The following is a 144,179-nucleotide window of genomic DNA, read 5'->3' as shown; positions in this document are numbered from 1 at the left end:
TAACAGTGCACGCTGGAAGCAGGGGGTGCAAAGCCTGCTCCATGGCACACATTGTTCCTCCTGGGCTTCTGTACTCTGAGCCTCCAAATTGCAGATGAGAATTAAAGGTCTTTTCCTAATTACTCTATGATTGTTTATCAATGCTGGGTTGTTTTATTTTAATTTTTCCTACCATGGAAGACTACTGACAAAGCATGGCTCAGCTGCCTAAAGGTATCTAATTTTGTTGTTAAAAATTTTAGAAATATATCAGCTAATTCTGGGGAGATATGTTTTCTATCTACTTTTGTACCAGACAAGAATATGTTAGAGTTTAAACCTGATCAGAATTGGAAGGTACCATGAGGCTGCTTTGCTTTAGCTCACACCGTATATGTGTGCATATTCCTGTAGGCATCTGTCATAAAATCCTTATGGGGTTATAAAGATTTCCATTCTGCTGAGACTCCAGGCAAAGCATCACAGGAAGGAGCTCCACTGGAACCCATTCCTGTGAAGTAAAAGCTCTGCCAGTCCAGCATTAACATAACAGTATCAAAATAGATGACAAGTCTCTGGATCTTTGGCACACAGACTATGCTTTACCTGTAATAGGGATGAGTTTAGCTCATCTTTCCCAAAATGAGTGCAGCAGTAACACAGATCAGTGAATGTTGCAGTCAGTGCTGCAAATGGGAGAATTATAGATCGTCTGCATGTATGTGCTGTAACCTTTCAGAGTGAAAAAGCAAATTTATTTATATATCTTTCATAATTCTCGCCGTTTGCCCGATCACTGCCCTTGCTGTGCTGTGTTATAGCTTCTTATTAGCCTTCCCCTTTGTAATGGAATATTTTATGTTGGATACTCAAATATCTATAAAGCCACTAGTAAAAAAGTCTGCATTTACAGCGTAACACAAAGAGGGCTGCAGGGAGGTCTGTAATGCCCCTGTATTGGTATTGGGCATGGATTTAGTAGCAGAGAGATGCAACCAAGATGTTCCAGCAAATAGATTTATTCCAGCTGGAGAGCAGAATGTTTGGGCCAGGCTCTAGGCAGCCTTCCCCAGTAACCTCCATACTAGATTTCTTAAGGCCAGGGAGCTCTGCAAATAAATGGGGTGAAAATTTCAAATGTAGAGGGAGATAGGATCATTAAATATTTATTTGGCTTTCAGCATTTTTCTTTTCCTTCTGTAGAACTGTCTTGTCTTTCATGACAGCAGGCTGAGGGTATCAGACTCTTGGACAAGGCTCTTGTAACGATCCATTCATTTGCTCATGGCAGCTCATGAGCCCTTCCATAATTTGCTGCTTTGGGGTATTTTTCCCCCCGTATCCCTGCCTGAAATATTGTGCTGAACTACAATCTCTTGTTTGATTAAGCATAGTTCAAATTTACCTGCAGGCTTGGGAGGTTTTGTATGACTTTTTCAAGTTCAAAATATGTGATTCTCTCTCGCTCCTACAGCTACAGCAACATGGGCATGAAAATCAACTTACTGTTTTTTCTGAATATTGACTTATTTCATGATCTACTGTCTGTATGATTATCTTCAGTAACATCAATTTGGGTTAATTATCTATCCTTATGTGAACTGATATGTCTAGCTTCATCAGCTGTCCCTCAGCATCTTTCACTGTAGTTTTGGTCAAGAGCATAATAACTGAAGATTGGGTTAAAGAATCTCAATAAGTAATCTGAAGTGAAAATCTGACCACAGAGTAGTATTTGACTATTTTCTTTTTTAATATTAATTGTTGTTGAAAATACTATTTAGTAGCCAAAGTTTCTTGTTCTTAAATTGTAGTATTTGTCTTTCTTTTGAAGATCAGCGATTCCATTCACCCTTTAGCTTAGTCCTTGCTATCCTAAAACATATCTGAGTTATTCAGAGCCCTTCTTGACCAAAAATATCATAGTGTCATAATTTTGTTTTATTGGTTCAGTGTTGGAAAAGCCAAATGAAGTTGAATGCTACAGATTCATCTCTTGAAAACTCAAATACTAAGCTTCTGACAGTTATAAAAATGTTGAATTTGGAAAGATATGTTCTGATTTAACTCTGAGCAATTACAATAAATTATCACTTGGATAAGTTTAAAATACTAAAGGACTTTCAAGAAAATGGGTTCCCATTAAATTATGGATTAGAAAACAATTTTACCTCTATCAGTATTTATTGTGAAATTACTTTTTTTATCAGGGAATGAAAAGGAGGAAGGAAAAAACCCCCACAAAACAACTGCTAACTAACACACCTCAGAAAAGCAAATTTTAAGAGTTAATACAGTCCTACAGAGACTGAGTTAGGAGGATGTTCAATGTTGGACCTCTCAGCATGTTTTGGAACCCGAGCAATAAAGGGGGTTTGAAAAAATCCATTAAATAATTGACAACCTGAAACTTTATCATCCCAGACCTTTGCTGAAGCACCCAGCTGATGCAAGTGGGTCCCTGATGGCAAAGAGTTCCCAGGGCAGTTCAAGGACCTGGCTTGTGTCTCCACTGAGCAGAAGGGTGAGTCCTCCAGTCCCAGTGGCACTCAGACACTTGGCTCAGGTCTCTGCCTTAATCCTGGTCCTTTTTACTCAGCCATTACTTCTGCACTAATCAAGATCTGTAGAATTGGTAATTATTTATCATTTGAGACTTTTTCCCCTCTAGACTCTGTCTGTTTGATTTATGTACCTGGCACCTCCTTTAACAGCTGCCACCTTGGTATGTATTTATTTATCACTAAAGAGGGAAGAAAGTCTACTAAGTCCAAAGCCTTTAAGCAATCTTAGTATTTCCTCTTAGAAGAACCTTACGTAGCAATAAAGTATGGAAATCTAGCAAGGCAAGCTTGGGGAAGTGACAAATGCAGAAGACCTTACCTTACTGTTTGGGAAAAACAATGTTCCGCTTACTAGGCCTAATTTTAAAATAGGATGATAGTTCTTATTTAGTGAACAGGATTGAACTAGGCTAGCTTGATGCTGAAGTTTTTAAGGGAAGATTAATGTAGGTAATTTTATATTGTGAATCATTTGAAATATGATAATAGTCATCAACAATAATCTCTCACACTTGGACAGTATCTAGCAAGCTAATCCTTAATCACCTTATACCATTAGATATTCAAGGACGAGTTAAAATTTGTTTGTGACTGCACTTTAAACCATAGAGTAGAGATAAACTCATTTTTTAAGTGTTGTGAGAAACCTCTTGAGTTCACAGTACTAAAAAGCTTCTAAGCTGAAATACTGAGGGGTGGTCCACGTCATAAATGGGATTGATTTCACTGAGATAAGAGTTGGATGCTGTCCCCTGCTCTCTGTGATGAGGAAAACAGATTCTTCTGTAGAGCTGTGATGGTTCCTCTTCAAAAAAGCGTTTTGGAACTCTTAACACCCAGACAAAACCCTTTTCCTTAGTGTAGCCCCTGGGTGCTTCATCCCCATGGTCGGGGCAGCTTGGATGGGTTTTTCTCTGAACCCTGATCCTCCTTTGCTGCGCTGGTGTTTGTTCCCAGCCCTTCCAGGATGCAGCATCACTTGTCAGCTGCTTTGGGGAGCAGGACTGATGTACAGGGGGCCCTTCATCTTTAAATCAAACCCCATTTCTCATCTGCTTATAAAATGTGTTGAATAACATACATGTTGATTTGGAGGTGTTTCTGAGGTTGGCCTATATTTTTTTTAATCTTTTATTATTTTGTATGATTTTATGTACATTATTAGGAAGGGAGACCTTGATAGACTATAATTTTGAAAGCTTACCATGTTCTTTACTCTTTCCTTTCCTGTTTAATGGTCCATCTTCAGCAAAATCTTTAAATACTCATTTGAACTGCATAAGTCCATTCCTGCTGGAAATTCACTTAACAAGCACATTGGGTAAAATTTTGACCCTGTTGAAGTCTAATAGTTCTGCCTTTCGTGGCTGAACTTCCTGAATACATTTATTTAATGGGATGTGAGTTAATGTGTAGGTGAACGAGAAAAAAAAAAAGAAAATATTTAAAAATAAATAGTACATGGATTGTTTTAAAAATTTTAGTACAAAGGCAGTGGTGTGGCAGCAATGATCCTCTGTGGTTATAGTGAGGAAGGAAATATAACTGCAGCTTGATTGAAAATTATGTCTGTGATCTTTATGAAATTTAAAGAAATGTGGGAATACCTGCATAACTCAGGAAAAAAAAAAAAAGGTAGTTTGTTGGGGCTTTTTAATAATTTGAAATTTTCTTAGAAGTTAGCCTAGCATTTAATCCTCATTGCAAATCAACTGGTAAAACAATGAAGTCTATTTAAATGAAAAATTTAACTAACTTTTATTTAACGACAAAGCTGTTGTCAAATTTAGGATGTGTTGCTTCCTTCTCACATATAAGCTTTTCCCTGAAAATGTTTTGAGAGCTCAGCATTTATTTACATCATCAGAGACCTCAAGTCAAAATCTTGTCTTTTTTTAATCAATACAATGAAGCAAAGACAACTGGAATGTTAAAGATTATTTTCTTTTATCTATTAAATGAGGTTTATAAGCTTTGTTTTCTCTCTTTCCACCATGCTAACCTTTAACTCTTTTAGCACATTAATGCCAGTGGCTCAATATTGTGAATTCTGTGTCCTGCAGCTCAAGCTACTTAACCAAATTAGCAGAATGCACTTCCCTAATGCTGTTTGGGCCCCAGTGACCGATGAGTTGAGTGACCCTGTTTGGACATCCTTAATATTCTTCAGAGCCTAAAACACTGCTTCACTCCCAGTTCTGCCCGTGGGAAAGACCATTGTCTGCAATCCATGAAAGGAGAAGTTTTTGCCGTCCCTTCTCTCATATAAAAGGGGGAAAAACACCAGGCAGATGAAAAGAATTAAGGACAGGATCAAAACACAGAAAAAAAGATAACATTTTGGGTTGTCTGGGCTTTTTTTTATGTGTTGATGGGGACAAGTTTAGTTGACTTGTGGCCTGATCTCTGGAGATTGATTTGGATGTGGAGCCCAGGTTCAATATCCTGGAGGTCTGAAGGGTATCTCCTCCTGTGCCAGTAATATTCCTCTGTCATCACGCTTACTTGTGCTTTGCAGTAAGGTTTTTAGATGCATTTCAGGGGAATAAATTTGTTCAGTTAAGATATTACTATAGTAGCAAAAATACAAAGAGGCACTGCTGCATGCACTGCCCTTCCTCCACAGTGCTAAGAGTAATAGGTTAGAATTTCTTAAAAAAAATTCTGCAAATCAGAATGTTGTTAAAATTTATTTTACTTTTGTTCATCTGATACTGTTGCTAAGACTATTATTTCCAGTGATCAAAAAGACTGAATGTTTCAAGCTCAGAATTAGTTTAGTCTAGGAATAAAATTTCTTATAATTAAAAAAAAAACCAACCAAACGTGTTTTTGCCTCAAGATAAAATTTCTCTATCCCTATGAGGTTTTGTTATTAAATACATTATATAGATTTCTTTTGTTGTTGTTGTGAAGTTTTTAGTCACTTACAGTGATCAGTCTTTAGTAATATCTATTCACATAAAAGTGTTGTGTAAATCTTACCTGATGATGATAAGGAACCCCTGGCTACATAAGAAGTGTTATTGTTTGTGTGAACACAGTGCTGCAAAATTGATAGACAAATATACAGATTAATCTGTGTTGAAAGTAGCTGCTGTATTACTTTTATTTGCAGGAAGAAAAGAAATAGAGAAATTAACTGATCTCAGAATACACTTAGAACTTGGGCACTTTCAAGTTTTCAGTCTGTGATGAATTCTCTGGATGATGCAGCAGTACTTTCTCGTAATAAATTCCTATTAAATTGTCAGAAAATTCAAGCATTCAGTCTTCATCTCCTGATTGTGTGAGTCACGTTGCAATAGCATATCTGAAGAAAGGCAAACATTTCTCATGTTAATGAGGAGACTGGGAATTCTTTGTTATTTACTGCTTGCACCATCAAAGGTGGTTGCACTTTTCAAAGAACTGGTGCGTTTGCTCATGTTGTGATTTCTGCAGAGAAACTCACCAAATGTATTCTATCAGTTCAGCTTCCTGCAGACCAGAAAGAAAATGAACAAGCTTTTATTCTTATTTATGGCACTAATCTGGAACAGACATCTCTGTGAACACTGTTTCCTCCTTTTGCTAAACAAAACATGGTGAAAACATGAAAAATGTACTTTCCTGTACAAAGCAGTGACCACAGGGGATGAGAGAGCTCCTGATGTGCTGCCGGAAGAGCCTGGGGAATGAATCAAGGAGCAGAGAGAGCTGTTCTCTTCCCTAAGGGAGCTGTGTGTGCAGGCTGTGTGTGCTGACCCATCTGAGACAGGGCTTGGAGAGGTTTGCTCTGCTCCTTCTCGCCCTCCTGGCAAAGTAGCCCATACTGCTGAGCTGCAGAAACTGAGACATCATCAGCTGAAGTCCATAGAATTTTAAAATGCTATATTTGTTTGCCTCTGCTTTTTAACATACACTTCCTTATGGCCCTTCCTTCCCCATTTGTTTTCCAAAATAGAGATTTTCCTGCTCATAACTGATGAACAGCTTGTAGATCCCTCAGTTCAGAGCCCCAAAGAACCCATGTTGCTTTCCTTAGTGCCTTGTTAATATATATATCTAGATATTTCTTTTCTCCATGTTACTTTTCCTTCCAGTCAGCTGAATATGTAATGGGAATTTAGCAAGCTTTCCTTCAGAAGTTGAGGCTATGAGTTAAGGACAAAGCTTATTGATAATGTCATCATGTAGGTTTGGAATTAAATGTGTTTCAGCTACAACTACTGCACAGCTGTGCACCAAGCCAACCTTGCAAGGTAGTAAATCATTACTTAGGAGCTTTTACAAACTCATATTTATGTTACAGCAAAGAAGTTTACCTTGGGAACAGTATATTTAAACTGTTCTCTGAAAAACTGCTATAATGGATTTTCACATGGTAAAATGTATGCTCCACAGATAGCATCTTGTTTGTGTCACATAGTGCTGTGTAAATAATTGTAGGTAACATTTTTAAGGTAAAACATAAATACCTGATAGTGAAGAAGTTAACAACAATTTCTGTGTTTTGATCAAGATATTTAACACAGCTGTTTTGAGGCAGAAAATACTATATGGTGATTAAGACAAAAGATCTTGTTTAAGAATTGGGTAAACTTAATGTTCAGAGCTCTCAGAAAAGGCTTTTTTTGATGTCTGAGTAGCAAGGACATTTGGAACAGTTTGGGAATATTTTAGAGATTTAAAATAAAGTTTGTAGAGTGGTGTTGGCAGCAGCTGTGCCAGTGCTGATGTGGCAGTTCTGTATCTGTCAGCTTTACATCCTGACTGTATGGGATCACTGGGATTGCTCCATCTCCAGGGTGTTTTACCCATAGCAACAGCACAGTCATTGAGTAAGAACTCAGACATGAGCACCCTGGAGTCTGCTGTGAATGAAATTGCCCAGAATTAAACTGGATATATCCTCACTAATCAGAATTATGGCCACCAGTGAATTTATGAGATGCACTGAGCTGGCCCCAGTCCGTAAATGTCCCCTTACTTCTTTTACCTTTTCGTGCACCAGAAGCAGCTAAAAGTGCTACAAATACACCAGAAGAACAGAAGAGATGTTTGAAACATCCAGTTTTACAGCAGTGCTGCAATTTGTAGCTTTGGATGTAAGACAACCAAACAGCCAATCTCTGTTAAAATCCTCAACTGAGAAAGCTTCAGGATGCCAGATGATTTTTTTATTTGGGTCAGTTTTTCTCTCTTGGTAAAATTTGCACCTTAATTCTTTCATTCATAGCTATTGGCTATTCTGAAATCAAGATTCTATTCACTTTAAATCTTTCTATATGAAAAATCAAACATAGAGGAGCTATTTTAAGAAGCTACCATTTTGACCTCAGACTGTTTATAGACTTCACTAGACAAAAGGACACAAGAAATAAGAATTCAGCAGTTGTATGATTTTTTAATTTTTTTTTTTCTGTCTTAAAGAGCACTTACTATATCAGTTCTCTTTGTAATGGTTCCTTCCATTTCTTACTTAATGAAACCTCCTTGTCTGCCCAGAGTGTTATTTTCAGTCATGAGAGGGAAGCTTAGGTACCATGTAGAATGTTTGCATTTACAACAGGACTGACTGACCTTTACATAAGGTTCAGCAGATGCTCTGGATTGATAGTTCACATTCTCCTCTCTGAAATAAGTATAGCTATTTCCAAAGAATACCAATTCACAGTTGGACAATGAACTAAATCCATCTGAAATTGCTGTATTTTAATACTTAGAGGGTTTCTATAATGGGAGAGAGGGAGGCAGAAATCCTTGTTTAGAGTTCAAGGATAGAAAAGGTATGTCTGAAAGCTCTCTCAGTATATCACATTTATTGTGTTCTTATGCTTTGTTGCAAATGTCACAGCTCTACAGTTGCATGGAAAGTGAATCTTAGCTAATAAAAGGCTTCACCTTTCTTTTCTTTCCCTATACAGTACTTTGTAATAAATATCCAATACAACAGCATTTGTTATTTCCAGGTATATCTGATACACAGAGATGGGGTTTCCTCAAAGGGGAAAATCTGTGTTTTGCACAATGCTGTTCAGCATTAGGAATGAACTTTCACAGCTATTTTTCTAATGTTAATGTGCCTTGCTTGTGGTTTTGATAATTTAAATTTTGCTGATTTTTTTTTTCTTTAAGTAATTCATTTGACATTTGCTATAACATAGTATTGATTAAGAGGAAGTCATGTAACCAGTTTCACAGGTACTATCTAATGATTTGGAAAGCCTAAATATAATTAATTTGGTCACTGTAACAGGTTGTTGGCTGAATTAATGCTATATATCTCTGTATGAATTACTACTATAGGTTGCATCCTGTGAAATGAAATTCTTTTAAAGGAATAAATTGTGTTTCCCATCAGTTCTCTGAACATGGAGAATATAGCACAAAACCGAAGAGCGGAATAAAAACTGAGTGCTATTCCCCTTTATCTTTTTTCAAGTGTTTTTCTTGTCCAAAAACAAGCCTGTGTATCTCTGTGAAGACAAAACACCTAAAAATTCTGAACCAAGCATGCTAAAGATACAGAAATAAGGCATAAAATTAGATGAAATTCTGTATTCTCCATGTCAGGATCATGGGACAGTGAACAAACAGTGTAGTCTTTGAGATGGCTTTGTACCAAGAAATTGTTTAAATGGAAAATTACAAAAAAGTGCTGACTTCCCTGATGAGCTGTCAATAGGAGATTTAGGGCTCCCCATGTGCCATCAGCATGCTGTAATTGATTAGAGTGTTACTATCCTGGAGTGTGCTAAAATAAAGGTTAGAGAAATCCTGAGGATATCAACTACCTTTATCAAACTGCACAATTAAGGGTACAGTACATAATCTGGGAACAGAAACCATCATTCAGGAATAAGTGATCTGCTTTGCTTGGAATGAAGAAGTTTTTTCTAAAAGTCATGAAATAGTCTGAGAATGGCTGCTCAGAGGAGGGGAATTAAACTGGATCATGATCTGTTTCAAGAGAGTAAGACTGTGGATTATACCCTGTATTGAACACAGAACTCTGAGAAAGGTGCTTGATTTGGAATCCATGCATTCTGAGGTGTAAAGCAGCTCTGTTACAGTTGTTTCCTATTTCTGTGAGCAATTTTAAAGTCAGTCTTCTACTTTTAACATTTCCCCAGGGGTTCAGAGAGGCACCTTCTGTCACCCAGTGGCGAGGCTGGTTAGGGTTGTTTCTATGCTTTGGGGTCTAAATGGTTTAGTAATGATTCTGGCATTCCTTCAAGGCTGCAAGGTACAGCCCAGGAAACAGAGGAGGGAGATGGTTGAATTATTTCTGTGGCTGTGCCTCAGGTGTGCAGGAGCACCAGCAGATGGAACTCGGTGAGTTTAGGGACAGGGAGAGCCTTGGTCAGGTCTTGGTCACTGTGAGACATCTTTACCTCCCACTGTTGCCTGTTGGTCAGTTATCAATTATTCAATTAAATCATAGAATCATTTAGGTGTTAAAAGCCCTCTGAGAGCATCAAGTCCAACCATGAATCCAGCACTAAACCACGTTCCCAAATGCCACTTCTACACCTTTACATCTCTCTAGGAATGGGGACTCCACCGTGTCCCTGGGCAGCTGTGCCACTGCTGCGTGGCCCTTTTGGTAAGGAATTTTTTTCTGAATATCCAGTCTAGACCTCCCCTGATGCAATTGAGGTTGTTTTCTCTTGTCCTCTCATCCTGTCAATTACTGAATTTCTTCAAAGAAGCCCTCAGAATATTGGGCAAGATACTCTTTCCTGCAGATTAGAAATTATCCTAATATTCCTCAGTAGGCAAAGATTACATTTTAAATCTCACTGCTATTTTAAACTTTGGGGTTCCGCTTTGGTTCAGCTACATTAGCCCAATAAAGATATTAAAGGAAAAAAAGTCTAACAATTTGCTCAAGGAAAGCAACATGATATTGTAATACCTCCACAGATCAATTTATTTATTTAGATAAATATGTGCTTGATACAGTATTGAAGTACTTCACATTTTCAGAATGGATTATGTTCCTTGAAAATGTTACCACGTATCAAATGCAACACTCCAAACAAGTAAAAATTTATTAAAACTATTTTTCCAGGAATTTAAAAAATATTGGCTTTCATCTCTGAATAAATGAAACCAAAATTTTGAAATGTTCTGGTAAACAGAAGTCCATTTTTCTTTATCAGCTCTAAATGCTGCATGTTGAAAAATGTTTCAAGATATTGAGAACGACAGTAGAATATTGTGGCTTTCATGAACAGCTGCAAGCAGAATGGTGGTGTAATGCATTTATAGCTACAGTAAACTTAAATTGTTGCAGACTCAATGTTCTTTTCCAGACAATAATTAACATTTTTTTAATGCTTAAGCATTGCACTTTATTATTATCATATATTTGTACAGATATATTAAAAGGAAAATTAAAGGAGCTAAGGAGACTTGGTGCATAAAAGAGCATTTCAGGGTTTTGAATAAGGAAAATCAAACTACGACTGTCTTTGTTGCCTTTTCAAAAGGTATGAACAAGATGGAATCCCATGTTGTAGATGACTAAAAGCATTTTTGATCCAAACATAGGGTAGTACCAATTAAATATATCATGTGCAGTGACACTGGGGAAGGCACTGCTCTCCATTCTGCTCAATGGACCATGCTGCAACACTTGTTTCATCTCTCAAAACCATTTATGATTGCTGTTAAAGAAGTCAGGGCTTTACACTGCCAATGAATCAAGTAAAGTCGTCCCATTCATCTGTCTGTTAAAAACAAAAATGTTGGGGAGAACAGACAAACACAGAATGCAGAGTTTCATCAAAATTGTTCCTCTGTGTGTCAGTGGAATGTTCCAGATCAGAAAGGAAGCCATCTGAATATTGTTCAGGATTTAGGATTGCTTCCACCTCAATCCTTACTGTTAAAGTAATTTTAATGAAATTGAAAGTTTCTAAAGGATAAACTGCTTGTCTTTTCAGCAACTGTCCACCTGAAAATTTGGCTTTCTGCAAATCTAATTTGGGTGGGATTTTTGTGTGTTTTTTCACTTGTTTATTCTTTAATGTGACCTTGTCTTCCTCCTTTGTAACAAGGACATAGAAAGAAAAATAATCTGTAATCTTAATTCCTGTGGACAATGTTAGCTCAAGGTGAACAGACTTGGGCAAACTTGTCTGAGCCTTTTTCCCATGTAGGCAGGTCATTGTGCATTCAGCCCTCACAGACAGAAAATAACACATTCCAGCTAAGAAAGGGTATTTTGACTTTCTTTGTGAGGGGAAGAGGTTTGCCTGGAGGATTCTCTCATTAGTGCCAGGAAGAGAAGACCACCAGGCAAGCTAAGCCTATCCACAGCTCCAGCCTGTAACAAGTGGATCACTTCTTCCTCTTAAGCAGGACCACGATTCCAAATGGGTCTCAAGCAAGCAAGCAGCTGCTTTTTCCCCCAGTGGTCACATGGGGACTCTTGGAGTGTTGGAAATAATAGGAAAATAAATAGCAGGGAATAACATGATTGATCTAAAGTCATCAAGATTGGATCTGGATTAGGGAAACTTTTGAGGTGTGGGAGTAATGGGTGCAACTGAGAGTGGGGATTTCATGTCTCTCAGATACAGTGTGAACGGATGGAACTTTCCATTCAGAAAGGAAGGATGCCTCAGAAGTCAGGGCAAATCTCATTTTTCAAGTTCCAGATTTACAAGCAAATGCAAGGAGTTGTGAGTTTAGCCGTATCTTTTCAACTGTGCCTCTTATGCTAATGTTTGGTGGAGATGTAAATTTTCTTGAGGTACTTACCATGTGTTTATTATTATCTATTCCCACTGAAGCTACAAATCAGAGCTACTTCAGATCAAGACTTGGTTATTTATGCTTCATTACAGTCCCATGTTTGGACTGTGAGGTTTTAGGGAGTGAGGACTATGTGAGGGCTTTTATGTGTTTGCATGGTAGTACTGTAATTAGATTTTTATTACAGGCTAGAGTAAAAAAAAAAAAGGATGACAGCTCTAAGCATTGATATTGATGTTCACATTGAATGCAAATAGAAGAATAACAAGGCTTTTTTACTTCTTGCTAATGAATAACACATATTGCTGAGGCAGACTGGAGGTGTGCTCCTCAGAAAGTCAGTAAGAAAAGGAGATGCATAAAAATGTTGTGTGGATGTATTGATTGTTTCCTAGTGTATAATTAGATGTTGGACTAGGAAAAGAAGGGAGATCCCAGAATGGAATTACAGGGGTTTTTTTTCAGCATCACAGCCTGGGACAGGACCTGTTAATTGGGAAGAGTAAAAGGAGTGGAGCATTTATCACACTCACCCAGTGCCTAAACAAATATCCTTCTCCTTAGTCCTTGATGTTTATATCTGTGATTCCACTTCATTCTCAATGCTTGCCAGTGGCTGCTATAAGTAGAGATTTTTTTATTCTTCATCTACTCCTTGAGACAACATAAAAATTACCATTTTACCAATTTGTCAAATTTGTCACATTACTTGTTAGAAATCCCAGACCATGGGATAAGGTGCTTGTGTAAAGTAGGTAATAAATGACCACTGTGGGAGCTCCCCAATGCTCTCTCTTGATTTCAGCCAGCATTATAAATATACTTGTTATTTAGGTTGTAGATAAAATCAAAACTTTAAAAGTGTGCCAAAAAATGTGTATTGCAAATTTGAATGTTATGTTTATATTTCCTTAGAATTACACTATTAGGATCTGAAATGGCTGAAATCAAGACATACACATTAAGACTGGCTCAGAATTTGCCTACTGCTCTCAGATTTTTAAAAGACTGTATTTTTAGACCTTAATTCTTTGTTGGTTCCCAATTCTTGGGAAACAAGGAGCTCTTCTGAGTAAGATTATATTTGTTAAGAATTTATGTGTGCACACACATATGTACACACACAAGTTTATTACTGACTGCTATGTGTCATATGTGTGTTAGAACAAATACCTGCCTGTAAAAAATTTGAATATAAAGTCATTCCTCTTTTGGATACAACTGTCTTATTCCATTATTCATCATTATGGTGTCACTGGAGACTTAAGAGAAACTATTTTCAAAGCAGGTGCCAAAAATTAATATGGCATGTATTTTCTATGAGCAATACCTGTATCTGCTCATGTCAATTAGATGCCTCCAATTACTTTCACAGACCTTGGGTCAGGACCTGGGCAGCAGACAAGTCTTGTACTCAAAACCCCCAAAGAATGACTGCTGCAGGAGCAGATAGAGCTGATGGGAACCAGTTCATCTCTACAGCTATAGCTCTTAATTTATGTCTGAATTTAGGGATCTGTTCAACTTTCATTGATTTACAAGCCTCCAAAATGTAGGTTTTATCTGATCACAGAGAAAGTATAACACCAGAAAAAACAAATTCCCTCATAGGTTCCTGTCCTAAGCAAACCTCGAGGCTCATCAGATGGTGTCAAAGATCTTTATGGCACAATTGACCCAAATCCACTGGGAACAGACTGAAACCATCAATTGTTGCTTAGAGTAGGACAGTGCCACCTTCTACAATCAATTTTCAATATGTCATTAAACCACTGAGTTTTATAGTGGATCTTTGGATGTAATTAAATGATTCATACCAACCATTGCATATGAAAAATTGAAGAGACTGCCTTAAAAAATGATGCAAATATTACCTATAAAGGATTCTAGGTTTTAACTTAGACCTCTATGTGAAATATTAACACAATTCCATTATGGTCCTTAGTACCAGCTGGAAGAGGGCACAAATATCTGAAATTGCTGGGTTTCAACAGCCTGTTTACTGACTATCTGTAGCAGTTGGACTGCTAACTCATTGATTGCAGGCTCATGTATTTTTCAGCCTCAAAGGAAAATATCTGAGTTCTAGTACATGGATGCAGACTGACTGCAGGACTGCACCTCACCAGGTAAGACCTTGTTTACCAGGGAGCCCTGGATTATTGCTTTGCTTAAAGGCTGATTTTGTGTCAGAATTCAGTCTTTGCTTTGTTCAAAGGTGGGTTTCTGCAGGCTGTGGCTCACCAGAAACTCTGGCCAGGCAGCAGGACATGTGTGTGATGTGCAAGGGACTGGCTCACAAACACCAGAGTGACAGCAGATTTTGTTCAGTGAGGTTGCTCACCTGTGTTAATGGTTTTACTGCCCAGCACAACAGAATTTCTCCGATGAGCTTTTCCATTTATTGGTTCACTTGGTGAAATGCAAGGCAGGGCCATGCATTATTAACTGGAGAAAGGACAGGAAGAAGAGCAAGGGCAGAGGGTGCTGCACTTGGCTGCTGGGCGAGCTCCTGTTGTGTGCCCCAAGCTCTGCTGCCACCTGCGTGGGTGACACGAGTTTCTGGGGCCATGCTGGCCCTTTCTCCCACAAAGTCTGTAGGTTTCACAGCTGTGTCCTATTTATGCAGTTTAGGATAAAGGCATCGATTCCCCCTTCAACATTTTTTGCCAGCTACTGAAAAAGTTTTGAATTAATTCAACAACCTCCCCTGCAGACAGACAAATATTTCTCAGAAGCCAATGTGCCTTTTGTTTCTGTTAGGGATAAAAGATTTAGCCAGAGATGGTTGGCTACTTATGTAAAATATTAAAATTTTCTCAGCTATCATATTGTACTAGGCTGAAGTCTGCTTGTTTTATGCTGTTAAACAGCCCATCTTTGTCGTACCAGGGAATGATACCTGATTTAAGATAATATATTTTCTTTGCTGGGTCTGTTTATGCTTGGAAATGATCTTGCTATATCCCTGTATTGAAAATTTATGAAAGGTACTAACATATTTCTTGCTATATATTTCTTGTGAGCATACTTTTGCAACTTTAGCATGGTCTGAAAACTACTTCTTGCCCACAGCTAGCAAGAAACAATGATTTCATATTTCCCAAAATGGAAGCCAGTCAACAGCATTCCTCTTTATTGCAAAGAGGGGATACAATAATAAAAAGGCATTTGCTAGAGGAATATTACCAATAAAGTACAACAATACATTAAAACAGATACTTAAAGTCGAAATTTATGAGTTTGTTTTTCTGTGACAGTCATCGTATTTTCATATGTTAACATCAAAATATAGACTCTCAACAAAACCTTTAATAATAAAAACAGCAGCCAGCAAAAGCCAGAGTAGAATTGTAGTTCATGATATGAAGAGTTTATCCTGTGATTTTTGGGGTGGATTATTTTTTTCAAACTCAACTTTATTTTCCTTTTAAATATTTATGTTTGTTTCTTCATATATCCTTCAGTGGAGCTCTCAGACCAATAATGCTTCTGTTCTGCCCCGTGTCTTTGCAGAAGATTAATTTGAACATGAATGTTTCACATAGAGAATAACAAAAGTAATCCAAGCTGGAGATAGGATTCTTGCTAATGAACCTAAACACTTCTGTGTGCCATGTGTAGTCAGTGCTGAGACCTAAGGCCATAGCTAGCTCTGCACATCTTCCAAGTCATCTCATATCATCTTTCCTTTTTTGTGGGATCTTTTGGTGTTTAATAAACCATTTTTGAACAGAATTATTCTAAAGTTACTTAGAGTAATCCCAAACAGGCAGTGCAATAATTCCATGGAGTTACTTCTTCATGTGTCCTGTTGTTACTGAAATCTGGATCTGACCCCTGGAGTTTGCTAGGCTCCCTGGGCACATGTGTGGTCTATTTGGGAATAAAACATAGTTGTTGCTTTGGGACCAGCAAAGTATGGTAGATTTAGGTTGTTGAACTTCTAAATGCCAAACAATGCTGTGTACAGCCAAAGGCCCTGTATTGTCTCTAGCATCCTTAGCAGAAGGTAAGTTTATTTTCATCAGTGCATAATGTCATCTGGTATGATAAGGTCCCAGAAAAATTAATTTCAGATATCAAACTGGCAGAGTCTTGTGACCAAAAGGGTAATGAGTGTTTTTCAGCCCTCAGACCTCTGATTATTGATGTCCACATATCTAAACCAGATCTCCTGCTGGCGTTCCTCTGAGCTCTGAGCAAGGTCTGCAGAGAGCAGCAGCCTCAGGAAAGACCAGGCAACCACGATGTGCTCATGGTTCACCTCCAGTGGGCACTGCCTGGAGAGGTCCTGGGGCAGATAAACAGGAAAATTAGGCTACAGTTTTCTGGTTTTAAGAATTTCACTTGATTGGAATGAAAGAATTGAATGAAGGCAAGACAATGCCTTCTACTGAAAAATTAATTAGCGACCTATGCTCTTTATTTTTTTTTTAAGTGACAATTGGACTAAGGCTTGCATTCAGTCACCACTTGAGAGCTTTCTGGGGGTGAGGGAGAGCAGCATGGAAATGTTTCAGTGCTTTCTTCATCTCAGGACATAATGAACCTGCTGCAGCTTGGTGGGGCTGCCTTAGCAGGACCCAAGCCTTGGGTACTTGGTGTGGCTGTTAGGATTTCAGAATTATTTAAGAGGTAAAGGAATTCAGAAGCTTCAGGTCCACTGGAGTGGTTCTGAGGGACTGTGAGAGCATTGAAGAGATGTAGAAGTGTCAGAGAGCCAGAGGAAATAGAGGAAAAACATCTGGTGGGCTTTTGGATTGTGGAAGGACAAGCAGGAGAAGACAGCGCTCCTTTCTGAAACAGCAACACTTCTGTTAACACACAACTGGAGGGGTAAATAAACATGAGCTCAGGTTGTTACCTGGCTAGAGTATCCTCTGGTGCAAAATGCAGGTTTTTTAGCTTTGTTCATAGCAGCCCTTGAACTGACTCGGGACTAGGTAGGCTTGAAGAATGGTTTGTCACTGCAGCTGCTGTTACAGAGGTTCTGTTATTTTCTCTGGCATAGTTAGGTGTGATAGTAAGGACAGATTCACACCTGTTTATGAGCAGCAGTAAGGCTGCACTTATGTGCAATAAAAAAGTGAGGCAAAAATATAGTGAATCATAACTTCAGGCAACGTAAGGTTATACTTCTGGGTTTTTTACCCACTTCTGAAACTGTCCCGATATGCATCACAGCAAATAAACTAGTAAGAAACAAAATAATTTAATAAATTAACTTAAAAATAGCAATTAATACAAAATAGGTGTTTTATTAAATGTCTCTAGAGCAGCAACTGTCTGAATCTGGCTGTGGTTTTCAGACAAGCAGTTTCATTTTAAGGACTTTTGCCCCTCTTATGTCCCTTGTCTTTGATAAATGGGATCAGAGGAGACATTGCAGTTCTGCAGGAGATTGGTTATTTACTTTCCTCCTGGTTGGTGAGCAGATATTGTGTGGGGTTTTGGTGTCCATCATCCACCTGTCATTTCCCCCACTCACTTTTTCACGTAGCCGTCCTTTTCACAGAAATTCTTTGAGGTTTCCTGCTGTCCACTTGTGTGTGACACAGTCAAAGGTTTTCTGTCTCTCTTTTGGATGCCTAATGAACAAAAGAATGGCTCTTGTCTGGCACAAACACCATGTAGAACAGACTCCCAATCCTGAGCAGGACCTTCCCCTTAAAAAGGAATTTCAGCAAGAAAGAACCTCCCTGTGCTCTCAGTCTCCTGGTCCTTTCTCTGTGCAAGGTTATGTGTTGCAGATATTTCTGAACCTCAGAACCTCTAAACTGAAAATGTGTTTAACCCTGTATGTTAATCATGTTTTCAATGACCAGGAGTTATTGTATAAAGCAAAGCTGTACCCTTACTATTATTTTACATTTAACATTGTCTGTTTTATGTCATTCTCAATTTTCCCTTCTCTACCCTGCTCCAGCTGGGTTCCACGTAGGACATCTTCAAAAAATTATTACATTACTTGCACATTTCTGGGATTATTTTTGTTTTGCACTTTGAAGCTTTGAATGAACCCAGGCAAGAAACCAAAATTGTTAAATACCATGGGGTGAAGGAACAGTAAGAAAACATAATAATTTTCCTGGGGAATGGTGAGAAGTCAAGATCAAGGTTATTTCTCAGTAAATGCTTCCATGTAGGTGGCAAATGAATTGCAGAAACCAGAGGTAGTATCAGAGTTGTCATAAGGGGAAGAAGGGGATTTACCTGGGTCACTGTCAAGCTTGCCAGCTCTTTGAACCAAATTGATGCCGGTTTATTTTCAAGCTGCTATTTTGGTGCTTTTATTGCTGAGTTAGATGGAACTTGCAAAGAGATGAGGTGCACTGACAGTGTCTGCACATCATGGGGGAAACATGAGCAGTATTTTAACAGCTGAAGAAAATGTGCCATGTAAACCTGTAAGGTCTGACATTGCCAGCTGCAGAGTCATGTTTGGCTTCAAACCACATAATTGACACATCTGGAGTGTGGCAAACAGGCTCAGGGAAGCTGTCCCAACCTTTTCAGTGGTGCTGGTCTCCTTAGCCAGAGCATGATTTGATTCCAGAGGTGCAGGGGGATGCTGAGAGGCTGGGCAGGCTCCTGGGGAGGGTTATCCAGGTCCTGGGGGCCTGGGGCAGGAGTTGTGTATGCAGGGTGAGGGACACGGGTGGGTTTAGTACAGCCCAGAGGGGATAAATCTGATAACCTTTAACTAGAGGCAAACAAGCACAGCAGAGCCAAACTCAGCATTGCCAGTGGCCACAACCAGGGCAAAGGACGTGTGCAAGGGCATGCTGTGGGGTTTATTGCTTGGTTATGTTGCATGGATTCCTCCATGTCCTTCGTGCTTGAAGGGCTTTGTTTGTGCTTTGCTGTCTGTGTCGTCTTCCCAAGTGCTAGAGGATGGCAAAGACTATAGATCAAAGTTTCTAAATTTACAGGAACTGCCTTGAAAACTGAGAGCCCCTGCAGCAGGACCTGTGGAACGTCACCATCTGCTCTGCTACAGATGTCACCAGCCTCTTGATTAGCAGTCATATCCCAGGATTGCTGTCTGGTGACTTTCTGGAATGCAAAGCTGCTGTTGGAGTTTTGTCATAGTCAGCCTAATCACAGACACTGCACTGGGAGAGCTGCAGTGGAGGCAAAGAAACGCCACCTTAGGTACCAGGTGTACAAACCTCATGTAGAAGTATATTTAAAATGCCCAAACAAATCTGCCAAAATTTAGGAAATGGGTTTTGGATTAAGAATCTCTTCTGGAGATTTTCATTCAATGGTTGTTGGATCATTAGACCAAGATTAGGAAACAGCTTTGGTGGTTCCTATTCTCAGTTTACAGCAGAGTAAACCAAGATTTTTAGCATCAATACCAGTTTTCCATGCTGGTTGTCCAATAGCCTGAGTTTCCTCATATCATTCCATAGAGCCCTGTTGGCCATCCTTGTTAATTTGGTTTTTATATTGAGAAGGAAAACCATGTTCAGCCAGGCTGAGTACATCCCAGACCAGCCTCTGAATTTTGCTGTGGTGTGCATAAGCAAATGGCAGCCTTAAGAAACCACAGATTTCTGGGATACTGGGATGAAAATTAATGCTGGGAAGCAGTAGTGGAAAAGAAAAATCTCGTTACCTAAACAAGCCCCAAGGACTGGACTGTTTTGGTTTTGGTGGGGGCTCTTTGTTGTTTTGGTTTTTTTTTCCGTATCTGAGTAAATATCTGCATTCTTCATTTATACCAAGCATAAATCAACCAATTAAAAATGAGCAGTAGGAATTAAAGAACAGATTTACTCACACACAGAAATCACCACCATGTGATATTTTGCTGAGTAGGCTCATGTTGACCAAAATGAGATTTGGACCACTGAGAACTGGAGACCTGAGTCCCACTTGGAACTCATTCCATCTTGTTTCCTTTTTGAAGCAGGGTTCCTTTTTAAAACCCTTTCCACAGTAGGCTTCTCGTGCATCACAAAATCATGCCAGAGTAAATACAGATGGAATATCGAGCTGCTTCATTAAAATCCCTGTGATCTGTGTAAGGAGCTCCAATCTATTGGAACCTGACTTGTTAGTTTAAATTCCCTTACTGAGATATAGGTCAGGTTTAAATTAATAAGTGGTGACTGCAAAATCTTAATTAAAATGATACAGTTTTGTGAGTAGACAAGCACTCCTTAATTCATGTTGGGCTGGGAATATCTTTTTTCTATTGGTAAAAACCTTCTTGCAAAGGTGTCAGACCAAATTAATTCCTGTGGTTAATATAAGTGACTTAAATTACCAAAAATTATACATCTAACCCTTCAGTCACAACTACCTTCAATTATTTAGGAAAAATTACTGGGTTTTTTTGGGGGGTGGGGGTGGGAAGGAATAGGGGTGTGCTCAATATCTATTTTTTCCATTGAATAGCGAAAAGCTTAATCATAATTTAAAAGGATCCCTGATGTTGTTAAATTATTTCCTTCATGTGGGGCTTGATTCTACATTGCCCTGCAGTTTCTGTGGCACAATAGCAGGATGAATATCAAATGGTTCTGAATTCCATTTTTCAACTGCACTGTGCCTTTTCCTCCCCATTTGCCATTCACACAGTGACGACATAAAGTCTGAAATAGTGTGATGGCAATGTGGGATGAGATCCTCAGGCAGGGATCCCCTCACACCAGACACCTGAGAAATTGTGCTGCAGGTGTTAATGCAGGAATCCAGAGGTGCACCAGGCCTGCCTGGCACAGCTGGAATGGTCTGGCCAAAAAAACACAGGCTGAGGGCAGGAGAGAAACAGCAGCACAGGTCTGGGGGTTTGTTTATACTCTAACTAGAGTTCTAGTTCACACAAGTTCTTGAGTCACCTTCAGAGGTACAGTGCTGAATATAAAAATTATTGCTAATCTCCCTACAGTTCTCCAGCAGGCAGAGGCAATAAAATTGAGGTTGATATTCCTCCCTGCCACCACCTTTTTTCCCCTCCTTTTTCTCCTTTGTCCTCTGCAGAGCTGCTTACAAGTGCAGCTGGGAAATAATATAATGTCTGGTCTAAGGATATATTGTGGAATCTGCTTTTTACCCCAAGAAGACTTCTATATTTCTCTGCAATAGCCTTCCATAGTAGGCACAGCCTGGATTCATTATGGCTACGTGGAGGAAGGGGATTGTATGAGCCTCTAGCATGGCTCTTGCTATTCTTTTGTCTCTTCCTCTAGCCCTAAATAAGTATAAACAACATGTAGACAAGACAAAACCTCAGCAGTGAACAAAAGCTGCCTGCATGCTATCCATCAGTATTATTTAAGTAGGACATGCTGGGCTGTTCATGATACACTCATACTGTAAGTGATAAGCTATAACGTATGGTATTCATTTACTTCTCCATTCCAACAGTAATATAGCAAAGACAATAAATTTTCCTGTTTGTTCTCTGACCCACTGTTCTTGGGTTAAGCAGCATGTTTGTCTACATTTGTCAGTTGTTACAAGCTTCTAGCTGCTGCAGACTAGGGTATTGATGAACCCTGGAAAATGGAGCCTTGAATAATGTATAAAGCATTAAACATGCAACCATTTCGCTGGGAAAAAGGGGGGAAAAGTGTATTATATGTTTTCTCTGTTGTAGTTCCTTCATTTACAAAACATATTTGTCAAGTCTTTTGCTAAGAATAATGCCAGGATGCAGTTTCCCATCATTCTTGTTAATGGGACTGTCTTAGTGTTACAGTAAACAACCATAAGTCTTGTGTCTCAGCCATTGTGCAGCATGCTTAGTTTTTTCAGCTTCCAATTAAGGGTATTTTAAATTTGTTGTCTACAGTCATAGGAGTGGTGGTGCAATTTCTGGGCTTGCATCAAGAGAGGGGCACTAAGGAAAAAGGTGTTTTACAAAGCAAGAGCGTACTTGCAGAATTACTGCGTGACTGAAGTGCATATATCGGGCTCTTTAAAAGCTCAAAACTTATTCCTACCTGTTATAGCAATTTATTACTAAAAAAGCAGCACTGATTCATGCATTTTCCTGAACAAATTTATGCGATAACCCATCAATATACATTTACATTAGCAAATGGAACTCTCTATCATATTTCTGAGACCAGAGTCCAAGACTTCAGTGGCTGTGAATCAATGCAGCTGCATTAGCTTCAGAGGAATGGTGCTGATTTATATCAACTGAAGCTCTGGTTTGTTAAATTCTTCCTCTTTTGGAAGCATGTATCAGAGCAGTGGAAAATTGCTGGATTTGATTTAGCCCCTATTTGATATGCCCCCGAATTCACCATTGCACTGGGAAACTTCAGTGAGCCTGTGATGATTTTATTGACACAAAGTTTGAGTTGGCCTCTTATGCTGGCCAAGGTTGAGAGGTTTTGGTGAACTCTGTGGAGGACAGTCACGGTGCTTCTATTTGCCCTGTGTCACTTCTGAAGGTAAACAAGAAATGGGATGTTTAGAGCTGTTTGCACAAGGATTGAATTTGTGTGAAAATACAAACACATCATTTTTAAAAAAGGAAAATTGCTGCATGTAGATGTGTGTTTTCTAATGCTGAGCATTTCATGAGCTAACGTGTTTACCTCCATACACTAAGGATAGTGTCTTATCCTGCCACATGTTGGTTTTTGCACATCAATCCCTTAGAGTGACATGTGGATGCACTGAGATGGGAGTACAGCCCATCAATTTCCTGAGCCTGACACTCCTGAAAGCCTAAAGCCCTACACAGAGGTGGAGAGTCTGTGCATGCACAGAGACAGAGCTGCAAGGCTCCCATGAACATTAACAGCCAAATCCCTGATTATTGAAACATTTATCCTCCTCAGCAAATTATTTGTGAAAAGAGAAGTAGAACAGTTTAGGACACAAGGAAGGGAGTGGGCATGTAATTAAAAATACAAAAGAAATATAAAATGTATGGGAAGTGAATCCTCTTTTCTACCCTTCTTGGAGGTCTTTACTATCCTACAGATATGATAAGGAAATAAGCACTGGAGCAGAATATCTGTTTCACATCCATAGCTGGAGGGATTGGTATGAAACATGTTTTGGCAGGGTTATTGACCAGCAAAAAAGAAGGGGTTAGAAACATGTTTATACAATGATATGGGTGCCAAGTATCACTAGCAAATTATTTAACTTCAATTAAAATTTCAGGATCAAGACAATTATTCTTAAAGGTGAATATGACTGCTTTGGAGTGCCAGTTTTTAGTGGTATTTAAAAAAATAATTTAAAAATTCTAAAGATAAAGAGTTTTTCTTCCATTGGTTGAACACATAGCTTTGTGATGCTGGAGAATATCCCCAGTGGTAACTTCCTACAGCTCTTTGTTGTTGTTGACGTTGTTTATTGGCATTTGGAGGGAGCAGCTCTATGGTTTTTGCTGCATGCAGGCTCTTCCTTTTAGAATTAGTTGACTGAGGCATCCTTCTCCTCCATATAAGCAGCAAGGCTGATTTCAAGGTTCCTAGGAGGGTAGTACAGGTTTCTGGTACTTGAACAGGTGGGTATCTATGAAAAGTTGGTGTTTAACCTCATGACTTCATTACCAGACTCCATCATAAGCAGCATCTCAGGATTCTGTCAGTCTACAATTTTGAATCTCTGACATTACTTTCAGTTTTTGATTTACTGACTATGTTCTTAACATGAACCTTTCTAGTTTAATTCTCATCAGTGCTGCTATCTGCAATCCATCTTCTGAAGAAAATTATGGATCTACTGAAAAGCAGGAGGAGATATATAATTCAAGAAGTTTTCAAGATTCATTTTCAGGAAGATGAAGTGCCGACCACATTATGTGCTGAGTAGGGTTCTTTGAACAGTAACAATGCCACCTGCAGCACTAAGCATGTATTATGAATAAATGTTTTATTGCCAGCAAGCCAGGAGAAGAATGGTCAATCACTATTGCCATCTTTTTCCCAGCAGAAAAAGGATTCCTCTTCTGCAGCTCTAATGACTTCTGCAGAAAAGGACACATCAATACAGAACTGGGTTCCACTTCTGTGTGGGCCACATTTGCAATGAGGAGAGCAATCCATGCACTTCTGGAAGAGGTGGAGAGAGCACACCCAGGTGTGGTGCTGTAAAAAGAGCAGGAAGCACATTTGCAGAGATTAAAGTGGCACATTGTCCTGGGGATGGGTGAGGGACCAGGAGGTGCTGCTGCTGCCAGGGGCACTGCAGTGACGTGGTCCCTTCTCCATTCTCCCACAAAATTCATTCAGAGACCCAGCTCTGCCTCACTGGTGCTGTGCACAAAAACAGAATAGAAAGGAAATGGAAAAAAAAGGAAAAAGAGGGGAAAGAAAGGGGAAGGGAAGAGGAAAGAAAGGGGAAGGGGAAGGGGAAGGGAAAGGGAAGGAAAGGAAAGGAAAGGAAAGGAAAGGAAAGGAAAGGAAAGGAAAGGAAAGGAAAGGAAAGGAAAGGAAAGGAAAGGAAAGGAAAGGAAAGGAAAGGAAAGGAAAGGAAAGGAAAGGAAAGGAAAGGAAAGGAAAGGAAAGGAAAGGAAAGGAAAGGAAAGGAAAGGAAAGGAAAGGAAAGGAAAGGAAAGTTTAATTTCAGGTGAGAGGCTATGTCTGTGTGGCAATGCTGGATGAGGAAGCAGGAGCAGGCTGAACTCTGGGCTGGTTTCATACATTGGGTTATTGAAACTCTTCCCAGTGGAGCCTGAAGAAGAATTTGGCCAAGTGTAAAACATATTGAAAAGCTAATACTTCCTTCCTGCCACCTTATGTCTAATTTACTCTGGTTTTGAGATACCTTATTGACATAATGTGGGAAAAATAAGGAGTTCCTGAAGAATAGGGGTCCTGATTAAGCTTGTTCCATGTTCTCAGGAACATTGCCAGCTTAATCCTGATAGGATCAAGCAAAAAAAAGCTGACATCAGTATAGAGTGGGACCTGTGTAAAAAGTTACCTAAAAACATTTTTTTTGATCCTCTGATAAAGTAAGAATTTCACAATACATCATCAAAAATTCTGTAGTTTTCAACAACTGTCTTCTAAAAATGAGTGACTTTCTGAGCTGCTGAATAATTTGTAACAGGTAGGACACCTCATAATCTTTTTCTCTCCCTTCACAAATTGTCTGGGAACACTTGAAGAGGTTTTCAAGTGATCTCCTGGATAAGAATTATATTGCTGCTCTGCTTTTCCTGACCTGTGGCTTGCCTGTAGATTGTGAATAGTCAATGGAATACTGAGTGGAGCTGGGAAGGGCTTTGGGAACAGGAACAAAATTACTGCTTTAAAGACAAAAGAGCTCCTCTCCTGAAATTTAAAAGTTTAGGCTAGTCATGCTAATCATTACATTGATTATTAAATTATTAAAACCTTTGCAATATTGGGGTGCTTTTTTTGAGTTTTTTGGTAGACAGTTACCTCTAGGTTTCAGGAATTTTGGACATCTTAACTGAAATACAGAATCTGAGTCAGTCCAGCAAATTTTTTGTTCATTCCTCCATTCCCATTTTCATAATTTTTACCTTTACACATATTTTCTTTCTCCCTGTGAATGCATTTTTCAAATTAATGTAAGTCCTCCACACAAATTTGCAGTTTCTTTAGGGACTGGTATTTCTTTCACTTTTTGATTTTGCTTCAAATAATATTTTTATTAAGCTTTAACAACACTATTCCTTTATATTTATGTTGATGATGTGGATTGAGAGAAACATTTTATGGTTGGGATATATATTCCCCTAGGGATGCCTGTGAACACTTACATGTACTTACATGTAGGCTTCTCCTTTCTCAGAGGAAGTTGAGAAATATTTTTCATAAAATTTGCTAAATGTTTTCAAAATCTGATGGAATTATCATCTATCTGTAAAAATAGTTGGAAAGATAAATGAAAAGTGACTGAACAAAACAATAACTATAATACACAATTGTTTGTGTTTTAATGTAGATGAAAACATTCTTTTCATTAAGCTTCTGAATTTTCTCTAGAGTGCTTTTTCCTTTCCTCTTATATTTGTAAAATTAATCAACTCAGAACAAAAAAGATGAATTTTGGAAAAACTAACACTTGGTTTGTATATTAAAATAAATTGAGAAAAACATGGCCTCCCACACCTTTTAAGGAAGCTGATTTTTAATATAGTCATGATTGGTTACATCATTCCTTTGAGATCAAATAAAAATATATTAATCCCTTGAATAACTCTTCCTTCATTGAGCACCTCCCTCAAAATTTCTCATTACTTCTAGGAAAACAAAATGCAATCCTTGATCCTTTCTCATTCAAAGCTGCTAGATGAAAATGAACTTTTAGAAACAATCCAGAATCCATTTGTCAGGATAATAACAATTCTCTCTAACAATTCTTTCTGCCTCTTCTTGCTCCCCCTACCCACATTAATTATAATGCTCTAAGAGAACAGAGCTTGATTCCCTTTTTTATTAAGGTTGTTTCACTCTATTATTGATTAAGCTTATTTCCCATGATAAATAACCTTCCTGTCAAAAAATGATTTATGAAAGCCAGTGGTCTTTCTTTTTCCAGTTTGCTTTTCCTGTGGTTACATATTACATATTATCTCCTGCTGACTGGTTTGGGCAGTCTTTGAATCTACAATTACTGATCCTCATTAAAAGAACTGAATTTCAGTGCTGTAAAAGGCTTGGAGATCCATCAGGTGAATCATCTAATTTTAAATTAGAAACAGAAGCATCTTTCCAGTGTGATTACATGCCCTTTTAAGGTGCCTTTAAGTCTTCAAAATGTTAATAAAATAACAAGTATTGTGCTTATGGAGAATAGCTCCTTGGAAGTGGCATCCCTCATGAACATACTGATATTTCTGGATTGTCAGCAGTCCCATCGGGATGGCAGTCTTTGTTCTCACCATATTTATAAATATATGTAAAAAAATATAAATATATGTATATATATTATATGGAAATAAGCTTCTTGGAAGACAGTAGCTCTGCTTTATGCAACTCTTGAGATGGACTTTATGCAAATCTTGGGGTGAACGCTTGAGGTGTGTTTTGTTCTGTCAACAAACCTTTTGTCCTCAAATTTAAGATGAAACGTGGTTTTCTGTGTTCCTTTTTTTTGGTGGAAAAACTGAAAACTATCCAGGTTGCACCTAATGTGTTTATTGCACAGGACTAGCTAACCTGTTTATTGATGAAAGCTGCTCTGAGGTTTATGTCTTGTATCCACAGCTGACACCTTTCCAGGCCGTGCTTTATCCAAAAATTCCTGTCCAGTTCTTTCATATTCTCACAACAAAGTCTTCATCTGTGCCTGGGCTTCTGGGCTTCTTCCCTGCTTCTTTTTTTTTTTTTTTTTTTTACTGCATCTGTGTTTTCTGTCTCCTATTCACACAGTTCCAAATATCCAGTCCTCTATTTGAAATATGTTTCAGGACAAGCAGCTCAGGCCCAGGGGGAGTGCAGCCTGTCTTTGGGGTGGTGCCTGGTTTTGGTTCTGTGCTTGGCACTGCAGAATTCTGATCCACAAGCAAGCTTTCTCTACAAATGAGCAGTCTCCAAGAATGTCCATAGAGAAATGTCACTGCTTTTTCACAAATCCTGAAGAAGGCTGACTGCACAATGCCAGGTTTAGTAACTTTTTCATATAATTCACATTGCAGTTCTGTAAAGATAAATATTGCATTAGACAGACCTAAAAAAAAAAAAAATTGTTCTTACATACCTTTGAATGGTCTAATTAAAAGCCTAGTGCTTATAAGTGAAAAGGCATAAAGCAAAACCTAATATTATCATTGCTTTAATTCTTAGTCTTTGCTCCTTTGAGTCTGGGCTCTTAATAGAAACTAATGCGAACTCCATATCCTTTTTTTCCCAAGTCAATGACAAAATTAGAGTCCTGAAGAGACAGCAGGCTGACATTTGGTGAATTTAATACCTAAAATCAGCTTCAAAGAGAATGAAGCAGTGTTCAAAACCCAATAAAAACAGCAGAGACAAATACTTTTTCTTTGTAGTTTTTCTGTCCTCAGAATTAAGGTTGATAAGGATTTCACAAATGTGATACTTTTTGCTCCTGATAGTCTGCTTACCTAGGGAAAAAAAAAAAAGGTAAAAGGTCATTTTCTTAGTCTAGTGTTTTGTGGCCATACTATTTCAAGTCTCATGAATTTTGAAAGGAGCACTTGATGCTGTGACAGGTGAAAAAATCAAAGGGGCCATAAAGGACAGTGCTTTCTTGCTTTCTTTTAGAGTGGTTTCTCTCAGCACGGCGCCAGCGCTCGTGGACAGCAGCTCCCTGGGTTTCTGAGATCAGAGGTTGTCCTCAGTGTCACTGATGTTTCTGTTCTCATGTTTTCCACAGTAACTGGACTCCCCAGATCTCCTCACTGCATTATCCTGCCTGAGAGATGGGGAGCTGGAGCACAGAGAGCCTTTAGTGAGCAGAGCAGTCTCGGGCTCTCATCCTGCTCTCTGACACAGCCTCAGTGCTGGCATCTGCCTGGGCTGAGCTGCTGGATGTGCTGGATTCAGTCTCTGATGGATGCTGAGCCTAAAAGTGGTTCCAGTCAGGATAAACCACAACAACCTGACACCTCAATAGTTATTTTCTGAGTAATTTTTTTTTTTTGCCTATTAAAGTAAATTAATTAATGTCTGTTAAAAAGCTACATTATTATCTGTAATAATTAACAACTATTAAGTCCAAATATAGAACTTTGACTCTCTGAAATGAAAATCTTATTGTGCTCTGAGGTGTTGTGCCCCTGTTCACTTTACAGAATACCTGGAGAAAGGGCCTGGATTATAAAGATGCACTCATTGCCTATTTGTATTAGGTAACAGTGGAATGATTATTATGTAACCAAATCAAAGAGAGTGAGGGATATTTCAATACAATAGCCCAATGAAGTTTCAAAATAATAAGTACATGAAACACATTTAATTTTACCTCCTTGCTCAGGTTTAACTACTAAAAAAATGATTTTGCCTGAACTCACTTATTCATTTTCAGACTTTATGGTTGAGGTGCCTTTAAATCTATTTAGAAGTCACAAGAATGACTTGATAAAGTAACTGTTTGTCTGGAGGGAGACATGAATTAAACACTGCATTGTGAGCTGAAGAGGCTTGGCCCTGTCCTGTGCTGCAAGGACTGAAAGCCCAGTGGAAGGGAAGGTTTTGGATCTTTAAAGTGCCTGGTCTCACTCCTGATTGCAAAGTGCTCCAGCACTACCCTGGGTGTTCCCGGTGTCCTCTGCTGGCCCTGTGCTCCTTGCAGTGCTCCTGGAGCTGCTGCCAGCATCCAGCCTGCCCTGAAACTTGGGCAATGGTTGCTTTGATTTTGGAGAAATCTTCCAGGAGCTGAGCAGAAGAATTTAAAGTTTTACATCTTTGTCAGGGCAAGGAATATTGCGTCCTTGGCCATGTACACTTCCAAAACACCAGCCTAATGTTACACAGCGACCAAGCCATGCCTGTGGCTCTGGATTTAAGACTGCTCCTACACTTCTCTCACTTTCAAATTCATTGTTGCTAGCTGAGAATCTTACTATCTCACATTTTTAGTGAATATTGGCCTTTATCATGCAAGGGAATCTGTTCTTGCTCAATCCAGATCTTCACTGGGTTTATTCATTGCCCATGTATTGAAAATACAGTCACTTGAAAATAAAAGAGTTTATGCCTCTAGGCATTCACCACTCTTGAAATAATCCGCTGTCCTTGGAATCACAGGGACTGATAAGTCCTTATTTCTTGGAAGCATAGATTGGGTGAGGGAAGCAGAGAGATTCAATTGCTTCTAAACTTTCAATTTGAAGCAACTCTCAAATGAAGACATTTATAGTCAGAATATTTCTCTCACAAGCTAAGGCATGCGTCTGGTGAGTTTCCCAGAATTTCAAATCTAAAGAATTTCTTGGTTTCCTGAGATTTTTGTTTTCTTAAATGCCATCAACCACACAGAATGAAAAATCTCTGTTATGCGTGGCATCTACTGTCTTAGAAAAGCAGAAATAAGAAAAGGCTACTTACACTATGTGGCTTTGTCTTTCCAAAAACGATTTTAATTTTAAATAATGTTTTTAAATCTTTCTAGGTTTTGTTGTTTGTGCTGTATTTCAGTGATGCCTGCCATAAATATCTCTGTTTGTTTTAGTAGGAGGTATAACATCTGAGAGAGGAGCTTGGCATTTCAGAGACAGAGAATTGTTCTGATTTCCAGAAACAGGCACACTAGGAAGTGATGCTCTGATTAGTTGAAGTGTCTGGCACTAGGGATTTAACCATAAAGAACAACCAAGAAGGAATCAAGAGGCTCCGCAGACACAATGGAGATGCAGAACATATCCCACAAATCCCACAAATTTTGCAGGGAATGTATTGAATGTTCTATTCAAAAGGGACAGCTTGTTCTTCTAAAAAAAATATAGGAAGATGTTGCCCAGGGTATTGTATGTTCTGGCCCATCACCATGCAATATACAATCTGTATTATTGTTGTCTTCAGTCACCTTTGCTTTGATTTTTATTTTTGCTGTCTGGGATTGGTTTCATATTCTTGATGTATTGCATCCAAAACATTTTAGAATCTGGTAGTCTAAAAGAAAACCCTGAACTGAGTCATGTACAGATACCCTGAAAAATGGTTATCACCAAATGGTCAGTTGGCAATTAATAATGTGTCCACTGAAGAGCTTTAGACTTTTGAATTCTTCAGTTTTAATATCTATAGAATTCAAAAGCCCAAAGCTCTTCAGTGGACACACTATTAATTGCCAACTGACCATTTGGTGATAACTTTACTTATTTTCATCCCACAACTCTGGGGAATCACCGGAGTAAGCCCACAAGGCAGCTGAGCAAGATTTAAACTGCAACAGGAGTGACTTTGTGCAAACCTGAGTTGGATGGACTGACCTGAAAACTTTTTATGCTTTAAAGGGGAAAATTACTTTCCTATAAGTTTGGAGATCACTCAAAGACCTCCCTTCTGTGTGGCAAATCATTAGCATTCTGTTTCTATATGCTTTTGTTGTTTTCTCTTTTAAATGCTTTGGCTTAATGGTATTGAACAAAATAATGTTCAAAAGAAAATTCTCTGAGAGTTAATAAATGGGGCACCTCCCTGCTGGGGATATCTTTAGATAAGGTAATTTCAGCACACTGAATCCCCAATCATTTAAATAGCAAGTGCACAGAATGGATGAAGAGAATTTGCTGGGAGGGTGGAATAAGCACTTTGGGTGCAGCTGGCACTGTCATTGTGCAGGTACTCCGTGGTGGCCCTGCAGATTTTCATGGCGAGGACCGTAGAGATGTTATGCTCAAAGTCTGAGCAGCACATTGATCTCCTTGGCCACCCATAACGTGCAGCCTCACTCTGCAAAGAGATGAGAAAGGGCTCTGCTGTGCCTCTCCCCTAACGGGGTGTGGCTGGTGGTCTTTTCTGACACACTCCAGGGAAGGGCAGGAGATGGTTCTCCTACAGATCAGCTTGTGACAAGCAGAACCCTTCAGCAGCTGAAGGCAGTGAGCCAGGAAAAGGAGGGAGCCCACACTGAGGAGAAGTCACTCTCTTATAAGGGAGAAGAATGTGCACCCAACCCACTCTTTTTATGGAAGAGCTGCTGGGAAGCTCCCAAGCACGTGGCTCTTGGAGGTTCTTTCTCTTCCTGGCTGCTTAAGCACGAGGAAGAGTTGGATTGTGGCACTCTGAACCCATGCTCCCTGCCAAAATGGGCATCTTCCATGCCATGGTGCCAGTGATCAATGCAGAATTCTGCTTGGAGATGTGGCACACTATGCAATGTATGAAAAAATACTGCTTTAACTGAGGAGGCAAGTGAAATAAATGTTAGTAAACACCAGCACAAACATGTGAGTGCAGAGGCTGAAGTTCAAGGAGCACAAACTAAGGATTTGTTACTTCAGTTGTTACCACTGATGTATTTTTTGAGTGCTCCTGAATTTAGGAGTCCATTACCATCCTGGTTCATGGTCCATACTGTAGAAACTGTGTTTACCAACGAGGGGAACAGAGAGCGAGAGATGTTATTTTCAAACTGTTGAGAGGTTATTATACAATCAATGGAGAGTGAAACACCTACATTAGAAACTACATAAAAGCACTTGACAATGTCCTTTTACTAAGTTTCAATAAAATTTATTAATATTATTAGTATCCTATTTGTGTTCTAAAGCATGAAGCCTTTTTTAACCTATAAGTGCAAGATCCTTTTGAAAAATAGTGATAGAAATGTTTTCATTCTGTCAAAAATTTCTGTATCCAGTTTTCATTCCTATTTGTGTTTAGAAAGGAAAATTACAATCCTTTTTTTTTTAATTTTCTCAAAGCTTTACAAAGTGGTTTGCTGACTTTCTTTTATATTTCCATTGACTCAACGGGTGTTTCTGTCAGTGAGCCTTCTTAGCATGTATAAATGAGCAAGATGAATGAGGAATTGTGCTTCATCAGTTCTGTAGGCAGGTGGTTTGCAGTTTTGAGTGTGTAATTTGGTCTAGATTGAAGAGATACTTGCTTTATTAAGAAGGCAAAGAAGCTACATCCATGTTTTAAGTAAAGCTTAAATTTATAGGTATTTTTCTCCAGGAGCTTAGCAGTTCCCTCCCCATTTCCACTCCAAAGAGAGAAGTCTAATTAACATAAACAATCTTTCTATGGCTAAAGTGCTTCCTTTAAAGAAAGTTTTTAGGAACTGCTTTAAAATTATCAAAAATGGAGGTCAAGCAATGGCTTTATAACACTCCATTGAGCCTTTCTGTATGCCAATGTACATTTTTCATCCTTAGTTTAAGGCTGTATTAATAAAGAAGAGGTCTGCTGCACATTATGCATCTCCTGATCTCGGCTGTTTCACAGGAACAGTAAGCTATGAAACTTCAGGGTGATTTTTTTTTTTCTATAATAATCTGCTTCTGTTCCTACTGATGAGGATCCAGTGCTCCTCTTTCTGACCTTCCATGTTCACCAGCCAATCAAGCCTGAACAGTTTCAGCAGTGTTAAACTTCACAGCTATTTCTGTTACTCTGAGGTCTGTCCCCATCGATTTTTAAAAAGTCAGCATGCCAGGAATTCATGTCAGATGTCAGCAAGCTTCAGAGCCACCACTGATAACCTGCTGTCTCAGCACATCGCTGCAGAACAGAGCATTCATGTTGTTCTGCTCCTGATTGTCTGGTGAATTGGGAAAACATTGTGCAAAATGCAGCAGCTTCACTGGTGGGAAAAATTGCTGAACAGCACCTGCATAGTGAAGAAAGACCATCTGCTTATTTTCTATAGTCACTATTTCTCTGCCTTGGTATCTGTCTGGTCTTTGTCAGGCAGGATCATGCAGCTGGTTCAATGAGAATATATATGTATCTATGTAAGGGAGAAAGAGAAGAGAGAGAGAAATCAGGAGCTGGATTCTGTTTTCATACAACTCAGAATTTTCCTGTGGGACTGACAGCTACAAGACCCCAGCAAGGACAGGAATTCACCAGTGCTCATTAGGCTGACCAGGATGTTTATCAAGAAAATGTAGACAATTATGGTTTTGTGTAGTTTAAATCCATATACTTAAACCAAAGAGGCTTGATGGGGTGTAAACTCTTCTTTCAGAGCATAAATCTTTTTGCTGAGAGATGGGAAGAGCTACTTCCCATTATCTCTATTTATTCCTCCCATGTGTGAGGCAGGTTTTTTATTTTCTTGTGCAGCACAGAGTAGTGATTGCTGTCACAACCCCTGCATTAGATCAGATGAGTTAATTCCAGGTTAGTAATTTATACACCCTAATACAAGAACTGTCCTTGGACAGTAAGAACACCTGCATTTTCTTTTTGTTATATGACACCTTAGAAAGTTACACTACACTAAAATTTAGCAACTTCTGCTGTTGTGGGAGCAATTGTGCTCCTCTTTACTGGAGGTTTCATAAACCCATTCACTGTAACATTCTGGTTAAACTGAAGACAGCTTGTATTGATTTTCTCTTCCTCTTCTCCTCCTCCTTTTTTTTCTTCTTCTTCTTTTTTTTTTTTTTTCCTATTTCTTGTGCTTATCCATGTGGAGGACAAAGAGAGTGTCTAACTAAGTATTTTTCCCTTAATCAGGCTGAGAGAAAAGAAGGGTTTCAAGGTCAGTTACAGTGCAAGATGCTTTTTATAACCTCCATCATCTTGTCTGTTTCTTCTGCCTTGAAAAGAGAGGGTTTTTTTTCCATGACACCAATTACGATACAGTCTCTCACACAGAATTCTTCCATTTGGGCTTGTATTTGCTCTCTCAGGGAAGTCCCACATCTCCCCCAGCACTGTTTTGGTGATGTGAGCTTCTGACCTTTGGGAAACTATCCTGAACTCCATGAATTCCTTCATCCCTCACTTCACTTATTACAGCTGGTGGTTACTATTTGTCTTGTGCTGTGTTAGCAAAACCCTGTGCAGATGGGGAGTATAGATTTCTTCACTGAGGCTAAATTGGCAAAATATATAATGCAGTATCAATTGCCCTTGGTGCCCTGCATCCCTGCCTTCGTTAACTAGGCTGCAGCAACTGTTGAAGTTAATCTGTTCACTGGCTGGGGAGAGAGTGTCAGAAGAAGTAAAGATGCCTGTCTCGGGTTTTGTCCAATTTATCCTTTATTTATTTGGTGTAGTTCCTGACTGCAGTGTTATTTGAGGTGCTCGTGTGCTCTAAAGCTGTTACCATCACAAATCTCTCACCACGTGAAGCAGTCCTGTGTTCCCCATTTACACAGAAACATTGAAGGCTGGATAGATTTTCCATGGCATTTATGACAGAGGTATGAGAGTCCAGACCTTCTAACCAATCTGGTGCTCTACTCTCATACTGTTCTAATTTGGGACAGAAATATTCATTCACATTAAAAGCAGCTGAAATACTCCAGGACATTTCTGCTCTGTGCCTGTGTTCAACTGAAGTTAATACAGAGCTTGTTGAACAGATCTTAATTTGCCCCTTTATTGAAGGTGATAGCCTTGATTGCCTCAAGCTGTGGGGATGGCAACTTCCAGGTGAGGGGAGTGCACAGAAGAGGTGGGGTTTGTGTGTGTGTGTGATTTAAACCCCCATCTTTATCTTTACAAGAGAGGGGAAGATGCTAAAACATTCACAGTTTGGTTATAGGAATTCTTCTTTATGGGAAAGAAATGATAAACAGTTTTCCTGATTTTGTGCTCAGCAAAGCAGTCCTCACTCCTCAAGAACACAAAGTGTTAGCAGGGATGTTTTGGAGACAGCAAAGAAGTTCCTGCCTCTGTATTTTGTGCTGTCATCTCCACCTACACATTAATAAGCTACTGTATCCAGTGGTTATCCTTTCCTTCCAAATTCAGCTTTGAGCTGATATCTCTGTTTATCTTTGTGTTTCTATTGTAGGAATCTCTTGGCAGTATGGTAAGAACAGGTTCAAGGTTACTTTGGTGCATTCAAAAAAGGCAATATCACAGTCTTCTCTTCCTTGTCCAGTGAGCTGACATTTCAGCTACTTTATCAATACATCAAACATTACTTATTTTGCATATGTTCAAAGTCAAGCTCTGAGTGAGAGGGACATTGTGCATAATGTGGGATCAGTACTTCTCAGAGCTCTGCCCTATGACAGCACCTTGCTTGCTTTCCTCTTTGTCATGAATTTCATGGCTGTGTGGTGTTTCACTCTGCTTCAGCTATTAAAATGGCATTCAAAAAGCTGGTTCCTCTCCTCTCTCCCAGGAGCTGCAAGTTCTGTTTGAGGCCATTCTCCTGCTGCCTTAAGCACTGATTCAGAAATATCCACATCTTAATGAGGGATCCAGCCACTCTCTGGATTTGGGCCCCATCCTGGAGACCAGCCCATGTTTCTCTCACAAGACATCCCTGCCGATAATGAAATACACTTTATTTCCCTTTACCTCTGCCTTGAAGGGCTCTCCTTATGTCCTCTTACAAGTGTCACTTAAAAACCACTGCCCTTCATTACAGTCCCATATAACTCTTGAAAGCCTTGCACACCTGAAGCTGTTTAATTCACTGTAACACCTGAAAGCCTTGCACACCTGCAGCTGTGTTTAATTCAATGCAGCTGTGGGCAATCAGCAAGAAGCTCTCTTAAGGAGGAGCTTCTGCCTCAGGACGTGGTAGTTGCCAGCTCTGGCGCTCAGGTGTTCTTGTCTACGTACCATGAAGACTGAAAAACCTCTCTAAGGTAGGAAAACTCTCCTTGCTGTTGTGCTTTATTTTTTTCCAAAGTGGTTGAGCCTTAAGTACACAGTTGGAATGATGAAAGGGCCTGAGTAAATTATGGAAGACCACTGCTGCACGAGCAGATGATCAAAATGTCTGGTGAGAGGCAACAGATGGGTGCCAGTCCCTGGCAGCAACAAAAGGCACAGGGAGACCCTTCTGTGTGGTGTGATAAACAACATCTTGCCTCCCTGGTGCTGTTCATCTAGCTGATACCAAAGATGTGCTCTCGTTTCAGGAGCTGCCCAAGCTCTCTGGCCACCCCAGGAGCTCACAGGAGGGTTGGGTTGGCCTTTAGAGCTGCCCTGAGCCTGGGGTGCAGGTCTGGGACAGGCTTTGCTCCAGCTCTCCTGCAGCCTGCAAGGCAGAACCTGCCCACTGTGCAGTGTCAGCTGGCTCCAGCAGGGCTTTGCTGTGTCCCACCGTGGGTCATGGGCTTGTGGGGAGAATGGAGAGCTGGGTTGTTGGTTTCTTGGGTTTTTTTATTGCTTTGGGTCCCTGAGATAGTGTGTGCACCATCCCAATCCTGAAATGTTGTCCAAAGAGAGACTGAATCTACAGTGAGGGGGAGCAGGAGGGAAGTGGTGGCAGGGCAGAGACAAATAGACTCAATATGAGGCTGGAATAAGAGGGTTTTTTTTCAGTATTCCAAAGACAAAACAGTACATTTATTCCAAAATGATAGTAAATTTATTCTCATAACCTTTCACTATGTACAACTTTCTTCAACCCTAATCCATGCCCTATTTGTATTACTGCCATTATGATCAGAGTAAGGCAGCATTTAACACAATATAGCTCTGCTTCTTACATCAGCTGGTGGGCATTTGTAATATCTACATTTTTTTCATCACTCAAGTCTAAGTTTTGAAGTGAGTTTAAGAAGTTATAAGTGTCTTTTTGTATTATTCCTGTTTTCAACAATAATAGCCAGTATTTTCTTTTATAGATCACTGCATTGCAGTGATGTTAACTATCCAGAGGTAACAAGGATTAGCATGAGATACTGAAGTAAATTTTTCTCAGAATTAAGCATGTGATACTAAGGTAAATTTTTCTGTCAGGGTACATGCTGTTAAGGGGAATTTTACGTGGTCATGGGAAGAATAGTCTCTGTTGTTCCCAAGTTTCAGAGTTAGCTCTGGTTACTGCAGTGTGCTCTGCAATGCACTGTGCAAAAAAATTATGTCCTGTGATGAGATAAGAAAGAACCATTGCATTGTGTTGGTTATTAAGTATTTATTGTTGCTTTATTCCCCATAGTTTGCAGTCACAGCAAGAGCTGAACGTTGGTTTACAAAGAAGCTGACTGCCCCAAAGCTCTAACTTGCTCAGCTCTGCAAAATAAGAGAGAATAAAGTGGGTGTATTTCAAAGGCATCCCATCCCAGGGCTGCTCAGAGTCAAACTTGTGGCTTTCAGATCTGGTGGGCTTTATCCAAGGGCTCTCCCTGATGCTCTGAGAGGGTTTGCAGGACTGGCAGCAGCCTGGGGCTGCTGGTGTGGGTGCCCAGCACAGCCTGGCACTCGGGATGTGCTGGCAGCATCCCTGGGGCCTGGGAGCTCTCCAAACCAGCCTTGCCCTTTCCCACAACTGCTCGGTGAGGGCTTCAGTAAAATCTGTCATCTCCAAGGAGTGCAGACAGCCTCTCTGTTGCTATTTGTGGAGGGAGTTTCTTCTATTGCTTGAAAGCTTTAAACTGTTTTTCTTACCCAAAAAAAAGAAAAGGAGAAAAAAGCTACTTACCATCTGGCCATAACCTTGTACAATATGTTACATTTCAAACTGTAAGAAAATTTTTATGATCAGGTTATAATTTGTCAACTGCCTACAGATCTTTAACTTAAAAATGTACAGTGCAGAATAAAGTTGCTCTGTATATTGTTTTCTAAGATGAGTGGAAGGAGACTGGAGGAAAAAAAAGACACTTGAAAGTGTTTTAATTGCACAGGGATGTCATTGCCTCTAGCAAGAGTTCTCCTGCTTCTGTCATAAATTTTTCATATTGCCTCATGAGAGTGAAAACTGGAAACTTTACCCTCTAAGTGAAAGTCGATGAACCTCATACCAGCCTCAGATCCCAGTAGCCTTGCACTCAGGAATATTAATTTAATTAAGATCGCTACAATAAATTCTGTGAGGGAACTCTCCTGGCACCTAAGGTAACTCGTGCAATGAAGGAGGGGAAAAAACAGCAGAGGCAGATCTGGTGGAGGGAGGAGCTGTGGTACAACATCCTCAGAACAGCTGTGCACTCATCTGAGGTGACAGCTCCGAGACGGGCGACACCTCCCAAAATAGACAGCGGAGGTTTGACTGGGAGGAACCTCAGGATCACACAGAGCCTGATGGTTTTATTTTTACTGCACTGACCCGTCTGCAGGCTGGGAAAACGTGGCAAGATGGTTTTTAGGATTGCCTGTCTCCTGGGAGCAGGGGGATGGCGCGTGTGGGGCGGTTGTCCTGCCAGTGACACCGAGGGGACCTGGGGCGCTCCTGGGGACAAGGGGACAGAGCTGCCAGCCAGGGGCACTGGGTGCTGCAAGCTTTGTGCCTGATGTTTTAATTAGATAACAGAGCTAGGTGTTCTGGTTTGAAAGCAAAAGCAGTGAGAGTCTCCAAGTCAGAAATACAATTTATTGGGAAAAGGGAAAAAAGACAAAAATCCCTGCAATGATACAAAGGAGGAGCCCTGACAAAGTCAGAATACAAGCTGACACCCCTCTGGCCAGCGTGCTGCTAGCAGTCCCAATTGGAGTGGCTGCAGTCCTCTTGGGATGGCAGACGTGGTTGCTGTGTCTGCTCAGAAACCTGTGGGAAGGCTGCCTCTGTTTTCTGCGTTTTCTTTGGTTGGTTGGTTGGTTGGTTTTGCTTTTCTCTTGAAAATGGAAGCTGGGCTGCGGAATTGGTGCCACAAAAGATACCAGAATGGTGCAAAATTCTAGGAAAATTATAGCCCAAAGTTAAACCATTTCATAGTATTGGCTATAAAAGAAAGCTGAGCACTGAGTTCAGTGTGAAATGATAGGCTTGGTAATTGGGCTTGTTGTGTGGATTTAAAGGTTGAGATTCACTTGAGTAAGCCTCTGTTGCAGAATTGTGTGTGACCACAAAGGGATGTATGAGACTGCTGGTCTCTAATGCTAACCTTAGAGCTGTACGTTCCTTTGTTTTTTGTTAATATGAGTAGTTACTGTTTTATTTATTTGGAAAGTTTAAAAGCATTTTATTACAAAAATTGAATGTTTAGTACTATGAGAAGAACAAACCAAGAATGCAGTTTTTCTTTGCTCCCCAGGCTTTTCTTCTAAATCAGCTACTATCTAATGTGCTAGAAATGGCGCCATTTGCAAGCATGCTCACAGTGCTCAAGCTGGGTTGTGCTTTTCATCCTGGAGTTTGGTCTGGGTGCTCCTTTTAGTCCTTTATGATTTATTGTTTTCAGTAGTTCTGCATTTCCCAGTGAGCTGCTGCTGGTGTGATGTGCTCTCTGCAACAAATGAGGGTATCAGAGTCAGGACTGTGATGCCTCTTAGGACAAATTCTCCCCAGTGGGACCAACCACACAGCTGGCATGAGAAACTGAGTCTGGTGGGACAGGGAGATGTGCTTTCAAGCTGCTTTCAGGCCACCTGTAAGGGAAGAAAGACTGTGAGACTTAATAAATGAAGTCTACTTTTTTACTTCATAAAATGGTCCTTGAACATAATTTGTATTTTATTGATGAGATTCAAAAATTGAGTTGAACAACTAAGTTGACGGAGATGACACAATGGCTAAAAGGGTACTAAAAATAAAATAACAACAAGAAGGAAATGGCCAGTTGTGTGTCTTGAATATGTATTTTTTTAAAAAAATTATTATTTTAAGTTAGCTTGTGTGCAGCATGAGAGTTTTTTTCCTTGTCTGTTCCTCTCTCTGCCCTTTGCTAAATGGCATGGTTCAGTCAGATGCATAGACTGGTGTTACTGCAGGCATTGCAGAGCCCTTAACTGCAGGATCTGCTCCTCATATTCCTTCAGGGTTTATTTGCAAAAGGGCAACACAGCAAATGTGATATTTAGGCTTTGGTTCCTATTAAAAGAAAACAAATGCAGTGCTACAGCAAGGCTCACTGGATTCAAGGCAACCTGTGGCTGCTTTAACAAGTAATATAAAGGCACTTTCCTGGTTTTCAGATTTTAGCTAGGAACTGCAGAGAGAAAAGATAAAAGTAAATGTTTTCCTGGATAATCTTGCAGTTCCTGAGAATCAACATTAAAAGCCAATGATTGCTGGCTGGTGAAGTGGCTGCCAGATTCAACTAAAATGATCATTTTCCAAAATCCTGACTTTGTCTACTGGATCAACCCTTCTTATTCCTAGGAATAATGACAGCTAATTCTGTTTTTGCTAGTGCTCGGGTGAATTTAGACCACTTGAAGCTCTGTGTGTGTGCACTGCCCTGGGAACAGGCTGGGCCCAATCTTCCTTCTCTTTGAGCTGCAAACTTTCAAAATTCCCATTTTACCCAGCTGTAGACTCAGTTCCACACCCTTTTATTTTTTTGGTACAATTTCCTCAGTTCAACCCATTTATGGGTCAGGTCCATGTTCTTCATTCCTATTTTTTACATTCCCACCAAAAAGGAGGACATCTAGGTCATTTTTTCAAGGGAATGAGTGCTGTGGCATTTTCTGAAAAAATAAAACACAGGAAAAAAAATGGAGATTGAAGATTGAAGCTGTTATGGGAGAATGCTAATTTTATCTTTTAATGTTTTATTTCTGGCAACAGTATTGCTAATAATAATGGTCAGTTTTAAAATTAGGAAAGAGGATTATGCAAGAGGTCGAGCATATTCAATATTCTGTTTCCAAAACACTTCAACTGGGATAAACCTCTCTTGTAAAAAAATGAGGAGGAATGGAACCCGATTTAATCATGAGGGCAAATATGCTGTTTTGTTTGGGAAGTTATTCTGAGAGGGACAGTCAGCAGAGGTACAGCTACAGCTGGGTATCTCTAAGCAGCTATTTCATGCTAAAGGGCCATAGTGATTTCTCACCACAAGTGTTTGCTTTGTGCTTTCTTTGTGGCATTTTCTATTATTCTGAGCATCTTAAGTGCTCCCATTCAGGGTCACAATCATTTGACATCCTTTACTGGAAGGGCAAAAACTGTTACCATTCATGGAGGATTTTTCTCTAAGCTTTTCAAATTCAAAACTAACTTTAGTTTTTTGAAACTGACTCTTCTCTCCATCTTTCTAACCCCTTTATATACTGCATTCTGAACAGGAGGTTCTTAAGTTGTGGGGTGGTTGGCAACTACCCTGACCCAGCAGAATTATGCAGTGCTTGTGAGACAATATTCTGAGCTAGATCCTAGTCAGCTTTCAAACATGTATAAATTTCATGTATTATGCTATAATTTCTCCGATGTGTGTATTCTTCAGTGTAACTACTGATGCCTACAAAACTTTTCCTTGTATCTTTTTTTAACATACTCTAATAAGATTCTAGGATTTTTTTTAAGAGAAAACTTTCTGCCAAAATAAATTTCTTCTTCCTTTTTTTACTTTGCTCATAGGGCTTTCTTCCTCTCCTCCCCCCTATGAACTGATACCTGGTTTCATTTTAATATTTTTAGTTTCTTATGCAGCAAGATACTATGAAAAATGCTGCTGTGATCCCGAGATAGCAGTGCCATAAGGATTTTGCTTTCACCAAGAAGCAATACAATTTGTAGAAAATATGAGAGAGGACCCAAGGTCTCCAGATCATATTGGTTAATAGATTGATTCTGGTCCCAGGGGCCAATCTTATTATTCTTGTTCACTCGTGGGGGTGTGAGCAGCTTGCTGACTCAGCACACACAGGTGCTGGACTTGCTGCTCTGGCTCTGCCTTCCTCACATCTGGTTCTCTGGAAGATTTGAACCTTGGCTCACTGCAAACAAGAACACTGCTTTTCTTTTTAATACAAATTCAGATAAATGTTCGAGACAGGTTTTCTAGAGAGGTGATCAAAAATGTATGCACTAGGGCTGAACTTTTGAGTAGAGAAAATTTGCCATATCTTTCTTAATGCTTTTCTTTATAACTGTATTATTTGGATCAGGAAAATGGAAAAATGATCTAAATCTAGGCCTTTAGCCAGGGCTGAGCCTAAAAGATGAATTATTTAAGAAACAAAGCGAAGTGATTGGTTCCACTAAATGTGGTTGATTTTTTTTTTTTTTTTTTTTTTTTTTTTTTTTACTTCTGCACTCTCATACTGAAATTAAAGAACACTGTCAGAGTGATGAGCTCTGCTCTGATGGGTCTGAATGGCCCAAAACAACCTCCCCAGGCTGTAACCACCCTCTGCTCCTGCCCAGGAGCCCCAGTGATGCCCAGCCTGGCTCCTGTGCTCTGTTCTTGCTGCTCTGCAGAGCAGAGCCTGTCTCTCTGCTTGGTTTGGGGATAGCAGAGCACCCATGGCTGCAGCCAGGCAGGGAGGGCATGGCTGGGGTCAGGAGTCACCCTCCTGTTGAGCTGAGCTTTGTTAGAGAACCCTCCTCACAGTAAATGTGTGCTGAGGGCTGAAGCTCTCTCACAGCTGCCAGTCTCTGTAAGGAGAAGGCACATAAGGGAACCAGAGCTTTCTGGAAGTCACTCCCATGCCAAGCAGCGTGTTGTGGGACGAGCCAAGAGGGAAAACCTGCCATCCCCTCCATTTGACCCTTTTGCCCTACAGCACAGCTCTTCCCCTAGGATGTCCTGGCTCTTCAGGACACCCACAGCCACATTTGGGTGGGTTTCTCTTTCTGCTGAGGGAGGGCTGGTGGGGGCTGTTGGATGGTGGCTATGGAAGGGCCATGGGGCTGCCTGCCAGGAGCTCTCAGGGCTCCTTTATCCTGCTGGATGGGGAGATTTCCCTTCCCTAGGAGACAGCTGACCCATTGTGGGGCACAGGGCAGGGAGGTGGTCAGGCCTGGTTCCTCCTGCAGCACTGGCATGGGCTGGCTCAGCCTTTAAAGTGAATCCAAATATTTGGGCTAGCTGCTGTTTTGAAGGCAGTTTCACCTTTCTGATAGGCTCCATGGCTCTGCCTGCCCCCTCCCATTTTGCTCTTCCCCAAATGGCAGTAAAGCACTAACAGGGAGTCTTCCTCTCAGGCAGTCTTTATTTTTCCCCTCATGTTGCTATTGTGTTGGCAATTCCAGCTGCAAATGTTGTGTTTGACCTTCAGTAAGGGAGCCTGGTGATTTGAATTCATTTCAAGCACTTTTCTGACAGCAAGCCTTAGCCAAAGCCCTTAAGGTTTCCCCTACAAAAGGCTCATGACAGCTTTGCTTGAGGCTTACAGTGGTCAAGGCAAGTGGAGGTAGTTTGTAAACCGTAAGTGGCCTTATTAACTTTCTTGCAGTGCTGAAATGATGCCCAAGTCTGTGCTAGGCTCAGTCCCAGGAGCTGAAGCAGGAGCCCCCTTGCACTTCTCATCACAGCAAACCAGCCTGTGGGGGATGTGTGCTGCTGCCGAGCCTCTCCTGACACAACAGCGTGATGCAAAATGGGAATATTTGGAAAATATGTCAGCTAATCAGAGTTTCAACCTTTTGTTTATCCATTTATCACGGTCAGTGCCAACCTAGTGTCAGTTTTTCTGGTAAAAACCAGGTGGTTGCACTCTGGATACGCTTCTGTGCTTGGCTGGGCTTGATGCCCATGATGACACAAGGGCAGCCCTGTGCCCTGTCCTGCCTTTGGCCAAGGGGCTCCAAAAACCTCTCTGCTTTGCTCCTTCCAGTTCTGCAGCTGCAGCATTAGCACAGATTAATTGAGAGGTCCAGAAGAAAATTAACAGTGCCCAGACTCATTCCTGGTCAGGTGCTGGCACTTGGCACTTTAGCTCCAGGATCTCAAAAGACCATTGGGTGAGGTGCTTAATTTCCTACTTCTTGGTGTCTTCCCCCTCCCTTCACTTTATTTTTCTTTCACATGCTCATAAATACTGAGTATGATTCCTAAAATTCTGCCTTACTGACAATAAATTAACATCTATGCCTCCCATCATATTTCTTACTCCCCAGAACCAAATGCACAACAACAACAAAATATTATTTTGTCCTCTAAAAGCTGCACTCCTTGTGAAAGCCAGAATTTCATTCTTTGCTGCTTGGGTACTCAGCCACGGACATGAATCCTGGTTCTGAGACAAATTACAGATAACCTGGAACACGTAGCTGGAGAGGCCTCCTGGGCAGTGCACACTGTCCCAGCATGATGGCAGGAGTTTGGTAATGGGGGTTTTTGTTGGGATTTTAGTGTAATTTTCTCCTTGCCAACCATAAATCTATTTCAGACTGTTACAACTCTAATTGGTAAAATCCCTTTCTAATAATTAGCATAAACCTCTAGCTAACCTACACTTGTCCTGCTCTAAGTATCTTCACATGCCAGTTTCTCCCTTCTCAGTATTTTCAGTTTTCTTGTCCCAGGACCATCCTCTAAATCGTTAATTTTTCTCCCTTCAGAATTTGTTCCATTGTTGGATTTGCCAGCTTGCAATTGCCCAACTTGCTTTTATTTTTTGCTTTTTGAAGTCAACATTTGCTATTCTCCAGCTATACAGTAACAATTCCAGCATTAAAAGCTTATTTAAAATGCCCTGAAGCCAAATGAGTGACACTGGAGGAAGCAGGCTGATCCAGCAGTTTGCAGCTAATATGAGGTCAGCATTAGATCCTTTTGTCTACAGCATTTGATATATCCTCAGTCTTTTTGGGCTCACTGCAAGCTGTGGCTGTCTTCTAGCAGAACTTGTACTCTTTATGATTTCATTTATTTTATTTTACACTGTTTGTAGTATAAGAATCAGGTTGGACATCTCTCTACCACAGAATATTATCATCTGAGCATATACCTCTGTACTATTTCAAATTTTGAGTTGGAAACTAATTTTCTAGTTTGCCTAGTGTGGGAAATTAATGGTGGGGTTGTTGGGGAAAAAATGAAAGGTTTGGAATAATGTAGTTAGTTACATTAGATAAAGTAATAGGAAAGTTTTCACAGGCAGATGTTCTTGGCTGAGGAACAAGAAACAGATGAAATATTAAACTTTGACTTTGGAAGAATTGTTGGACAAGAACATTTTGTCTGGAATGTTCTTGGGGGTGGAATTGTCATCTACAGCTGACAACATCATTCACATTGCCTATGGCTTCAAAGGCTGTCAGGAAGTCGGAGAAAATCAGGGATGAAAATATCAGTTATGGTCAGCAAGATATATTCTCATCTTATTTTGAAATTTAAGCAGGACTTATTAGAACCTTTTAATCTGTTTGTTTGCCAAGCTCAGACTACTTAACACAGAGTTTCTCAATATGACTGACCAGAAGTAAAGGCTTATTGAGGGTTCCTGACTTAATTTTAGTTCACTTTCTGGATTTAAACCAAACCATTAAACATTCCAAATACTTTTCTAAACCAGACCTAAAACCAAATTATAATATGATTATTTTTAATAAATTGACTTGTTCTCCCTCCTGGAGAGCTTGAAACAGTCAGGCTGTAAGCTGTCCTAGAAGTTGGAGCCCGAGTTGTCTCAGCTGTTCTGGGGAGCTGTACTTGCATGTAGGGGCGGAGGAATTGAACAAATCTCAGAGTTTACCAAAGAACCATCAGCACAACCAGATTCTGTATGTTGTTTTTACATGGGTAGATAAGATATATTATGCTCTGTACATGCTAGGTAGCCCCTAACATTTTAAATTCATTAAAAAATTAACGTATTCTTAAAGAAATTGGGTGCTAGAAAGTAGAAGAAGCAGATAGTGAAACTACACCAAAACGAGAGCCAAGAACAGTTTTGCATAATACAAAGTTATTGTTTATAATGGTTAATTTCTGTACTAATAATATAAAAATATAAATAACAAAACAGTACCAAAGGGATTCCTTGCAGTTTGCTGCTCAGCCAGCAGTTCTAGGCAGACCATTCTCTTCCTTTCTAACTTGGTATGGCCCATACAGTTCCACGAGCTTAATGTGTTTTGTAAGCAGGCCTAGAATTATTTTGGTGTTAATAGGTGATATTTTACACAAATTTTAAGCAAGTCTGTGGAACCCCTCAGGGGCTGCCTGGTTGTTATGAATGACACGTGGCCAGCTCTATAAATTTCACTTTTATTGGAAGCAGTCTAGGTAGGGGATCTGTGGGGGTGTGTGCCCACCACTGCTTCTCCCAAGATGCTGTGGAGGAGAAGGATATCAGCTCTGTCGTCCAGTGGAGCTGGATCTTCTCTCCTCACAAGAGTCTCAGCACCCACATGTTGGTTTCAGGTTTATATTCTTTATACTCCTCTTGGCCTGCTGTGGTTAGGGGATGAAGGCCAAAGGTTCTCACCAGGGTCTTAAAGTTGTGTTTTCTCTGGTCAGAGATGTTAGTTTAATTGCTCATTGGCATGGTGGCTTGTTGTTCTAGGGGGTTTTGTTAGGTAATTCTTTTCTACTAAGTCTTATGTGAGTTCCATGTTTGCTTATTAGGTGACATAATCTCCTTCTTTGTGTTCTTGGGTAGTTTGCTATTTTAGAGGAGAGTGGGAGCAGTGGAGGCAATACCTGACAGTAAGGGATTTACATAACGATAAAATCTTCAACAAACACTTTGTAACTGACTTTGTAACTTTACATAACTACAAAACATTCAACAAACAACTTACAATTGCCATTGGGATTTTTACATCAAGTTTTTAACAATGTATTCTCTACATGGTGACTGTGCTGTGTTTTGCTGTGAGCACAGTTCCCCACGGTGAGCTCCTGACCTTCCAGATAGATGTCCAGGGAGACCTGTCAGAGGTCTGAGTGGCCTTCTTCCTCAGCTCCTTCCCCTCATAATTTCCCTTTGTGGCTGCTTCTATCAAATCCAATATAGCTTTGGAAAAAAATCTTTTCTAGCTTTTGTTCTATGACAAGAGAAAAGTCTTTTCAGAGAAGATTTGATAGTTGTAAGTTGCTACCTTCTAAGCAACTTGGAAACGCCTAACTGGATATTTTATTGACAGTGCAGGTATTATGAATTATCTTTTCAAGAGACCTAATATAAATTTATACACCTGGAGAACTGCTTTGATGAAAAGAGTGCTGTGGAAAAGAATGGAAAGTGATGTTGTTGATATGGACACCAAACCTTTTACAGAATCTTTCTCTTCCTTGCAGTAATTCAGAAATAGGTGTAGAAATCTCTAGAGAAAATGCCTTGCACCCATCCACTCTGCTTCAGATCTGTGTGAGCTGGCTGACTGGAGCCCATGGAAATGTCATAGGTGCTCTAGAACTGTGAAACTAAGTGTGTCAGATGCAAATCTTTGTTCAAGTGACTTGAAACAATCCCTCACCTGAATGCTACAGATTGCCAGGACAAGGGGTAATGGCTGCAACCTGAGCAGGGGCAGGGTTAGAGGAGATCTTGGGAAGAAATTCTTTATTGTGAGGGTGGGCAGCCCTGGCACAGGGTGCCCAGAGCAGCTGTGGCTGCCCCTGGATCCCTGGAAGTGTCCAAGGCTGGGCTGGACAGGGCTTGGAGCAGCCTGGGACAGTGGAAGGTGTCCCTGCCCATGGCAGAGAGTGGAACAAAATCATCTTCAAGATGCCTTCCAACTCAAATCATTCTCTGGTTCTGTGCAAATCTCACCAGGCTTTTTAAACCTTCCCTTGTGTGGCCTGACAGGGTGTCTTATGATATCTTATTGCCCAGGTTATCGGGTTAAGGTGGCTACTCTTTATTTCTTCTTTTTTTTCTTTTTTTTTTTTTTTTGGCAGTTTGTGTGCTGTCAGGCAACTGCAACAAAAAGTGTTAAGTAAAACTGTTGAGTTATTAAGCCCAAGCTGGATTAAATCTGAACTTTCTAACAGAAAGAGCACTTAAGGAGCTATTTTATCTTCAGTGGAGTGACTCCCCATGGGCTTGAATGCTGATTTGGTGTTTGCTTTCATCCTGCTTAGATGTCCAAAGATAAATTTGGTCTGTTCACTTCATGTGATCGTGGCAAAATAATGGTTCTGCCACCCATAATAACAAACTGGAGACTGCAAATACACATAATAACCATGATAAAATATTTACTGTTCAAAATTTTAAGGACATTAACACTGCATTAATGCTCTCTAAGAAATACTTTTGTTGCTGCAGCTAAGTGGATAAATTGCTTAAGGCATCAAATGCTTAGAGACTCGAGGCTAATGGAATAACTTCACTTTTGTAGTGTTTCTCTAGCTGGTAGAATTCATTTAGAAAAAGATTTTAAGAGGCATGCTTCGTTTATTGTGGTTCCCTCATCTTTGGGGGAGTTTGCTTTTTTTGGACAGATGTGTTGTGGGGTTTTTGTGAAAAACTGAAATGTCTTCAGAGTTCTTATAACGTTCTTATAAGTGCAGTGGAATTTACCATAAAATTGCATTCATTGCTGAGAAGGAAATTATTTGCCAGTATACTAGATTATAGAAGCTTTCAGTGGAGGAAGGGAATGCTTACTGGTGCTCTCTGCAGAAAAAAGAAACTCTAAGTTAATTTAATTAGGACTAGAGGATTTTGAGCTGATGCATGTGTGTGACAAAATCATGACCTGTATATGTGAATTTTTATTTCTTTATTTTGGATGACTGAGTCTGGAACCGACTCCGAGCTAGTGACATAATTAGTACAATAGTGCAAATCAGCCATTTTTGAAAAGAGTAATTTACTCCATATGCAGCTTCTCAGCAAGAGCCCTCATTAATCAAAGAAGGCCATGTACATCAAAGTGTTCCTTGCTTGCTACAACAACATCCATCATACAGCTACTAAATGTGCTGTGGCAGGGTTTGATAAATATAATGCCTTTGATGTGCTGATAATTCTATGTATTGGCATGCTGCTGCCTGGAACTCCCTGGGTATGCACAAAACCCTCAACCAGCCCAGCACTCTGCTCCAAAATCATACCTGGGCTCACTCAAACTCTCTCAACAGCCAGCTGTGTGTGAAGGAGGACTTGAGTGCATTTTCTCTGTTATTTATGATTCAATGGGGCCAACTTTTATAATCTCTTTATTTTCATCTAGGTTCCCAGATGCTACAAAATTCCTTTGTGAATATATTTATGTATAGATGCAGCTTTATCTGACAAGAGCTTCTGCTTGTTGAGGCACTTGTATTAAACGTAGTTTATTCCTTCTTTTGTATGAATGTACACTAGAGATTTAGTGTAGAACTTGTAAGAGATCTATGATATGAGAAGATAAAGCATAAGGTGGTAGAGGTTGGAGGGGGCATGGTCTTATGGTAAAATATCAGGAATTATCTTTGTCAGATGAAAGGGAAGTTGGTTTTAGGAGCTCAGTCCTTGAGGCATGCAGAGCATGATCCACGTGTTTGTATTAATTCACTGCCTTCTCTGCAGCTTCTCTACTGTCAGAGTGAGTGACTGAAAACTAATCTTCATCAAATAACAAAAATGACTACAAATGAAGATTTCTGGCATGTCAGAGAGGGGAGCTCCCATTTTTGCTCTGTTTAATGCAAATTTCAGCTCTGAATCCATAAAGAACAGCAGCTGTGCACTGAAAAGCAGTCCTGGTGCATTCTAGTTCCACTGTTTACTAAATTGTACTTTAATTGATTTATTGAATTACAGTTTAATGAAAGGACAAATTACAAACTGGGAATTTTTACCCAAACTGTGTTATAGCTACAATATGCCAGGTCTTTGTTCCTTTTGCTTCCTCTAAAGCCGCTGGAGCTTGCTTTCAACTGCTGCTCACATTTTTTTTTTCAAGAGTGGGGCATGAAAGCAAGGCAGGAAAGAGACTTGGAGAGAAGTCTTTGCCCCCTGGGTGTAGCAGAGCCCCTCAGCAGCTGCCACTTCAGCCTGTGGTTCAGAGGAACATCTGCCACCCTTCCATCTCTCCTCCACCACGTGTGACATGTGGGGATTACAGGACCAGTGTAAATGCAGATCCCAAACCCTCTGCTGTCCCTTTCTGGCTGCCTGGGGCTGGGGTGGCCCTTCAGTGGCAAAGCAGGGGCAGGCGTAGCCTGCCACAGCCACACCTCATTTCACTTGTTGTGAAGGATCTCAAAAGAAATGGAGGTTGTTTGGAACCCAAAATGTCTCTCAGACATTTTTGGAGGTTCCAGGTCAGAAGCATTTGAGACCCTGGCAGGCAGCTGGGAACAGCTGTGATTTTGGGTTTGAGCCATGGAATGATTTACCAACCTTGCAGGAAGAACAAGAAGTCACAAAAGTCTAGATATGATAGTAAAAGTAGTTATAAAGTAGAGGGAAGAATTTTTGAGTGCTGTACAGGGGGGTTTTGGTTTTGTACATGGGGGTCAGAAGTTTTAAGATGGAGGGATCTGGGCCTGCCCTGTCCTCCCTCTTTCTTCTTCCTTCCCTCCATGTTCTTGGTGATGTTGGCACTCACAGATTGGTTTAGAGTAGAAAAGCACCATTTAATATAGGTAATAGGCATTGGGGAAAAACTGTAACCATGGAACACGTAATGTCCCATATAAAAGATAGAAAAGCACCATTTAATATAGGTAATAGGCATTGGGGGAAAACTGTAACCATGTAACACGTAATGTCCCATATAAAAGAGAACAGCAGCCCTGGGCGGGGAGAGAAGAAGCAGTCGGGAGTCAGAGAGGATGTCAGGGTAGATAACTTGCAATAAACTGCCTTGAGACTGAACAACAGAAGACTTCTGAGCTTTTTTTTGAAAGCACAGGTTGGAGGAGAGACTTTTCCACCACACGGAGCCACCCCTGACCCAGGGTGAGTTCCGGCAGGAGGTGGTGAAAGGAGTGGAAGAGTGTTCCAAGACATGACCTTAACTGGGTGCTCTGCTGAGATGTTTGACAAGCCTTTGCCAGCACCTCTGGGTGCTTGGGGCAGAGTTTATCAGCCCCAGGGCTCTGGTGGAGGGCAGGAGGGGAAATGAGACCAATGGACCAACAGGAATTTGTGTTATCAGTGAGCCCTCTGGAGAGTGCCTGGGGTTCCTGCAGAGAGAGAATTGGAGAGCAGGAGAGATCTCTCATTCCATGGTCGTGCCATAGTGAGGGGAGAGAAGTCCCAATAAAGCCTTGTGCTCTGCTAGTTCCCCTGTTGGTTCAGCAGGTACAGCCTTGCTGTGGAAGGGTGAGGCTGGGGAGCACCAAAAGCTTCCCAATTCCTGTGCCAGATGTGCTGAGCAGCTGTGGGCTCTGCCATTCTTAACATTTGGGGAGGGTTCAGTCATCCTCTAAACACGTTATTTGTTATCTCTGAGAGCTTGCAGCAGGAAGTATGCAAGGACCTGGAGAAAGAGTGCACATGGTACATAAGTACCCAGAAATGTTGAGTGGTCTGCTGCTTCTGTGATTGAGTTGTTTTGGTTTGTTTTTTCTTGAAGTTGAGTGACAATTGAGATCTATTTGTTTGTGCAGCCTATAGCACAACAATTGCTTCCTAGGAAAGTAAAACTAAAAGGCAAAAGATATTCTAAATAGATTTCTCTGGAACATACTCGAGTCAAACTTCAGGTGAGCCAAGGATTACATTTTGAGGGAAGGTGATGCATTGATGGAGAAGGAAAATCTGAATTAGTTTGTAGCTTGCAAGTTGCTGGCTGTGTGCTTACTGCTTGTATGGTTGGAATGTTGCTTGCAAAGCACCACCACTGATGCTGCAAATCCTGCATTTTGTAAGGTTGAATATGCATTTTTGATGTGCAGAGTAAGAAAAACTGAGCCATGTGCTGTTTGCATTATTGCTTCTCTGTAAGCTAGCTCTGCAATTAAAGAGATTATTAAAGTAATTAAAATAGAATGGAAGTTCTCTGGATTTTTCTCTTCTTTCTCTTTCTTGGTGTGTGTTGATCTGGGATACTAACTGTGATATTGAACTTTTACTAGCAACTGGGTGAACTCTGAGATAGCTGGCTTCTCCTGGTCGATGTCTATATAGACAATTGTCTAAAAGCATCCCTCCTGTACCACTGCAGTGTGTAGCACAGGGTAAAAGTTTCACTAAAAAGTGAATTGAGTTTGAGCCTCAGGTATCCTACACATAGAGTAAGAGTAAAGGAAAAATGCAACTTGAAGTTGTATATCAGTGTAGAGAATAGGGTTGTTCTTTTTTTAATCTGTCAGTAGTGATTCCCTGAACTTGAAACAAAGAAAATAGTGATCAAAGTTCTTCCTTTGAGTGACATGGCAACACCCTGGTTTTGGTTGTTTTTTGTTTTTTTTTTTTTTTTGGGGTTGTTTTTTTGGTTTTTTTGGATTGTTTTAAGATGATGAATATTTTATTGTGGCCTGTGTATAACAGAACAACCTCTGTTAACATTCATCAGCATATTGTGTCTGGTTGTTCAGTGCCAGGCTCTGGAGATGCTAGACAATTCCAATCTTCTGCTGTAGGAAGAAGATTAATTATTATTATTTACCTATTTTATGGATAGAATGCAAATTATACTTGCCATGATTTTTTTTTTCCCTCTTTCTTGCTATGAGTCTCCTTCCCAAACTGGCAGACACATGTATTTCCTAAGACAGTCTATCAGAAAAATACAATAAACTTTCTCTTGTCAAGTGGGAAGTATTCCCAGTTGAAAGGCACTGGGTAGCGTGAACTCCAAGTGAAAAATCAGTTATCAGAATTATCAGTTTTCCAGTGATTTTTGTTTGGGCCTCAGCATTGCTTCCTTCTCAGCTCTGCTCCTGCTGACATGTGCCACTTGCTCATGTAAACAAATTCTAAATCCATGAGTTGTGAAAATGTAGGGTTGTGTTTAAATAGTCCTTTATTATGTCTGAAATTGAGTTAAGGCAAAACTGGAGGTCAAAGAGTCTTAAATTCTGTTTTAGTCCAGGCAACAAGCAACTGAGCAGGGAGAATTCTGTACTGTTCAGCTCTTACTTGCCTCTTTCACAATGTATTTCTTAGAAGTAGGATGATGTTTTAAAATATAGAGGAAAAACAAATGGTACGAAATGTGCTAGAGGATAATAATCTCAGAGAATATTAAAATACAACAGTATTTGTCCAACTGTAACTGTTGACTTATTTTGCCAAATTACTTTACACTGGCATGAATTTACAGAGCAGGAGACTGAAGTTTATGGCTCATTAACAATAACTGTTGTACACCTACACTGTAATTCCTCAAAATGTATTCTCTCCTTTAACACTGCATATACTGTGTGGAATGACAGTAATTACAGAAACTAATTGAATGACATAGTCATAACTCTAAAAGTCATATTACTCATTTCAAAATGGTTTATTTCCTGAAATAAACAATCTTTATGGAGTGAACAGATATAACATCCCTTTAAGTTTATTAAACTCATTAAATATCCTTAAATATGTTGAAAAGTGTATGCTTTGCATTTAATAGAGGGTATAGATACATGCAAGTACGACATCCATAAAAATTATAATCCTTAAAATGAAATTTCAGTGAAGCAGTTTATCTCAAAAGTTTGACTTTCCACAGCTAGTCAAAAATAGGCTAAGTTTTCAGAATTTAATACCAAAAGTTTGTTGCAAAGTGAAATCCCTGGTTTCATCCTGCTGCTATCCTCACCCAATGGATGTTTCAATGATTGCATGGTCAAAATGAACCAATCCTTCCTTATTGATGCAGAACTGACCTTCCCCAGGGGTTATCCCTTCAAGTTGCAGGTTGGAGGGGGAGCTCCAAGTTCTGAAAACCTGGGGCTATGTGGATGCACATGTGAGCACTGGGCTCAGACCTTGTCCCTGGGCTCACAGCAGCCCATGGCAATACCCGCAGGATGGGGGGATGTTTTGGGATTGGAAGGTGGAGGGGTCAGCTGGGTTTGGGGCAGAGCTGGGCCCTTCCTCTGTAACTTTGGGAGAAACCGTTCTGAGCGTTTAATTTCATTTTATTGTCACACTGTGGAGGCTCTTTCAGGCCAAACACCCAAAGCCTTGCAGGGGAGGTGCAGGGCAGAGGTGAAGATGCAGCAGAGCGTGAGAAGGTGGGGAGGAGAGGGAAGGAGCTCCTGCACAGGGAGGTCTGCGGGGCCCTGGTCCCTGCCAGACATGAGCATGAGACGGAGCAGTGCTCCACAAGAGCATGGCTGCTGTTGGCTGGGTCCACCTCCACCCCAAAATATATTCAAAAACTTGGTGTTTAAGTGGTTTTTCTACTGAAGAAATTTGGGAGTACATCAGGTAATACTCTTTTGTTTGGGGTTTTTTGGTTTCTTTTTTTTTTTCCTGGTTTGCTTTGGATTTTCTATTGTCTGGTGGGTTTTTTTTTGATTGCTGAGTGTAGCCTGTTTTTATTGTTTTAATGGACAGTGAATTATTTGTAGGACTCAGTAATGATTTCAAAAATTCAGGTTTCTAGGAGGTATTTCCTATATCATTTGAAGTGATAAATATGAATTAAAATTCGTGTTAGTTGATAAAATGAGGTTTAATGACAATGGACTGTATACATTACACATCAACAGAAGACATAAGCAATGTAAATATAACATTTAATGTAGTGCAGTCCTGCACTTCTCATTGCTGCTGCTGTGTGCTCAGTGGCTTTCATATTTTCCAAGGTTTCAGTCTGGTTGCTCTGTGCTTACCACAAGAGCTCTGTCTTCAGTAAACGGGAGCCCACTTTAAAACTAATATAAAAAAATTATCTTTATCTGCAGTTATCTGCTTTGCTCCATTTTGTAGGTTGTTTATTTATTAAAGTAATAATGTGAATTTCTTCCTGGTGGAGAGTGTTTTAACACAGACTCTTTTATTCATGGAATTGCTTTCCCTGACATTGATGCTGACAATCTTCATCAACATTCATCCAGTGTGTCATATAAAACAAGGTGATGAATGTACCCGTGCACCCCAGGGTGTTACACGTGCAACCATTTTTCTCCACTTGCCTTTCTTTTAGCAGTCACTGTTTCGCTGGACTGCAAAAACCTAATTGTAGTATCTTCTGCTCTCCTAAACAAGCTCATTTTTCTCCAACCTAACCCATCAGAGATGCTGTCAATCAATGAGAAACCTGTCACACAGAGATCAGGGTGGCAAAGGGCTCCAGTGTTTAGGGTCTTCACAGGAAATGCTTTAAACCATTTTGTGCTAAAACCTAGATTTTTCTATTTGCAGCCTTATCAAATGAATCCTAAATTATCTTCTCTCTCTTCTACAACAAATTGTAAACACAGATAAATGCTAAGAATAGGTCTGTATAATGCAAGAATGAAATCCAAGACTAAGAGTATTTCCTCCTAATAATTTTGAATATGGACGACTTCCTTGTCATATCACAAGTGACTATAATGGAATCTAATAACCATTGGAAATTATATTATTCTGCACTCTCCCAGTATCTAAGGGAGACAGAAACCTGAAAGCAAGTGGATGGGTCAAAAAAGGGTGACTTTGACTCAAACTCATTGGCTATGAGTATTCATTATAAACAAAATCTGTCAAAACTTTTCACTAATAAGGGTGTAGATCTTATTACAGCCTCAGGACAGTGATAACTTATTCTCTGACATATTATGTGAATTTTATGTGCCTACTCTATAAAAAGAGCACAGTTTCCATAGCAATTTTGATACTTCTATGATACATGATGTGACAGCATGTACCATTTTTCCTTCTTCCATGATAAATTGTCCCCACCACTAGATTGCTGCTAGAAACCAGAATATCATTTTGATGTCACTAAAAACTAATATTAATAATTAGGCTTAGATGTTTGCTCTGGCAAGAATAACTTCTTTATTATTATTTTACTGCTTCATTAGTTAGGTTAACAATTTTGAAACCATAAATCAAGGATGATAAGTTGAAGCCTATGAATTGGTTTAGAAAATATCAGGGATAATCCCAAACTTACAGGAGGATGAGGTCCTTTATTTTTGGTTGAGTTTTAAACAGACTTAAAATACTTTTCATTGCTGTTCTTGCCCTGAAGTTCATGAAAACTGGTTTAGTTTTTGCTTTGGGGAAAGCACAAAGCTCACATGGGCTCATTTAGATGTTTGGAATGTTAATTTAGTTACCCATGTCTCAATCTATCAATTTGAAAAATTTCTGCTTGCAATTATTCTCCTTTGAAGGGACACTGTTGCTAAAGGTTTTTAGCTGTGAGAAATGAATGTTTCTAAAATTTGGGGCTGCTTTGTGAGATGACTTTAGCTACAGCACTTTTGTAGCTGTACCATTTCCAGCAGAATGGGAAGTCAATTACCAGAGGAGTTCAGAGGATGGCTAACCCAAAAGGGCATCTGAATCCCAAAATAATGTGTAGGACTGCAGAAAGGTACCAAAGGTGATCAGGAATTATGCACCTACCGTGTGCAGGGCTCAATTTCTTCTTCTGAACAGCAGATTTTAACCTGAGTTCAGTGCTGTCCTTGTTAGTACCTGGTGGTGTTCTGGAGAGATCAATGTTTGCTTGTAATAGATCAACTTAAGAGGAAAATTTCAATCTGCTTTAAAATCTCATTTTTTGATGTTATTAAATTATACTGGATAGAAGGTACACTGATTTACAGGTGTAAAATACTGTTGTGTCAGAGAGTTCTATTGGTTTCTGTTAAATGTATTTTCTGTGAAGGTTACTCATTCTGCATAAATATATGGATTAATTTGCAATGCACTTTAGATTTATGTTGATTTTTATGTGCCAAAAATTGTTGTTCCATAGTACATGCCAGTAATACTGGTTTACATTGGGTTTTGCATTAAAAAGAAAATAGTTGATTATCTCTCATTTACTGATTCAGCTGATAATTCTATTGCTTTTATGAGAAAGTCACAAAATACAATCCAATCTTATTCTGATAGGCTTACACAAGCTCCCATTTATGAGATGTGGAACAGGTGGAACTTGTCACCATTATTATTGCTTTTATTATAGTTGCAAATACTGTCTTGATTATTTTTCAGTAGAATAAATGCTCCTAGCAAAACCAATTTAACATGACCTTGTTATTGCACAGTCCTAACTAGCTAAACGCATTTTGGGGTTTCAACTACTGATATTTCAGTTCCCTGGCAGCCTGGAGAAAGCTGTTGAAAAGCTTGGCAATTCTCCATTAAACAGAAAAAGAAGGTAAAATTGAGCTTTGGAAAGGCAGTTTACAAGTAATTTTTGAAAACGTCCCTCAGTTCTTGTTCAGTTATATGAATCTTTTATGGAGATAGTGGGGTGGCATTATAATATGGATGAACTGGCTGACTCTGCTGATGGTGTAGGCTAAAGCTCTTGAAGGTTTTTCTGCAGGGACAGGGCGAGCCTGGAGGAGAGGCCAGGCTAAGGACAGAGAAATGCAGCTCTGCCCTGGCTCCCAGTTAGAAACCTGGCACAGGAGACTCAGCCCTTGGGCTGCTCTGAGCTGCTGCTGACCCTTCAGAGAAGGTTTTGGGAGCAGCTGGAGAGCACAGGAATTTTGGGGAGGAGGGTATAGATGCCAACCAGATCGTCTGGCTTACTCCCTGGCTTGAATCTCCTGTCAGCTGATAAGCAGCTATTTCAATTGATTCATTTGACTTGGTTCTGGCTGGCATCATAACAATGTAAATTCTGGGAAAAGACCTGGCTTCTGTTTGCTGTTCCTTCATTTATGGGTTTTGGTTTTGCTGGGATGCTGACCAATAAATATTATTTTCACTAAAATTTCATCTGTCATCTCTTGCTAGCAAAATCTCTCTCAAGCTTTACTGCCTTGTTTACACTATGCTCTGTCCCAGCACATGTGTTGCTCTGGTGGCAAGTTTGTTCCTCTGCACCCTTTGCAAATGCAGCTGAAAAGAACAAGAATCTGTCTAACAGCTCCCATTATCTGAGGAAAAACTCACCCAGGCAGATGAGGCAGGGGAATTTGGCAGAGCCACGCTGATGCCAAATGTGAATTCCCAAGCACTGATTTGTTAAATAAGAGGGGAACACGTGTATGGTTGGTGTTGATTTTTACCTTTTATTTATTCTGATTTTTGCTGTATCCTTTGGCTTCCTGTTCTGTCTGCAGTGCTTGCAGCTGCCCCAGCACTGTAACAACTGCCAGTGCACAGAGCTATAGAAACCAGGTGGTTATTTAGCAGACTTATTAGAGATCTCATTAATTATTAAATGGCGGTTTGTTGGCACACACATCAGGGTTTTTTCCTGTATGTAAAATTCCAGTTTGCCATGATCTTTCAAGTTCAGTCAGGTGTTTGGCTTAAGTGGGAAGTTGCTGAAAAGTTTTGAAGGAAAAGTACTTTGAACAAAAGAAGAGCAATTACATAAAAGTCAAACTGTTTTCTGCATTCATTAGATGGAGATTTGTTTTAATATTGTAATTTCTATCTTCAAAGAGTTAGAAACTCGAGAATTCATTTTGTTTATAGAACTTTTATGGATTAGATACATCCACTTAATTATCTTGGTAGTCTTCAGTTCTGTGTTACAATGAATTTTATCTGCAGCTATTATGAAATGACAAATCAGAAGTGACAAGTATTGATCAAATATTTCAGCAATCAAATTTTTCAAGCCAAACTAAAATGTGAAAACCAAAATGTTTTTCTGGATCCTATTTCTTTTCAATAAGTTTTTCTATGGAGGAAACTCTCAAGATTGCATTAGGTCTCTTTCTGTAATGATTAATTGCATTTTGACTTTTTTGTAAAGTGAAATCAATACAAATACCTTACAAATCATTATAATATCATTGAGTGTGCTACACATAAACCAAATTATATACATGTAGATCAGGGAACTGCAGAGTAATAACAAACCCAAACAAATAACTGTAAAGTAACAGCCTGGTAGAAATCTTGCATAAACCAGCATGTTTCATTGACAAAGCAATATATTTGGTAGACAAAATAATATGTAACTCTAATGAGGTGTTTAAATTTCAGTCCATGTTTCACCTTGTAGTATTTCTATTTTATGAATGAACAGAACCATTAAATTAAAAATGAAATGAGGTGGTAAATCATTGATTCTGTTCTATGTGAAGTTATCGTATGCCTCTGGATTTTTCTAAAAGGAAAAAAAAACCTCTTACAAAGCTGTTCTACAAGTGTTGCCTTCTGCTTAGCTATTTTCCATTTATTTAACTAAAGACTCAATCCTTTCTTAAATTCTGTTCTCTGGGTAATTAATGACAAAACTTAGGCACTCTCAGCAGGGTTTAGTTCAGTGGTCAGGCAGCTCAAGCTGCTGGAGCATTGCTTGTCCCGTGCCTTTGTTAATGCTGGCACTTGCTGGCATTCCAGAAATCTTTTATAGTTGGCCATATAACTGCCCTGACTTTTCCAAGGATTCTGGCTGCTTTAGAACTACCAGAATTTCAATTTTCCAGTTTTAGGCAGATGCTGGTTTGTAATTAGCCCATCAGGTGCTGCTGCCCGTGCAGAAATCCCTGCTGACACTGGCAGTGCTGGCAGCTTGGTCCCTGTGTTCAGGCTGCCCATCTCCCTGCCAGGGCTGGTTCTCACACCGTCCCACCCCAGCAGCCAGCCCCAGGGCATCCCTGCAAACTCAGGGCTGTGGCACTGAGTTCTTCAGGGCTTTAAGGGCACAGGGGCATGGGTCTGGGGTCAAGAAGTGTCTGTGGCCTTGCTTGTGCTGTATCTATTCAGGAGCAGCACTAAAAGAGAAAATCCACACAATTCTATTCATAGTTGTTGTATTGAAACCTTTAGGCTGCGTGATGATCAGAATTTCAGGTGAGTCACAGCAAGGCAGAAGCAAATTCTCAAGGCCCAGGCTTAATAACTGTCTCTGTACCCATTTCCTCAGATACCTATTGTTAAATTCTTCAGTTTCAGCACTTGAGAGATAATGTGCAGGATCCTGTTACAGCAGGTGACGCTGACAGGAAAAGGCAGTATGACATCTCTTTGGGTGACTGATAGTTTCTCTGGGCAAGTTGCCATAACTCTTTAGGAGTTCCCCTCCAACCTTCAAATCTGTGTGTGTTGCTGGAATCCATGTCTGCAAAACATCTCTTAAATCAAACATTCTGTCAAAGGACCAAGAAGTTAAATCAAGAAACACCTACTTCCTCCCTGAAAAGTGATCATGCTCTTCATCTTTGCAGTGGCCCCAGGTGAAAATAATTGTGAGAAAAGTGTGAGTCCTAACAAGATTTTTATTGTACCTGGCTTAGTTCTCTGTCTTCCAGTTTAGCTCAGAGCTGCTCAGTGGCCTCCAACAGATGACACAAATCATTCCATCCAGGTAATTGCTCTTTTCCTGCCCTTAGAATAAAGACACAACAGTTCTGTACAATTCTCACTTTCATGACATTAAAAGGATTCTTTAGGGTCAGCAGCCCCAGGAGTGAGAGTATTCCTATGAATTGTGACAGCCCCAAAGTCTCAAACTGGTACCTGTAAGTGAAACTGAAACGAATGCTCCTGTCTCTCTTGGGAACATTTTTTTCATGGGCATCAGGTATGAAAACCAAACCCTCTTTCTACCATCAACTCCAGTAGTCCAGGCCTCTCCAAGTAACTTCTGCAGCTGGGTCAGTCTGTGCAATAGTACAGCCTGTAGAGTGGGAGAATTCACATTTGAAACAGCAACTACCTGATAAACCTCAGATTTCATGGGGAGACTTGGGACTTCAACGTTTTTCTTTTTTTTTTTTTTTCATCAACTGACCTAAGAGAAGTTATTACCTTTCTCTAAGCTCTTGAGCACTAAGGATTGCTCTGTCACTGATATGTGAAGCTATTGGAAATAGGCTTGATGAAACACTTGGTAGGGATTTCAGTGACTTAATTTTTACATTTGTGGCTGTGTGCTTGCATTTCAGTTTTCCAGAGCTCATGATGTATTTATATTCCCTTTCTCTGAGGATGAAGGGCTGAGTTTTCATGTTCAGTATTCTGGTTTTGATGGCCAAATTCTCAGGTCCCCAGTTGTGTCTTTGCCTCAGAAAATCAGGGTCTCTTAAGTGCCTGCAACACTCTGGGAAATTTGAGCCTGAAACAATAAATCTTTCCTGAAACAGACTGATCTGTGAGTTAGCACTGTGTACTTTGTTGTAAAAATGTACATTGTGTACATAAGCCTTGGCAGTTTTGTTCTTTCTTTTCCTGATTGCATGATCTCTGTGCTTTGCTGTCACACAAAGAACTTCAAATATGCACATGCTAAATGATATATATTATTCAAATACATTGCAAGGAGAAATGTGTGATTTACTTGCACTTTGTAACTAAGCAGTCCATGGAAAGAGGATAATTTGCTTTGGAGAAAGAACAGGTAATTTTGAGTGACAAAGTCAGGAAAGTTTTTTTTGCAAGAGTGTTTATGAACAGAAAATTACAAGATCTGTTGAAAAGTGTTCTTTGCTTTTGTTTAATATGAAAAAGTGTTGGTTGACCTGAGCTGGTAAACCTACCAAATAGATTCCTGACAGCTTTGTGCCTTTGACATGTTCCTCAAAGGTTTAGAAGTATGAAAATAGTAAAAAGGAGAGACAATAAGGTAGTTAGTTTATCATGTTCCAAATTTAGATTTTTTAGCATTTTTAATTTTTAGCATATATGTTCCTCTCCTAGGAACACACTGAAAATGTGACACTCTTGAGGTTTGTGTACAAACAGCTGCCCTTAAATTTTGTAGGACTCTAGCACAGAAATAGCCCATGGCTCTTACCAAAAGGGGTTGCTGAGTTACCCTTTCCTGGTCATTTTTTTCCATTGGAGGTCATTTAAAGATATTTTTCCTCCACTGGTTGAAAAATGCTTTGTGAGCCTGTGAAGAACCTCTAAAATGCATAATGATGAAGTTAGAAAAAAATACAATGAGCTTGCTACTATGATGGCTGTTGAAAATTTATGAGACCCACTTTGTACCAGCAAAACAAACCCAGCTGCCTCCTGTCTGCCTGCAAGAAAAATATCCTTTATAAAAAAACACCAAACAGATGAAACCCAAGAAATTTTACATTCTTTAAGTGCAAAGGTGTGGGGAACTTCTCAGCTAGGGCAGCCATTGCATCCTTCATGCTTCAGTCTTTGTCTCAGCATTAAAGAGTTATTTCTGATATGAGTCTTCTTTTTAAGGAGGCCCATTAAAAAATCAAGCAGAATCCATTCACTCGTTTAAAGTAGAGGTGGGGGCTAAAGAAAATGGTTTTGGATTGATTAAAAAAATCATAAACTACATATCCTGTGATTAATTTAACCTCATGCTCAGCTATAAACTGGAGGGAAGGCAGAGAGCTTTGACTGGCAGTTTATGGTGCCATCCACAGCTCCTCTGTTTTAGCAGTTCATGTTTCATCCACGCTGTTTTGATCACAAAGGCAAGGTGCTGCACTAGGAGGATGCAGTTGGAAATGCAGGATCAGGTGGTGGAAAGAAAAAAACATCAAAACAATAACAAAAAAAAAATTCAGAAATGAAGAGTCTTAAATGTTCTAAAACTTGATTTGTGAGGCACATGGGGCTTTCTAGGTCAATTGATCTTGTTCTACCTCATAGCTTAAACCCAGTTGTTTATTTTCAGAGCCTCCTTGCAGAAGAGAATTAGAGAAAAGTGTGAAAGAGAATCAGGATTGAAGCTGTGAAGCAGATTATAAGTAATCTGGGACTTTCCTGGTGTTCTTTTTCATTCTGTTCCACTTAAATGTGACCAAATGTTTGTCTATGCAGCTGATGAATCCAATTTCATTAGACACTCAGTTGCCCAAAACCTCTGTTGCTTTCTCCTCACCTTTGACACCTCCTGAATCTAATTCATTTACACATTTAACTGTGCATTTCCTTCATGGTCCTTTTTTACCTGTCTGGATTTTGTAGCCTTGCTGAATCCTTGCAGGACCCATTTTTCCCCACAAGGTCTATATCAGTGCAGTGCCACTGGTGCAATACATTCCAGTGATGTATTGCACCTATACATCATCAGAGCAACAGAGTTTTGATAAACAGCTTTCTAATACATCATTAGATCATCACTGATGGCACTTTGATGATGTATTATATTAGTACATCATCAGAGCACTGTCATTCCAGTGATGTATTTATAAACAGATGGTGCTGTCATGCAAGAAAGAAGGGAAAGCAGGAGAGAACATTTCACTCTGTTACAGCAAAAATGCATCCCCACCTCTCATTGAATGAGATAAAAGGCAAAGACCCTGTGAGGGCATAATTGTCTCATTAGGTGTTTGGCTCTAAGTCCATGGACTTCCCTGTGCAGCACCTGGCAAGCAGGCACACAACCCTACTTGGCCAGGAGCACACAAAGCTCTTTGATGCATTGTTCTGTTCATTGTCACTCAGTCAAAAAGCCTGGGTTATTTATCATTTTTCATGGTTGCACACTTTCAGGTGTAATTAAATTCTATTTAATAGAGGCATAACTAAAATGGTATTGGTGGCATGACATTTGTGACATGTGAAATGGCATTTGTGACATGGGGTGCAGTGCTCAAACACTCGAGCTGGGTGACTCCAGCAGCAGTGGATGTGCTGCTGGACACTCGGTGTCCACTCCAGAGGTGCCCTTCCACTGCTGTAAGGCCAATATCTTTTGCATGCTAAGAAAAGAAGGCAAAATACTTTTATTTTAAGAGATGCACATCTTGTTCTGTGTAGTACCATAACTCCTAAGATAATTATTTAATTATTGAACTTGTAATCAATATCAAACATTTTGAGAGCTAGCTCTGTAGATTGTTAGATCACGTATGTTACTATTTCCCTGTAAATTATTAGGTTCATCAACACCTTCCTTTGCTGGGTTTGTGCATCTGTTGCTCATGCAATGTATTGCTGAGCTGTATTACTTAACTACTTTTGCTGAGGAAGCCTTTTCATGGTTTTTTTTTTTTCAGGTGAGGAAACCAAGAAAAAGATTAACTGTCCAAATCACACAGACATTTACCCTGAGGCTGGCAAACTCCAAACACTTTTAACCTTGGTCCTTCCTGCACACAAGTGATGCAGCAGGTAGATCAACTTTTTTCTATGATTCATTTACAATGATTTGGGATTACTCTGGTGAAATATGACCAAAGTTTTTTCTGATGTTGTTGCATGTTTGGTTTGGACTTTTGATGTTGTTGTTGCATATTTGGTTTGGACTTTTGATTTTTTAACAGAGATATTTTTCAAGGTTCCTTGTGAGATTAGTCATCAAAATGAAAATTGTTTCCCTACAAAAGATTCACTTGCAGATATAGTGTGTGTATATAAATATGAACCATTATCACAAAAATATATTCAAAATATCTATCTGCATTTTAACATGTCATGAAGCAAAATGGGAGCAAGTTTTGCCCTTCTAGTTCTCTTAATCTTATATCTTCAGACTCAAAACTTATTGTGCAAGGGACTTTGAGGTCAAACAGATTCATTTTGCACTTATGGAAATTTCCCATGTTGAATTCTCGATGAATTGTAGATGAATGGAGGTGAATTTGTCCTTTCTGAGAAAGGACATTCCACCAAAATTGCACACAAGGCAGTGGAAAGACGTGTGGAAAAAAATGTACATGTTTGCTTCAACAAAGATTCATCAAAAGGGCTATAAGCAAGTATGCTGCCTAATCAAAACCAGAGCCAGCACAGTGTGGTATCTGCTAAAACTTGATATATGGCAGTATAGGTCTCATTCCTTTCTTTGCCTTGTTTGCCTCGAGTATGTATTGCTCCAATTCTCATATCTCATAAAACTTGTAAAGTCTCAGGTTAGAAATAATTTCAAGACTGGATTTTGTAATTTAAATATGTGAGACAAAAATTAAGAAATAAGAAGATACTGGAATATTAATTCTGCAGGTGGGAAACTGAACAGAGAGAAATAGAATATTTTCCCTGAGGTCTCTATGTCTGTAATAGAGACTAGGCTTGGAGATGAGAGGATCTGATATGCAGATCTTCAGCATTTGCTTCTGGGGTGTCTGCTGTAATTTCATCCTGCTGCTTGGCACAGACAGTGGAAGCACTATGTGTGTATAGGGGGAAGAAAAAACAAAAGTGTTTTGCTGCTGTACTTAATATGAGAGTCTGACCTGGGAAATGCTAAAGCATTGCAGATCCACAGGAGCCCCTCAAAAATTGGGTTCAAAATCTGGGATGAGCTCATGTCAAACTGAACACATGCTGAAATCTTTACTGTGCTGGGGAGGAGTTTGGACTATTTTGTCAGATTGCCTTTTAGCAGCCCTGAAACTGAGTCAGAGAGACACCAGCAGTGCCAAGGATGTGTTGGGATGGGTTAGGAAGAGTGCAGCCAGTGGTCCTGCCCTGTGCCACACAACTTTTTGTGATGGGGAGCACATCTTGTGTGGGGCTTTGGGACCAGACAGTCTCTGACCCACTGGAGGGGACAGCCAAGGGCCATGAGATATGGGGCAGCTACAGCATGCAAGGGACAGCTCAATATGCCCAAATATGCCATGGCTTTCCTCCCAAGACATGCTGCTCTATGCTGGATGTGAAAATGGGAAAACAGTGTTTAGTGAGTGTGGTGGATCTCATAGTGCAGAAATGTGCTGGCCAAAGAGAAAATGGGGGAAATATGAGGCCTCATGAAATTCTCTGAAGCTTGGCATTTGGAGGATAATTTTGTCCATTGGAGGTAATGGAAAATACGGCTTGCCAATCACTCTTGAGCAGTGTTTAGTACTCAGACAAGGAACAGAGCTGGTGCCAAGGCTGTTCATATTAATTTATGCAGCCATTAAAATGCAGAGTAACAGGGTATTCTCACACTCACAGTACTTCCAAATGTGGGGATGCCAACATCTTCTTTAAACACTGGTGGGCATTTTGCACTGGCAGGGTCCCTGAGGCTGAACTCCAGTCTGGGAGCCACTGTATGATTATTCAGAGTGCAGCAGGGGCTGCATGCTCCTCAGCTCTGGCTGTGCAACACCCTGCAGCAGCCGTGGCCTTTGGAGAGGAACAGGTCATCTGAGTCAGAGCAGCAACCTCATTAGGTACTTTTGATCACACAAACTTTCTTAGCTCAGTAAGGAGTCAGGGGGTGTTGTCTGTAAATCTTGCAAAAATCAGGCCTGGGAGACTGCTGTGACAGTCATGGTAACAAAGGGGAATAGCATGATGTAGTAGAAATAGGTTCCTTTCAGGAGGAAGTGGTCTTAATGCTAACAAAAGGGTCTTACAGATCATTCCAGTTTGATTTTTTTTTTTCCCCCCCAATTACAGAATGTGTGGTTATCTATTTTAATATATACATCAATATATTTAAAACCAACAGTTGCTCAGCCAGAGTAGAAATTGATGTCACATAGGAATTTCTGATTATTAATTAAGAAGATATTTCCCTGCTTCCAGTTTTGTAAAAAAAACAATCTTATTGTATACAACAGGTAGATGGAAAGGAATCTAGTATTACATTCATGTTTAAAAAATTCCATTTGTTGGTAATCTTTAGGATATAGTCTATGTGCTGTAGTAAAACAACTAACTGGGAAAACTCAGCTTCAAGGAGATGAGTATAGGAGCATAAAGTAGTACTTGGAATATGTATTTTGTTCTGAAGACAGAATTTTAAAACAATATGAGGATTTCTTAAGTGGAAGGAGAAAGTGCTCTCTGGTGTACAGAAGTGGAGTAGATCGTGTAGTTAGAAGGGAGTAGACCATGGCATACAAACCTTTCCCTCTATCTGGCACTTTAAACTCAGATTTGTGAAGCTGTGTAGTTTTCTTCCTCCAATAAAAGATGCTGATAGACTGGATCCAAGCTGAATGGGCTCCAAATAGTCCAGGGGCTGGAAGGGACAGAAGCCAAGGGAAAGTGGCTTTACCAAGAACAGCTAAAGGTGACTTACATTTATAGCCCTTCTCTGGAGTTTTCCTCTTGGATAAATCAGTCATAATCCACTTTAAAAAATATTCTTTCCAAATATTACATTGATTGATATGACCTAACATTTTCTCCTCATTTGAAATGTGAAGCCTCCCTTTTTGAAACTGTGAGATTGAAATGTGAAAGACCAAAATTTTTTGGCATGTGGGCAATAGGGAAATAGCTCCAAAATGGATATCTGAGATTATATGTGAAAAGACATTTCCATCTCAAGTATACAGGAAAGAATTCTTGTATATTTGGAACCAACACTAGTTATGAGTAAAATGAAAGAATTTATTATTCTCAGCTTTGTCTCATTTGGGTTTTATTCAACATTAGATAAAATTTGATTCCTCAAGCTTTCAGCAATTATTTTTCTATATTGATCCAGGCCAATGAAATAAACTCCAGTCTTTTATTTTAAAAGCAAAATAAAAGTCTTGGAGGCCTTAAGTACTTTTTCAGATATTAAATAACATTTATATCAGTGTAAGAATGAAGGAGTAGATCTGAAATGCTGGCCAGCCAAGTGTGTGTGTTGAAATTATTAGTGCAAATGGAAATCATGCAGTTTGTTACTGCAAATGGGGGAGAGACAAAGGGAAATCATGCTTTCTGTCAGCAATGTGAAATGAGATTGATACTAGGTAGTATTCCATTATTTCAAGATGCCAACTGTTTTGACAGACCAATTGCAATTACTGGAGATAGTGGCTCAGCAAATTGAGAAGGAAATTAGGTTTGATCGCATGAGAGAGAGTGCCATAAAGAGCCCTCCCTCCTCCTTTGCATAGGTATGCAGATCACCAGTGAGCTTTTTCCTCAACAAAACACAGGGAGGGGGAATAAAATAATCTAAAATGATAAATCGGAATTCTCAGGTATTATGGAAATTGAGGCAAGTTCATCCCCTCCCCACAAATAATGTTGACAAACTTTCATTAACCTGTCCTGCTGTTCTATGCCATGTCTAATTTTCATCTAGGGCCAGGTTCAGGCTTGCTCCTTGTCTTGCCAGTGTTCTCTGTCAACTCAAACTGCAACAAAGAGTCTCTGGTTCTTCTGGAGAATCCATCATCTTGATGAATCACTTTCCCTTTTTGACATCTCAGGGTTCTTACAGTTCCTATAATGATGTTTAAGTTAACTGGAAAAATTTATTTTTTCAGGAATTTTTTTGTGGGGGAGATGGGAACTTAGATTCCATGGCTGAATCAGGGCAAATAAAGATGATGGAGGTGGCAAGATACCTTAGGTAATTTCAAGCTTTTAGGAATCTAACTGAGCTTGGTTCTTTGCACTAAGTCTGCACAATTTCTGTAAAGAATAAAAGGAATCATCTTGACATTTCCTATGTCATATCATAAAAGATATTTTAATTGTCTTCACAGCAGTATTGGTAAAAATAAGAAGTGAAGATAGAATCCTATGTTTGACATAAAGAGTGGGAAACACCCTGTAAGCCAAATATCAAAGCTGAAGCAGATGCCATTTTTTTCTGGGCCAGCTGAATTTAACACTCATTGCTATGTATTTAGGGAGGTTATTTTGTCAGATTCACAAAAGTGTACCATAGTGCCAACCAAAATAATAATCATTTAGTCCAAACAGAGAAAAATACAGTATTAGAAACATAAAAGCACATTGTTGCATAGTTGCATCTGAACTGCTTCTGTTGCGGTTCTGTAACTCACAATTTTCTGGACAGTTTCTATGCAAACAGATTTTTGTGTGGTATTTTAAAATCTGAATTTAATGTTGTCTTTTGAACATAAGTGTTGATGGTCAACATCTATTGTGTCTGTGTGCTTAGATGTATATGATTAGCAAAGAGTTTTGTGACTTTATTTCAAGCCAGGATTTATACATGGGGCTTGATTTCTCTCACAAGTGAGCAGAGGGTCCAAGCCATGTCAAAATGTTTGAATTCCCCTGTCTCGGATCACTGGCATACCCTGTGCAGTCCCCATGGGTTCCTGGAATGGGGTGAACCTCCCCTGAGAGTCAGGTTTGTAATAGCCAAAATTAATCTCATTTTGCTTTTACCATGCACTGTTAATTCTGGCTTCACAAGCACAGCCTTTTCTCAGTGTGATAGGGGATTTTAAAAGCTTATGCAATTCAACGGCCTTACAGCAATTAGCAGATACTGTAGTTTAAAAGAATAATATTTATTAACTTGGAAAAAGTACAGTGACTATAATCCAAGTAATTGTTACAGGAAACATAGAAAGCCTCAGTGGAGAGGAGCTCCTGTGTCCCTGCCATCAAAGAGCTGGGCTTTGTTAGCTTAGGGCGAATTTGTTTTCCAAAATAGTCTCCCTGAGAAGTAAACAAAAAAAAACCTTAAAAAAACTCAGAAAACAACAATGACCAAACAAACAAAAAAAAGAAGAAACACACCAAAAAAGCCAGTGCTGTGGCCTCATCCCCAGGGTGGGAGCAGCAGAAAGAGCAGATGGGTCTCAGGCTGCTGAGAGAAATGGAGCAGCCACCTGCAGCGATGCTGTTTGTGAGTGCTGAACCAGGACAGTGTCTCTTTTCTAACATCCTGTGCATTCTCAGCAATGGGGGTCTCTGAGCACTTCCCAGTGCTGCAGGAATCACTGGCTAAAGAAAGAAATATAGGCTGGAAGTGCCATTAGGTGTAACAGAAAGGTTGCAATTCCAGCAGAATGCTGTGAGGCCGTGCAGGATGAGGTCTGCAGTGGCTTTGCTCTTGCACTCCCATAGCCTCCAGGGACCATTGTTCTTCAGGAATATTCTAATTCATTGCACTGCTGGCACCAACTAAGCCCTCCTGTCACCTTGGTGGTGGTGGAACCTTTCAGGTACTTAAAAACCAAGAACTGTTGTGCAATTTTTGTATCGGAGTTTTTGGGATGACTCTGTGGTCGGTGCCCTGCTTTGTTCCTCTGACTGCACACTTTTCTTTGCAAGGAGTTAAACTTTGATTTCTGAGGCAGCAGCTGCTGTGACTGGAGGTGGAAACCGAAATTTCCTGTGCTGCAACAGTGAAAGCAGGCAGTGCAATTCCCCAAATGGATGCACCTACAGCAGGGTTTTGTCAGAGCAAGGCTGAGAGACAGCTTTTCTTGTCTTGGGGAGGAATTATGCTCAGAAGAGGGACTGTGCAGTCTGAGTCTGTATCACTACAGAAGGTGCTTCCTTGGTCACCAAAATTAAGTTAATTAACTTAGATACCAAAAAGGGGGGTAACTGACCAACACAATAATAACATGAAGAAATATTTCTGAAGCATATGCTGTAAAGAATTGTTAAAGTTACACTCAAATAAAGACATGGGAAGCATGTGCTTTCCAATACCCTAGGTACTCTGTTTTTTTGCAGAGGTGACTTAGCCTGTCTTCCCAGGGTATAATATTCTGTCCAAAGGCTTGTGTAGTAGTTGGAATATCAACCAAAAATTGCTGTAATTTGTAGTACCAATACAATCCAAAAACTGCAGGGGATGATCCCTTACATGTATGTATATAAAGACACAGCTCTTGATGCTGTGTCAGGCTAACATCTGCTTGTTGACCTTTATTGACTTTTCTGTGTCAGGGAGTTCCCTTTATAACCTTTTTCCATTTATCTGCCTGTCCACTGCAGTGCTTGTTCTGAAGGATCAAGGGAGGGAGCTTTAAATGCCTCCTAAAAGCCATGGATAATCAGAATAGAGGTGATAAAACAGAGGTGGATTTTCACCAGGTTTAGGTAAAGGATAAGAGACCTGCAAGTGTGCATTTTTGTGTGTTTTATTTCTTAATGTAAGATCTACTAGTTTTAAATTAAATTATGAGAATTTTCCTAGATAAGATTTACATACATCAGTGGGAGGTTTCATTCAATGACCTCAAAAAGTCCTTTTTGGAGATGTTTGTCATTTCTGACAATCCGCTCTAAAAATTACCAAATGAGTGATTTTACTGTTAGCATAGTACACATGTGGGTTTCTGCAACATTCAACAAGTTTATTCTAGACTAGGAGGATTTATCAATAATTCTTGAGAAAAGTATTACTGATAGATAGTGGTAGGTATTTTTACACCACAGGCCTACCAAATGTTGGATCATTGGAGAAGATGAATCATACAGGGTTTTTTTCCATAAATAAACAGTTTTAAAGGTCACATTTAGTTTTTGTCATAGTCTCTTAACTTTACATTGCTATTAAAAAATAGGAATAGAAGTTTCCAAATTGCCAATTTGTTAAAAAAAAAATAGAACGTTGAAGACTTGGGACTATCTTCTTACAAGAAAGAAACTATTTCTTTTCTGGAGGAAAAAAATCATTGCTATATAAATCACAATTGTTTCTGGAAAAGAAAGCCAAAAGACATTTTAGATGCAAGATGTCATCTATATGTGTAAATTTGAGAGGAGATTATTTGCAGCAGGTGATTAAGAAACATGAGAGTTTATATTTAGGATATCATGGGTTATAATTTTTTTTTTTTTCAGATTTGCTTAGCACCCATGTTTAAATCAGCCAAAATTTCAATTTTGGGAGTTACAGGTCAGTCACCTTCACTTTGGTCTTTCTGATACACATGAGAGAAACCATTATGAGTGGGAGCAATCATGTGAATTTACCAGGTAAAGCATTCCTGGCCACCCTGATTGACTCCTGTGAAAAATGACTGCATTATGGATGAGGGGAGAGCAGAGAGATCATTTGTCTTACATCAGCAAGGCATCTGACACTGCTTTTCTGGGTAGTCTTGTGTTCAAGTTAGGGTCTTCCAGTCTGGATGGATGGACAACCAGCTGGGGGAAAAGCTGTTTTTTGTGTTGGAATCTGTGATATTGATAATTCCGAGGTTGTAAAAAGTCTCTGTCTTTCAGCCCCGCTGCCAAAGCAGAAGCCATCATTGGTCTGTGCTGGTTTCCAGGTTGTTTATTCTGTTTATCTCTCACATGTTCTGCTGCCCTGCCCAGCTCTGTCCTGCAGGGCAGCATGTGGGGCTCTGCCCTCAGTGGGATGTGACAAACATTAAATACCAGAAACTCCCTGGGCTGGATTTACAATAACGTGCCAATATCTGTCACCTACGTTGGACAGTGTGTCCCCAGCCTGAACCAACAGAAAAATGCCAACACCACAGTGAGACATGGAGGGCATGAAGAAGGAGAAAAAGGACAAGGCACACCCAATTTCCTGCATCTTCTCCCCTTTGGACCCCTTATCTAGAATCCTAAAATTTTACTTTTGCACCCATGTCACACTTAATTATTACTTATATCAAACACTCAGAGCTTGTAATTCATGCTGTAAGATTGAAAACTCTTTTCCATGGACAGAGATCACAGCCAGTGTCTCTGGGGCTCTGTCCAGGGGGGCTCCTGAGCCCTGCCAGGGTCCCAGGGCAGACAGGGCAGCCAGAGGGAAACTCTGGATTCCCACATTTGTGGTTACAGGATAGAGGTCAGGGATCATGCTCTGTGTGGAGCTGCTCACAAGGGGAGCACTGCAGTGTGTGTGTGTAAAACCCTCCTGTTTAACATTTGTATGAGCAGTGGTTCAGGGTGGGGTTGTCCAGATCAGCCCAAGAGGGGACATGGAACTGGAGGCTCCAGGTGAGAGAGCAAGGGCAGGGCAACCATCCCGAGAGACCTGGATGGGCTGGAGGGGTGAGCTGACCAAACCTCCCAAAATCCAGCAGAGAAAACCCCAGCCATCACACATGGCAAGGGAGAAGCCCTGAATAAAACGCAGCAGGAAAGGCTCAGGACACCTTGTTGGCCCCAAAGGGAGCAGAAGCCAGCAGGGGCTGGGCAGCCAGGAGGGCTGATGGTGCTGTGGGCTGGGGTGTCAGAGCATGGCCAGGAGATCAGGGAAGAGAGAATTCCCCTCTGCTTACAGCACTCATCAGGCCATGTCTGTAACACTGCATTTGCATTTAGGTTTCACAGGACAGGCCCTGATAACCTGGGGAACTTGAGTGAGCAGCTCCCAAGGTTGGGCTCTTAAATAAGTTCAGAGCAGGTTTCTATCTAAAAATTAGAATACCACTTGCAATAGCTATATTATGCTTATCTTCTCAATACTTTTCATTTAAAATCTGCTTTCTTTCCTTTATTTCCAGATTATTAAAACCTAATTTTTTCAGGTGATCCTTTGTTTATTTAGGGAAAAATTATATAAGTGCTCTCAAAACACCCAGGCCATTGAAAGAAATATATATTGATTTATTATGAAAATGAATGAACTACAGTGTGCAGGTAATATACAGGGAGAAGGAAATTGTGATTCCTCAGCATTTTGATTGGTTTCTGATGATGTAATGGTGCCTTATTAAGTGATAATTGTTTTATTACAGTGTTTACAAGGAGACAAATGGTTTGTGAATCAATGCAGAGGGAGGCCACAAAACAAGTTGCTTATTGATTCACAAGCTGTTTGTATCAAAGTTTGCTGCTCAGAAGAAAAAACAAAACCAATGTACTCCAGGTGTATTTATAAGGATAATAGTCTTGGAAGGATGGAGTCTGAATTTACATTAAAAATTGGCTCAACTCTGAAATACACTTAGCTCTTTAAAATATTGAGTGGAATCATACCTCCTGAGCCATGCAAAGCAGTTCCTAGCACACCTTTCTCTGCCATCATCTTTCATCAGCCATGAGGTTGTGGGCTCAGTGAACTCATTCCTCAGTTTCTTGAGTCATCTCAGAAGAATTCTTTGTCATTAGCTGTACAATTCATTAAAGTTACAAATACTTTGCTAAAGTATTTGCTTATGTGGAGATTGAAGTCCTTTAAACATTAGAAACCAGATTAGTGGATGTATTGCCGTTCTTCCAAATGGTGGAATATTAAAGAGCATAAAATTGTTGGCTTACATGAACACAGAGTGCTGGATCAGCCCTTTTGTCTCACACACAACTTTCACTCATCTCAGAAACACTGCTGGAGTATTTACCAATGTAACCTACCACTGGGTTTTTGATTTTGCAGATCAGTGTCTTTAAGAATTCATATCCATAGACAAGTCACTGAAGCTTAATCAATCGCTATCCATCTGCTGAACAGACAAAACCCCATTTATAAGGCACTGCAATTTAGCTTATGTGTTGGAAACCCTTAGGAAAGAGCTTCAGCAATGTCAGTTCAGCTTGCAACTAAGATTAAAATAGGCAACACAGAAATAGATATTGAGCTTAAGCAGGGCAGCATAGTGAATCACCTTAACTCAGCAAAATGTTTGACTCTTCGTGGCTTAATAACACACTAAAAAATCCCAAATCCCTCTTCTTTCTAAAGTCACATCACATTCTACATTGAAAAGAAAGTTTCTGTAAAATTAAGCCACCTGAAAGAGGAAAAGAGTTGAATGGCATTTTGTACCTGAGCAATTCTGGTAGAATGAAAGTATTTTTATTCAAGGCTAAGTACTGGTTGTGTTCCTCTGATGTCTGTGGTTTTTCCTTTCATAAGAACTGCTCACACATTTGAGGGCCTTCACAAAGAGATGCTGTGCTCAGCAGCTTCATCTTTTGCATGCATTGTTTAGGGACTATTGCAAAAAAATATATGGCTTTGTTGAAATGTCATATTCTGTTTCCTTTAAGAGGTGTTTTTAATCCAAGCAGTTTCAAGGAAAGCATTAGCAGGTGAAATACAGTCTTTTAGCACTGAGGGCTAAGTGTGTTGGGTTTAGCTGTACCTAAATACAAGGTGGGACTTGATAAGATGCAGATATTCTCACAAATAATGGATTCCATAAGCAAAACAGGCAGGACTTGAATGGCATCATCATATACTGATCATCTTCTCCTGCAAACTCTTCATTGCAATCAGCAGGAATTTTAGGAAGCTTAAATAGACAGAATAACACTGAAATCTTCAGTATGAGATAACTTGTGGCTTTTTGCATCCTGATACTTGTGCATCAACTCCAGGGCAGGAATAATTCGACTCTAGAGTGTTTTAATTATTCATGTGCAGAAACATTTTTGGGATTAAACCATTCCTTTCATTCTTATAGTGTCTATATTGGTTTGGGGTTTTTTGCACACAATCAAACCTAGTAAAATAATTACAACTTTCTGCTTTCTCATGAAAAATCAAATGTTATGTATTTATTCATTCTGGTTTACTTTACTGCAGCATTTTATTTACTTTTGTTTTATTTAAATCTCCATAAGCAGTGCCACAATAGTACTAAAGATTTTTTATATGTTTAGGCCAATTTGCAGAAAAAAAATCACACAATTAGGGAAACTTTTCTAACCATCTAAGGAATTTAAATTTAACTCATAAATACAATCATCCAATACCTAGTTTTATAAAAATATATAGTTTTCATAGAAACAGGAGAGTAAAAATGAATGGCATTGAACTAGAAGCTGTGGAATTAAATATTTTGTCTCAGAAAGGAGGAGAAAAAAATCTCTAATGTTACATTTTTTGTGAGAGTAGTCACAATCAGATTTCCTCTAGTCTGTTGTCCAGCTCCTCAAATCCAATATTCCCTCCACAACATGACACACAGCCTGCCTCTTCCTCTCCTCCTTTGAATTTCAGGAGTGTTGGAAGTCAGTGACAGTAGAGCTTCTCTTTGTTCTCCCCTGGTGACTTTTGTCTCTTCCTGCAATGCTGATTTAGAATCTCTCTTGGAAAAGACAATTATAACAATACCTTGAGCAAGGCCTTAAATTTAACTCCCTTCTTGCGTGTTTATAGAAAGAGAGTTGAGCTTGGCATATTGTCAGTTGTTTCCCTAATCCAAAATGTTTTTCCAGTTTTAGGTCTAGCTGATACTTGTCCTGCATCTTTAAATCAGCTTAATTTTCTCATCCCTGTTTCTGGTACTCATAAATGTCTGTTCTGTGGCCAGGGCACACTGCACATCTGTCCCCAGCAGCAGTGATGTGTCATGAAAATCTCCCATGTTTTGTGAGTGGATCCCTGCCTGAGCCTGGCTTTGGCTGCTCTGTCCCACACCTGGAGCTCCTCTGGAGAGCAGCTGTTCCAGCTGTGTCAGCTTCCAGCTCCTGGTCCCAGGATCACAGGTGTGCCTCTGTGCAGCTCTGCTGGCAGGCAGCAAGGCTCATTTTGGGTGTGAGAGAGGGCTGTGTGCTGGGAGGGAACGTGGAGCTGTACATTTTGGCTGTCATTGCAGGTATCTCTCAGATTTGCAGCCAAAGGCATGGGACCAGGGTGAGTCACAAGGTGTCAATTAACAAAGCCTTTTTATGGAATCACAAAATGACACAATGGTTGAGGTTGGTAGCAATGTCTGGAAAGCCTCGAGTCCAAGCCTCCTGCTGACTGCAGGGTCAGACAGGGCAGGTTGTGTAGGGCACTGTCCAAATGAGTGTTGAATAGCTTCAAGAATGGGAAAAACTCACAGACTGTCTGGGCAACATGTTCCAGTGTTCAAGCACCAGAGGAAAAGCAGCTTTTTGTCATGTTTAAATAGGTTACCTGGTATTTTAGATCGTGCTTCCCATCTCTTGCTGTTGCACTGGACAGCAGCGAGTTCCTCTGGCTTAGTCCTCACTGCATGTGAATGAGTTGGTAGTGCCAGTACAAGGGGCCTATTGATTATTTATCATTAAAGTCAGCAAAACGACAGATCTTCAAGCTGAAAATAGGCAGAGGCCAACTTACAGCAGTGTAAAATAAACACTGAAATTAAATGTATGAAACTTTCTGGCTCTTGAGTTCTGCATGGCAAAGATCAGCTCAGGAATTGAAAACGGATCCCAGTATGCGCCTATGTCCTTAATGAATTATTTGACCAGATGCAAAGGTTTGATTGACAAACATCTGTGACCCCAGGGGGCCTGGTTAGAAAGCCAATTCTTTTTGTTAAACAAAACCCTTTTCTAGCAGACTAACCCACAAACTTGTAAAAATGCCTTGCTAGGCTGCTTTCTTCATCCATGTGTGGACTGTGTTCTCTGAAGCATAATCCTGTAGAATTTCTTTTATGAGACTGTCACTTTTCTTCCTTAAGACATGCCCAAAGCTCCTCTGTTGTTGCCATCAGTAGTATGTACATCACCTGTACCCAGCTTTTGAAGCATCCTCCCATTGATCCTCCCACCTTCAAAAACTTGAGGAGAAGCTGCTTAACAGCATGATGTCTCTAAAGCCTCCAGTTGACACCAGTTCTGATGTTAGGAAAGTGATTGACATGCATTCATGGGTGTATTTTAAAATCCCAGCAATTTTATGCCTTGCAGTATTCTCTATTCTTCCCTCTACAACCGATTTCTTTAATATGAATAAGAATCACAGGATTCAAAAGATAGAGTTAGTAGAGATATTTTCCTGAAACTTGATTTATAATAGTGGGGATTTAATTCTTTTATCAAAATAAATCAGGAAGAACTTGGGGGTTTTTTTATTGAAAATGAGTTATTTTCAGAGTTAATCAGGAAAAATCATTAATCAGAATTCTTCCAGGCATTTCCCACACTGGGCACAAACTGAAACAGAGAATAATGACATCTTCTGGGATTTTTGGGTGGAAATAGGTGCCTGTAATTATTTCTTTGTTTGCTTCATGTCTCGGACTGATCTCAACAGATATCAGAGTCCAACATTGTCCCTGTTTGAAATAACCTCTTGAAGTGATGGCAGTAGCACTTGGCTTGAATCATTTGACACTCCACTATATCACATGGTATTCAAAGATAAATCCATTCAGAAATGCATCCATTATATTAATATATTGTTATTTATTTCTTAATCATTAAGCATAATGCGATTTTTATGTAGGTTTACAGATATATCAGTGAGTTGTAATGACTTTATCTCATTTGACTGTATGCTTGGGAAGCTTTTGTGGGGCATCAAGCTTTTATAACCATGATGAACTTATATTCCTAGCAGATGGGAAAATCAGGCAGAATTCCTGAGAGCTGACAATCAAAAATAAATGTTTCATGAAAACTCTTGGGGAAACAGTGGAACACTAAGAATTTATAACCAGGCTCAATGATTCATCTCACTTGACAAATTTTTGTGGCCATGTTTGATATTCATTCCTTTCTCACCCAGAATTTTAGTACTATGCTTCAGCTTCTAAAGATTATTTTGCAGTTTCTTAACATTTCATGTAGTCTAAATGGCAGATTGGAGCCAAAGTGACAGAGAATTCTCCTCTGTGTCTGTGTGATGTTCCTGATGAAATCAGCCCAACTGTGCCTCCGTTATGTTTCCTTCACACATTATTCTCCAACATGCAGTGCTGTGTTGGGCTGCTTCAACTCTGTGTGGTGTCTGAAATTGCTGCTGACTGAGGCACTGTATACAGGTGTGCCAAAGAGCTGCCTGTGTAACCTGAATACTTTTAACACAGTAGTTCTACATTTACTTTTCTTAAATTCCTTTTGTTCTCCCTCTCTTCAATGCCACACTTGAAATTCTTTTTCTGCTCACCTCATACAAAATCTGTAGCAAGTATTAATTATTCTAAGCATAGTAATTATTGTTTTTATCTATAGAATTCAAGCACTATCTTTGTAGTAACCTCTAAAAAAGTGAAAACTTGATATGAAACTCCTGAGCACACTAAAGAGCAGCACAGTGTTTCAGTCTGTTTGATCAGACCCTACTTCCTTTCCTTCCTTTCAAAGTACTGTAGCATTAATTTTCCAGATTAGTCTTTGAATAAAGAATACAATAATAATTGTTTAAAAGTTTCATATGGTTTAGAGGTAAAAACAGGAATATTTGGAATAACCCCCAAGCATGGTCTCAATACTGGAATAATATTTGATGCTGAATTGAAGGAGACAAAAAGCTCTCTGTAAACAGCTGCAGCTACCTTCACACATACACGGATGTGTGCATGCATGCATTTGCATGCGTGCATTTTGTCCTCCCAGCAGGGACACTGAAGTGAGGTCCCGTGAAGGTTCCTTTTGTCATTCCAGAGCTGCCTGTCTCTCCTGCATGCTTAGCAAGCTGTGAGCTGCATTGACTCAGCAGACTCCTTCCCAGAGAATTGCACTGATCTCAGCAGCAGAACACTCAGTATTTCACTGCTGTGCCCTGTGACTGGGAAGCAGAGAGGGGGAGAAGCCATGGCTGAAATGCATTTTCTGGGACTCTTCCATCACCTCTATGGCACAGATGTCAACTCAAGGCATTTTTTACCTGCTGGAAATCTGGCCTCTGATTATACTGCTTGCCCAAATGTTTTAGAAAATAGGTAATATTTCTGATTCCCTGATTTAGATGAAAATTTCCTTCCTCTGCAGTTTTTGTTGTGAGCAGAATGCAGTGTACATGGAGCAGTGCTGCACAGAGGGCCCTCCCCCACCAATGTTTTATGCATGCTGATGCCTTGCACAAGGCAGAAACAAGTAACTTAAACAGTACAATAAATTTTACTGAGACTTAGATACAGGTCTTTCCTGGCTTGTCTATAAAGTGAAAAATATGGAATGATTTGCTTCCCCTTTAAGGAGGTTATTAGCTTGCTTGTATCTACCAGAGGAATAGAGGTGCACACAGTCTCCCATTATTCACTGGGTTTTTAATCTTGATCCCTGGCTTCTGCGATAAGTTATTGCTGGGGACTGGAATTGCTTGGGGAGTGATGCAGGTGCCTGAGGGCCAGCAAGTGGCTCTGTTATGAGAACTGGCTCTAATGATTAATGGTAGGATGCAGTGCACTACTGCTGACTTCACTGGGAAATACAACATTGTTAATTTTATCATTATAAACTCCCAGCACTGCAAGAGAATGTGTCTGCCTCCAGGATGGTGAATTTGATAAGAAGGCTTTTCTGATAAGATATCTCGTACTCCCAGGGAAAAGCATTCATGTTTAATCAGAGAGTATTTAACTTGCAATCCAAATGTTACCAAGTAATATGTACAGGTCATTTTAAATTTGTGCTCTACAGTTCAGGTCACAACATTATAAATGAGTTTGTATACACACTGAGGAAAGAATCAATATAGCACTGCTCTTTACAAAGACTGTCATAAGCCAGAGAAACAAAATATTTTTTTCACTTGAAAAGGAGACAGATTTTTTAATGACTAGTAGTACTAGAGACAGATAAATACATACAGAGAGCTCTGGAACCATCCTGTTAAATACTCTGCAGCTTCCAGCCTTGCTGGTGGCAGTGTCTGTGATTTCAGAGCAAACCCCTGAGGACAAGAGGGATTGCATCCTCTTCCTATTAATTATATCAAACAGGCAGTAGGACTGGCATGCAGTGCTGGGCTGTGACAAGACAAGAGTCCTGAGCGTGCCAATTCCTTCTTTCAGTGTGTGTTTGTGGCATCAGCACGGGCACTGCTGTCCTGCAGAGACATTTGTCCTGCTTTTGGCTGGGCTGCAGACAGTTTTCTTTGCAGTGGCTTGGATGGTGCTGAGTTTTGAATCGGTGATGAAAGCAGTGTTAGCAGAACATACTAAACATTTTAATTTAGTACAACCTGAGCAGTGCTTTTACAGCCCCAAGGCCTTTTCTGGTTCTCACACTGTCCCAGCAGTGAGGAAGCTGCAGGTGCATGAGAAGCTGAGAGGAGACACAGCTGGAACAGCTGGCCCCAGCTGACCAAAGGGCTATTCCATCACACAGGACACTGTGTGTGGCAATCAAAGCCAAAGGGAAGGAGGAGGAAGGGGTATGTCCCCCCAGGATGAAATTGCTCCTCCCTCTAAGTAAATACATAATTATACAGGGGATTTTGTGCATCCTTGTACAAAAAATCCTCTGCTCCACATGTGTGTTCCTACAGCTTCACTGCTCTTTATGGTATCTCCCCCCAGTTTAGCACCTTTCCTGCTGTGCCCTCATCTCCCATGCCTCCCTCAGCACCTTGTGCCCTCCCAGCCACCTTTTTCCAAAAGTTGTTGAACAAGGAGTATCTTTTTCATTCTGTTTGTGTGTTCTGTGTGTTGCATTATCCCTCTGACGTATTTTTTTTCTCTCTCTAAATTAAAATTCTTCAGGCTGTGGTCCTTCTGCCTTTTCAAACAGTGCCTGAAACAGTTTGCCTGTTATTTTGTAACTCCTTAGGCCATTCTAATACATTTGGTGAAGACTTTATCAACTTTGTCAATTTTTCCATGAAGGTAATATTAACGGTAATAGAGAAAATTTGGAAATGGTGAATAACTTTGTCTTTTCAAGAGAGGTATTCAGTCTAGTATGTTATGACATTAGGAAGTGAACAGCACTTGAAGGTAATAAGGTGATTTTTATGGAAAATCTAATGGGGTAGTGTCACTTAGTAGGTCATTTTAAAACCAGGCTTGTCTTGAAACTGGAATAACATTATAGAACTGAGTGCAGAATGCCTTGCACTGTGGATCACGGTCTTTGACTCTGTATACTCTGTTAATCATTTGATCTGTCTCTAACAAAATAGATTTTGATAATAATGTAGATATTACACCTGTTATTTGTTTAAATGCAAACTACTGTTGTTGTGACTCATAGTCTCATAGTTTTGTTGCACTAAGTGACACACTGCACATGTGGGTGGGAAAGCTGTGGAAACTGAGTCCTGTCATTCACTGGACAAAATCCTGGAGTGGCAGGAACCTGTCTGGTTCTCCCAATACGCTTTAGATTTACAGCAAATGTTTCTTTTGTGGAGGATTTTGACATTTCAGTACTGAAACAAGTAATGCTCACCTCTAATAGCCAATGAACCAAATTTATGGCTAATCAATTGCCAAGTGTAGGTTTTGGCACTTCAGGGTGTTTTATAAACCCTGAGCTAAATGTTGCAGCATTTCCTGATTTCACATGCCCTGGAAGAGAGAGCAGGGGCAGGTTGATGTCTATCAACTCCAGCATTCATAACACAAAGTAATGGCAGTGGGTAGGAGCAGCTTAAGTTAAGTAGATGATACAGTAAAAGCATGTACCTAAGTGGATAATGGGAATGCCATGCTGAATCTCCTGGGGGATGGTAATCCATAGCAATCGAGGTGACTCAGAGGCACAGCAGAAGTGGCTGGGTGACTTGGATGTTAATTTGTGCAGACAGGAGCTGCTGTGCACTTTCCCTACTGGCCCCTGAGGGCAGCATCACATCCTCTGTGCCCTGCACACATCTGTCTGCCAGCCTGGCTGTGTTCTGGGTGTCCTGCACACATCTGTCTGTCAGCCTGGCTGTGTTCTGGGTGTCCTGCACACATCTGTCTGCCAGCCTGGCTGTGTTCTGGGTGTCCTGCACACATCTGTCTGTCAGCCTGGCTGTGTTCTGGGTGTCCTGCACACATCTGCCAACCTGGCTGTGTTCTGGGTGTCCTGCACACATCTGCCAACCTGGCTGTGTTCTGGGTGTCCTGCACACATCTGTCTGCCAGCCTGGCTGTGTTCTGGGTGTCCTGCACACATCTGTGTCAGCCTGGCCGTGTTCTCTGCTGCGTTGGTGGAGGTGCAGTTTGGGCATTTGCTCAGGAGAATTTCATGGCTTAGCAAATGAGTAGCAGGGAGAGAGAGCTGATGGCTTCAGAGGTAAATCTTAAAAAGCTGAAGCTTTAGAAGTTGTCACAGGAGGAAATAATTGACCCAGGTTTGAAAAGGGAATGTGTGTTGGACTAGCCAGATTTTGAATCACCTCTGTCCTTTATACCAGAATAAGTACCCATGCCCTGACCTGTAAACTGTTGTATCTGACCAAAATAGCAGGACTGTTTTTTTAAACTCATTTTTTATTTGTATAAAACCTTACACAGATCTGTTGAGACTCAGGCTGAGATTCTGTACTCCATCGTTTGTACCTTAGTCTCCTACTGTATTAAAAGGATATTTTTTTCCCCTCCAGCATGTGCTTGGCTGCATCCTGTTTTTCTGCCTCATTCTGAAGCTACAAAAATCAGCCATGGTTGGGAACAGAACAGCAGATAGGACAGAAAGTGCTTGGAAACAATCTTGTATTCTCAGTGTCTGAGGTCAGAAATGAAAGCTTATTTGTTTTGGGGGGATGATCTTGTTTTGTTCTCCCCTTCTCATTCTCCCTCCTGCCCCAATCCCCAAACCAGTCATATTGTCAGAGCTCCTTGAAGGAGATTTATTCTTATGGAAAATGGAGAGTTGTTTAACAGATGACTTCATTTAAATCTGTATCTCTCCCTCAAAGGATGTCTCTAGTGTCCTTAAGAAGAAAGTAGTAAAGAGTTGTTTGCCTCTGACAGCTTTATTAAGAGATTAAATGTTAACTTTTATGTGACTCTTTTGAAACTGGTGAGCTAGAGAGCAACGAGTCCCTCCAAAAGGGAGGGACTGACTCTGTGAGGGCTGCCCTGGTGCAGTGATCAGGGCACCTGTGCTGGGTGGAAAGCATTCCAAGAGCTTTGACACAAGAAATACAATCAAAGAAAAGTGTGCTGGCACAGAAGAAAGCCTGGCTGTAGTAAAGAAGTATATCGAAACCATATCAAAAGCTGTCTCTTTTAGGTTTCAGTTGAAGCTTAATAAATGAGCACCTGAACAGAACACCTTGATTAATATTCAAGCTCTAGCTGACTGAAAGTGATCCTGTTTTGGGAACCAAGGCAGGTTATAGCCACCACACCAGCTCAGGCAGCAAGGAGCTCTGTCTGTATAACTCAGCTACTCACTGTGCATGTGTGCCCACATACCCAAACCCCTGTTGGTTATTTCGCAGCAGCTAAGCTGTGGTACTTTTCCTGTTTCACAAACATGAGGAGGAACAACTTCAGTTCAACCCATTCATTTCAGCTAATGCATTTAGAGGTGTTTTCTGCTGCAGGCTAGGAATATGAAAGCAGCAGAGCTCAGGCACTGAGTCGTAGCTAAATAATGCATCCCAATCCTTTAGTCTTTCTGCCTGTGCTGTGCTACTTAATCTTCTGAGGACTAATGGGTTTAGGAGTAAGAGGATGACTGGATGAATCATGACAGAAGGTTGGTGTGGAGAGTCAGCTTTCCCTCTCTAAACCAACACTGTATAAAAATCTACATGTCACTGCACTGAAAGTGCTGCTTGTCCTGTACTGCCACGTGCATTTATGTACATTATACTCATGATATATAACCAACAGGTCTAAGAGAGGCGGGGTGACACAATAGCACCACAGGACCCTTGAGTCCCAGTGATAATGGGAACATTTCCTCTTGCCCAGAGTACAGTGTTCCTTCTTTAAAAAAAACCCAATTCTCTTGTAGCCTGATTTTCCCCCATACATAATTGTATATCTCATAAAACACTATTATTACGTGTAATGCTTTCCAAATGACAAAAAATTCCACCAAAATTGCAATAATCCTGGCTCACCGCTACAAAATGGAGCAATCAGATTTAAAGGGAAGAGCAGGATCAGCATCTGAAGCAGTCCTAGCTGTAGTTCCAGTATGGTTCTGGGGCCTGCTGCTCTGGTAGAAATACCATTCTCCCCCTTATTCTCTTCTTTAACTGACAGGATCAAAGAACATAATCTACACACACCCAGTAATGCTCTTGGTGGTGTAAGATATAACATAGAATTCTCCCCCAACAGACTTTATTGGACAGTCTGGTCAGGAGTCAGGCTAGTTAGGAAGTGATGCACTGTTCAGTAGAAACAAATTTGATCTAATTTAGAGGAAACAATACACATTGAAATACAATTTCAGAGCCCTTGTGGCTTCCCAGAGACACTGCCTCTGCCAGCTCAGGTGCTTATGTCCAGCTGTGAGGTGAGAAGATGCCTCGTGGTCAGCACAAGTAGGAACAACCAGGCCAAGGGTAGGGCAGGGGAGGTTCAAACTTTGAATTTCTGCTAAAAGACAGGAGCTGTGCTTTTGTAAAACACTTTATATTTGATAGAAATGTTGAGAAATAGAAGCATGCGTCCACCTCAAAGTAGTCACGGATGTACTCTATTCTTGGCAGTCAGGCTTTGTGATCTGTAAGAGCAGCTTTCCCGTATTCTTTTACACATGGGTAGTTATTGTAGCTATGTATGAACAGGAGTGTGAAAAGGAGAGAGATATGGAATGGAGCTTTTTCTTTTTCCCTGAGCTAACAGTGTGAAGCCAGGGAGCCGTGCTCTGCTCTGTGATGGGTGTGTTCTGGGCTGGACTGCTTGTGTCTTTCACAAAGGTATTGCAGAATGACAAGCTGAGATAACATGATAAAGAAAATCATATATTATTTTTGCTGTTCCATACTCTGTGCTGAATGGAAAATTGACTAATTTATTTATTGACATAAATAGGCTTGACATCTTGAGTTTCATTTTATACTCCATTGTCTGAAAAGCCCTTACACCTCTCAAGGTGGTATCCACAGTTCTTTTACAAAAAGAAAGAAACAAAAAGAGAATTCATTGCTTCCAGGCTGTGGTTCCTCTGACCTATTTTAGATGTGCCTCTTTGCACAAGATGATCCATGCTGTAGTAAAAGTGCCAGATGTCTTCCACTGGTTGTGCAAGGATAACTAACGGAGGTGTCAGTGTCTGCTCTGTGAGCGCCTCGGACTCGCGGTGAATCCCGCGTGGCTGGGCAGTGCCCTGGGCCAGCACAGCGCTGTGGCAGCACTGGGAGGATCACAGGTGTGGAGCTTCTCAGATGTTCTTGTTCTCCTTGCTGCATACTTAGGATGGTTGCCAAGAGTTGCTCTGCTTTGTTTTCCTGCCTCCTTGATGAGAGCTGCATAATGCAGCACCGAGCCCGGAGCCTGATCTGTAGAGGCTTCTGTGTGAACTTGGGACAAAACTTACTTGCCCTGTCAGCATCCTCTGCACTGCTGAGTGTTTAGAAGCAAATGTGATAAAGAAAGTAGAAATGCAATTAACAAAGACCAATAGATACAAAAGCCCAGAGCCAGTTTTAGCTGCTCTTTGTCGATGCCGGCTGCCACCGTGCCCACACTGAGACACGGAGTAATTGCAAAGTCGATAGCAGCGGCCTGGCTTTCAGTAATGATTTCAAGTCAGTCGTGATATGCTGTGGAAAGCACTGCAGTCAGCTTGGAGTGTTCCTTCTTGCTCTAAGAAGTTGGAGGCAGAGCCTTTTCTCCTTGTTCCAGTGACTTGCTGCCTGAAAGCTTTGTAGTCTGCCAATGCAGGCCGTGCATCCCTTTGTCTACTTTATCCACAGAGAAAAACAGGAAAAGAAAAGTCTTAACCACAGTACATGTGCCTCTTTGGATAGAATTTATCTGTTTAAATTCGCCTTTCACTGTAGAGATTTGTCAACCCCTCGTTTAAGGATGATTGCTGCCCTCAGGGAGACCTCACTGTACTTTCCTACAACGTTTTGAAGATTTTTGGACAATAAAGAGTTTCCACATTTGGGTTCAAATGTAGTCCTTGGCATACAGCATGCTACACTGTGGAGGTTGTACAGTCTTTAAACAAAGATTAGAGGAGAAAATCTGAATGCATGTTAATTGTTAATGCCCTACAGTTGAGCTGCACTTCTCTAAGCAGTAGCAGATTTGGAAAGCATCTCTAAGGAGCACCAGGGGACCTGTGGCCTGAGGATTTAAATTCTCCACTTTGTGTATCCCAAACACCAATTACTGGTTTATAATATTTACAGTGCTTCTGGTGTGCAGAGATATTCAGTCTCTTAAGGTCCTGTTCAGTACTCTTTAAAAAGTCTTGGGAACTATTGTCAGATACTTATCTGGTCTTGTAAACAAGATCCCAGTTGTTTAGGTTGCTGAAATACTTTTTGAAAGCTCCAGAACTTTGTGCAGGAGTTTGGTGGGATTAAGCAATGGCACAGAAGAGAAAGAATGTTGTAAATCCACATGATCCTTGTTTCAATGTGATGTTGTTCCATAAAAATACAAAGGGCTGAGATAATCCTTGATATGAAAAATATAAAGGCTGAAAAGTGCTGTGCAAAGGAAAAGGCAACATTTTTGGATACAGAAAATTGTGTAGTAGTAGTGCTCATGGTAAGATTTATACTTTCCTACAGAATCATCCCAAATAAGAAGGAACATTTAATACTATAATATGTTTTCTATAATGGCAACAAAGAGTTCTTGTGACGGGAGCTGGGTCAAGGTAATGTATTTGGGAGCAGAAAGGCAAATTGCTTTCTTGGCCTGAAGGTGGAGGCCAAGTTGGCCAGGAGTGCTTTCTTCTCAGCCCTTTGTGCCAGTCTTTTGTATTATTTCTCTTATTGTAATGAAGGCAAAAATTGACTACATTCAGATGCACAACAGAGACCATGTGAGCCAGGATATTTCTCTTTGGTAGAGGCCCTTGGGGATGTGGCTGAAAAATACTGAACATTCATTGTGGGCAATCTCCTTCACTTAATCTGCTCTGGAGACTGCCGTGCTTGCCAGCTCACTCCACACCTCAATGCCATGTGGCAGTCAAAGCAGTGTAGTATTTAATTACTTCAGTCATTTTCCTGAAGCTGTTTCAATGCAGGATACAGTAAGTCCAGTCCTGTGCACACAGGGATTTTGTCCTAGTTATCTGAAATTATAAATTTAGAAGAGGGAAATTCAATATTTGGAATTTTTGTTGCTAAAACAAACAAACCTTCCTTTATACCTGGCCATACTAAGCAGGGTTGATCTGCAATAGTGAACTACAAAAAAGAGTAAAAAGTAAATTATTTTTACTGATCCACCATGAAATCCTCATATTGATGGTAGCATATACTTTGAAAACAGTAGTCAGGATAATGTGATTTTCTAAAGACAAGGTGAATGTAATTCCTGCAAGCCTGATCAACACAAGATGGTAAGGTTGAGTTTAAAATTGGTTGATGGATGGGTGGAATTACATGCATCAGAAGAAAATGCCAAGAGCCCAGACTACAGCTTTGGGGCTTCAACTGGAGATTTTAAAGTTAGCTCTGGGTAGGATGTCCTCAGTTGAGGCAAGTTAATCCAGTTAGCATGAGAAAACAAACCTTAAGCTGCTTGAAGAGGGTGGGTTGACTCATGACCAAAGCTGTACCTTTGATTTCACAGTGTTTTGTTGCATTGCTGCTTAATTCTTTTAATTTCAATGAGTTTGTTTCTTTAGGAACTGTCTCATCTAATCATGATTTCTATCTGTTGTGATGATATTCTGTTCCGAGTGCATCAGCCTATTTCAGCCAAGTCTGATGGAGAATTAATAGTTTAAACATGCTTACTGGAAAATAGCAGCTAGAACTAAGAATGAGTTCTCCTTCCCTTCCCCACAGCAAGATTTCTACCAGCTTCAGTTTTTACTGTAATAAATTTCAGTCAAATCCCATCACAAAGCAGAAATCTTTATGAATCCAGCTTTATTAACTCTCCTGTGTGCTCAGCTACTTCCACTAAAGAGAAACAAAGACAACCTCTAAAAAGACATTTAAACATTAGAGACAAGGAATATTCATTTCCCTGAAACTGTACCTGGACTCCAAATAAAATTACTTTTGTGCTTTACATTTGTGTCTCTGCTGAGGATGGCTGGTCTTCTCTGCTAGAGAAGCTTCACAGCAAAATTCCTAAGCTGATATTTTTTCTATTTTTCCTCCCTGCCATCCCCACCCTTCTTTTCTAGCAATATAATGACCCCTCTTCAATCTTGTAAAAGCCAAATGCTTCTCCTTCTCACAGGCTCAGAATTTAACATTTGTTTCCTCTTTAAACCTTTTACCCCTTTGCTGAATTTGGAGCCAGCATAGTTTAATCTCTTTTAAACTCAGATCTGTGTGAAGAATGAGTGAGAACAGAGGTGTGAGTGGAGCTTTGGCTTTAAATAGCAAACAGTAGTAAAGTAGCCTCTGTTCATTTAGGAGAAGATAACAAATGAGGCCTCCCAGGAGTCAGCAGTGCAGCTCCTCACTGTTTCTCATCTAAATAAATGATCTAAATAGAGATAGCAATGGTAAACAAGCAAATTCTACTGATAGCAGAAGTATCAGGGAGTAATAAGCCCAGAGCAAACACCAGAGTGTTCAGGGGGTTTTGATCTACTACATATGCAAATGCATAATTGTCAGTCTTTCTGGCAAAAATAATTAAGATAATAAGCACAAATAAATGTGACTGAGCAGCACTGTGTTGCACAGATGTTTTAGCAAAGACCTTGAAATAAAAAAAAAAAAAAAAACAAAACTAACACCACAGAATTTTGATCTAAACTTTAAAATGAAGAACTATTGGTGAGCCAGGATAGCACAGCAGAGTGCTCCAAATACCCAGGTCTGAAGGGCTGGTATTTATAATGTGCACCATTGTAAGCAGGACTTTCTGAATACAAGCGCCATTGTGACTAAACAGCCTGTCAAAATTAATTGAACATCTCCTTTCCTTAAATCTTTTCTTTTTTGCCTGGGGTTTAATTTATTTATTTTGATCAAAACAAGGCTAGAAACAATTTAGACAACAATGAACAGAAGATTGTTCATTAATTATCAATATTTGGCTCCTGTGGAATTTTTAACCTCTTCCATAATATTATAAGTGGGTACATTCTGCTAACCTTTCCAATGCTGCTGCTTGTTGTAAATGTCTCTGGCAGCTTAGTCATATAAGTAGGTGTTTTTCTGAGTCTCTAAACACTTTCCTTTCATCTTCTGACCTTCTTCTATTCCTGCTGTTTTTGTGAAGGACAAGCAAAATTAAGTTCAGTGGTTAAAGCATGTGAGTAGCAGCACTGGGGAAATTCTAGTCAGAATTATTGCATAGTGTACACTCATATGAAGATATGTTGCATGATGGTAAGAAATGCTGTCTGGATCGTGGAGTATCTGAGCAGATGGGTAAAATAAATCCACACATCTTTTTGTGAAGGGCAGATGTGAGGGGTTTATTTCAGAAGCTGAAGGGAAGCTGAGCTCCTGCTGAGCTGTTATGGAGCTGTGTGTTATCCTCTCTCTCCCTGAGCCGAGGGATCTTTGGTGCTGTTGGTGTGGTCGGTGTTTGGTGGCTCCTGAGAGAGGAAAAGAGAATTGTTTTCAAAGGATCACCCTCATGGATGAGAAGATAAAAATTGTGCTGATAACTTGTTCATTGAGAGGAGTGAACTGGGCTGAGAAAGAGCAAGAGAGAACGTGCCTTCCAGGATACGAATGAAATAATTGGGAAGGCAGATGATTCTGTGCTCAAAGTGATCAAAAATAAATAATCTTGTACTCTGCATTTGTAATGTGAAGGTGAATGAGGCTCTGACAAAAAGTCAGGCTTCAGAATAGAGAGTTCTGTGGGTTTCTGGTCAGGAAGAGAGAAGCCTGAACATGCTGGCCAACAGTGATGGAAGAGAAAAGGCAAAAAAGTGAAATAGAATTTTGCTGAATACCAGAGTATTGATCTGCTGATACTGCAAGATTTAGTGCCCTGCAGGCTGAAGGCTGTCCTTGTTACAGTGAGGAAAATTCTAAGCAGCTATCGAAGCCCTTTGCCAGGGAATAGCACTGGAGCTCAAATACACAGTGCCAGGGAAACGTGATGCAAAGGACATTTTCTGATTTTATTGGAGTCTTTTTGGTTTGGTTGTTTGAGCTTTGTCTTCAGGCTGGGTGGTGTTGGTGTTTTTGTGGGTTTTTTCCACAAACACCCTACTCATTAAAAGCTTCTAATTTTTTGGCATTATTCCCTGTCAAGAATGCTCTCTGGTGTGATACTTGGAGTTTGGTGTTCTGGGTGTAGGATTTCAGACTGTGGATCACCTTTGCACTATGCTGCATTACCCTCCCACCTCTGACTTGCTCTTCAGAACTCTGCTTAGTTCAGTGTCTCCAAAACCCTGACTTTTTGTGTGCAATGGAAATCTGTGGCATCACATAAATAACTCATAATGGCAGAGTGCAAAGGGAAATAAACATAGCATCAATTTAATGAAAGCAATAGAGGTTATGATAGCTACCCAAAAATTACTTTGCAAAACCCAGTGGGTGTTACTGTGTGTTAGAAGCAGGTTCTTGAGTTTATTTGTACGTAACCAACAATTAAGAGTATTTTTCTCCTCAGTGGCACTAGTGGGTTTGGCTACCCGTGACATGCTCCTCTGTAGAGAAGCCACAAAGAGCAGCTCAGTAGCCCAGACAAACTTGAAGATTGAGAAGACAGCTAATTACCAGAGAAGAGGGAAAATTAACTTATATAAATAAATTAACAAATATATAAATTAAAAATAATGTTAGTTTGGAGGCTTTTAATTTTTCTTGAAGAGGAGGAATTCTTAACATTTCTTATTTATCTGTATTATGGTTGTGTCTCAGAGTTACTGTCATGGGCCGCTGTCCTGGTGTGCTAGGAACTTCAGAAGCATCAAACAAAAATAGAATCAAATGGATAAGGAGCAGAAAGAATCTTGATTAGTCTCCTTTTGTCATTATTGGGTCTTTCAGGTGGTGTCAGGAGTGAAAAGAGAGATGACTTTATTGTTAATGTGGGAATAAGGGTGGGCAGTTCTTTCAGAAGAAAACTCTAAAAGGAAAAAAACCAGTTTGAAAACTGAAGATTTAGATCTTTCCACTGATATATGACCTCATTAGAGTATAAGGGAAGCAACAGGTGGGATATAGACTTGCACAGAATTCTGTAGTGGCGCTGACCTAAAATATTGAATGAGCACAGACCATCCTTCAGTTTTGTTTAATTAAAACAAATGTATTGAGGACACAGTGGTATAATCCATCACTGAATTAATGGGAGGGAGAGACGCTTCAGTCCTAAATTCTATCTGAGTACACTAATTTTCCATTTTATCACCTTCTAATTTTTACCTAATTGTTTTGTGGAGATGCATTTTCTCTTCTGCTGGGATGCCTCATGGAAACCACCCAAACTGAGGCTGCTGGCCTGGTCCCAGCATGTGCCTCCTCTGTCGTTATGGGAATTTAACTATAGGAGCAACAAAATCCATCAGCTGAGCAAGGGTGGAATTTTACTTTACAAAACTTCCAGAGTTGTGAAAGACATCTGAAGTCTGATGCAACAAAATCTGGGGCAGGGGGAGGAACCAACAGCCTCTCCTGACTCCTTGCTGTGCACATAACCCACATAGCTCAGGGAAGAGCTTGCTGCTCCTCTTCCATCTCCCAGCAAATCCATTTGGGGGTTTTCTATGGAGGTTGTAGAGGAAATGGGTGCAGATCCTGCCTTGTTTCACCATTCTTGCTGTTCTCATCTCTGAAATCTAATTATCCTGGTCTAGAAAAGGTGATTATCTCTGAAATACAGAAAGCAATGCCATTGATAGTGTGGAGTCTGAGTGGCTCCTGTGACTGACTGAGGTAATATTGGGTCATTTTCTGCCAGTGCCTGGTGGCTCTGTCAGGTCTTAGGAAGAGAAACAGAAGACTTCTGAATAAATCACAGCTAGAAAGGTTTACGTGTCTAATATTTAATTTTTTTGTTCTTTAACGGAGGAGTGACATCTGTACCAAATTATAAAGTGTATTAAATAATCTTCACAGATTTTTTTCAGTCTTCCTAATCTAATAGTGTTTTCTAAATGTTATTCTTGGTGTTTTTTCCTCAAATTTCTGCCCCATTGCTTAACTAGAGCAAAAATAGGGTGATATATAGCATAACTAATTAGTGAGTGTGAGATAAAAAGATACATTTGCACTCTACATTTGCATTACACAAGGTTAGACCTTGTAAATTAGATGAAACACCATTAATAATCAAACAAATGAGGTCAGATCCATTGTTCTTTTCATTCTCTGCACTTCTGTTAAGATAATTTTACACTTCTGCTCCACAATTGAACAATTATTAGTTTCCTAAGTGCTACATGAATTTTGACAAAACAAACCCCTGCAGAATCAAAATAAGTAATTTTATATTCAGCAAAAATGATTTTTACATTAGCCTGCATGAAATATTATTCAACCCAATTATCACAATATGTGGACATGTATAATAAATAAGATACAGCAAATCTAATCCTCTATGACATTCTATCTACAGTGTTTTGCAACAGAAATATGTGATGATCTTATCTGCATCCACTGACATGTGGGGCATGAATAAATTGCTTTTCCCACTTGAACTTTTGATATGGAGGGAATGTGTGTTCCCAGTTCTGCCTGAAGAGCTGGTCTTTTCTGCAGGGCAATATTCCACCCAAAAGCATTGCACTTGTGTTATTGTATCTGGGTGGGGGAATTGTGTGACTGAGGAGCAGGGATGACTCTTTCTGCAGGAAGTGGATTATGCTAGAGGTGAATCACACCATCTTCATGGTGGGTGACCCTAGTTCTGATTTACCCCAGATATTCAGGTACCTAGATCCTTCCTACCACAAGAAAGCAGTGCCTGGACTGTGAGAACTCCTTAGCCAGCCTTTATTACCCTGGAAACCCTGTTCTGAATGACCTGACACCTTATTCACACCCAGAGGCAGAAAGAAGGTGTTATTTCCTTTTATGCACAGGAATATAATTTTATCTGCCCCAATTAGATGCATATTAGGAAGCTGCAGATTTGTTATCCCTGCCAGTCCTTGCCTTCCTAATGAAGCCTAGTTCATGCTCACCTTCATCTTCCAGAGCTATTCATTACTATTTTATTTTCCTTCTCTAAAATGCTCTGGCAGCCCATCCTTCCTCTCTGGTTAGTTATATTTGCTCCACATGTTTCCACTTTTGCCAGTTCAGCACCTCTGGGAGCAAAATCAGCTGTTGAACACTTGAGACTTTTCTTTGAAGTATTTTATTTAACATACTTGAACAGCCAGAGGACAACAGGAGTCAGGATGAAACAAGAAAGAATTTAATGGCCTAATGTTTCCTGGGTAACTTTTCCAGGATGATGCTTCCCTTGTATTTCATGTGATCTAAAACAGTACTAAAGTTAACCTGATTTCTTTCCTCTTTTGCCCAAATCCATGTTGTTATTTTCCAATTATCTTTTTTCTTTGTAAGAATGCTTTTGCTGAAAGTTTTACACTAAGCCTGTTTGCTTTTATACTTGTCCTCAAATCACTCATATCTCAGCTCTTAGGGGTAATTATCAATATTTCTTTAGTTTTTCACTGTATGTTCAAAACAAGAAAAGCAAATTACCCAGGAGACTGAATTATAGAACAACTGTAAAGGCATAGTATTATGTAAAGTTATACATTAGAAAAAGGGGGACTGTCAGAGCTCTGGAGCTACATGGAAAAGCAGAAAGGATCTAGATCTTAATTTGCTAAGTTTTTTCCTGCTGATAAAGCTCTTTTCTTATAGTACTTTGAAAGTCCTAGAAAAGTGTATTTGCAGTTAGTCCTAAAGGAAAATAGATTTAGGAAGGAATTAATTTCAGTGAGCTCCAGCAGAAGATTTTTGGGACATTGTAATTAGGCTTGAGATGAAGAGCATTGCCAGGAAGCAATTTAACTTTGTTATGGATGTGTTTTGTGTATTATTGAGTAGCTTCACACTTTGGAATGTTATCTTTGTAAAGACTCTGCACAAAGAAGTCTCATTTTCACACATGTCCTGTTTCAGAGCTCCCAGATACCTTAAGCCAAAATGTGACCCTTGCCTCTAAGGGAAGTGTTTTAGTGCATTTAATTTTTATTTTTGTTTCTTTCATATGTTAATAGCCACATGGCCACAACCAACCAAAAAAAAAAAAAAATTAGTTTTATTTCTTAGGGCAATGAACTTTGTCAAAATCTTAACTCATAAGTAAGGAGCAGAATAGAAGTGTCTAAGAGAGATTGGAATTGAGAGTTCAGTCCTCACTTCATTCCTGGTAAAAGAAGTTTTGTGTAGATATCACCAAACAGTCAAACCCGCTATAATCCTCCCTCAATTTTGTGGGGATTTTTCTCTACAAACAAGTTTATGTGAAACAAGGGCTTCTATGATAAAAGCTTTTCAGCATTTGTGCATTCTGTGGTTGGCAATAATGTCCAAAAGCTGTGAGCCTCAGTGGGTTCTGGCTGTTGGACCAGTGAGTGATTCTGTGTTTTGGTGTGTACCTTCTCTACCAGCAGCTACATCCATGGAGAACACAGGAAAGCAATTCTCATTGCACTTTTTTGAGGTGTCTTAGTTGAAAATAGTAAGTGAGCTCCAAAGCTGCTAAAGTTATGCAAGCTCTCGTGCCAATACAGTATCACTTGTACCCTTTTGTTTCATGAGACTTATTTCTATATGAAACCTGGCTACAAATGAGCTTTACAATGTGGAAGAGACCTTTGCCAACCCAGTGAAATTCATGAAACCTTTTCATGTCTGAGCTGTAAGGCCTCATAGATTGATTTTCATATTGAAAGTGCTGTGACAACCTTAATGTAAAAGTCTGAACTGCATTGTTCTAATTAGAGTTTACCTTTTCATTTTATCAGAATTCAGCTGCTGAGCACTTTGTGTAAAGGTTCCAAAAGAAACAGAGGATTAAATACTCATATCACAGCTTAAGGTTCCCTCAGAGGCTTATTGACTTTCCTAAGTTCACCTCCTATGGACTTGTAGAGGGTTTCAGAATCCTTAATGGCAGTGATGGTAAGGAATAATTCCCTTATGGGCGAGCTGCCCCAGCTCAGAGACAGTCCAAGACATAAGAGGTTGATTTTGTCTACCACTATATTCCACAGGACAATTTTACCCATGCTGAACATGGTGACAAAAGGACACAAGGGACAGGATAAGGAGAGAGGAAAGGAGCAATATGGGGAGGCCACTCAAAAATTACATTAATTAACATAGCTTGAGATTACATTAGGTGTGACACTAACAGTGGAACTCGCATGAATAATAATAACTGAATGATCAGATGAAGCTGAGGACTTATTTTAATATATCTCCCTGAGAAATACTGTCTTCTCAATTAGAGATGCAAATATTGAAGAGAAGTGATCTTATGTAGATCGTAAAAGAGATAGCAAAAATTAAGTGTATTGAGGCTGACTGTCCTCTTTCATATAACCATAGAACATTCCTATCTTAATTAAGAAATTTTTGCTTGACTGCAAGGAATTATCTTACTACATAACAATCTAACTTTGAAAAATCATGGTCCTGGTTTGTCATGCTAGTGCTCAAGATCTACTTGGATTAAAGCATAAATTAGAACCATGGTTTCAAATAAATTTTTACTTACCTCCAACTATTCTGCTTTTGCTGAATCAAAACTCTTACAAACATAAAAGGAAGAGGGTTTAAAAAGTGACTGTGCTATACACAATAAATGCAAGTAGCCTTCATTTCCTTTGCAGTACCTGTGGTTTCCATCAGCAGGTGAGAAGGCATTCATTATCCATTTTAAAAACTAGTAGCATTCAGCTAAACTGGGAGTTATAAGGGAGATTTTAAGTTCTAATGCTCTTAATGCATCTATCTTTCCCTCTAGTTCCATTTTATCCCCCTAATCTGACTGATTCTTGGATAATTTACTCAGCAGAACTTAAATCAGCTTTAAAAAAGTGATCAAGGTTGAGAAAACTTGCACAGGGAGCTGCGTGTCCTAAATCGCATTAGAATATGGGATTTTTATCCTTAAACTCAGTATAATCCTACTTCACAAAGAACTCCAGTGGCTTACTCTGTAGCAGTAAGCCAAGATCTCTATTTCCTTTTCTTCCAAGACATACCAGACCATAATTCACCAATAAATAGAGATGCCTAAGCACGTTTGACAAACTGAACTGTTCCCTTCCATTTGTAGCAGCCCATTGTGTGCACACAAAGCTTCCAGGTGCTCCCATAGCCACGTCTGCTGAGGCTCACCTGGAGGTGTTTTATGACTGAATTCCTCAATCTATATGCAGATTTGTACCGAGCCAGTAAATAACTTGCAGCATTTCCCATGGTTTGTACTCTTTGCAGTCCAATTCTTCTCGTTTGCAAACTGCTCTGCTCTTGTGCATATTGAGAGTAATGAGACTGCTAATAAAAAGCAGTTAATATAATATATAGCAGGGATTCCAAGTGTAACTTAGAGGAATGGTTTTGACACAAGAGCTTTTTACACCTTTGGGCAAAAGTAGATTAATATAATTTTATTTGTTCTTTTGTTTTTCTTCAGTCTAAATACAGCCATGTGGCAAAATTTCTATCTCTAATCCCATTTCTGTTTCTTTTGTGTGATGCAACCCTTGTGTTCGTTTCACTATTTCGGTGTTTTGGCAGTGTCTTGAGGTCAGGTGCCAAAACAAGTCAGTTGTCCAGTTCTGAAAACACTTGTGCATTGTTTTCAGTCAATAATTTGGTTCCAAGAGAGAAGCAATTGAAGATTAATCTCCTCTGAATTGTTGACTCTGAAAGTAATCAAAAGTCCTGGTTGCAAAGTCTGTGTGCAGAGGCATCCTTGGCAACAATATCATCTGTGGTGCCCATTCAATCTCTTCAGGTGATTCTTAAAATTATTTTGCCCTCTGTATTACTCCAGTTTACATGAGCATCAACACGTGACAATGAGGTGGGAATAATCTCATTAATAGGGAAAATCCCACCTCCAGTCCTCCTCCCCCAAGGCAGTCTGAAAGCTGGTTTGCTTCCAGCCTCTGTTAGTCTGCTTTGTAATGTCTGAGGACTAAATTGTCTCACTGCAGTGATAAGAGTGCAGCTAAAACTTGAAAACCTCTGTTTTGCTGTGTTAGTGCAGCCAGTGTGTGTGGGTTGGCTGGGTCTGTGTCCTTGCAGCTGGAATTGTTCCTCTCCTCACCTCCACTCTGCTGGCACACTCCTGGCTCTCTGGATGCTTTCTCTTGCTCTGACCTGAGTGGCTTGAATGCTGCAATTCTGATTTCTCAGAATCCTCTTGTCACTGAAGGTCTCTCCTAAACCATGCAAGAATATGAGAACACTCCTCAGGAGCTGATGTTGAATGGGTCTGAGATAAGGCTTTGTTGAGGGGCAAACTGGAAGGACACACAAATTTTTCAGTTTCTCCTTGCCTAAGGAGAAACCTCAGATGAAGTGCAGCCTAATGATTTTGCCTGTTGGTTTATATTGAATTTAATACAAGACCTTTCAGAACTGTTAACATTTACTTAGAAAAGACCTTATAGCCCTGATCCTGTCATGACATCTATATACTTATATTTCAAGATCCCCACAGGAACCAGGGGACTTTAAATGGAACCCACACTCACAAACATAATTATAGGTGTGGGCTTCAGAACGTATTTTTGTTCAGTAGCAAGATATCGAGACACCTACACTATCACTTTTTCTGCAGTTGGATCTGTGCTTTAATATTTTCATAGAATAGGGAATGATTGAGAGTGGGAATTGCAGATCAGAGGAGAGGTAGTGAAATGTCATTTGTGTTGCATAATTTGTACTATCACTTGTCAACAGTGATCCCCTTAATGCCATCCCTTTGACAGATGAGCAAAGCAAGCTTTTAGAATTCTAAAGAGTAAAAGCTGGGATAAAAAGACAACTATGTTTGATTCCCTTCTGCAGTTCAAAGGATTTGAAAGTCATGACACTGGTTATTACTATGGTCTTTAGAGAGATGCACAGAAACTTAATCTATCTAATCAAACTGTCTCAAAACATAAACCAAATCAAAACTTTTGCCTATATAACTCTTACTATGCTTTGCTGAGGTATTTTCCCCCTCAGTATTCATTTTTTCACCAAGGGGATAGCATATTCATTATATTAGCAATATTAATTAACTACTGCTACTATGTGCTTTATCCTGATACCAACAGCCTATGATCCTGAGGACCTCAGGGTGGCATGGGCAGATCTCAGCTTTCCTCAAAGTCCTGGAGGAAAGGTAGAAATTTTGTTACATGGTCAGAAAAATGTGCTGTTTCATAACGTGGTTTATTCCAGCAATCATCCTTGTCCAAACCAAATGGGAGTCCAGCAAAGGGAATCTACAGCATGAGATCTTTGTTCAGGATTAGGGCTGATCTACAGACAGGTGCATTTATGTGCACAGAAATAAAGGTTTTCAGCCCCATGAGTGGGCCATGAACTGAGCTGAAGGAAGTTCTGTGAGCTAATGTGAAGGCATGGGCTGCAGTTAATGCTGTTTTAGAATTTTTCATGTCAACTGAAGAAGCAGAACTAATAGCCTTAGAAAGATGCTGGTATGAATATGGGCAAAATATTGCACAACTACTTGTACCCTGTACTGAGGAAAGATGAAGGTTAAAATGAAAAAATGCCTTTAGGGCCTGGAGCCTGACCAGAGGAATGGGGAAGCTGATTTATAGTATAGAATCATGAAGTTGTTTATGTGGGAAGGGATCTTTAAAGTTTATCTATTCCAACCTTTCTCCCACAGGCAGGGACATCTTCAGGTTATTTTGGGCGATGAGACTTAAAGAACTCTGTGTCACTTATCCAAAGATGAGCTATATGTGAAAGTGATTTCTCCTTTATGAGCATGACAAAGATGAAAGTTAGTACCAGCTTGCAAATACCAGTACAATATCATATTTAAAATGACCAAGTTTGCTAACAATCCCAAAAATGAAGCTTGAGAACTGATAGAACATAAAACAGCATAGAAAGAAGCCTAATATTTCTTTTCTGGCCAGTACTTAATAAAGTCCATATAAAATGGATGGATGTTTCCAGTGTATTTGCCCTGCATTCAAACACTGTTATTAATCCAAATGGCAGAGTTATTGCCAAGTTGCTCTTAGAGGCTGAAAATTTCCTTTATCTTTGGCTTATTGTAGCTGGAGTGGGAGTAGTCGGGAGCACCAGAAGTTGTCTGCTGTTAGTGTGCCAGACTCTGAGCCTTAAAGCAATTCTGGGGAATTTCTGAGGTACACACCTCCAGTTTTCTGCTTGCATGATAGAATGAATCCATTGTTGATAACTGCAGCCTGTTTTGCTGGGACCACTGGTGTTGTTTTCCACTGTGTGTAAATCATCAATTACATCCTTAGGCTGCTTTGCATGCATGGAACTTTTTAGGAAAAATATGACCCATGTTGTGCTTTTTCCTTTTCTTTGTGGCACACTGAAGTTCTGAAGCACTTGATTATTATCTTACAGTCATGCAAAATATTTTACTCCTGCTGGCATGTAGAAGAGTTGGAATAGAAGTCCTGTGTATCCTGGAGTTGATGACCATGATGTATCCATGTATCTGCTCAGAGATATGCTCTGGATATGTCCCAGGCCAAAGCCTACAAGAGATGGATTTCCCTCCCTCAAAACTTTTATCTCTGAGAACAGTCAGAATACTTAAACTTCAGAAGGGTAAAGTCAGTTTCATTGTATGACCATTGAAAGTTATCAGAATTTTTGCTCTTTTCTCTATGGTAAAAACATCTTAAGTTGCTATTTTGTGAGTTGATTCTAAGTTTGAACTCACACATACTGTGTTGTAAGTTAAAAGCCACATATCTATACCAGACATCCCTTTGCAGCTCAAATAGCAGCTTATTTACAACTTATTCTCACAACTTGCAAGAATGAGTAAATAAATTGTGGAAGGGGCTAGAATTCTGCCCACTTTATTGCCTCATTGTGCCTTACTTAATTCTTTCATCAAATATTAAATGTTTTTAATAAGTTGTACTTGAATATCAAAAAGTACAGCTGTAGTTTCTAAGACAAACTTATTTGATGGTGGTTAGAATAGTAAGCCCAAAATGTTCCTTGCTTTTTAGCCATTACGTAACTTGGGATTGCTTCATGTGTCCATTAATCTTCTCTTTTTCAAATAGATAGTGATATGTTAATTATTAACTGGAATTGTAGGGAGCTTGAAGGGCTTGGGCGTTTGGAGATTTTAGGATTAGGGGGGCAGATTTTGAGAACAAGCTTCAAGTGCTGATTTATTTGGGGAGTGTAATGATAAATAGTGTAAAAAGACGCAAAAGAATTTCTAATTTATATCACTTTTGATTGGTAGTCATGAGGGATATTTACAAAGGTCAATAGAGAGGTGGAATGCATAATTAAATACAGATTATTCGGTGGAAGATTGGGGGTTGAAATATGAGCAGGTTAAATTTGTATCAATAAATACTAAACATGGGATGACATTATTTAATTTCAGTCCAGATTATATATCACTCTTCAACAAATGAAAATGATGTATAACTGCAGTTCCAGAGCTGCATATTAAATGTAAGAGAAGGAGTGAAGATTTGATGCATGTGATTTAGAATACAGAAAGACAACAAAGTTGAGTATAAAGAGGGCCTGCACAGTGTGTGAGCGATTTAATCCAAATATCTAGATCTGTGTGTTAGGTAATGTGTTAAAGAGTTGAAATTATGCAGGAACAGGGACAAAGCCTTTAATATCCCACGTTGGCTATCTCCAACGTATATTGACTATCCAACAAAAACATATTTACTGAATTCTGATCTTTATGAACCAGAAGTATCTGTATCATTTGAAGATGATTTGCCATCATACAAAAATTCTGTGAGAACAATATCACTCTTCTGATGTGTCACATATTAGGGGTGTCAATCCATATTTGCAATTAGAATTCATTACTTGGTGATACAGTCAGAGAGGTCCTAAAGAAACATATAAAATCAGAATCCAATTTTAAATGTGTTCTGTTTTAATGAAAAAGTTATTTTGTTGCCAAGGTTCTTCTCTGATTGATCCAAGCAGCAGAGCTCTTTTATGTGTACCATATTGTTCTTGTAAGAATGTGAGATGGAGTTTGTGGGGAGAGGCAGTATCTTTTATTAGACTGACTGATGTGACTTGCCTGTACACCTGACAGCATGTCTGTCCTTTCCTTGCTATTTTCATTGATCTAATAAGTAATATTGCCTACGAACCCAGCCTCATTCTTATCCATGCCCAGAGGTGAGGGGGGTTCATCTCTGTGTGTTATTTACTAGCAAAATGAAAAAAAGTTAACAAAAATGAATGAAATTCTTAAGTATTCAACTGAAAACTTCTCATTGTACATTATTTCCCAGAATTTTGCATTAAAAAAATCATTTCAGAACAGAGATAGGAATGGTAATAGCAGAAATTCTTACTCATATTGATGATTCTTTATGGAATCTCGGGTAGTGCTGCTGCTTCCCAGTTGTTCTGTATTACACCCCCAAGGAAATGGCTGGGGTGATCAGCAACAATGTACTGAAGTCCTTTTTTAATTGGCAGAACTTATCTTCTACAGCCACACTGCTCTGGGCTGTCTGGGTACTTTGCTTCCTACCTGCCTGTTCTTTGCCAGGCTGCAAGCTTCAGGTGGTGTTTGCAGAAACAATCTTCCAACGTGTAATTTGTCCTCTCACTGAAGGCATACATTTCAGTAAATTGATTGTTTTTCTGCTTGTGAAACCCTGACTAACCCTTTTGCTGATTTACCCATGGCCTGCTGGGGGGGAATGTGTGACTCAGAGCTGAATGTGGCAGGTTTATGTAGACACTACACCAAGTGGTTCACCTCGAGTTCTGGAGAGCTGACAGACCTTTGTCCTGTGCTGATGGAGGATGGCCTGGTACCCCCATGGCTGCACCTATGAGTTGCCATCACCTGAGACTCTTTGCAGCCAATCCACTCCAATCCCATGGCAAAGCCTTAGATGTTTTGTGTTCTTGTTTAGTTTAATGCAGACTGCTTCAGCATTAGCCATGACTCGGGAACAAGCCTTTACAGCACTTTGCACCTCCTCCTCAAAAAAAAAAAAAAAATTATTAACAGATCAATATCTACTAATAGGATCTTGTAGATTTTTCTGCATTGTTTAAAGCCTTTGATCTAAGTACAACCTCATCATCTTTTGTGGCAAGAATATTTTTATCCTGCTTAGCCTTGCTTTCAAAACATTTCTTTGCATACTTTTAATAGGAATGGCCTCTTAGTTTTTGTTTTAAAAAACCCCAAACCTCTAGGAGAAATGCCATATAGTCTATCATATGTCTACTTTTTGCAGTGAATATAAGTCTTATCTATTTTTTGTTTCTTCTGCTCAGACTATCTGGCAGTTTCTCTAAGGGTTTTTCCTGTGCTCTCTCTCACATAAGTAACACAGCTGAGTGTCCTGAATGATTGATAGAAAAATGATGTGTGTAATTTGCAGCATTTTTTATAAGACCTTGTATATGACTAAGAATGTCTTAATCTAATAATATAGTACATAATTTTGTGTTTCCTTCTTAGTGATTTTTCTCCTTAAAAGTAGTTTTAGAACAATCCATTAAATAGAAAATGGAAGAAGGTGAGATAGTACAAGACATGCAAGTATTTTTTTTTTAAACAACTACATTAACAATAAAAAGACTGATCAAAAGTGAGAAGAAAAGCCCTGCCTGAGGGTGAGGTGCCAGGGCAGTGGCTGGATGTGCCCAGGGCTCTGTGAGGGGAGTCTGTGCCCTGTGCTGGGCACAGCCAGTCCCAGCTGTGCTCCAGACAGGACAGAACCTGCCCAGGGGTGAGGAACCAGGGTGAGCCCCCCATGGCAGGGGGAGGATGAGGAGGAAGAAGGAGCAGAGAGGCTGGGATGGACTGACCACAGCCCTCGTCCATCCCTCTGCTACTCTGGGGCCAGGAGGTGCAGGAGTCCAGGCTGAGAAAGTGAAATTAAACCACAACTGAAGGTGGGGAAAGGTCTTTTTAATTTTTTGTTCCTGTTACTCACTATCTAATGCCATTTGAATTAGCAACAGATTACTTTCTAATGCTGGCTAAGCCTATTTTGTTCATGGTGGTAACTGGTAACTCATGTCCCTGGCTTTATTTCAACCCATGAGTTTTTTCCACGGTGTTTTGTGCCCTGGTCCCAGTGGGAAGGGCAGTGAAATGTGGCTGGGTGGGTGCCTGGAACCAGGCATGAGTAGTCCCCCACCTCCCTGCCTGACATTGCTCCACTTTTCACACAGGGATTATTCAAGGAAGCTGAATTTTGCAACCTCTGTCTTTTTGTGCCCTAATCTTCTAGTCCAGTCCAAAAGCCATCCTGCTTTGTTTAAATATGAAAATCCATTATTATGTCATAATAATGTACAACCTATGCCATTACCTCTTCCTTTCAGTCCTCTCTCTATCAGGAAGAATAAAGCCATCATCAGGAAATGAAGTCACAAACTGATGGCTTGCACTAAACAAATTTTGTCTTATCCTGTTATTTTCCCTTCTTCAGTAGAAACATCCCTGAAGGGACTGAGAGAGAGCTTTGTCATTTCTGCTCTACCCAATATTGTAACATCTATTGCCATCCACTAACAGGGCTCCACTTTGGAATCAAAGGGAGCCAGGGCTGGGTTGATGATTCCTTCTAAATATGCATCAAGCATGAGGAATTCAACCATTAATTTCAAATTGCATGCATTATCTAACTGTACACTACATTTTTATACAATTACCCAGGCAGTTAAACATGGCTAGGAGGTATGGGTGTCCAGGAGACAAAATCAATTAGTGGTTTTCCCCTAGTTAATAAATGTTACGAATTTTATTAGGTGGAGTGAAATAGTTTAATGACATACCTCCCTGACCATAGAACAAGTTATGAAATTAGAAATACTCCCAGTTGTCTGTGTGTGTGTGTATACTGCCTTCATGCACTATGTATTTGTATTTTAGTATTTAAATAGAAATTGCAGGAGACATGCAAGAACCCCAAAACAGTTTCTTAGATTCAGCCTTCATGTGGCTGACATTCATCTTTGACAGGCCATTCATTTTAGGAGTAAAGATATTGAGCAACTTACTCAACCCCAGTGGAGTAAAATTGAGTAGTGAGAGTCAAGTCATAGAATAAACTACTTAAGAGAACTTTGGACGTGATCTCTCTCTAGCTCTGCAAGGCTGGAGCCATATTTTTGTCATAGAATTTCAGTGATTTATAAAATTAGTCCCTGCTTTAAATTAATATTACAAAAGGAAGAATTTATTTTCCCTGCAAGGGGTGATGTAAATAGGAAAGCATGTATATCACTTAATTATGAATAATTCGTTCAGCCTGTATTCTTGATACCTGTTTCCTTTTGCAACATTTCAGCTGTTTTATAATTTTATTCTGAATTTAACCCAAATGATCTGTGAAAGTGCATTGCCTCCCTTTTATTCTTTAATATTTCATTACGTTTTGGCTTTTAGTCTCATTACCCTAGGTTCCCATACACTGGGCTATGTTATGCATATGTAACTGCATAATTCAGCTATCAAACCATAGGCCTAATTCATCCAAATAATTTCAAATTAATTTGCATTATTCCTCTTTATTTTCTGCATGTCTGAATGTATTTGTGCTGTTCAAAATAAAACCCCAGAAATGGGCATCTTTTTTATTCTCCCTCTTTTTTTTTCCATTATAAACCCTTTCTTTAAGACTTCTGCATTAGAACCCTGATACTCAAACATAAACATACACAGAAGTCAAATCTCACTCCTTGGTTAAAGTGCTCTAATGGCTCACATACATTCAGTTGCCTTTATAGTGTTGGAATGGGAAGTAACCTTTAGGTATTATTCTCTTTTTACACCAGATAAAGCTCTACCTTAGGCTTTTTAACATATAATTAGAAAGGACTGTGGCATAGTAAAAACTTAGTTCTAACTGAATGTTTTAAACATCTTGTATTCATTATAATTTTGCACTATTTACATACTTTCATAAACAAATATGGGTGAAAAAACAGAAATTAAGAAATCAAATTAATATTAAAAGTATGTAGTTAAAATCATGTTATTACTATAAAGCATGGGGGAAAATCCCTTGAACTGTTCCTTGCTGTGTATTATTTTTGTGTGCTCTCATGCTGCATTCCACCAGTTTCTGATTAGAACTAATTGAGTGCAGGTTCTGTGAGCTTCTGCCATAAGATGTTAAATAATGCAATTCCTCCTTAATAAAATCTTGCAAAACATGGAGCATCTAAGCCTTGGCAATCAAAAAGAATTTCTACAACACTTGTTCCTTTGTCAGTAACAAAGCCCCCAGGAGAAGGAGGCCGTGTGAGACGTGCAGTCATTGTCTCCTGGAGCTGTGTGGGGCTGCTGCCTCCCAAGGGAAGTGCAGCTGGGTTTTATACTTGGGTTTTTTGACTTGATCCAGTGGTTAGTGGGATAGAAGATCAGCAGAAATTTAAATGTGAATGCAATGCAGAGGTCAAAGGGGAGGGAGCTCCAGATTACAGCTGGGCAGGGCTTGTTTGAGGGCTCAGAGTGCTGGGAGGGCTGTCAGAGTTTTAACACCTCTGTACTGACAGCTGGAAGTTATTTTTGTGCCCCAGAAAAGCTGAAGCAAGGAGCAGCCATCCCCTGAGCTGCCAGGACAGCTTCTCCAAGGTCTGCTTGGGTGCAGCACTCATGTTCATGGGAACAAGCTGCTGATACCCCACTAGACTCCAACATTCAGAGAGTGCTCTTAGACCAGCTGAAAAGCTGACCACAGCCTTGGGATTTAGTGGTATTAGAGCAGCTTGGGTGAACTTATGCTTAAGCTTTTTTTGTGAAAAAGATGTTTTTTCAGAAACATCTGAACACTTGAGGCTTCAGAAGTATTTAGGATTCTGTCCCAATGGGGTTTGACTTGTAAATGGTACAGAGTCCTCTAATTGCTTTAGATGATCTGGTTTTAAGATACATTTTATGCTGAAGTCTCCAAACATCCTTTTGTTGTCGCTGGTCCTGAGCCAGTATTACAGAATATTATGTTTCTGTTGAAAAATGAAGAAAGTCTGCTTGCAAATTCAGGGTAGGGTTGGCTGATTTTTATTTTTGTGGTCTGCCATGTCCTTGCCCCAAATCCTTGGCCCAAATTCCTCAGCCCTGGCTAGCTTCTGGAGCGCTTTTAATTTTTGTTTATTGAGCGGCCACTGCTCTACCTAGATTGGTGTATCTGGAAGCCAATTTAATTTCTGAGTAGGACACTCCTCAGGCTGCTGCCCAAAAAACCTGGGGGGTCAGTATGTCAATTGTGACCCCCCACTGGGCCATTAGGTCCCTCCCCCACAAGGGTTCTGTGAAATTCAAAACAAATGGACATAAATAGGCCGATTGTCCATTTGGCCCCTCAAATTTTATGATGTTTTTCGATTGCTTTGCCAACTACATGCCCCCTACACCCTGAATCCATCCAGCCACATTTTGCAGTTCCCATTGTGACGGCCAATCCCTCGAAGGGATTGCCATCACATCTGCTCCTGTGTCTAATAGTCCATTTAGATATTTGTGCTCCCTGCCCTTCTACATATAACAGGTGATTTCTGGTCTTTCCTTCCCCAGTACCTGGGCTTGACACACCTGGTAGATCTTTTCAGGGGTCCACCTCCAGAGGTCTTCTGGGTAGACTGGAGGCGCAGGTACAGGAATGGCCTGAGCTATAATTTGGGCTTTGGGAAGGAAGACTGGCAGGTGAGCACAGTGCAGCCACAATATTAGGTGTTCCGATGAGCGGATGTTAAGCTAGGTGCAATAGTTATGTCGATCAGCATGAACTTTGTGTCCCCAAGAACAATATACTTAGTGTGGATGTTCCTCCAGGCTCCGGGGTCCTCGGTGTCTACCGTGATAAAATGCCAATAGGTGTCCTTCAAGTGCAAGGGCTCAGTCAGGGCCAGCCTATAAGGGGAGAAATTGGAATGAGTGTTAAGGATGGGTCAGGGATGGTTGGAGTCCTGACCAAGCCAGGCCTTGGAGACAAAGTTCACATCCTCCCACATATAGGTTGGTTCATCAGAAATTGTCCCATCCGATGATGTGTCAATTTTGGTGTTTAAGTTATGGTCCTCAGGTGGGTGCTCTGGAGTTCTGTCCCTCCCCTCCACTGCTGTAGAACGTCCCACTACATTTATTTCCTCGTGCAGGAAGGGACTTCGGGAGAAAGGAAAACCCTTCAAAAGAACAGGCGATTAAGCCCCAAGGAACCAACTCACCCAGAGATGGTCCAGTCGCGTCTGGGTAGAAATGAAAATCCGCAGGTGCTGGCACACCGACAGAGGACCGACTCTGGAGGTGCTGGCTGGAGCTGCTGGTCCCGTCTCCAGGAGTGCCACCCACTAGAACGTGGGTCTGCTCCCACTGGGGTAGCTGGATGGCCAGGAGGATAGATCCACGAATCTCAGCGACTTCATGGCTTCTCTGCCATGGGGTCTGGCGGTTTTCAGGCCCCACATTGGGTGCCAAACTGCTGCGTCCTCGCCCCAAATCCTTGGCCCAAATTCCTCAGCCCTGGCTAGCTCTCCAATGGGGTGAGTAGGGCAGCGGGAAGCACCCCTGCTGGACCCAGATGGGCTTTAGGGAGTGCTTCTGTGGGTTCTGAGGGCACCGCAGATCCCAACGGCGTAACAGAGGGAGAGATTTGCTGGAGGCTAAACTCCAAAGTTTATTGTGACCCAGAGGGGCCAAATAGTAAGCGAATACAGCCAACCAGCAAGGGACCAGTGAGGTGCCTGCAACAGTTTATATACAGGGAGGGAGGGGATCCGACTGTCTGATAGGAAGACGTTAGGGAAGTGGCTCTTGTGGGGATTGACATACGAGGGATCCAAAGAGGGGGGAACAGGGGAGGGGCCCCAGGCCCTCATCCAATCACCCAGTGCCCTGGATGGAAGCTTCCAGATGTAGGGGAAGGGACACCGAGTGATGTACAAGGCGGCTGGGAGGGGACAGGGGAATAACTAAGCAGTTTTGGGGTGATGGACACATAAGGGAATGTGGGAAAACTAGGGGCAGACCAAGGGGAATACGGAGGTACATTGGAACAAACCTACAGAATAAAAATATAATAAAATCTAAAAACGCAATTCCACATTAGTCACATTGGCATTACACTCAATCTGACTTCATGAACAGAGAAAGGTATTTATTGGGTTTCTGGGGAAGAGGGGCAAGTTCCAGAAGCATGTTCCTGGAGCTTTGAATATTGTGTGGCAGAGGACAGATGACTTGAAGGAATTCCCTCAGGCAACTTTTGGTGTCTGTGATTCAGTAGATTACTTCACCAGGTGGGGAAGAGAAAGCTACAGGAAATAATTCCCTTACAGCTTCTTATTTGTTGCTTGTTTTCTATTGGGAAAACAATGCTGATGTTTGTAAGGACTTTTACAACTCTGAATGAATAAAGGTGCTTACAGATACCTATGGGGTCAGGCCAACCTGGCCCAAGCCCTGCTCAAAAGGAGGCACAAAGCCATCCTGGCCCAGGCACTGGCTGTCTCTGCCTCCCCTGGAATCCCTTTGCATCAGATTTTTTGTAACATAGAATTATCTTACCCAGCTACAAGTATCACAGCGCCTCTCACCACTAGCTGCTAGAGGTAAGCCAGCCAAAACTATGCAGTGTGTCGTGTGTTTTGCCTTTTCTGTGGTGTTTTAGGAGCTTTTAAAGCCAGCTCACATAGCAGAGTTTAGCTGTGGAGGTCTTCCTGAAGCCTGTATTTCACTGGGGAAGAGGAGCTACAATGGTGATCACACAATGCTGGGATGGTGATGGCTGCTTGTCAAAGGAAATATATGCAGAAAACACTGCCAAAGATCCACGCTGCAGTTAGGGTGGGAAAGCAAAACCCATGTAAGAGAAATCTGTCGGGATGTTCCTGTTATGAGACAGGTGGACAAATGAGTAGATGCTTCCTGCTTGTTTTCTTACCAGAAAAACCCCCACATAGTTCTCATCAGTGTTATCAGCTTAGCCTCAAAATGACTTTCCCTCCCCATTATTGCTTATAAACAAACCTTTATCACAGATAGCTGGCCTGCTGAATTAAGACACTGTATTAAACAGTATATTGCTTCTGTCAGGGCCGATCGGCTGTTTGTGCAGATAATAATGCCAACTGCAACAACAACAATCAGCTAGTGTAAATTAACTTAACTGTGTGAAATAATGCTTCCTATATCAGATTAGCTTGCTGAATGACTTTATCCTTAAATTAAAGCTTGCTGGGGCGTAATAGTAAATCATTTAAATGGTGCTGGGCTTTTCAGGTAATGTCTTCATATATTACTGTAATTTCAATTCGCCAAGGCATGCAGATGGCTGCAGTCTCTGGTTCCTTGTCTCCAAAGCCTCTCCCGTGCTGCCATTTTGTAATTACAGCACAGGAATGCTGCCTGCTGCTCTTAGATTTCCCATGGTGCACCAGCAGCCAAGGCAATGTATTTTAAAATTATTATTCTTGTGTGGCCCTCATAACATAAATGTAAATCTTTTATGCTAACGCTGTCAGGGGTTTAGCACTAGGGCTCCAAGGTGCTCTGATGTAGAAATCACCAGCAATCCATCAACCAAATATCATTTGGGATCCAGCAAATGACTTGCATTTTGGGAGGACTGTAAGCAGAGCATTATTGTAAGGTTAGAGTGATTTTGTTACTAGGTGCTTGGAGGCCTTGAACGCATTCTTTATTTATTTATTCTGCCATTGTACATGGGTGTTTAAGTCAGAAATTCTGCCCCAGCTCAAACACCCAGTGTATGACTTGGTGGAAGCTTACTGTACTTAATATGCTGAAGATAACATCTGAGCAAATAACAGCCTCCAAATTAAAAGCCTTAAAATATATCAACAAGACCAGACTAAGACAGATAGCTGTTATAAAAGCAATATAGAAAAAGAAATTCTCCTGGGCCTGTGCTATGAGAAAGCATGGGATTATTTAGTCTTTCAAACTCATGTGCAAAGGTTCAGTGATTGCTTGGTATTAAAAATTCAGGTTTTATTGCCTACTGTTTCATAATTTTTTTAATTTGCATTTTATAAAAGGGCAACAAAATCAAATGGTTTGAGAAAGCCTTGTGCTCGCTGTTAACTCTGTGTGAGACATCCTTGCCCTGCACTGTGTGTGTGTGAGCTCCTCACCAGGTGAAGGTGGCATCCCAATTGCTGCTTCCTGGCAGCCATTCCAGAGCACAGTGCTAGGACAAGTGGCAGTGAAGCTGCACCCACATATGGACACAGCTGAGAGCAGAATGAAATGAATAAAAGTCCTGAAGGCAAATAGCTGGGGCCAGCATTTTGTCTGTGCAGCTGCAGGGCTGCTTACACTGGTTCGGTGTCCTCTGCCCCTTTTGTCAACAGTGTGAGCTGCCTGTGTGCCCACTGCTGGGTGGTGCAACCCACCCAAATTCCTGTTTTCAGAGCAGGGGGTTTGGACACTCCTTTTTCCCAAGTCCATTTGTGTCACAACTCAAGAAAAGGACTTGCTCAGAGAAAACTCAAAGGCCTTCAGCTGTCCTGCAAACACAGCCCTCTTTGGAAACAGAGGCCAGGCGCTCTGAGAGGCTTTTTTGTGAGGTTGTGCATACAATCAGTGAAATATTTTTCTTAAACTGCTAGCCTTGGTTGGGTCTATGTACAAGGAAAAATTTAGGAGCATCACATCCCTTGCAGGGAGCAATATAACTCAGCTGTTTCCATTTCTTCCACCTGAACACTTCTGAACCTGTGAGCTACGCCTTGCTTCTCCCATGGTAGTTGTAACCCCTTTGCAAATTGCAGGTCAAAGCACATTAGTCTCTTTACACAATGCACAGGTAGAGAAAACAATCCTAACATTTGTAAGCAATTGTGGCATGTTGTAGCTCTGCAATTCCCAGGAAAGAACAGAAAAGTGCTAGGTCAATTGCCTCTTGTCTTCTGGCTTCTCGCCAAAATTTGCGCCTCTCATTTTTTGGCAACTGTCCAAATCTGCTTGGGCAACACGGAACAGAATATTTGAGGACTGGGCTTAACACGCTTTCACAGAGTGGCATTTCTCCAGTTTGGTATGGTGCAGTATGTGCAGTCTGAGCCTCGTGACCAGGTCACTCCTGTCCCCAGTGGACAGCAGACTCTCTAGGAGGTCCTGCTGAGCCCAATCTATTTCTCTTTCTGTGCCAGAACCTATTAGACTTGCAGCTGGATAGACTACTGGGCCATGCTAACTAGCTGATGTATTTAAAAGCAGAGAGATGAAATAATCAAAACTTCTCAGCATGTATCTCTATCAAAAAAATGATGGATGAACACAGCATCTTTTTTTCGCTGGCTACAAGGAGCAGAAATATCAGTTACAGATGAGAATCCTCTCGAGTCTGGTGTTTTGAGGATGTGGAAAATTAACTGTAAAAATGTAAACTCAATAAAACCTTTTAATACTGAAGAGCTGAGAGTTATGTCACAAAGGAAAGTTGTCAGAGCTCTCACTGCCCTTGCTGTGGTCTTCTTTGTTATTGTGATAACCAATGCTGGTTTCTGTTCTGCTTCCTCCATATGCCCTGGTGCTCTCACCACAGTGCCTCTTCAGTGCACTTTGTTTTGTTTCCTCTGCATATCTCAACAACTTCGCCTTTTCCTCTTCTGGGGATGGACAGCACAATGATTTGATGGTGTTCTGATTTTACTTCCTAGCTTTTCTACTAGAAAGTGCTAAATACCAGCATTATCAGGGTATTTATGATGCTGATATGTGGTCCCACTGTTTCTGTGCACCAACAGTGGATTAATCCTTTCCATGCAATATCAGGCAACAGGAAAGGTGAAATCTGGAGCAAGCTGGACTATCCCCTTTAACCCAGCCTGATGCCCCTTTCTGTATCAGTCAGGATAGAGTAGAAGAAGGCTGCTCTGCTTTTGGGGTGCCTGGCTTGTGAAGTAAGGTGCAATACAGGATACATGATACTAGAAGGTTAAAAATGCACATGACAAAAGTGCTACGAGCACATGCTGATGTGCTGCCTGATTGTGTAACTGTTTCCCTCTCATTACCTTGGTTCTGTCGTTTTTATCAGGGGATTGAAGCCAATAGACTTCCGGGAGGAGACAAAGGGAGATTTAGGATTGCTGCCTCAAAAAAGTATTCTGGACTTCTTTCTTTGGAGTCACTACTCAGGAGGGATCATTGACTATTAAGATCTTATTTTCTACTTTCATCAGCTCTAGCCGAGTTCACTATATGTTCACTGTAATTTAACCATAGCTAATTAGGGCTGGGAAAATGGGAGTTTTGCCATTGTTTTCAGTGGAGCCAGGATTTCTCCCAACCTGTTTTTCTGCTAGATCTAATACTCCCTCAGTGGGCTTAAGGTTTTGGTAATGATAATGACATAGCTCTATTATGTCTCTGGGGGAGGAGGGCTGCTAATTGTCAGCCACGACAAAAGTGTGATTACTCTTTAATTGTGTTCTTATAAAAAGGCATTATATGTGTTTCCTCCTAATTGCCTAAGCACAAGAACTATACTCTGAAATATCTATGTTTCTTGTGTTGGAAGGCTATCATAAAGCAATTAATATGAGATATAATTTTTGTTGTAGCATAAAGAACCACCCAAGGATTGATCTTCACAAGCTTTATACACATAATTTTGGTAAAAGTGGTGCTAGTGGATGTACACCATAATCAGGTGGCACAACAGATGCTTTTTGGACCTTGATATTTTCCTGTGTTTGGTGTTTTAGCAGTTTCTGCCATGTAGTGTGAGTTTGTTGACTGCTTGACAGGGATCTGAGTTGTCTGTAGGATTTAACCCTGGTTTCCATTGCTCCCATTTCACATTTAACTTGTTGAAAACTTCATTGGAGTCATGTGACAAAAGTTGCAATATAACTTTTTTTTGTGAAATTAGGAAGTGTTCTACATATCTTTCCTTTTTAAATATAAATCTAGGATCTTTTAAACATATTTTTTATTTATAATCTTTTTCTGCTGTATATATAATGGAAATATGGTCTTCAGTCTATGTCTGGGAATTTTTTAAAGTTTTTTAAATATAAAATGTTGCTATATAAAGTAAAATCTCCTTACATTCATTTGTTCATGCTGATAGGAAATGACACCACTTTGATAATATAATCTATAAGAAAATTTAAAGTATTTGAAGAATAATGGAAGGCTGAAAAAGTAATTTCTGAAAAGTTGTGTGAAAGGGGCATTATAGTAAAAGTAAAGTTGCAGAAATTAAAATTAACCTCTCCAGGAATTTGTAGGTATGCAGACAGACAAAGGAAATGCTAATACCAGTCTACAATCAAATATCATATTAGACTTTGTTTTATACCCAAAAGATTATTTGTTTTGAAATTAAGCAGGGTACACTGAAGAACATTCCCTGCTGACTGATCTCTTCTTTCCCATTAATCAATATTGTGCTGTCATCATGCAAGTGAAGGTAATCCAGGATTCCAGTAGGGTAAAGGGATGAGCCTGAATCTCCATAGCCATGTGTAGCTTGCTTAATTTTTTGCTCATAATTTTCTAAGCATTTTTTTTTCCTGTAGAAAATGGGTTGGTGTTGTGTGTATATAGCTTCACCTTTCCCAGATGATTTACCATCCTCCCTTGTACTCTAACCTGAGCAGAGCTGCAAATAAAAGCAGGGGAGGGGAGGATTTTGTTGAAGGTGTGTGTGGGTGAGATTTATTTACATCACTGATTGCTAGGGAAATAGATGGAGCAGTCAATGGAAGAACACCTGCTTTTGGGTATTCATATGTCCTTAGTAAGCTTTCAGAATCCTAAAAAGATTTTATTATCATTAGCTAATTGAAGCTGAGTCCAAAACAAGAAACAATGGCTATTACTTTTCCTAGCATTAAATCTTGGGTTCCTGCCCCAGTCCTTGTCTCTGACTGCAGCCACATCTGCTGGTTGCATTTACCTTCCCTTTCACAGGATCTGCTGGAAACTCTTCTGTACATAGCAGAGAGTAGATCAACTGCAAGTTACTGGAAGCCAATTCTCCATGCTAACAGAGAACATATCAATTCCATTTACTTATGAAAAAATAGACTCATTCCTGGCTCTTCCCACCCCCTCATAAATAGCATTTTGTACGTTGTGTACAGAAGCAAACAGAATTTCTCAGTTTACTCCAAGATGGCCAGAATTTCACCTTTATATTTTCTACGTGTTTACAAATTATAGCAAAGGAGCAATTTTTATGACTTTCTCCTAAAGTAGGTAGAGATTTTTGTGGCTGGCAGGAGTCACTGCTTTTAATGACCAGTTTTGAACATCAATCAAATCTCTGGCATTTTGTAAGGTTGATGTGCAGCCCTTTTTCTTAGCTTCCAACACCATCTTTCTTGCTGAGACTTGGTGATATTTTATGAAATCTATCATATAACCTCGGTTGCTCTGGACATTTTCTTCTCTGTCTGGAATGCAAGAGTCAGCAGCACACTCCTATCAATTGTGCTAAAAGATACTGACAAGTCATGTATTACGAGATTTGACCTCTAGCCATGGTATAAGAAGCCTGTGCAATGTGCCTTGAATTTCTGACCCTGAAAAACAAATAAAGAACAGAGAAAGTGTTTCTTCAGCTTCACTTCTTATAGGAATGAGCAGGGAGTAAGCGCCTTCTGGTTTATTGTGGGCAGCGGTGGAACTTTCTTTTTCTCTAAAATCTAAAACAGTATGTGCCCAGAATATGAACAAGCAAAGACTGACTAGCAGAACATGAAAAAATGAGGATTTTCTATCTTTAAATCTAGATGAATATTTGGAGACTTTCAAGAGTCTGATAAAAAGAAATAGTCCTTGTTTCAGCTTAAGGGTAATCTTTTGACAATGACAGCATGATACAAAAATGGTTTAGGGACTAATATTAAAATGAAAAAAATATCCTTTATGCAGCAGTATATGCTGAGAAAGCCTGGTGCTGTGGTCTGTTTGAGATATTGGATTTGAAACCCTCCCAAAGCAGCCCGTACCCATAATTGGAGGAAATCAAAGGTGTAGCTATTGCTGTGCAGAATGGATTGTCTCACGTGAGAGATGGTTCTGATGATAATTTTATGAGCAATGAATCTTTGATGTTAAGGACATGCTTATCTGACCACGCAATTTCCTTCTGTAAGAGACTGAGGGGACTCTTGGTGCAGACTCTGTCTTGATTTGATGGATAGAAATCCTAGGCCCAAGAGTCCTGGTGACTTTTCAGACTGCATTTTTTAATTCCATTGCAAAGAGGGATTGCAGAGGCCTTTTCCCTGTGCTTTGCCTGTCTTGGCAGGAAGGCAGCCTGGATACATTGCAGACTGCAAGTCAGTTCTTGGAGCCAGTTTTGGGTGCAGTCCTGTACGTCATGGAAATGAAATAGGAAAGATTCTGGCCCTCATTTAGCTTACTCTATAGTGAAACCTTTATTAAGCAATTAGTGCAAACACATATTAATTCTAGTTACAGAGTTATGGTGCACTAAAGCCTTCATTAAAGGTGCTGCCAGACTGTAGAATGGAGAAGGGCCTGAAGATCTTCAAACAATTATGGTGAAGAATAATAGGAATTAATTACAGTTCATCTCTGGTGAGACATGGAAAAGTGTCAGACTGGTGGGGCTCGTGTCTGTAGTCAGCAGCTCGGTGTGTGATTGTGCAGAAGTTACTGGTCCCCCTTTCCATGGCTTCCAGAGTGCATCCAGTGCTGGGCTGGAGCCAGGAAATCCTGCTCTAGCAGTGTGCTCCTGATGGGAGCTCAGGCTGCTGCTCCAGCACGGGTTCTGGATTCTCAGGGATGGTCAGAAAGGGAGTGCCAGTGTGGGATATGATCAGGGTGTTTTGTTTGTTTGGGAGTGTGGTGTCACACTGACCCTCGTGGGGAACTGCAGGGCTCCCTTAGCAATCACTTTTCCTTTCTTTTCTTTTTTCCCCTAAGATTTCCCAGTGCCATCATCTGGAACAAGATGAAATAACTGTTATGTACCAACCTCAGGTGACAGGACAGACTTAGTGGGGAAAAGCTCTCTGCTCCCACCCCTTTACTGCTTCAGAAAAGTGTTTTTATAATCTCTTCATATAAAACCTCACAATAATATATGACTCCTTAGTGTAGTTGGTAAACAAACTGCCTTTTAGTCAAGCACATCTTTAAAAATATGATGCATCGCCTTACAAAAACAGTTGAAGATTTTTCCACAAAAATCCATATCTTGTCCCATAAATAAGAATGTTAAATGATGAGCACTTCCTACATTATACACATCTCTGGATGTGATGTCCTTCTTGGTGAATTTTTGTTAAGAAACAAAATGCAATTTTTATTGAGATCAATAAAAGATTAAGGTGACAAAAATGATTTATTGGCTGTACAAAATGCTCATTTTTCCCCCAACAGCAGCACAACCAACCAAGAAAAAAAAGGAGGATGCCATGAAGTATGTTGTATTTAGCTTTGTTTTTGCCTCACGTCCTTGGAAAACTGGGAAAACAGAGCTAAGTCATCCATCAAATCTTAAAATAGTGCTTAAAATGAGTAAGTGCAGCTCTGGCCCTCAGACTACAACATATGGAGGAACTTATTATATGACCTACTACACACCAAAGTCCATGGAAATACTCCCATTAACTTCAATGAACATAACTCCAGTAGCGCATAATGAAAACAGCAGAGAAACCAATTTATCAGTGCATGAGAGATGGTGCTCACCATCGAGCCTTACTTTTGATTACTGCAAAGCCAGTTTGCCTTCTTGATGTATGATTTGATGTGCCTCTGAAGAAAACTTTATTTTAAAGCTCTCGAGGAGGGGTGGATGAAGTGTTCCTGGAAAAAGATCCCCTGCATGCAGTTTGTCCCTCAGGAGCAACATCTCATGCTGGTGTCCCGGGTGTGAATTTAAGCAGGGCTGTAATGAAGCCGTGTGAGAGTTGCTGGCTCTGCCTCCTGCAGCTCCTCCCCAGCACTTGTCAGAATTGCTTTTGCTGACAGATCCCACGTGAATCAGGGGGGAGGAAATGAAAGTGCTTTGCTGTTGCTGCTGCTGAGGATTCCAGATGAGCAATCGCCACTGGGGGAAGCTCTGGAGGCACTCGAAATTGGTGTAAACTGACTCACAGCACAGAAAAATTCTCTTGGTAAAGTGACAAATATCGAAATCTGCATCTGTCTAGTCAGGCAGTGAAAGCAGGAGGAGGTTTGTGCCCTCAGCAAAGCTGGACCACTTTGGTCATTGCTGAATGCCTGGCCCAAGCACCTGGCTTAGAAAGAAGTGAGGTGACAATTACAGCCTGGCATTTCTGCAAACTGCCATGGAATTCAAAATATATGCTTTGCATACTGCCAACAGATAGACCTTAGTGAGCTCGTTGAAGTGTATAAAGTGAATTGAAATACAGTTGTCATGTCAATTTTGTTATTGACAACGGAAATGTTTGCTTGAGAAGCTCTGTGTGCAGTGACAGTGCCAGGTACACCTGAACGGGGCTCATCCCACACCTCTTGTGTAGCTGGGAGATGTAAAGTTTAGCACAGTTTTTCATAGTAGCAAAGTACATCTGAATCCTAAAAATGAGATGCAGCTGCAAATATAAGTGAAGTTTGCCACTTGTATAAAAGCAATGATCCATACCACACTAAACACAGGTTCAATCAAATATATAGCATAAAACCTAACCATTTGTAACTGCAGTCATTACTAAGCTCTGCTTTTAAATAACATTTTAGATTTGTGTTTTTTACTGTGATAAAATCCTTCTCAATTCTTAAAGCACCATTACTACATTCTGTATTTAATTTGATGCCAACTGTAATTTTATCTTAATTTTTTTTTAATTTCAGATCCTTTTCACCAGTTAATGCTTTATGTATATTTATTTTAACTGTTGTTGCAGTATCCTTTAAAATGTTGATGCCAATGATTGGAAAGGAAAACAGACATTTTCATGAGTTTTGAGGAAGGCATATTGTAAATGAGAAAATCTAGACCCATTTTCATTGTACTCTTGTCTGAGTGTTAAGAGCAGAAGGTGTGGCCAGCTAAATACCAGTGAGAAATGCCTCACTTGAGAAGGGACATCAGTACAGCACCTCAGAAGCTAAATAGTGTGGTGAAAATAGATTTTTTTAATGTATAGTAAAAAATATTGTTCACAGAAAGTACCTGTTACATATTTCTTATTCTCATCTGGAATATATGAGGACTGGGGCTTTATTGAGTTTGGTAATTTCTGAGGCTGCACACTTAAGCTGTCTGTACATTGCTTTTAAACAAGAACTGGCTTTTCAGGATCATGTTTATTTAGCTCTGTCAGAGAGGAAGAATATGCGGAATTTGTGGTATAAATTTGAATTAGGAAATATCTCAGCTGACAAAATATTCTATTGGCATAATGTTGGTTTTGAGCATTCTGTATATTTAGAATGAAGCTGTGTGTGTGCTATGATGAATACACAACAAGAAGAAGCTTGCCTTAGCCTTGATGCTTTTTGGAGTGTTCCTGCTGTCTGTGGTGCCCAAGTCCAATTGCAACACACAACTCTTCCCTGGAAAGTTCATTGGAGCTTTCTGGCCATGGAGAACAAAAGGAAACCAGTAGAGCAGGGCAGTCAAGTCCAGCTGTAAGCTGGATGTGTTGGAGACTCGTTTATGCACTGAATTTTCCTGTAAGGCTCTTGGTCAAGTACTTTACATCCCTGAGCCTCTGTTGCTTGCTTTAAAGGAGCTGGTAGCATTGCTTGGCTTCAAATGTGTGGATTTTGAAGATAAATGAAGCTCAAAATGTAATTTTTAAAATTCTGTCTTAAACTTTGACTGGTGAAATGGTAGAATGGCAGGGTGAAATGGTGAAATGGAAGGGCTATCTTAATTATTGAACAATTTATCTTTCACTGAAATAATTGAATTAATTTATCTTTGTTCTCCCTGTAAAATCATGGGTGTGCAAACCTAAGGAAATGCAGATCACTTTGTGGTTTGACATATAGCTGGGCAAGAAACCCTGTAAAGCAGGTTTGCAAAATACATTTTCAATTCTTAAGGCCATCTTAGAGCACAAGCAGATAAAATTCTGTCTCCTTAGCACAGATATGTGATGTTAGATGGTCAAGTGATTTTATGCATCTTTTTGGAAAGCATGAGAATAATTCCAGTGCTGAGGAGTTACTTGCATTTGCACAGAACTATTCAGGGTAAAATATGTGCAGCTATGGAGCTCTTATCTATAGCAGTCTTAAAAAGTATTGCTTGTTAATTATTTCAAACTACATATTTCTTAAAATCAGATTCAAGAAAGACACAGACTGCTTATTAGTGTATATGTATTTTATTGGGGGAGATTAATAATTATTTTCTGTTTAAATAAGGCATATGAGACATTCCAAATAGCACTCCTGTTAATAATTGAATGTTAAAACAAATGTACAACTGTGTTCCAGGGTTGCAGAAAACAATGAATCATGCATTTATTATTTTAACTGATATGATACAATCAGCAGGGAACTCTTTATTTAGAGAGCAGGTTAGTGTCTGCTGTGCTGCTTAAAGCCAAATCCAGGGTCTCGTGTTATTGCAACTCATGGAATGACTCTAATGTATAGAAATCAGAGGACAGAGAGAAATGGAGTGAGGTGAGATGGGGTTGGAGGTGAGGGGTTTGGGAGATTTTTAAGAAACAGGTTCTTTTTGACTATTATTTGTCTTGATTAAAGAGCTGGAGGATAGAGGATACCTAGAACTTGCTTTCCTAACTCGTTGTGCAAAGGGGAGGTATTTTTAAACAGGACAATACCTAAATGTCCTTCACACAGTTGTCTTTGCAGGAGGATGTGACTCTTATATGCACCTGCCTGAAGGGAAGAGAGCAGCAGCAGCTCCATAGAGCTGTTTGAGATGGGAACTGAAATCACAGGTGTTCATGGTCTCAATATTTATGCATTAATTACCCTGATTTGCATAAAAGTAAAACAATTTAGGTAACTCACGTTAAAAAACCTGTGAGCCAAAACAAAATGGCTGTTGATATCAAAGATCCATTCGCTTATGGTCTCTCTCTGCTCCTTTCTTCCCATAAAAAAAAAATCTCCCAGCTCCTCCTTGGGGAAGGAAGCTGGCGTCGTAAAAAGATCAGGTAGAGAGAGGAGAATAATAATGGCAGCATTAGCAAAGAGCACTGCACAATCCCTGCCTCTGCCACAGCCTCTGTCCTCTCTGGCAGGTCCCCTGCAGCAAGATGCAATATATCTCTTGGTTTGAATATTTCATTTCCAGGGGTACATCTGCTTTTCTTTCATGTTATATTCAGCGTTACCTATTTATAACACTTTTTAAAACCGATTTTCCAGCTCCTTGCTACGGTACAAGAGAAAGAGAAGCTATGTATCAGTGTAATGATAAAAGGCATGAGGAAAAGGGGAAAGCAATAATTGCTTGCAAATCAAGTTCTGAACCTCGAGCAAAAATAAAAGTGGAAGAGGAAAGAGGGTTTTATAACCTCAGTAAATAGCAGAAATTACAATGTGCTGTGTACATTTGGTTTGTACTTTTATACCAAGTTAGTGGATAAGGATATTTATCTGATGTTGTTTGCTCTACACATAAACTCTTCTGATTTAGATGATAGATAGAAACCATTTATACAGATAAACACAGTAGGGGTCTAAACACGGATCCCTGTGGAACACCAGATGTGAGTAAATGAACATTTGATTTTCCTCTTGTCTGCTTCTGACAACCTGATGGATAAGAAACCATCTCCTGAATTCCCTTAAAACCTGATAGCACTAATGCAGATAATAACATAGAGTGAGATATGGTATTTATTAAATCTGCTCTCTAAATATTAATATGACAGCAGCTGTGATCTTTCTACTCTTTAACTGTACTCTTTATGCACCGTGTCATTTACTAACAAAGATAAATGCACAGGACTGATGTAGAGGGTTTAGGACCACAGGGGTATTCAAATACTTAAGATTCATGCAATTTAGAAATTAATACTCTACATCAGAATTGATTAAATAAAAGGAGTGTGAGAAATTTACAAAATTGCTTTTAAAATGGAAACAGATTGTGTGGATGGAATAAGAAGCAGCTATGTTAATTCTTTTTTGTCCATTGTCCCAGGTGGATCTAATGCTAACCACTGCAGAGTGTATTAGCAGAAAGGAGCTTTAGGATTTCATAAGTTAGAAATATCATCTCTGAAGTGTCAGCAGTTTTATATCCATTTTTCTCTCCCTCTCCATTTCCTCCATATCTCTGAGACAAAAGTGTAACAGAGGGAGAGGCCACCAGGGGCCATGTCTCGGCCAGATGCTTTTATTCACTGTGTCATGTCTTTTCCAGAGTTAACTGTCAAATGCTCTTGTAGTTCAAGCATTCTCAGGTGGTGGGGGGCGATTTCCAGTGCTGCAATTTTTCACCTAAAGCTAAACTCATCAGGTCCATCCTGCCAGCAAAGCCCATAATCCCAGAACCTCTCCCAGGTCATCCTGGCATCTTATTTATTAGCCCAGTTTGATTGACTTTGGTCAAATTGTTAAATTTCACTGAATTTATCAGTGAAAGCATAGTGAGGATCAGCACCAATGTTTGCACAGGCAGGAAATTTAGTTTGTTTTTCCCTGTGTAAAGGAATAGTGCAAGCTGGACCTGGTGCCATGCAGACCCTCGGACACCTCTGATCTGCTCCCTGTAGCAGCTGGCTTCTTTCAGTCTCTTGGGAGAGACTCTCAGCACCCAGAGATGAGCCATGGCCTTGTGTTTACAGGGGGTTTGGAGAGCTGGTCTTGTGCAGGTTGGGCTGCCTGTAAACAGGGATTTGCACCAGTGCCCAGGCAACCTGAGGAGCCCAGCATTAGGTGCTTGCATTTGCTGTGTTCTGTTGCACACTGTTGTGGAAGAGTTGTGAGATGTTCCTTTCATATCAGCTTGTCTGGGATTTGTAAAAAAAGCCCCTTGTTTACAGCTGGATTGCTGAGGTGACAGGTTCCAGACTAGACTGATTCTTGAGGGATCCCTTCAGCTCAGCTTTGCCCAGGGAGCTGCCCCAGTTTGAGCCCACACATCTGGTGCTGGTGACTCTCCCAGGGGGATGTTTCTGCCACCACAGCATTCCTGAGGACCCCGCACCCCTGGCAGCACTGCCCCCTCCCCAAGGGTCAGTGCAGGCTCTTCTGCACCAAGGCCAGCCCCAGCTGGAATGCTTTGGGGAGGGATTTCAGACTGTATTCCATAAACACAGTGGCTGGCACTTAGAATCATTCCGCTGTTAGGAGCTAAAAGCTAATTGGCTTTGAAGAAAATAACCCACACAGTTTGTACCACTCCAGTGATCAGAAACTGGACCATGGATAATTGAGATGGTGTGAAACACCTACTGCCTCATGCTCACAATTTTTGGATCCATTAATTCCTACAGTAACATCCTACAGGAGGATGTTACAGCAGCTTAGTTCATTATAAACAATTTTGCCCCATTTACTTTAGTATTTTGTGGTTCTTAATCCATAAATGCAAAGAGAATGCAAATTTGCAAACAAAGGAGCTTAGAAATAGTGACTTTTTTCACTTAAAGCCACTGTTTTGATGTAATTATAGAGACTAAAATTTCATAAGAGTAAAATCATGTTTTCACATCTGATATCTGTATGGTTATACTTGGGGCTAAAGCTGAAGAATGTTTTGGGTGGTAGATGGTAGTTTATAGTTGTTTTGTTTTGCATTGTTTTGGGGAGATTTTTTGAGGGTGTGAATCACAGAAAGTGTGTGCTCGATCCTAAAATTAATTTTGATGTGGATTATGGTGGCACAGAGTTTATGACCAATACAATTCCTTTGATTCTATACAAAGATAACATAGAATGAATTCTGTTTCACTCAGTCACAGTGTTATTCAACATTGTTATTGTTGCTCCTGTTCCCCACTAGAAAGGGGGAGACTTGATGTCTTAGTACTTGTGACAGAAAAATTCAAGTTGTTCTTGAATACTGTTATTTTCAATATAACTCTAATGTCAAATGAGGGCAAATTTTCAGAGATTTTGAATTTTGTGGTGATCCAAATGAGAAATCCTGAGAATGTTTCTCTTCTCACAGCTTTCATTAAATATTTTTAAGTTTTTCCACAGAATTTTGGGATGCTAATTGTTAGTTCACGTGCCTTAAACCCAGAAGACAGCAAACTATCCCACTGTTAAGTTACCAGCAGATTTAACAGCATGTTTTGTGCATAGTATTTTCCTAGATCAAAGTTTTTTTCAAGCATTTTTGAGCATTTAAGAACTTTCTAGTCTGGAGATCCAAACTCCTCTAAGGAAATTTAAACCTATTGATAGTAAGCTTGGGTTTCTTGGTTTGCTTTTATTGATTACTTACAAATAATCCTCAGCTGCCCAAGAGTAAACCACCTGAAAACCACTGTTATAGGTTAAAATAGTCTCAACAGATAAAAAAATATTGTTTAAATGGCAAGTTTCTTTCAGCCAAACCATCAACACAGCAATTTCTAGGAAGGCAAATAGTTAAAGGCCTGATGTTAATATTAAAAGAGGAAATCTTGTTGTACTCACGTCTTATTTACAACATGTATTTTATTTAATTTTGCCTTTTTTTTCCACTAGCACAAGTCTAGATAAGGAATTGCTCATTGGAAATGGTATCCTGAGTGGAAAACAATTCCTGTGAATGAAGTGGGATCACTGTATTTTTTTTGTCTGTGTCTGCAAGGAGCTGATCCAGTGTAATGGGCACAGGGAGCAGCAGCAGCATTATTCACTGCAATATGTAAAGTAGCCTCTTGGGCTCCCCATACATTTTATCTTTCATTATCAATTTGACACTCGTGCATGGGTAGATTCGTTCTCTGGCAGGGAATACCACAGGCTATATTTCTGTGCTTTTTCTCCCTCCATGCAGGCATTCTCTCTGTGCCTTAGTAAATCATCATGTTAAATCATTAATAGTGAAGAAGGGCATGCTACGTAAGCAATTATATACTGATTAATGTCTAAGTTAAATCCCTCTCTTCAAAGATATTGCTGACCTGCTGAGTATCTCTATCATATTCATTTTCTTTGTTCTTTGGGTAGCAGTTTAGCAGTCCAAGCACAAAGGCAGGAGTGTTCTGGGGTTCAAATCCTCGTGTGCAGCGCTGAACACAGTTGACATTCCCTCTCAAAACCAACGTGGGGGGACACAAGGGCTGGAAATCTTCAGTAAAGCTTTACCAAGCTGTTAAAATCCTGGGCATGCTCTCAAAACCCTTATGCTTGTTAAAAGTATGGCAGTTTCAGTGGCAGCAGCAGTGAGAGGAGCCCTCGAAGCTGTGTTGCAGAGCCACATCAGTTGAGCGTGCTGGGAGTAAGTGTAGGTGGCATGGGGATTAAAATGTGGCACCTGTAAGTGCATTTCTCCAGTGGAGCTGCCCGTGTCACTGAGAGCACAAGAGCCAAACAAGCTCTGGGCTGGTGTAGGAATGGTTTGAATCATTCCCATTATCCAGCTGTTAGCCTCTACCCTGCAGACAGGGAAACAACAGAATGCAATCCTGCCTGGAGAAATAGTGGGATTCAGGGGAAAGAGATTCAGTTTTGGTGTTTTCCTGGGGAAGAAAAATAATGTATGAAATACAGAATCTTTTGGAATTCCTAGAGATGTCTGTGATGCTCAGTGTGTGCAAGGACATGTCTGTGTAAATACCTTTACACGGAAGTGCAAGTTTGTGTTATCAGCTCTTTGGTATGTAGGTGCTGCTTTCATTTTCTGCTGGGAGGCAAATTACAGACAAAGAGCATTCATGCACTTAGCAGATAGGAAGGAAAAGGAAATACCAAGATTGTCTATCTGCTGACAGAAATATTTATAAGGCATTTGCATCAATAGACATTGTCTGTTTTTCAATCAGAAATAGATACTGGAATATGACTGGCAAGTTCTACCTTCTTCACCCCAAAAAATAAGAATCTCAGAGCAATATATATATTTTTTCTCTTTTCCTTAGTTATGCTTGCTATTCCTTTGCATTGGGATTATTTCTCTGCTGGAGCAAAGCCTGGCTCAGAGAGCACAGTTCAGTATTAGTTGTGCTATAGTCTGGACCAAGAAGATGGAAGTGTGCTAAAGGGTTTTTCTGGCACCATCAGGCCCTGCTTTGCCATCCCTTCAGGGGGTGTTGCAGAGTAGCAGCACAACAAGGATGGCTTTGCAAGATGCTTGTTCAGAGAATAATTCTCTCCCAAAGGCCAGGGCTCTCACTTTGGTGTGCAGCTCTCAGCCTTTGGTAGCTGGGAGCTGTCTCCTCTTAGCTGGGTGCAGAGGCACCCTCAGTTGTGCAGCAGAAGTGGAGATGTTTTTAACATGCCAGGGATGTGCATTTTGCCAGACCCGCCCAGGTGAGCAGCTGCCACTTCAGAATTGTTACTCAGGTTGTCTTTTATGCTGTTAGTATATTAATTTCTGACTATACAGACATGTCGTGTCAGGTTCTGGTAGAGCCCACAGAGAACATTGGGTGCAAGGTTGCAGTGGAAGTTGGGTGAATCTTCAAAGATGATCAGAAACTGTGCTGAATTTCTGTCCAGCAGAAAAGCACCCATTCATTTTGCTGTTTACAATAAATATTTATTGTTTCACACATACAGCTCTCCATGTACTGAAAAATATTCAGTCTGTTTCTTTAGAGGTACCAATTGTAATGTTGTTTGTGAGACAAAGATTTGTCTGGAATTTCTGCTCCAATATTTTAGCTGTTGTAGTCCACTATTTTTGGCAACACTGATTACCTGTAAGCCTTCCTTCCTGTTTTTCCAATTGAGGTTATTCAACTCCTGACAAAACCTGGCAGAGGGATTCCAGAAATGCTGTTGCTGTTAGAAGTTTTCCTTTTTACGTGGCATTATATCTAAGTGAGAATTTTCAGTCAGTCATCATGAAACACCACAGTAAATCGTGCTAAGTTTGCACTTCTTGAAAAATGCGACTTTTCTAACGCTTTCTCATCCCCTACTATCTATTACCATTCCATCTCTGTTATCAGGCTGGGAAAATCTATATTCTCTGCAAGCTTGGCAGCACTAGGAATGGAGTACCACAGGCAAAATCCCCCAGGGAGGTGCTGGGGCTCCCAGCCTCATTCCTTGTGCTGCTCCAGAAGAGAGCTGGACTTTCTCAGTGCCCATTGCCTCCTGGGGACAGGAACCTGCCAGGATGAGGGGAAAGTCCTGGCCCCACATCCTGGGGCAAAAGCCCCAAGTCCTGCTGAGGTCCCTCTGGTTGTCCCCAGGGTGGAGAGAGGAGCTTTCTGTGGACTCAGCCCCGGGCAAATAAAGCAAGCATTAACCTTCTGGATGAGCTCAATTAAAGTCAAGGAGTAGAAAATCAAACACCTGAAGTGCCAGAGGAGTTTGTGCCTCATGGGTCTGCAATAAATGAACAAACAAAAGACTCAGTTGCCACAGTAAGACTTCCTATGAAGAACAATTCCTTGCACAGTGTTTCTCCCTCTCACGATAATTTACTTTATCATCATGGTTTATTTTCATCTGAAACTTTAGAGTAGGTGAAAAGGTCCATTAAAATAATGGAGTTTAATGTTTTGGATATTTTTCATTCCTTCTTTCCCTTTCTCTCCCCCTCTCTCTCTCTCTCACACCCAGAAGTATCCTCCCAATGCACAGAACAAGATCACTCACCAGAGTGGGGATCCTGAGGATGCCACAATTCAAATTTCTCATTGACACCACTTTTCAGAGAAGGCTAGGGTGACTTACAGAAAAAGTTATCCTTTCAGGTTTGCAGTGAAAAGTGAAATGCAGCCAATAAACAAGTAATATTTGAGGGGCTCCTTGAGGTGAAAATGTGGTAAGGGAGTAGAGAAGACAAGAAGAGGTAGCTCTGCTTCAAAGGAAAAATAATGTGGTTATAATCATTCCAGAAGAGATATAAAATTATTTGTAATTTGAGGCAAAATACTCTCCCCTAAGCAATGTTTGGAGAATATTATGCCAACAAATCCAGTATCTTTTACAAGTCTATTAATTTCATCAACTTATTCAGTGGTGTGTGAAAAAGGCTGACTCATAGTGGTGAAGCTCAGGACATCTGTGATCTCTTTGGTTTATTATCCTTGTCTTTGATGAGTTGTTTCAACCCTTTGCATCTTAGTTTTCCTTCCTCCCTTTCCACACTCAGTTTTTTTTCTGTATTTTCTCCTGTAACTTGTGCATCATTTGAAAGACATTCCTGACACACAGGGCTTGATTTCATCTGGTGCTTCCAAATGTTATTTTAATTCTAAACATCAGACTGTTATATATTTTTATTAGGCTGAGTGATGGACCTCCTAAGTTTTCATTTTAGTGATGTTCCCCATTTTTTGGTCAATCTTAGAAATCAGACAGTCCATCCCCTAACCTGCCCCTCTACATCCTTAATAAACAATATTAAAAGGGAAGTAATCACTTGTTTTGCATTGGCTCTGTTCCTGGAGCAGAAGTTGTGTTCTGGGGAAAACAATTCTGGGGAAAAGAATTGAAGCTTAGGGGAACCAAGGAAAGGAGAAAAGCAGGGGTGTGGGTTGCTTATGAAATGCTGCAGAGAAAGATGTTTTAATCTACCCATAGGCATTCACTAACATTTGTGGTCATGATTTTACAGCCCACAAGCTCTCCTGCTTTCATGGACAGAGGGTGTTTAAGAGCATGTACATATTTCTCTGTTAATCAAACCCAAAAATATCTTTGGGCTAAGTTGTAATTTATATTATCAAACCTTCAGGACCTACTGAATCTAGTGCAGTGGAAAGCAACTCAGATTTTATTTAGAGATGCAGAGCAGAAAAAAAAATCTAGATTACCAATTACTGATAGAAATTGTAGCTAATCCTGTACAGCCAGAAGAAGAACGACCTGTCACAGGGTAGAAGAAAAGAAACATAAACTTATTATTTAGTAAGAAGGTAAATGATAAATGTTAAAACTCAAGGTATTAAACAATAAGAATGACTATGTGTGTGATGTACCAGTAGAACATGGCAATGGTTTGTGAAATGGGGTCCTGAAAATGTAATTTTATTATTGCCAGTGTTTTATCACTTGTGCCCAATAATGTTTTTAATAGGTAGAATGTTCCCCAGATCTCCAAGGAGTGGTCCAGGCTTCATAGTTTAAAATAGATGGGGAAAATATTCAGGGAACATTAACTTCAAGTGGGACTTTCTGCTCTGATTGACAGAATTCATTACAGAAGGTGTGTTAGAGTTCTGGTGCTCTTGCAATGGCTCAGCTGGACTTCCAGCCTCACTCCTCCGAGTGTGATTGAGCTCACATCCCCCTCTACCCTTTATTGGTATTTTTTTCCTGGTCTTTGTGGCAACAGAGAAAATGAATTTTGTTTAGTTTGTTTTGTTTAGTTTGTTTTGTTTAGCTTCTCTAACATTGCTAGTTCAAATTCTCTATTAAATCCCATTTAATATACAGCCTGGTCTGACGAAGTCTTTATTTCCCCTGCTCTCACTCTGCCTATGCAAGGCTGGAGACTCCCCAGAGCCCAGGGGTGCCTTGTTTCTCACTGCCCCAGATTTATGCACCACAAGAAATTTAGCCAGGACTACTCAGGAATCAACAGGATTTTCCACATCACATAAAGGCTGCTCCAATACAAAATTCAGACCTGTGATGAAATCAGTCCCTGAGGGAGGCAACGCTCTTGGCCATGGCAAAATGTGTACTGGAAAATGGGCTGTTCAGGGGGGTCTCCCAAGGAAGGAATTTGCCTAATAATCTGCAGTTTTCCTGGAGGGTTGGCTAGGAATCTGAAAGTTTTTTTTTATTTAAAAAGGGTAGCAGAAAGACACCTCCCCAGGCATTTCTAGATGCAGAGTTTCCTGATATTTGGGAGTATTTCATAGATGCTCGAAGCTGGTAAATCTTCTCAAATGCTTGCAACTCAATCCTTCCTGCATGGCAGGTATATTGTTAGGTATTTATCCACCAGCTGCCCATACCACACTGCTCTAACGTGCTGCTCACAAGAGAAAGCTCACAGAAGCTTATGTTAATTTGGAGGTCAGCCTAGGGAAGTGTAAAGGTCCTTATTGGCCTTAAAAATCTATGAATCGATAGGAAGTGCTAGCAAAAGGTCACTGGTCACAGATAAAAGGCTAACTATCAGACCATCTTGTAGAGTTACTCACACCTTTTTGTTATGAGGTTAAAATAAATCCTACATTTGGTTGTCAGGTACTGTTCAGTTGCTTTTGTTCCTCTTGGACAGTTTCATGTAGATGCTGCTCCTGAAAAATCACAGCTACTCCAGAACACCATTCAGAGCTTGCTGAGTCCATCCCAAACATTCCCCCAGTACTCTGCAACCAGCAGCAGAGCAGCTCTCTGGTCTGAGTGCCTAATGATTTATGAATAACTCTGGTTTCCATTAAGCTGCAGAAAGGGAATAGTGTGTTTCACCCTGTGCTGAGAACCCCATTTGTTTCCGTTCCTGTCAGCAGTTTGCATAAGTGAATGATTTTATTTCATGTGAGAGAGAAGGCAAACACACAAGTTATCCCAGCAGTGGAAGATTTGTCAAATAAAGCTTTTAATAATGGTGTTATTTGACAGTTTTATAGTGCCTCAACTTTCAAGCAGTTTGAAGGTGGTAGGTTTTCAATAAAAATTAAGTCCTTATCTAGAAGAAATTCAGTCCCTGTTGTTTTAAAAGAACTAGTCTCGGCTGCATTGGAGCACCTTAATCTACTATTGAAAGTAAATCTCAATCCTTTTCTGTATTAATATATCTTGCAATCCATCATCAGGAGGTGTTCTGTGTATTTTTTGCCCTAGTATATCAAGGTGGCCTGATAAACCACCTTCCTAACCAAACCTGTTGGGTGATCATTATGTTTCTCACAAGAATAAATTATCCAGTGAAGTTCTCTGAGGCTTACTTAAATAGTCCAGCAGTGTTTCCAGTCACTCTTACTTATTTCTTTAATTTGTTTAAGGGGTCCAGTAAGTTATTCAGGTGAGGAGAAAAGGAAGAGGGAAGTTGCTGGTTTTCACAAGGTCAGAGTTAATCCTATCTGTGTTCATAAATCATTGTACATCGTGGGATAACCACGTAGCAACTGAGAACGTCTTAATAGAGAACCAGCTCTGCATTGAAAGTTTCCTTGCTTGAAGGAGGGATTTTCAAAACAATCTAATACTTCCTTAGATGTGCTTCCAGTTAAGCCAACATAAATTTTCAAGAGTTATATTATTTAGAAATGTGCTATTTTAGTTGTAAAAGTTTGTTGATCTTTGCCATCCTGAGGAAGAAATGGATTTTCTTACAAGCTTTTTACCAAAACTATTTCTGAGCAAGAGAGGGCTTTATAACCTAAGTGTTTGGTTTGGACAACTGGAATAATAAATGATAGTATGAATAGAAACAATTATTTGCCTAAGTTTACATATGTAGATGTTGTGAGAGCTAAGATTTGAAGTGAAGGGATCCTGACTCCAAATTGTCCCACAAGGCAGCCCAGCACTGGTTGTTCAGACACAGACTGACTCCACAAAGCACAGATTCCTCATGCTGAGGAATTCAATCTATATATATTGCTATACTAGCTGATATTTACAGGTGCTCAGCTGGTAAAATTCATTCTCATCCCATGTCTGCATATCAGAATGAACATCCTGCATCCCAGGGACTTCAGCTACCTTTTGAGAATCATCAGGGTGCAGTCTTTGTGCTCAACATTCTCATTAGCAGCATTGCTCAAACCAAACACACATATGGCATGTTTTTAAATACAGTGTCACAGGGTTTGTACCAGAGTTCTTACAACCTGGCTCAATAAAGAAAATGATCAGGAGAAAGGAGCTGAAGGGAGGAAGAACAAAAGAACAGCAACAAGTTTGTCATCTGATGCACTGGAGCTCTTTTCACAAGTTGGTGTCTCCCTAAAAGGGCTTAGGGGTATTTTTATTTTCTGCTTTTCACTAGAACTTGCTGAAAAGCTCTTGATGGAGAATGCAATGTTTGAAGACCTTGAAATCTTACAACCTGCTCTAGAAAACACTCCTGGTTGGATGTGCTCAGTCCTGCCCCACTGGCACTGTTCCACTGCTGCCCTGGGGTGTGCCAGCGGGGCATGGGGAGCACACCTGCCTAAAAACAATCCCTGCTGAATTCCAGGGGAACTCCCTCCCTGTCACCTGATGGCTTCGATTAGGGAGGAGCTGTGCTCCACCGCCCTTTGCTGTTGTGAAGACAGGGACAGGCACTGGCTTTTATTTACTGGCAGCTTGAGCAATACCACCAGAGTCTTTCCATTGACTTTGTGAAAGTTGGAAAGCATCTTGGGTTTGTGCTGTATGTATTGTTTTTATTTAATACACAGTCAGCTCAGAGTCTCCCTCATATCTCTTTCTCCCACAGTGTTCAACTCTCTCTCTCATCACAGCAAAGTCTGACAGGAACTTTCCTCTCTTATCTGTCTCTTTCTCTGTGCTGTCCTCCCCCTCCTTCTCATTCTTTACCTCCCTCTGTCTCTCTCATTCTCTCCCCTGCTGCTCTCAGATGGCTGGCTTTGCTCAAGGTCTGCTGGCTGGCATAGAGCATGCCTGGAACAATATGTTCCTATTAAATTTACCCTGTCTCATTGCTTCCTGAAATTAAATTGAGTTTTACTCTCAAGTTTGTTTGTTGAAATCACATAATAAAAACATCCCTGAATGCAATTGCATTTAATCAGAAAGCTTTCCAGAATTTATAGTGATAAAACACTATTTTAAAAAAGCTTGTTCTAGTGTTCTACAGAAAAGAATAAACAAGTTTCTTATTTACAACTGAAATTAATCTTTAAATGTCCCTCTAAAGTCTGAGTTCCCTCCATGGATTTACTTCCAGGACTTTCACATCACTTTGGACACTCCAATATCACCAAGATGGATAGAAACAAAATTCCTGCATTTTCAGTCTCAGTCCTGAGCTTTATTTTCATACTTATTAAAATTCAGACAGATATTAATTCCTTGCATATGTTTTATCAATGTAGGAATATTCTGCATCTATTCCAATGGCTGCACTACACTTACTGAAGTGTTAGCTTTGAAACTGCTCCAAGGTGCTGTTCACAGTGATGCTGCTCAGGGCTGGACCTTTGGCTTTGATAAAACACAAATCACACATTCTGGGGCATTGAGCCACCACTGCTGTGTCAGTGTCAGCAAGGAGTTTTCAGCCCTCCTGAACTGCTAATAGTTTGCACATTCAGGATCAAATTTGTGACAGCTGGACAAGAAGCTTTCACTGTTTTGGGAGATGAGTGAATAGCAGAGTATGCATTGCACAGCTTAAAATTGCTGTGGTGTTAAAAAGCCATGGGAATATTTTATTGTTTCTGAAGCATTCCTCTTTGATTTGACTAGGATGTGAAACAAAACCACAGCAGTATCACCATGGCAATGTATAATGGGATATATTTCAGAGAGAAAATAAGACATGTAGAAATTACAGATTGATCACCCTGGAAGGTCCTGCAGCTTTGGGCCACTCACTGGCAATTCCAACATCTCAAAAAGTAGAACACTGCTGCAAGAATATGCAAAACTCCAGAGCCATGCTGTGCCTCTCTCTTATGTACCCTGCACTTGTTTTATATGCTGAAGACATCTTGACATCAATGGGGCTGTTTTCAGAGCAGAGCATGTTTGAAGTCTGTAATAGAAATCCATTGTAGAGAGAAGAGGAAGATGTGAACACTGGCAGTTGTTTGACAGATCTTTTTCCAGTACTGCTTGGGAGGACCCAGTGCTCATCTTTTCATTAGAAATGGTGGTGTTCAACAAAGCAGATTGAAGTGCCTGTAGCCAACTATGGTTTTTCAATAGTTTGCCTGGAATTTGGGGATAATAATTAAAAAGTACCTTGCACCAAGGCTATGGAGTGCTGTGTACACACAAAAATAGAGAAAGATCTGGCCTGGCAATGCCACAGAGCAAAACCTCAGCTGGCAAAGGGTCAAGGATGAGACTGCACCAGGTGATCATGAGCCCATAGGTCCAGCTTTGGTTGTTACATACAGGATATTTTATGTGCAAGTAGTCGAGAAGGAGAAGGGAAATTGGGACTGGCTGCTATTTGCAGGCTACCTCATCAGTGTGGCAGAGCAGCTCTAGGGGGTTCTTCTGGCAGAGGTGGGTGTTGAGGGAAGGATGGGAAGAGGCACAAGGCTGTCGTGGCTGTTGATGTTTTGTCCAGGGAGCAAAGGAGGGATCATGGAGGAGCAGAGAAACCAAGGAAGTGGCAGTAGAGAAAAGGCAAGCCCTGACATCTAGAAACATTTATCAAGTACCTCCTGTGCATTTCAATTGCTGACTTTTCCTCATTACACTGGAAAGGCTTGGCAGCAATTGGCTCCTTCTTATTCAGAAATATCTGGATAACTTCTTTCCTCACCTACAAGAACAAATTTTTTAATAAAAATCCCAAAGAAACTCCTAGCGGGCAGTCAGCTGTCTACATCTGAGAAATTGTATAGTTTGTCTTTATTTTAGGGAAGATGGTCTCCAACCTAGAGCCACCTACCTGCACAAAGCTCAGCTCTCCATAGCAGCAATGTAGGCCCAGTCACTGCTACAGAGTTTGGGAATAAGCTGAACAAACCTTTGCCAGGAGAAATCAAAGGATGTAATCATAAGCTGCTGCTGCAGGGACAGGCTAATGATGTGCCAGTGATTTTTATTGCCTTTCCTTATAAGACCTTGAGGGACCTCGTGGTCTTTCCTTGGACCTAAAATAGTTCCACAGTTCAGTGCTACCCAGGAGATATAGAATGGCAAAAGATTACTTCTCCATCACCTTAAAGATAAATCTTGAGACCCTGGCAACCTTTGGGAGAAAATATAATTGTCTTCCTAATTAAAATTGATTTTTTTTCAGTGAATGTGCCCTTCTGTTGCTATCCCAGCTGTATAACTGACTGTATCTCCCTTATTACAACAGATATTTATGGTCACCCATGGACAGCACACTCAGCACAGTATGCAGTGTGTATGACACCAGCTCTGGCAGCAGATCACAGACCTGTTAATCCCTTTGGAATACATATATCTCCCTAACTAGTGCTGAGACTGGCTGGCTGATGTGGTTTTCCTTGTTTATTGAACTGTACCCGTGGGTGTTTCAGGTGACATGAAAGTATTGACATGGGGACTGAGTTCCTCAATCCTATTGCCCAAAGAATTTAGGTACCTCCCTCCTTCAAATGCCATCAAAACCCCCGGGATCAGCACTTTGACTATGAGTATAAAGTTTGGAGTATAAACTTTGGCAGAACTCTGTTCTTTGTGGCTTTTGTTGGTTTCTCAGCTCTCTCAGGGTTTAACTTTTACCTTCCCAACACTCTGAGTTGTGCTGAGGGTCTGAAAAGGGTTGTAGAGGTGTAGAGGGATGCTGAGGATTTGCCTTCACCATCTTCTGTGCTGTAACAGGGTGCAGTGGTTTTGGTTTGTTAATTTGAGATTTTCTGGCTAACATACTGTTGAGTGTGGTTGGTTAGTTATTAGTGTATTTATTAGAATGCATTTAATTATTTTTTGTTGTGATGTAGGATTGGGAGAAAGTTAAAGTAGGTTTAAAATTTTAAAAGGGTATAAAGAAAATTTTATTAATAGTAATTAAAAGAAAGTGTAGTAAGAATTAAACCTTCTAGGGCACTTTTCTTTTTAACTTTTTTTTGTTGACAATATAAAGAAGCAAACCCTAAAATTTTACTTAGTTTACTATATTTAAAATAGTCTTTCTTTAGTTTATTTACAGAGAGAAGTTTGTTGGTTCTTTTTTTTTTTTTTTTTTTTGTTAATGTTATGGAGTAATCACACAGGGGTAACTTGTATCTATATTGTACATCCTGCTGCACTTTATAGGACAGCATGGGAAACTCATGTGTATGTTTTGGGGCTGGCACTTTTATAGGAGAAAACTGAGAAAAGACCAAAAAAAAAGAAAAAGGGGGGAAATGCCTCCTTTTGTGAGCTAAGGAAGAGTGTTTTCATGTATAACAAACATGATAGTTCAAAAGGCATTTCAGAGTGATGCCTCAAAGTGCAGTGCAAGTTTAAAGATAAGGGAAAATGCAGCATGAGAGGGGGAAAAAGCTAAAAGGAAATGCTAGGAAAAGTTCCACTGAATAGAACTAAAAAGTCAGACAACCTGAAGAGGAGTTTTGCTGTCACTGGACTTTTTTCCCCTACTCTTCATGTGTAGCACATCCTCTGACAGGCTGCAAATGTAACAACCTTCAGCCATGAGTCACCAGCAAGGACAGATCCTCTCGTCCCCAGCACTAAAAATAAAGATCTCGCTCACTGAGCCCGAGGAGCAATTCCCTCTCTGGTAACCCAGCACCAGCAGCAGAGCAATAGAGAGGGAACACGCTGAACCAGAGATTTATTCAGGCTGGAGGCCTTGATCTTGACATGACTAACCCGAGTGCAGTAAATGGGTTCAAATAAATGCTGGCATTACAGAAGGCACCATGTTTTATGACATATAGGATATGGGTCCAGGGGCTCTGAGGGCTGGTACCTTGGGCTACTAGTCCTGAAAATGAAGAGCTTCATCACCAGCTTCATACTGCTGAAAACTGAGCACGAGAGATGCTGATTTCTGCTACATGTTAGTAGAAAAAGATGCTTTTCCCTTACCCTTTATGGTCTGAGGGTTCCTTTTTTTTAGCATGGCAGTAATTATTTAACTACTCTTCCTGGAAGTAGATTTGAAATCTTTTCAACTTGTGGTGAAAGCAATATCAATACTCTCTGATGTAGGGCAGTGGAGGTGAGGGAGAAATAACTCAGTAGCTTGGCTTAAACCTAACTGAACATATTAGTCATGAAATATTTAAACCATCAATATCACACATTGATGTGCAAAATGTTTAATTATGTATCATTTCAGTTATTATTCATGTTAGATCTTAGACCTTAAGATGTACATACATTTAAAAAATAGCTCAGGAGGTGTATCAGGAGTGTAGAGCAGCATGAGAAATCTGAAGGCTGCCTGTACACTTCTGCCTTGGAATTGTGTCAGAATTCCCTTTCTCCCCCCCATAAATTACCAACTCCTTTTCTAGGGCTCAGCATGGACCGTGTTTCAGCTTTTAATAAATGTCTCAGGTAGAACAAGACTATTTCAGAGGAAATGGAAAATACTTCAAGCTTTGGGCTGAATTCCTCTCCTGTTCTGTGCAGGTCCACTCTTTCTGTCACTGCATCCTAAGTGTGTGTAAATCAGCATCTTCCAGTATTGCATTAAGCAGCATGACTCCCACCTGTCACAAAGGGCTTGTTCTCCCATCCCAACAGCAAAATTGCATGTACAGCGTCATGCTTCACATGCACAGCTCTGCCAGGTGTTTGTTGGAGAAGGCAGGAGCAGAGTGGAGTTTTTAGCACTGGTGCAGAGTGGTGAGGGCTCTGTGTGGTGCCCTTTGCCCCACGGACACCAATTGCAGGCAGGGCAGTGAGATCCAAGCCCCCCTGAGTGCTGGGGAACTTTCCTGGCTGCCTGCAGGACTGCCCATGTGAATAGCAGCCATCATGAGGGAATGGGCTGTTTGGATTCTGGGCCTGAATCCTTGTGTTGCTATATTTTTATCTCAATAATTTCAGAAATGCTGCTGTGAAAAGAGCTCAACCTGTTTGTTTCTGTAGCTACCTGTGGTGCAGCTGCATGCCACTAAAAATCTGCATTGCCAAACCTTCTGCTGGCAGTTCATAAGCCAAATGAAGGCAGCAGATGAGCAGCAATGGTGAGAACTCTGAATTATTTTTTTAGCAGTTTTAAAGTTATTGGAATAAAAAATATCAGACGTTTACTTTTATCACTTGTATGGTAATAAATAATGAAAGGTGTAAAATAACAAACTTCTAGGCTGTTGGCTTGAGATTAGAGTTGGTTTACAGGGGCAGAATCTGGTTCTGCTGTATTAGCAGCTTTATTCAGTCATTCACATGCAACAGCAGTGTCACACAGTGACTCCTGAAAGGAACACTAATGAAGGTGGTTTTTGTTTTCATATAGATTAACACATTACTTTATTCTCCTCTTCAGCAGGCATTCAGAAAGACTGCACTGCTGATGCCTATATCCAGTTTCATCTTTCAATTAGCAATTTGCTTTCTCTTACAATCCAAGTGCTGGTGGAATTAACCTCAGCTAATTATCACTGATGGACTGATCATTCTGTGAAGCCTAGAAAGCAAAGCTGTCATATTTTGCCCGAGATTTGCATACACATTTAATCTGTGATTCCATTGCTCAGTTTTGGAAGTCTATTTTAAAGTTCCATCAGGCTTAACTTCACACAAGTTTCATAGATTTTTTAGTGTTTGTGTAACATAAGCATTAAGAGTATTTGATAGAAGACAAACTGTGAGTTATAAATGCTTGTTGGACATGGTTTGAAACTTTGAATCTGGGTTAGTGATTATTAATCAAATATTGCTGGTTTTTGTTTTTTTTTCTTATAGAGACTTTAGAAGAAAATTCAAACTATTAGTGGGACAAATTAACCTAACCTACCTTTTTGATTTTCTTCTGTGAGGGTAATGAGATCTTGTTTGTAATGTATCTCACTGGGGCAAAGTATATCCTTCTTGCTGATACAGGGTTCAGGTAACTAGAGAACTGAAACCATCCATATAAACAGAGAGCCCACGGGCTGCCTGCAATGCAGGTCTGCAAAATATCCTTTGTAGATCCAAGCTGTGTTCTCCTGCACCGAAGGTCTTACTTGCACATTTCCACTTTGAGGCATTTGATAGACTTAACCACACTAAAAAGTTGTGGTTTTGAAAAAAATTGTATCTTGTCTCTGTAATTTACACCACTTTTCAGTAAAATGGCACTTTATCTGCCCAAGCAAGACCTTTAGCTTCTAAAATCTATTCAGAGTGGCTGCACTACATACAAGTTGACAACTTGTAAAGCTTTTCTGAACACAGTTTTGGCTCCAGCAGATTATTTATTGAACAGTTGAACTTGTGAAACCTTCCCAAAAGCTCCAAAGATGTCGCAAGCACAGTGCCACTGAAAATTCTTCATAATGTTGGGATCCTCCAGGAGCAAACAGGGGCTCAGGTCCTGTCAGCCTTGTGAGAGCACTTTCCTCCCCCAGGAGAAAGTTGCTTCCCCAAGTAACAGAAGCATGCTACCCAAAACAATGCCATTTTCTATTGCCTTACAGAAAGTTTTATCTACTGAGGTGAAGTGCAAATATAAAACATTTTTGTGATGAGAGGAGTTGTGTGTCCTTGTGCCCTGCTTACTCAAAGGTGCACCAAGGAGGAGGCACTGGTAAGAAAAGGCCTGAGAGCTTGACCTGTGAATTCAGGTGTACTCAATTTTGGTTTGTTTTTTTGTTTGTTTGTTTGTTTGTTTTTTTGTTTTTTTTTGTTTTTTTTTGTTTTTTTTTTTTGGTTTTTTTTTTGCCTTGGCAGTGATAAGAACGGGAAGCATTCCATCCTAAAGAGAGATGAAGTAGCACTGTGCCAGGCACAGGGCTCACAAGTGTTTCCTAGCTTTTAATTGAAACTGTCTTGGTTTATTTCACTTGGACCAAGATTTCACCCAATAAGAAAACTGTAGACTTTAAATCACAAAAATCTAACCCGCAGACTTTGACTAATGCTGGGATTTGGTTTGTTAATACACACAGCTCCAGCTGGAATGCAGGGGACAGAAAATATAAACTGTGCCAGCCAGGGGCATGTGGTGTGTCTTGTGTGCCAGCAAAGGATGTTTGGGGATCTGAAAGCACAAGATGCTGATGTACAAAGCCAGAACAGAGAAGTGGAGCATAGCAGGTTACAGTTTCATCACAGGAAGGGTGGAAGGAGCAGGACAGGCACAAGTGGAACTCTTTCTGTTGTATGCCACCATAAAATCCCACCAGCACACAGATCTGTAGAGCTCTCTATAGCAAGTTGTCCTCTTGGTAACAAATGAGCTGCATGATCCTCACAGCTGTGCCAGCTGTAAAATGGGTGATCTTTCACCCCTAATACAAGGTCCCAGTGAAATGTCACCCACGGAGACAGTGGGGGGAAAAAGGAGGAACCTTTTCAATAGTTTTAAGTTTTCTCAGTGGAGAAAAAAAAACATTCTGAAGCACAATATTCATTTTTCAACTGTAAACCAGGCTCCTTTAGCAGGAAAAGCTGGAGCTTTAAATGCAGTTCTTAAGGCAGGGAGGAGGATGGGGATGTTTGCTCCCAGCACAACCCAACTGACCATGTTCCAAGTGGGCAGTTTGGGTGTCAGGATGGTGCAGCCAGGGCACAAAACTCAGCTGAGCCCATATGCCGAAGGAAAACTGGGGGGAGGTGAGTGGCAAAGAGCCTCCAAGCTGGTGGGAGGGCTGGGAGTGCTGCTGGTTTGCTGGAGCTGGGAGAGCTGGCAGGAGCCATTCCCTGCAGCAGCCTGGCCAAAAGGAGCAGAGCAGGCAGCAGAAGGGGAGAGCTGGATGCCTGGGACAGAGACATTCTTTTGTGTCACTAGTGGTCAGTATTTTACCAGCTGAGTTCCATAAATTGGCCCTGGGCTGTCAGTGCTAGTGCCAGCTGTTAAGTTTGTAGCAGCCATAATCTCAGCAGGGACAAGCAGGGAAAGATGTATTGACAAATGGCACTGAGCATAATAAACTGCTCATCTTTATGAATGCTGGGATCCAAATGATCAAAACAGATGTACAGTTTCCAGATCTTAGCTGCACTGTCAGAATATTCCTGGTTTCCTCTTGCACAGTCATCCATAATGAAAAGAAAACAAGCAGATTTGCCTTTCTCTTGGGTTTTTCTTTATTGCTCACTCAACATTAATTACAGAATATTGTTGGAATAGCAGACTGGCAGGCACCCTGAACAGAGCGTGTCGCTTATTCCTGTCACTTCTGCATGTACCATATAGCTAAAATTATCCTCAGGACTAGCACAGCATCCACATGGTCATGTGGGGAAGGATCATTTGTGTCTACTCCCTTGTAAATTTAAATTAACCCAGAAAAACATAGCCTGTTGAAAGGCATCAAAAAGGAAAATGAGCGAAGGCTGCCATTTTCCCATTGAAGCCATAAAAAAAGGATGTAGGGAGCCAAAGTGGAAGAAATGTTTAATTCAGATCAGTTAACACAATGATTTCTTATATTTCCATGTCAAGGGAATTGTAGAGGGAGAAGAAGAAGACACAGTGGAAATATATGCCTTTAAAAATATTTGGACACAAAAATTCTCTCCTGATTTATATGTGATATGCAGGTTCATCAAAATGACTTTTTTACTTAGTGTTGCCTGAAGTGTTTGGGGTCATTAGGGACTTTTCAGCTTATCAGATAAATCCTATGTATCCTGCCTTGCTGTTTGACTATAGCATTTTTTAAAAGACTTGTCAAGTCAATGGGTTACCACATCCCTAAGGCAGTGCATTTAATAGTTATAAAGTGCTGTCCTTTGCTAAGTGAAATACCGAGTGCCGAGCAGAGTATACAATTCCACAGCCATAAGCAAAAAGATGAATTCCCATATATTTCCCATGTACAATAGGCAGCAGAAATTCAGAATACTGCCCGTTTTCGCTCTGCCCAGGATGATAAGCATGTTGCCTATTAAGTATTAATGTTATCAAGCTGATACATTAAGTTGCAAGCAGAAGTGACTCAAAAATCAGAACATCTTGAATCTTAGACTTCCCAGTTAATTAAAACCTGCCCTCATACAAACAGTATGACTAGCATGAATTACCTGGTGGACTTTAGTTGTGTTGCAAGGGAATTCAGCCTGTTTGGCTCCAGGCTCCCAGAAAAGATTATGGACAAGAACTTCATGCATCCTGTGCTGCCTCGGGCAGCCCTCAGCAAACCACAGAGCTGCCTCCCAGTAATGGGGAATTTCTAAAGCCTTAACAGCCTTGGATAGAAACTTGCACTATTCTTACCACCTTCCCTTCTGCCAACCATTAGATAGCAGAGACGAATCTGAGAATCCCTGGATTCTTGTCTTTAGGTGACCAATATTTAGTTACTGGCCTCAGTGGTGCTGACCAGAGCTTTTCCCCCTTTAGTATCCCAGAACCAGCAGCAAAGTAGCAGAGAATCAGGACCTGTGTTCACAAAGGGATTCTTGTTTTTTAACTTTCCTCTGCCCTGTATCCTCTGGTTGTCAACGTGAAAGACATTTAATACTTGAAATAATTTAAAATATGTTAAATTAGGAATAGCAATTATACTGATCTTTTCTGGGTATCTGCTGGCTCAGTCTAAGAAGTAAAATCATTAAAACTCTTTCCTGCAGCCTGTTGAGAGAAATAATATTTAGTGGGTGTTGAATTTCATATAATTCAGCTCAGTCTTGGAAATTGGCAAACCTTTTATGCTCAATTAGATTTAAAATCTGCTTTCAATACCTCATTCTTCATATAACTGATTTGTAATGGAACTCAGGAATGAATCAGACACTGACCTCCTCAAGCAGGGATATCTGCTGTCCTTAATGCAGCAAAATTCTCAGAGAATTTCTCAGAGAACCCCTGTCTTTTTGGGTTTAGCCAAGGAAGTCGGAAGAATTTTCTTTTGCCCCAAAACACCACAAATAGCATTGAAAAAGAATAACTTAACTACCACATTGCTCAAGCCAAGCGTGCATGAAGTTACATGGAAATGCCACCAGGCTTTAGTGCATTCTCTGAACAGCAACCTTAGCAGGATAAAGTTAACCATAACATGGATTATGTTAAGGCAATGCACAGAATGAATGTTACTTGTATTTTTGATATCCTGCCAAGTCAGGATATCTTGCTGTGAGGTACAGTGAGTTTTTTGGCACTACATGGTTTGTTTTTCTCTGCTTTCCTTTACACTTATACTAAAAGTAAATTTCAGATCTATGCCTTACTCTGCTTTATTTCACATAATCTTAACATTTTGCTTTGTCCCTTTAGCATTAGTGTCTGGCCCCAGCTCAGCTAGAGCATTTGTTTTACTTGAAAGACTGTGTGATTAAAAGTTCAGTTTGTGTCCCTTTTTGGGGCTTGGGATATGACACTCTCTTTTATCATCCTACCACCTTTATTTAAGTTTGCCCAAGACAAAGTCATTGAGCTATCAATAAATTTTAGGTAAAAAAAAAAAAAAAACCAAGAGAAATTTAGAGAGAAAGTATTTGATGAGGGCTTGGGTAGGTTAGCAGATTTGACAGTGTGGAAATTGAGTTTTTGAAAATTGTTCTAACTTTTTAATACTACTTGATCTTCTCCAGAGGCTATAAATAACACAAGGGATCCTAGGGACCCTATGTGTAGAGATGATAATCTTGGCACACCAAGACCAAAAGTAGAAATTACTTAATTCTGAGGTAAAGCTGCTCTAGAAGGTGTCCAGAGCAATTTTAGAAACCTAAGTTTGATTTAGCACAGCTAAACTTTCTAAATGCATCTTCAACTTAAGGCATTTAAAAGGTAATTATTCTAACAGTATAATCTTTATCTGTTTCATTCTAACATTCAAAAGAAACAGGCCTTATCTTGGAACATTACAGTCTAAATAGACAAAAGAGACAAAAAACAGGAGGATATGAACATTATTGTCCCTGGTTTTGCAGGTGGGGATGTAAGAGATTGCTTGCTCTGCTCCTCATGTGAACTGAAGGCCTAAACTCTTATTTTTTGAGATTATGTCAGCTGTTTTGGCAACAAATCTATTTTGTTTTGTTTATACTACTACCAAAACTCTCAGTAAATTTAGAACAAATAATGGCCTGGTACACTTTTATTTTATTCAGCCATGTAATAATCCACATACAAAGAACCCCAGGAATCTTCAGGGTTAATCCCTGTCTGTTTTCATTGACAGTAATGAGTGTCCACTGCTGATTTTAAGGAAACATTTTTTGGTCAATAAGTGATCTGTTTCAAGTTACCACTCCTAAAACACACTAAAGTTTAATTCATGGACAAATTTACTCACAAGTTTTATAGGATAATCGAATGTCTTCCAGGCATGTAGTTTTTTCTTTATACTTAATTTTTGCTTAATGAAACCTATCCACACACATTCACTTGACCGTTTCAGAATTCTGTTTGCCTGAATTTAATATGTGGCATTACTCAGGAATGTGAATCATTGTTGTTGCAGTGGTTTTCTGCATGTACAGATTAGCCATCATCTGCTTGGATATTTTATTTAGACATATTGAGAAGCCTGCACTTCCTCAGTGTATGTTCTGTAAAAAGATACATTTTCTGCTACTATTGAGTAATGAGTGTTAGAGGGTGTTTAGTAATCAGGGGAATATTGCTGGTGAGAAGGTGGGAAACTATAAGGACAGGAAGAGTCCAAGATTAATTCAGAGATACTATTTCCTTATTATCTATTGTCAACTAAAGCATTTTTCAAGAAGCCACAGGAGCACTGCACGGAAAGAAAAATTATACTTGA

At 40.2% G+C, this 144,179-nt stretch overlaps 1 long non-coding RNA gene across 1 annotated transcript; it reads left to right on the top strand.

Moving 5' to 3' along the window:
• Positions 1-31,600: 31,600 nt before the first annotated feature.
• Positions 31,601-132,000, top strand: LOC146766087 (uncharacterized). The gene is made up of 3 exons (XR_014958543.1): positions 31,601-36,453; positions 64,318-64,432; positions 117,097-132,000. It is a non-coding gene; the product is annotated as an uncharacterized LOC146766087 (long non-coding RNA).
• Positions 132,001-144,179: the final 12,179 nt, after the last annotated feature.

This window comes from Lonchura striata, chromosome 14, assembly GCF_050655825.1.
Source record: "Lonchura striata isolate lonStrDom1 chromosome 14, ASM5065582v1, whole genome shotgun sequence".
Classification (NCBI taxonomy): Eukaryota; Metazoa; Chordata; class Aves; order Passeriformes; family Estrildidae; genus Lonchura; species Lonchura striata.
The sequence above is the reverse complement of the archived record's forward strand: the minus strand, read 5'-3'. Positions and strand labels throughout refer to the sequence as shown.